This window comes from Canis lupus, chromosome 1 (genome assembly GCF_011100685.1).
Source record: "Canis lupus familiaris isolate Mischka breed German Shepherd chromosome 1, alternate assembly UU_Cfam_GSD_1.0, whole genome shotgun sequence".
Taxonomy (NCBI): Eukaryota; Metazoa; Chordata; class Mammalia; order Carnivora; family Canidae; genus Canis; species Canis lupus.
The window spans coordinates 31784295-31928473 of record NC_049222.1 but is presented as its reverse complement, the minus strand read 5'-3'; the positions used below and the strand labels follow the sequence as shown (position 1 = coordinate 31928473).

The window sequence follows — 144179 nt, the reverse complement described above, 5'->3', positions numbered from 1 at the left end:
TCTAGCACAGGATTTAACTTTCCACACAGGGTCTGGCATACCCGCCCCTCTCTTCTGCAGCCCTTCATTAGGTTCCCCCCTGCACCTGTTTTCCTTGGTGGTCCAAGCATGAATTCCTTTTTAAATTCTTCAAACACTCCATGTGTACATGTGATTATCAATGCCCAAAACACCCACATCTGTCTGCCTCATGCCACATTTCTATGTAAACATGTAATCAGTCTGCTTCACTGGATCCCAAGCATGATGAGGGCAGGCACAGCACCAAGTTTTTTTACAACATTGTATCCTTAGCATCAAGCATGATGCCTGACTTCGGTCGGTACTTAAAAAAACATAAAATAAAATAATGTTGAACAAACAGATGTTCTCTAAATATTTCTATTTTCTCTGTGAAATGGAGATGAGAATGGAACTTGCTTCAAGTGTTACATGTATGAAATGATGGAGCATGTGCAATGTCCTCAGAATAATGCCTGGAATATAGCAAGCACTCAATAAACTTGAGCAGACATTAATATTCAGAACATTAGTTCATTTCCTAGGAGCCTGTCCTCAAATTAAGGAGCTATGTGAATCATCTGAACAGTGTGCAAATTATGTGTGTACATTTTTCTGGGAAGAGGACCTTTGGTATTCCTCAGACTCTCAAATGGGGACCATTACTCCAGCCTCCAAAAGAAATTTAGAATCATTGCCATAGACACTGATAACAAATATTAGGCTATATTCTTTACTTAAGAGTCTATGGACCACAATTACCATCCCTCACTCAGACTGAACTTGCTTTAATGCTCAATTAAATCACAGAGCACTGAACTCAGAGCCAGGGCACATGGGCTCTCATCCAAGTCCTTTGGAGTTATTAGCTCTGTGATCTTGGTCAATTCATCCACCTTCTTATTTTGTAAATACTTTTGTCCTCGATCATGCAGAAAGATAATGCAAGCAGGGAAAACTTCAAAAGAAAAAAAAGAACCCTAAACTAAAGATAAGAAAATATAGAGCTGCATGAAAAATACAGGGTCTGCAAGTCAGGAGATCTCTTACTCAGAACATCCTGTTTCCTAATCTGTAAAATAAGTGAGTTAAATTAGATGACATTTAAGATTTCTTCTAACTGCTCTCCGTAATCCAAAGATTTGAAATATAAATAGTCTCTGTTCTGGGGATTTGTTTTCTATTTGAGTTTTCGCTGTACTAATTTACACTTTTGCCCACATCAAGGACACTATTTTTATTGACCCATTTGCAAAACTGGGGAAGGGATGGGAAACTGAGAGGCATGTTCTGCTCTTTGCTGATTTCGATTTCATATATTTAACACTGTGCTGGGCTTCTTCTTAACACTGGTCGGACTTGAGCTAAGTAAGGAGAGTAAGAGGAACCCAAGAGTTGATGAAGCCAAAAGCACTAAAATTCCAGTTCATAAATATCCACCCGATAGGGCCCAGCAGCCGACAAATGGCAGATGATTCAAACTCCTCTTTGGCACGGTAAATTCTGTGTCCTCCTTCCCCAGGCCCAGTGAATCATTTTTGCACACTGACATATCAATGTCTTTTACTACACAGAAGAGCCATCTCAGGAAATATGAGTTTGAGAAGAGGAGAAGGAAAAAGAGCCAAGTGGAGGGTATCAACTTTCAATAATAAGACACCTGAAAAAGTTTCACAAAGGAGGGGTCAAGCGCTCTGAATGCAGGTCCACTCCAGTGAAGCGAAGGGAACTAGATCTAGAGCTCTGTAGAGTGGACTAGCTTTCTGGAAAACCTCTATCAATCAGCCCTGAGAGGGACATCTGAGTAGCTCAGTAGTTGAGCATCTACCTTGGCTCAGGTCGTGGTCCTAGGGTCCCGGGATCAAGTTCAGCATCAGGCTTCCTTCAGGAGGCCTGCTTCTCTTTCTGCCTATGCCTCTGCCTCTCTCTGTGTGTCCCTCATGAATAAATAAATAAAATCTTTAAAAAAAAAAAAAAAAAAGTCAGCCTTGAGAGTCCACCAAGGCCAGTCTCAAAAGGACTCAAAACATAAGCTCACTCTGGCCAGCCAGGACTTTGCAGAGAGAATCCAAACTAACGAACCTAGTCCCTTCAGATCATTCTCTGGAGCTCTGCTTTCCCGTTCATCCAGCTCCTTCTTCAAAGATCATTATTTGGAGGCACATAGATAAACTTAGTATTGCCTCAGGTAATGACACACCCAAACTTCTCAACCATGAAGACAATTTTCTATATTCTGCTCCAATATGATTCCTACACCATTTCTTTGCTGATGGCCCAATTCCTCGGTGAGGAAGATTCTACTCCAAAAGGTGCAATGAAATCACATTGCCTATAACTCACACAATCTCACTGACCTGATTTCTATAAATAGATAAATTCGTCAAGGAAAAACACAGGATTGAAATCTAAAAGTGAACTCAGGAAATTATTCATTTCAGACTTTTGCCTTGGGTCAAATTAAAATTTCAATCATCCCTAAAACCATGTCTGTATTTTTTAATAGAGATTCAGATTAAATAAGCTTGCTTGATAACTTCTAATATATGATCAATTTTTCTGCCACAAGAGTTCTTTTTTATGAATGCAGCAGAGTAGATGAGAACTGGATAAATCTTCTAGACTGTAGCGGATGTCATTTTACAAATGACAACTTGGATGATTAGGGAAAAAAATAGATGGCTTTCCAGAGGTAACATATGGTCATTCATTCATTCATTCCATATTCACTGGGAAAATATATATCGAATACCTACTCTATCTAGTCACAGTTCTAGATGCAGAGACACGGCAGTATATTAATTTGCTAGGGCTGCTATAAAAAAGTATCACAAGCCAAGTAGCCTAAACAATAAAAATGTGCCGTCTCCCAGTTCTGGACACCAGAATGCCAAGATCACGGTGTTGGCGGGTTTGGTTCCTTAAGAAAGCTGTGTGGAAGAAACTGTCCCACACTTTTGTGTAGCTTCTGATGGATTGTTGGCAATCTTTGGCATTCCTTGCTTTGTAGAAGCATTGCCCAGATCTCTGCCTTCATCTTCACATGACACTCACCCCGTGTGTACATCTCTGTGTCCAAAATTCTCCTTTTATAAGTGTACTCATGATGCTGGAGTAGGGCTCACCTTCAGTGTGACCATATTTTAATTAATCACATTTGCAACAACCCCAATTCCAAGTAAGACCATATTCTGCAATACCGGAGGTTCAAACCTGAGCATATAAATTTTAAGGAGACAAAATTCAATCCATAAATGAGCAAGAACAAAATAAAATCTCTGCAACCATGGAGCTAACATTCAAATGACAGAAGATGTTGTGGTGTGTGTGTGTGTGTGTGTGTGTGTGTGTGGTGTGTATTATCAGGCAATGAAAAATGCTAGGAAGTAATAGAACAGGGTAAAAGTACAGTGCAGTGATGGAGTTTAAGGGGTAGCTACTGCAGATATACGTCTCTCTGACAAAGTACCTTTTGAGCAGACCTAACTAAAGTGAGATGCTGAGCCAGGGGAAAATCCAGAAGAAGTACATTCCAAGCAAAGGGGCAGCCGTGAGTACACACGCTGGAGACTGGATCTCTCACTGTTGCCTCTCATGCAAGATGATCCAAGGAGTGTTAATTACGTCAGGAAGGATGTATCCGGGCACTTATTTCACCACTAGCCCCCGGTCCTTTCCTCTCCCTTTTGGAAATTCATCTCAAAAAAGAGTTATTGAGTATCTATTAGACTCCAGGCATTTCTTGAAGCTAAGTGGAAATCAAACTGGGAATCCTCCTTGCCCTCCTGGAGCATGTTTAGAAACTATCACTTAATATTACATTGGATGGGCCATAAGTCATTATAATTTCACTATTTATGTGACTCCAAGAGCAATAGAGACCATGAAGCCCCTGAGGGAACTCTTCCCATGATAGAGCATTAACACTTCACTAACAAGGCTCATTTCATTGGGAACAGTTTACTTGTCCTTTATGTTGAGACAAAATCTGACCTTCTGACACTTATATCTGTTAGACCTAGACCAACACAGAAGAAATATTATGCTTCCTTTTCTACATAATCATTCTCAAAATTTAGCCACAAATTAGAATTTCTATTCATTTCCTCATCCCCCTCCATCATCACATGTAGCCCACAGTCTCCGCAGTAGTTACCTCTAGGTACTCTCTACTTAGCCCAAGTTTTTGATAAATACTGGGTCCAGGACATATGGGTCCTGTGTATGTTTTGAACAGGTCCATGTTCAGTGGGAATATTGTTTGTTGTGAGATAGGCCCACTTCCATTCGTCTAAGCCAGGATTAAATTAGCATTGTGAGTAATCATAAGGAAATGTTGGCTTACATCGAACATCCAACCTAAAACATACTTTCTACTTCAGTGTTAGACTTTATATTCATCACCTTCATATTTCATTTAGTGGTTCTGATCTGGCATTTGCATGTCTTGATATTATTTCTAATCATGACTCCATATCTGTTGCTGTGTGACAAAAAACAGAAGTCCCCAGATTATTCACCATATGACTCTGATTGAGTCATTTGATTTCTCTGAATCTCAATTCTGCTCACTGTAAAGAAAAGTGGGGGGTAGAGTGGGGAGGCGCAGTGTGGGAGCTAGTAATAAGTCTTCTTAAAGCATGAGAATTGAGTATGACAAGCTATAAGAATATTTAGGGAAAGTATTCCCTAAAATGGGACACACTATGCAAATGTTAGTTAATAGCGGTGATAAGACTGGCTTTTCTCCCAGGTTTTGAATCATTGATTCAAATGTTAAGCTGATCAAGGCCAAAATATCAATTGACATTCTCTAGTTTTGTTTTCCACCTGTTGTGAATCGGCCTAAAAGATTATGACCCAACCTGTATAACCTTAGCTTCCCTTAGCCTCAAGATTTCATGAGCCTGCTCTGTGTCAACACAATATGGTGTAGTAGTTACCATCAACAGCTTTGAGTCAGATCAATCTGGCTTCATTTCCAGCTCAGTCACTCACTGGTAATGCGACTTTGAGTAAATGACTTGCTCTTACTGATCCTCTGCTTCTTATCTGCAACAAGAGAGAGAAACTACCTACCTGCTAGAATTATTGTGGGACTAAATGAAATAAAGCAAATAGGACCTGGCACAGAGGAAGTGTTCAACAAGTCATTCTATTTTCATATTATTGTGAAAACTTCATTTTCCTACTCAATCCTCTGATCTATTAAAGTAGCTCTATTTCAAAAGCGAGAAAATAAATTAAGCCAGCATAACATGACATTCCTTATAAACCTCTGTTCACTCCTAGTAACCACCACATTCCTTTGTTAATGCTCATGAACCCATTAGCTTAAAAATCCATTCTTGCTTTTTCTCTGGGATGACCTCTGAGAATAGCTGACCTATTGATGGACTGTGAAATATATATCCTTCTTTCTGAAAAATAGATTGAAATTAGCCTGATTCATTTACCTTTTGGTCTCTGAAGTATCTCAGTAACTCCTAAGATGAGTTCTCAGTTCCTATTCACTCATTCAAAAAGGGCATTTTGAGTATTTACTCTTTGTCCAGCACCTCAGTCTTCTGAGCAGCCTGGCATCACTTGCGCCCAGTGATGACAACTAAAACTCATTTAATGTGACCAGGCTTTATCTGACTTCCACTCATCTACATAGAGTGGCAGTCAACTGCCTCCTTACATTGTTTGTGAATGTGGACAAGTCATTTAACGCTGAGTCACAATTTCCTCCTCCGTAAAGTAGGATAATTATAACTAGTGTGACTACCTCACAGAGTGAAAATACAATGAGACAAGGTGTAAAAGAAAAGAAAAATGTCCCTCCCCCACACCAAAAAGGATTCCAAAAAATAATTCAGGGAGTTATTTGTTTTTATCCCTCTAGCCTGCAGGCCACATTCCTTGCTGCAGAATTTGAAGGCAAAATACAAATTTAATAGTTTTATGATCTGTTATCTTTACACCATCTGCCACAGGCAGCTTGGTGATCACTTCCTTGTTCTTCTATTTTCAAACACAGACGAAAATGTCCTTTTGTGGTCTTTAATGTTTTCAACAAGTTCAAATTTTGTTATTTATTTGTTATTTATAAACCTATGATATTCTATATTGAGATGCTAGTACAATCAGATCCAGCAAAACTAGAAAAAGATGAAGAGATCAAGAATGAAAAAGAGGAGATGGATGGGTAAGGAAACTTTGGCTAAATATAATCTGTGCAATGGAACATATACTTAGCTTTGCTTTTTGGAAACAGCTAAAAAACTGGACTAGAAGGCAACACAGGAGGAGATACTCTGCTCTCTCTGGTTAATTACAGGAAGTGTAACAATAGACACACTCTGTCATAGTGCTAAACTCTAAGAGGGATCCCTGACAGAGTTTCACATAAAGAACACAAAACAATCTAAAAGAAAGTGTCTCCAACAGCAATTTCATGAAAGAGGAAATATGTTCTCCAAACGGTCACTGTTATATATGATCCTTAATAAAAGATGAAGTTGTGGTGTCACACTGTCATTCTGTGAGGGTCCTTGTAGGTGACGGAAGGTAACATTGTATATGTGTGAATAAATATTCTTCTATGTTGGCTTCACCCAAAGCTGAAAATTTTAAAACCAAGACTAATGAATTAATGATTGTGATGATTATGTGATTTCCCTTATCAGTGTTTTAGTCAGCTCTTGACAAGTCAGTAGTGTACTGATATATCAAGGCTGAGGCTAGACTGGAAATCAAGAACATGGTTCTACTATCTCACTGATGCAATGAAGAGTTCCACACTTTAAGTAACTCACATGCCGGTGGCAATGATCTATTTCAAAATGTAAAATCTTGCCTCAAAGGGGAACCTTCCCATCATCATCAGGGAGGTAGACTATCAAACCAAAATTTCTCTTGGAAATTAGTTTGGAATATGGTGAGAACCTCAAACAAGGACTTAAAACCAGGCAGTTCTACATCATAGAGTAAGGACCAGCAAACTGTGGTTTCTGGGTGAAACACCCTTGCCACTTGTGTTCATAAACAAGGTTCTAATGGAATACAGCCACACCCACTGGCTTAAGGATTGTCTATTGCTGTTTTTCACCAATGTGGCAGGGCTGAATAGTCATAACAGAGAATACATGGCCCACAAAAGCCTAAAATTTTTATTATCTAGCCCTTTGCAGAAAAAGTTTGCCAGAGAACAGAGAGCGAGAATTCAGGTTTAAAGAGGATTAACAGCTACAGTTATTACGTAACCACCATCAATTTTCACTATAAAATGGTGTAATACAGTCCTTGTAAATGCTTTTATTTTAAATATTGCAACATCATATAGGGCTCTCCATGATGAATTAGCTCACAGTTCACACCAAAATAGTAACTGAATTAGTCTTCAAGTAGCAAGTTCAGTGGGGTGAAAACAGACATGTGCTTGGACTGCCTCTTCTTTTTTACTTGAATTTTAATAATTGAATGGCACTTTTCTACAAATAGTGTATTTCCTCCTGTTCTAAGGAAGAAATGAATAGATATTCTCTTCTAAGCACACACCGAGTTTATTGCCATAAACAGAGTGGCCACAGATCAAGTTTGCCCTGATTAGTGCCAAGAAAGAAGGGCCACAGATGAACGTTGCTGAAACCAAAGTCACTGTTTTTGGTGGATCTAATTTACAGTCATCCTGTGCAGCTAGTTTGTCAATGGTTTCTGCAAGTATAAATTCTACAGCTAGTTTATATCAGACACTACATCAGGAAGTTATGTTCCTCAGAGACACAAATTTTATTGTGCTTTTCTGATTTATTTTCAATTCAGGTGAAAATGATTGTTGTGATGCTCAATGTCAAGATCTTTGGGTCCTTGCTCTGCCATAGACAGTGCCCTGAGAGACTCCAATCACATCATAGGGAATGTTGTGAGGGACCTTGACTTAGAGCCCTTTTTTTTCTATTAATGGTAAAAAAAAAAAAGAAAGAAAGAAAGCTTAGGGACCACTGTAGCCAACCCTGGTGAGGGTGAGGGATCTTACAGATCACACTCATTTTAACCCACTCCTGGTTTCCTTTAGTTTTCTGAGTCTTGTTTTCCTCTTGTCCTACTTTCCTCACCACTTACTTTTCACTTTATATTTATTTTATCTTGTGTGGTATTAATAGGCAATCCACCTTAAATCCATTCCGGAACAAGGCAGGATATAAGGAAACAAGTAAACTTGAATTCACCTGTTGAACAGACTTATTTAGTATTCTCCCTCTGAATACTGAAAAAAAAGAATATCTATTGGAAATAACTCTTCTCTTCTGACATGGTAGCTCTGATATTTTATTTCCAATAGAAATTTCTCAGGGGTACCCATTTGGCTCAGTTGTTTGAACAGCTGACTTTTGGTTTCAGCTCTAGTCATGACCTTATGAAGGTGAGATCAAGCCCCCATTGGGCTCCACATTAAGTGGGGAGTCTGCTTGAGATTATCTCCCTCTGCCCTGCCCCCCACTCATTCTCTCTCTCCTTCTCTCTAAAAATAAATGAATAAAATCTTAAAAAAGAAAAGAAATTGTTCAGCAAGTTCAGGGGCTTCTCGTTGCTGCTACAGGCATGTGATGTTAGGAGGGTGTATCCAGAAAGAGGTGTACGCTCACATTGCCATCTGCAATGGCAGGAAGGTGGGCAACCCAGTGCCACTGCATCAACAACAGGCAGATAGTGAATGGACAGAGACAACATCAATTCTTCAGTCTATGTCGGGGAGGCGGGGCTGGAGGGGTAGGGGGGGAGGCCGGAAACATCTTGGTAATTGGTAAATGAATAGTGCCCTGCAATTTGCAAAGACATTTACACATATGGCATCATATTCAATCCTCACAATAACACTGTTAATTTGGCTTATGACACTTAGTTTTCAGCTAAGAGAATGCAGACTTTGAAAGCCAAGTACAAGGAGTAGAGGAATGAGCATTGTTGCCTAGTATATCACACTATGTCATGCATTCTATTTCTCCATGCTTTCACCATCCCTTCAACATATTTCTCATCATCTGTTCCCAGCATGATAAAGTCTGGAAGGCTGCTATGTGATAGGTCGCAGTAAAAGGCTTTGGAGTTAGACCAGAGATTAAATAATAGATTTTTCATTTTCCAAAAGTTTCTTTAAGTCACTATATTAGATTCCTAAGGTGGTTGTAACAAATTACTGCAAACAAGGTGGCTTAAGCCAACAGAAATTTATTCCCTCCCAATTCTGAAGGCCAGAAGCCAAAACCAAGTGTCTGCAGGGCCACAATCCCTCCAAAGGTTCTAGGGAGGATGGTCCTTGCCTTCTCCAGCTTCTCATGGCTCCAGACGTTTCTTGGCTTATGACCACCTCCTATCTTTGTTTCCACTGTCCTGTCACCTCTTCTTCTTCTCCTCTGTGTGTCTACCTTATAAGGATATAAGGTATCTCCTCTGTGTGTCTACCTTATAAGGATACTTGTGACTACATTTAGGACCCATTTATGACAAGCTCCTCTTCTCAAGATCCTTCACTTAATTACATCTTTTGCCATATAAAAGATGGCCATCTTTTGCCATACATTCACAGATTCTGGGGATTAGGATGTGGACATATCATTTGGGTGGGGCCACCATCAACCCATTAAAGTCACTGAGTCTCATGTCTCCCTTCCGTAAAAACTAGAATGGTTTCACTTATCCAAAGGATAAAGATTAAATAGGTTAATTTAAGTAGAACTGTCCATTATATAACAGATTCTCAATAAACAGGGTTCACTCCTTTTTCTCATTGGGAGAGCTGCTAATGTAATCACACTTTTGAGATGACTTTCCTCATTTATCCCATTGGGATAGTAGCCAAATGTATACTCAAATTCCCCCATTCTTTCATTTCCCCTTTAGGTTCCTTTTCCTAATGAGCTGTATTCCAAAAAGCAGTATATTTTATGAATTCTATTTTATCATGAACTATGATAGTGCCTCTCAAGTATCTGCAGTAAAGGATCAGTTTTAATTTTGTAAAATAAAATAAAAATCTTGTGATGACAAAACTGCTGTAAAAGTATGCAAATACTTGCTTTGATCTTGTTACAAACCAATAACAATTTGGCCTTAAAAAATAACAACAACAACAACAATTTGGCCTTGCCAGAGACATCATTTTGAGGATTAAAAATGTGAACGTTAAAAGTGAAGCCCTTATCAAGTACTTTAATTTTATCAAAATTAATTTTCCAAAAGATAATCAATTCTCTCACTACTGCAAAGGGTTACTTCATACTGACATTTAACCCTAAAAACATAATATCTGTATTTTTCCTCTTCCTGAGGGGCCTAAGTGATGTATAATTTTATGACAGTAAATTGGTTGAGTTCTTTTTTGCTCGACCTTTGTTTCCATCTAGATGTACACCTTAGTTATACATAGCACTACTCTATTTTCCTTCTATCATATCAGTTTTTGAACAAAGTATGTTTTTGTCTTCATATTTTTAGGCTGAGTATTATCCCATTAATACTTAGTCCTCTCAATAACATTTGAGTTTAAAACTTTGAGTTCTTTTGCAGCCTCCTTTTCTGTGTTGACATATATAGTTTCCTAAGGTCATATATATTCTTTTTTTTTTTTTTTTTTTTGAGAGAGAGAGAGAAGGGAAAGGGGCAAAGGGAAAGGGAGAGAAAGGGAATATCAAGCAGGCTCCATGCTCAAGACAGAGCCAGATGCAGGGCTCGATCCCATGACCCTGGTAGGGATCATGACCTGAGTCAAAATCAAGAGTTGGACACTTAACTGACTGAACCACTCAGGTGCCCCCCATAAATATCATTCTTAGTTAATATCTCTGTGATTTGTTGAATGAATGAAAGAGTGACAATTACTAAGGACCACCTCCATATACAAACCCTTTCCTGGCATGCCCACTGTCCTTATTACCTACTTGTTAGTTGGTCTTGGCTTCCTCATTGCCCTTTATCCATTCATCTTTGTTAAACCTGTTTTCTACTTTGACCCAGTGTCCTTTTCCATTTTCAGTAGTTCATCCTACGGACACTCCTATCATGATCCAGAAGACAAACTCTTTCCTTTAGATACCTTCTATGTAACCAGCTATTAGCTTTCTTCCTCTTCCAGAGTCATGACCACAAACCAGAAGAAAACAAAAAAAGTCCCACCCAACCTTAAATGTTTTCCCTTTCCTTCCTGCTCCTAACGATGCAGATCCTGTGACTACAACTTTTGTTCCCACAAGAACCATCAGAGTACCAGGGATCAGTGAGGTTGGTGATCATGGCAGACCCTCCTATCCTATCTGGAGGCCTGTTCTTAAAGTTACAGCGCATAGACCCATGACCACGCCAGGTTTATGCATAGCCACCTCCTCCCAGCCAGCAGAGAGTTCAAATAGCTGTATGTATGTTTTATTTGATTGAGATAATAGTTCCATCATTTTTTTAATGCTTAGGAATCTCTTGGAATCTGTTAGAGGCTGGATAATGCCTCTATTTGAGTATGTCCGGAATTGCCCTCCAGGAGAAGAACCTCATAAACTTCCATGCAACTTAATTTCCTCTTGCTCATCCTCAGCTGTGTCACAGTTGTCAAGGTCCTTATAGGCCCCAGATAGTTAACCTTAAAAAAAAAAAAAGAAGAAAGAAAGAAAGAAAGAAAGAAAGAAAGAAGAAAGAAAGAAAGAAAGAAAGAAAGAAAGAAAGAAAGAAAGAAAGAAAGATAGAAGAAGGAGAAAAGTTGTACCCTTCTATACTATGTCCTATGATTTGTTTCCTTCCAAGGTAGGCTCTGCCTAGGGTATTCTACAGAGTACAGTGTGACTCACCCACTTCCTCCCTTTCTTGTTACAGCCCAGAAGAAGTACATAGGCCTCCCATTTTAAGACAGTATTATTAATTACTATGGAGAAGTGGATGGGTTAATGACAACAAATGTGAAGAAGTTACCCCACAAAATCAAGAAATCTAAGTTTTCTTAATTTTTTATAAGATTTTATTTATTTATTCATGAGAGACACACAGAGAGAGAGAGAGAGAGGCAAAGACACAGGCAGAGGGAGAAGCAGACTCCATGCAGGGAGCCCGATGTGAGACTCAATCCCGGGATTCTGGGATCATGGCCTGAGCCAAAGGCAGACGCTCAACCACTGAGCCACCCAGGCATCCCAATCTAAGAGTTTTCTGAGCAATTTTCCTTAACATGAAATTACTGGCTTCCTTTCCATCTAGTATACTGAGAAACCAAGGTGAAGTTTTGTGGATTTTTAGTGTCTTCTACAACTTCATATCCTAATGTCTGTCCCTGGTGTGGGGCTTCCCAGGTTGATCAGTCTGGCATTCCTGTGGGGCCCTATTTGGGGATAGAGAATAGAAATACCTAATGATTCCTTCTCTGCACTTCAGGTTATTTCATTCTGAGTTTGCAGGTATGTCCTCCCTCTTTCTGAGACTATCCCAGTCTTCCATCCCTGCAAGCTCTCCTTTTTGTCTTTCCCATTCTCCCAGAGAAAAGGGTCTTCCTTTTTAACTCCCTGAATACTCCTCTCCCAGAGGATACCCATCCTTTCTTGACCAGTGGCCCTATCATTCACCCTCCTGAGAAATGTGCCCTGTACAGTGCCTGCAACACACTCAGAGGCAAAGGTAAGATGAGTTCTTCTTATAACCCATGCTTGTTTCTTCCCTAGCTCTTCTCAGATACTATCCAGTGCAGCTTCTCTGATCATGGCCCTCATGGTTCCCATCATCTTATTAGTAGCCAGGACTAGCTACTGAATTCACAGGGTCCAATGAAAAATGAAATTGTAGGTCTCTGTTCAAAACTTATTAAGAATTTCAAGACTGCAATCGGACACCATAGGCCACATGCAGGGCCTCTGACTATAGGATTCCATGTGACTACACAGGCTGCACTCCCATGAAGCCAGCCCTGCTAGAAACATGTATTTCTGGAATCTTATTCTTGTGATAATATTCGATTTTGTATAACCTTCTTTGCCTCAAGGTATCATCTTTGGCTAAATTCATCATATTCATGTTTCAAATTGTCAATTTATGGTAAAAGAGGTTATGTTCCTTAACTAGTCAATAATCTAGCCCTACTCAGATCAGCTTATTACTTCTACTCACCTCCTAAATTATCTGAGATGACCCACAGGGATGTCCCATTCCCAGGGAAGTGACTGTTTTAGAACTAAAATTCTATAGTGTAAAAAATAATTTCAGTCATTCATGAGTCACTTGTTGAGGATCTATTCTGTATCCAGCTTGATGCTAAGGATAGGAGAAAAGAAAATGCATGGCCTCATGTAATTCACAACATAGCGGGGGTAGGCACACTTAAAGAAATAGGTATAAAACAACTAGAGCAATGCTCTAACAGAAGGATGCAAATTTAAAAACCAAATCAAAAAGAACTATGAATAAGCCTAATTTCTACCAATGGGAAAAGATAGTTCATCACATCTACTTGTTGACAAACATTTCCCTTCTCCTCCCCCTTGTTTTTTTAATCTAGCTTTTTTTGTGTGTTAGTTCTTCAACACATCCTTCTCACAGTGTGGAGTACACAGAAGTGTTCCTCAAGTCCTTTCACCTTTTCCTTTAAGCAAGAAATAAGTTATAATTACCTCAAACATTGTTGGCCAACCCCTCAAGCAAAAAGAAGCATTTCATCTACCTACCCTGCCACAGATTGCAATGGTGGCTTTGTGCTAAGTATTTCTTCACCTTCTAGATAAAATAGTAGTGCTTCTTCTGAAATGTCTATAGAAGAACTCTCCGTCTTAGAAAACATTTTTATATACCGGTCTTTGTCAGCTTCCACCATGGCGTACTGTGGCCAGGGCCAAAAAGTGCAGAAGGTGATGGTTCAGCCATCAAATTCATCTTCAGATACTTGCAAAATAGATCTCGGATTCAGGTGTGGCTTTATGAGCAAGTAAACATGCGGATAGAGGGCTGTATCATTGGTTTTGATGAGTACATGAACCTTGTATTAGACGATGCCAAAGAGATTCATTCTAAAACAAAGTCAAGAAAACAACTGGGTCGGATCATGCTAAAAGGAGATAATATTACCCTGCTCCAAAGTGTCTCCAACTAGAATGATCAGTGAAGTGAGAAATTCTTGAGAAGGCCACGTAGTTTGTTTTTTTAGATGTCCTTTGTTGGGAATATAGTTCTAAAACCCTTGTTTGTATTGTTTTAATTACCTTTATGTTATTACCAGAGGACAATAAATGCTGTGGGATTGTTTTTATTTTAAAATTAAAAAAAAAAAAAAGTGCCAGACGCTTCTATGTTATAAATTGGCAATGTACTTCTGCCCTAAGTATCTACAGTAAGTAAGAGGAGAGATAAATTGCTGGCACTCCAGTAAACTTCCCGAACTCTACAACCAAAAGTTTTGGACTTCGATAAAGCTTCCACAGATCTGGAAACAGCTTTAGGAAAACTTCATTAGATTCCCCTGTCATCACAGCCAGTCAGTGGACTACTTTTTTTAAAATGTGCTACCTTTTTCTACTGCATTGCCTAGGCCATCCATCTTCACAATCACTCTTTCTCCTCTAGGAAAGATCTCTGACCAAGTTACAATGACCAAAGGAATCATCTTGGCTTTCCTATAGAGAGGCTGAGAAGCCAGCTGCAGGAAAGAATATGCTTCCCCCACCAACCTCAGCAATCCCCACCCCCACAGTCAGCTTCAATACAAATGCCAGACTCCACAGTAGAGTGTGTTGGAAGATAACAGAGCAACAATGTGCCAGCAAAAGGACTCTAGGGTTTTTGTTTTTTGTTTTCCCCAGAGGCACACTCTAGTCAAGCACCCTTCAGCCACTTACATTAGCCTTCTTCCATCAACCTCTAGGATCAGTCTTAACCCATGAACAGCTCATAAATAAGTGGTCACTTATGTCCTAAACATCGAAGGGTGTTAAGAAACCTTTGCTGCTTTGAAGTTTCATCTTCACTTGCCTCCCTTGATTCTTGAAATTCCACCATCAGAGTCATTCCTGCAAGTAATGATATAATTGATTAGATTTTTTCCAGGTGATAGCTCACCAGATCAGATTGTGTTAAGGGGAAAGTGGAAAGAGTATGAAGGTCCAGTGTGCTGATGGAAGGGGAATTTCCATAATAGAGACAAAAGCTATGAATGGAAAGCCAGAAAGTAAGTCTATTTTACAACTACACTTCGGGCCAAAACCACTCCTGTCCAACAAGAACTTACTCTGATCCTGTAAATTGAAGTTGTCTTGATTCAATGCCTTGTAAAAAGACCACAGCTGAAGATCATAGGAAAGCTCAGGCTGATTCTGATTTATTTCACTGCACCTGACACCACAGTGTTTGCATATGCTTCATCTCCTCAGCCTGAACACTCAGCAACTGGCCAAAATTCTGGAGTGGCTTCTCTGAACTGCTCATTTCCCTCAGGCAATATGGTGAGAAGAAGACACTTTGTTCACATTCAAGATTCTTAGAGAGATGGGTTAGCCAAAGGCAATGGCCTCCACCTCTGGTTGCCAGACCACTAGAAGAGTTAGTATTCTCTGTGCGTTTTCTTGTGTAGGCAGGCAGTAATGGTAGATGTTAAATTAGCCTTCTCACCTTTTGAAAGCAATAGGTTATAATGGAAAAAAAAAAAAAAAAGCGTGGATTTGGAGTCACATAGATCTTCCTAGAGCTGCTATTTATTTGTGTTTGACATTGGTTAGATCACCTAACCCCTCTGATCCTGTTTCTTCATCTGTGAAATAGGGATAATGATACTCATCTTGTAGGGCTGTGGGGAGAATATACATGGAGCCCAGCAGACCATACGCTTTCAACAAATACAATAGTCTTCCTCCATTAGTTCCTTCTTGGGATGGAGCATATGAAATTCCATTGTTCTGCACTAGTAAAGTCATTAAACCTAACCCAGAAAAAGAAACTTTTAAAAAAATTCTTACTTGCATCTTAAATATTCTAGTTGAACTGTAGTCTAGCTATCTCAAGAAGTTATGTCCCCCAAGACCAGAGAATGGATTTGAAGCTTCTATCTTCTAACATAAGCTTTTCATATGATCCCTGTGCATGAAGGAAAATGCAGCTCCCTTCCACATGAAATGAGAAACGTGGGTTTGTTATGATAAATATTTATCTAGGTTCCCCAAATCAATTATTCTAATGCAGTTTAAGGATTACCAACAGATGAATTTATAACATTCTTTCAATGTTTATTTACTGCACTAGGAAGGTCAGAAGAAAAAGGAAAGAAAGAAGAAAGAAAGAAAGAAAGAAAGAAAGAAAGAAAGAAAGAAAGAAAAAAAGGAAGAGGAATAAGGAAGGAAGGAAGGAAGGAAGGAAGGAAGGATCCTATCAACTTATTGTGTGAACACCCAAAAATACTTAATATTTCAGAGATACAATAGAAAAGTATCCTGAGCTTATGCTTGCAAAAATCTTTCCACCACAAAGTGGTCTAATTTATTTATGCAGTTCAAAGAATAAAAAATTGTGACTATATTACAAGCCCCTAAGGTTTTCTCAAAACAAAAGTAATCTATAGCCTAGACTCAAAAAACAAAAAGACTTACCACAGGCTTCAAATTCCTGAGGTGGGAGTTCTCCATAGATCACAGCAAACTGATCATGCATAGAAAGGCTGACACAGCAAGGGTCACTAAAGAAAGGAAGAGAAACACAAGGGAGAAATGAAAAAGAAAAGAAAGGAAGAAAAAAACACTATTTTCTCTTTTGGGGCATATATAATTTCTATGAAAGAACTTCTGAAACGCTCAACCTTAGGTAAATATCCAATCAGGCAACTAGTTTTGAAAAGCTTTTCAAATCCCAGATAATAATGGAGTTGGGCAAAATGGTGTTTCTTTGGGGCCCCCAATGAGAAATAATAAATTCTTGATGATTAATGCCACTTATGTGCTCTTGGACATTAAAAACATTTTCTGCTCTTGAGTCACAACGGAAGCTACGGCTTGAATTTTATTGTTCAATTTGCCTGTTCCTTTCCTGGGTGAGCCAGCACTGGATTTAGAAGTTGAAAGTTTCTAGAGGCAACAGGACCCCAAGGGACTGAGAGCTAAGCCGAAGCCAATGAGGATAATGCCAAAGATTATCTCCCCTCCATGAAAATGCAGGATTCAGAAAAAGAACGATGAGCGATTAGAAAGGCTGCCAGGCTGTAACTTAGACAAAATTTCTTGGCGAGATTGGCAAATCTTGTTTTAAAACAAACAAACAAAAAATTTCCTGGTTCGCAGTTGCTGAAGCTCTTCTTCTTCTTTCTTTTTTTTTTCTTTTTTTTTTTTCCCCCTGTTTGGCACACTGTCACTGAGCAAACTGGTGTCTTCCCCGGGGACCAGAGAAAATGTGAGTCTTCAGGTGGGGTGCCCCAAGGCTCTGGTTAAAAGCAGACCGATGAGAGTTAGGAAGCTTTAGGGAGTAGAGAGGAGAACATTTTTGCTCAGTCAGCAATTGCTTCTGTCAGGGTTGACATGTTTTTCCCCACGTCCTCATGGAAGCTCCCCAAATTGGACCTTGGGCCCTACCTAAACACTACACAGGACAATCTGTCTGTGATGTTCTCCACGCATATTTTCATTACACTTACAAAACCATCCTTGTCATTTTCCTCAGTCTTGGCAGTGACTTGAAAACAATGCAAAATGTAAGACTTTCATGGGAACAATTAACCATACCAAAAGTCTAATATGGTTTTGCCAGTCCTGTATGCGTTGTCTAAACTAGCCTTCATCTCTCCATCTGTAAAAAGGAGAGGACATCTGGGTCCTTAAAGACCAAAGGTACCAGGTATCCAACTGACAAAGATGGGAAACTAAGACTTTTCAGGAATCTGAGAGAAGCAAAAACAAACAAGCAAACAAAAAAATATCTCAAAGGAGCCCTGGATCATGGTGTCAACTCTCCCACCTCCTGGGACTGACCCCTCCAGAAGCTTCTACAAGATCCACATGGGAAGGTGTGTCTTCTCCCATTGGGTAAGTTGACTGAAAAGTGGGTAGATTCCTCTTTCTTTTTCTCTGAGTCCCCATTTCCTGTAAAAGATAAAACTGTAAAACAAAAAGTAATAAGATCCAAATCTTCCTGCGGGGGGACTTGATGAAGATGAATTAGACACTGACATTCAGGAGAAGATGGAAGGCTCTCCATGACAGAGGCCAAACTAATTCAAAATGAAAATCATCAATTTGAGTGTGCTCACATGTTACTTAAAAATCAATGAAGAAACAAAGTGAGGGAACCCTGAAGCCATTTCAGCACCCCCGCTTTTGCACTCCACTCTAACTTAGCAGCCTTGAAATATCTTGGCTCTGAAAACCCAGTCAATCATCATTAATAATGATATTTTTATAGCACTTTAAAAATTGGAATTTCCAGAGCCACTTTGATAGATGCCCTGTCACTACCTTGCCATTTGCGTAATTTTTTTCTGAGTTGTTTTTCTCCCCTGTATTTAAAGAATTTTTTAACAGAAAAGAGGATTTTTCTTTTGATCGAAAAATTCATAAGAGATAGCACAGTTTGCTCTTACTATGAATCCCTTACTAATGAGCAGTGTAATTTAGCAATTGTACAAGGACTTTCAACTTTAACGATTCTAGAACATGAGTTTACCTAAGGAGTTAAAACAAATGCCTGCCTGTTGCCTTCAGATCTGGAATGAGAGTTCATTGAGTTTGCACAAAGATGAAAAAGATTAGAGGCAAAAGCCAGGTTGTTGTTTTCTCTGATACACAAACATCTCAAGCAATTTTCCTGTTGTTTATCTCACTATGAACCTTAGGAATTATTTAGTACCTCTAGTGTGACTTTCCCAGAAAATTCAGAATATTTCTTCAAAATATTTTAATAATTAAGTTATAAATAAATTAAGCAAAGTCTCATCTGCTTCTGGATTAATTTATCTGCCCATATCTTCCTCTATACACACACAACACACACATACTGAGTATTCTTTGTCTTTGAAAATGCAGATAAAAATTCTTATTTCTATTGTAACTTCCACAAAACTATCCAAGCTTATAAGAGACATTGGCCAACTCCAACTTTGAAAGGGAACTCAAACAATTCATGTTTAAACTCTGAGCCAAAAAAAGCCTGAATTTTTTCAAAAGTGTGTATTTTGTTTTGTTTTGTTTTGGTGTTTTCTTCCCCCTTGTAGCTTCTTTTATTCTTTGCCTCCAAAAGACTGCACAGGAATTTTTATCACCACTGGGGGCTTAATACTGGTGGTGAAAAAACGAGTTCCTGTCCTGGTGCTGAACTAAAAAGGAATAAATGTCTTGGATGTATCAGGTTTCTTTGTCAAGCAAACAAAAATAAAGGGATCTAGTTTACTGGAATAGTTGCCGTACTCATTAAAATTGATGACTTCGAAGATTCTGTGCCTCTCTTCCTTTAACCAGGGCCATCAGCCAAGAATCTGCTGTGCTGTTAAAGACATCATGTTATTGGGGTGTTGTAAAACAGACCACTGCTGGTGCCTTTGCTCACCCTTCATGTTTCAATGTGACAGTGAGAGAGGCCTGGGGGCACTAGCAGGGTATGGGCATCGCCATTTGGCCAAGGGACTCCAGGAGAATAGATGCATGGGACAAAGACGCAACCTGGTAGTTTTTAGCCACAAACATCAAGTTCGAAAGAGAAAAGAAAAGGAGCTGGATTAGCATGAGGCGGAGTTCAGTTTTTCTTAGAAATGTGCGACTCTGAAAAAGTGTGCCTTTATTTTTGGCACAAATTGCTATAGCAAATTACATAGCTTATCAGATGTGGTTTTTTGGGCTCAGTGGAGAAGCCACTGCAGGGACTTGTTCTCTCTGTTGTTTGTTCCCGGTTGGGAATTTGGGATATATCAATGTCCTCTTATAGCTCAGGAATAGGCTTGAATAATAAGTACTAACAATATTTGTGATCCAATTAAACTCACATTATTACAATTTTACCAAATTAGATCTTGGGCTTACAAGAGATTTCCATTCTGCCCTAAGGGAGGTAAGATACAAAGTTTGAAACTCCATATCACAGATTAGCTAACAGGCTTGTGTATACCTTGGGGGGAGCGAAGAGGACAGAGCAGGGCAGGAGGTCAATCCCAGTGAGTGAGGAGTTTCAGAGAAAACATTCTCAGTTCTTCTCACCAGTCCTCTCTCTCCCTTAGTTCTTGAATATCTATATAGACTCAACTTTCATATAACACAGGAACCCAGGTAGAATGCCACTTTTGATATTATTTCTATTTATATGGTTGCCAAAAATGGGAGAATAGGATTGAAAACATAACCTAAAAAACAGAAATTTTCTGCAGGCTAGAGTATTCACGTGTGCATTGGTTTATTCACTCTTATACCAAGAGAAAGCACATACCAGGGGAATGCAAAAGAAATGTAAAAATAGGGTTCAAGGAGGCCAATTTATTAAAAGCACAACACAAGGCAATAGGTAAGCAAGTGCATCACACTCAGGAGTACAGTGTTCAAGGTAGAGGGAAGAGTCAATGTGGAAAAGATGAATGTTAATTGGAAACTTCAATGACATAGATCTTCAAGTGTTTTTTTAATATTGGGCCCTTTTCTTCCCATGAAATCTTCCACAGAAATCCAATGCGGAGCCCACCCCTCACCCTCTCCTCTTCCCTTATTCCTCTCCTGTTACTCCCCTACCTTCAAGGTTCACAATTTGAAAATCCTGAACATCTATAAATAGCAAGTTAAAAAAAAAAAAAGAGAAGGAAGGCAGCACTGTGTGTGGAGGAGTGCATGAGTAAAGCTGAATTAGGATGTAGTGATAGAATGTTTTGAATGAGTCCATTGAAAGCATTTAGGCAAAGAAATCTGCCTGAAGTTGATTCCATAGACTTTAGGGGACCATTGACAATTCTCAAATTGGAGAGTGATGTGATAGAAATGGACATTTAAGAACATTAATATGGCAGTTATAGGCTGATAGTTGGCAACAGAGGCCAGCAAGAACGCGATTGGAGTTCTCCGAATGTCAGAAATGGAAAGCCCCCAGCAGAGTCACAACTTTAAAAATAGAAGTGTGGCCAATAGGTCTTAGTAATTGATTAAATACAGAAGTAAGGGAAATGCAGCCTTGAAAATCATTTTTGACTGAGGTATCTATATCATACACTTGTAAGCATCTGTAGTTTGTCCATGGCTTTTACCGCTATTCGTCATTTATACATTTGTGTGATTATTTTACTAATACATTTATACCCTTGGACTATAACACTCCATGAGATCGGGGACTCTGTTTGGTACTGGAACTTGGCCTCACAGGTATGAAATAGCCACTCGAATATTTGTGAAATTAAGAAATTCAATCAACGGTGTCATTGACTTTATTAAAGGAGCTAAAGAAAAGTAGTTGAGTTAAATTTTTATCCTATTTTTCTTAGATGAAGTAATTCGGTCTACATTCAGATTCTTACCCCTGGTGAAGACATGGAGCTGAAGAGTAGCTGAAATGTCAGCGATGGGTGTAAAAACTAGGCCATAAACAGCAATGAAGCCATGAGAATGAATTTGTTTACTCCGATGGAGTGTGCTTTTAAAGACAGAAGAGCAGAAAGAGCTGAGGATTCTCATGCAAAAGTCAAATGGAGAACCAGAACAGTCAAAATTAAAGAATATTTCTCTGAGGGTAAATTTGGAATGGTTTGCCTTACACCCACACTTTGAGACATTTATAAACTATAACAGGAAGATATCCTCTTTTAAAAAAGTTTAAAACATTAGGAATTTTGGAAGTGGGGATAAAATGTACAACTAATCAAAAGGAGTCCAACCCATTTTCAGAGTCTATTAGAATTTTTTATTGTATTTGTAAAATGTGACTGACCACCAGACCCCAAATGCTCATGGTGTCCCTGCTGAGAAACAATGGCCCAGTCCAGGAGCTTTTTCCTTGCTTTGCTTTTCTTCCCTTGTCTTCTTTTTTTCTCTCCCACTTTCCTTTGATAGCAACATATAAAACATCTCTTTCTTAGAATTATATAAGGCACGTGAAATTCTCAATCTCATTTGCTGATCTAATTTTGGTACCATTCCCCCTAAATCCTCTTGTTCGTTGTTTTTTTTTTTTTTTTTTTTTTTGTCGATGCCACTATTATTGTTGTTGTTTTGTTTTTAGAATTTTTGTTTTGTTCTCTTCTGTTCATTGGTTGGTAGAAAGGGGAGAGAGAAAAAAATGTTTGGATGACACAAACTATGATTCCTTTGTAATCAAAGAAAGTGCCTGTGTCCCCCTCCATTCTTATTTCGAGCATGAGACAAATAGATCTTTCTTTTTTTCTTAAAAATACCAATAGCCTCAAGGACATTCCTGTGACAAAGTTACAATGTGAATTTTCTTCTATTTTTTTTCTACTTAGTCCATAAGAAATTATGCGTCTATTATCCAGAAAATAAATAGGTGTGGATTTTGAATACGTTTCACATGCTAAGTGCTGTAATTCATATAAAAATGTAAATGTTAAAATTCTGAAGGTATTTTAAAAGGAAGACTAATATTCATAGCAAGGAGTCTGAGAGAAGAAAACTCTGGGAATAAAAAGACATTGCAGCCGCCAATAGTATTTCTCAAGCAAGAGCTGCACAAGTACTTTCTGGTTTCAGGTCTCAAAGAGTGGTTTTTGTTTCAAAGGAAACACCAAACTACCAAAACGTGAGATGGGTCCAGGAATGCTACAGAGCCAAAATGATGCTCTGCTAAATCTGTAAGTTAAGCTTCAAAAGGCCACGGATCTGCTTGAAGCTACCAGCAATCCATGAAGCCCTTTTGGAGTTTATTCATTTACTCATGCCCACAAGGCTCTAAGTGGGCATCTAAGATGTGTCCAGCACTGAACGAGGCAGAAGAAGTAAAGAGACCCAGTCTTTGTTCCAGAGAGCTGGACCCCAACAGTAGCCACCCCCAACAGTCTTTCCTCCTCACCTTCCGAAAGATTTGGCAGGTATCTGTCTGGAATCAGGTGGCTCTCCTTATTTCTATCACCTGTGTTTATGAGCACATAAGAAACCTTATTTCATTTTCCAAGATCGATACCATTTTATACTTTTCAAAATTGCAGATGGAGCCAACTCACCTCTCAGGGTGCTGTCTGCCCTAACACTTAGCAAGAAGCAGGGAGTGTCCAGAGGTCATCCTCCAGAACACTATGCAAGTTCTGAGAAGAAAGAATCATCAGTCACGGGGAGAGAAATCGTCAAACTTACACCAAGAGCCAGGCTAAGGAAAGAATAAGTGGAGACACATTTTCCATGAATAAAAAAGAAGACGAGCAAGAGAATTAAAAAGAAATCATTAAACATATCATGCCTGCTTTGATGCAGCAAGATCAAAATATGATGGGTAACCCACCAGGCAAACAGGAAATAGTGTGGCATGCCAACTGCTCACCAGAGCTGAGTGGGCCTCTGTGCCTCAGGCAAAGTACAGTCAAATCGTGATTTCAGGTTTTCCAAACACTGTTCTGCCCCCACACCAACTTCATAACAATCCCACCTGTGCTGACAACAGGGAACGTCACCCAGCGTTCTATTATGCAGTTTTTCAAGAAAAGACATTCTTTCTTAAAACATGCTGCTATCCTATTCTATAAAGATGTATTCTCTTTATATGTATGTTTTATCCTATGTCCGTATATAGAATGATCTGGCCAGGTATCTTGAGTGCTCTCTACTTTATAAACTTTCTTGATGCCTAGGACACCACTCAGTAAATACCGTTGATCAACAACAGGCAATTCTTTTTTTTTTCTTTTTCTTTTTTTTTTTTTTTTTTATTCATTTGAGAGAGAGAGAGAGAGAGGGAATCTCAAGCAGACTCCGCACTGAGTGGAGAGCCCAACTCAGGGCTCGATCCCACAACTGCAAGACCATGACCCGAGCCAAAATCAAGAGCCTGACACTCAACTGACTGAGCCACCCAGGCACCCCAACAGGTAATTCTTTACAAAGAGAGAGGCCAGGCCACAGTGAATATCATGTGTTAATGCAATGTCCCTGAGCACTGTTCATCATAGCTGCAGTCTTAAGAAGCAAGAATTTATGTGCAATGACCAGGTAGACTCCATTGGTGTTGGAGCCAATGACACCATCCAGGAAAAGAACACCTGACCTAACTTTGCCAGCCAGCCAGTTCCCACTTGCTGATGGTTCATGCCAGTCTGGGTTGCTTCCTGCTTCTCAATGTGCCTTTGCTCCTGATGATTTGACACCTGGACTGTCTTCCCCTATTGAATACGACTATTCAAAACATAGTCATTCTCCACAGCCCGCCTACAAAGCACAAGTTCTGTGAATTTTTCAGGTCTCAGGAACTTGTATTCTTTTCAGGATTTACAGCCAATCACAGTCTGTATTTAGCGTCTTTATTTACTTTCCATCTGTACTCTTTCTTATTCTCTGGGACCTTGTCTTCTCTCTCTCTTTTTTTTTAATCTAGATTCTAAGCACCTGAGAGTCCATTGCCTCACAGCCTAGGATTAAGATTTATTTTTTAAAGGTTTTATTTATTTATTTATTTATTATTATTTATTTATTTATTTATTCATGAGAGAGAGACACAGGCAGAGGGAGAAGCAGGCCCCATGCAGAGAGCCCAGTGTGGGACTCGATCCTGGGTCTCCGGGATCAGGCCCTGGGCTGAAGGCGGTGCTAAACCACTGAGCCACCGGGGCTGCCCCGCATTAAGATGTATAAGCGATCAGTAAGTGATTAGTTGAATGTGTGGCTTCTCAGTACATCAAAAACTGGATAATATGAAAGTATGCACACATGTGCATGCACACACACACAGGAGGCATCCTCATCAAGTGTTACTTTGTGTATTATCCCATTTAATACAGCAACCCTATGAGATAGGCACAATTCCCATTTCCATCTCATTGGTGGGAAAAATTTACATATTTTGCCCAGTGTCATCAAGTCAGTGACAGGTATAGACCACATATTTTATTGTCTCCTGATTCAAGATAGTGTCCCCCACCCCACAGATACAATCATAACAATATAATAGCTAGCAATCTTACAAAACCTGGATAAAGTATAATCTGTCTCTCCCACTCATCCTTCCTCTACTCTTCTGAGGCTTTCCTCTTTCTAACTTGAATATTGAATATGCTCAGCATACGGACATTATCTAGCATTCTAGGTATAAGTCAGGAAATGTTACTGTGAAAAATAATAACAGGATCAGCCTCTCAGCGTTTGTTAGTGTAAAAACCACAACACACTCTATATTTTCCAGCAAACCTATCAGATGGGTCATTCCACTCATTGGCACGTGGACTTGTTCTTCCTGCCTACTGAGTCAGTCAGAATTGGAACATTTGAGTGGAAGTGTGTCAACCTTCTTTGAAGGAAAAATATCAACATAAGCAATAAAATTTGTAAATAGTGAGAATCATAAGGTTCATAGTCCATCTCCGAGGACTCCATCACGTGATTCGGACACATATGAGACGCTGACAACATGTCTAGTATGACTGTCCCCGATTCACAGGTGAGGAAAACAAGGCTGAAAGAAGTTAAGTGATTTACTAAAAGTTAATAAGTGAGTAAGTGGCAGATTCTTAGGAATCCGGTTTTGTTTTGTTTTTTTTTTTCAAATTGTGATCTCCCCTCCCCACCCCCAAAGCCAGGAAAGGAGTTGAATGGAATGAAGCTGATCACATGACCGGGCCTGGACTGGGCCTGGACTGGAGAAGCGAAGGGCCCTCAGCCATGTGAGGAGAAGCCCCTTCAGTGAAAGGAAGAGACAACTCCACAGCATCTGAGAGAGGGAGGAAGGGAAGCAGGGGCCTGAGAGTAGGCAGCTGCAGCTTGTGAGTTGGCAGGAGACTGTTCTCCAATGTTCCTGTTCAGAAAGGAAATGTATTTGAAATGCTGAGGACTCCATATATATTCTGTTAATAATTTACCAACTGAAACCATTAAAGATGTTGACAAAAGCTTTCCATTTACTATGGGTGTCTATGGGTGATTTGAAACCACTCATTACCTTTATAAGCTTCGGGGTTATTTCTGAGTGTCCCAGCTAACTGGCAGCAGCAAAGGCAGCTTGGACCAGCAGCAAATGGAGTTTTAGTTTGAACATACAACTACCCCGATTCCACACTCAGGCGTTTTGCCACTAATTCACTGAAAGACTCTTGGCCCGGGGCCTCTGTAGGCAAATTATATTTGCCAATAGATGAAATTTATACTGTCACTGGGCATCCCTGAATGGGAAGCTCAATATTAAAAAGCAAATATATTTTCTCAGAAAAAACTCATCGAGATGTCATCAGAGTCAAGCGTTCAACAGAAACGAAGAAACAGAACATTCCTATATCAAATAATTTTATATTCTTCTGGAACCTTCTAAGTATACAGGGACTAAAGTTCCTTAAGTGACAGGAACAGACTGCCTTTACAATGCAGGATGAATTAATTCTTTTAAGCAACTATTTGTAAATAAAAACCAAGCAGGATATCACTTGCTATTTTAAAGTTCTGGATTCTTGAGATGCCTGGGTGGCTCAGTGGTTGAGCATCTGCCTTCGGTTCAGTGTGTGATCCCAGAGTCTCAGGATCTAGTCCCACATTGGGCTCCTTGCATGGAGCCTGCTTCTCCCTCTGCCTGTGTCTCTGCCTCTCTGTGTATCTCTCATGAATAAAAAAATAAAATCCTTAAAAAAAATAAAGTTATGGATTCTTGTTCCATTTCTGCCATTTCCAACATCCTTGTATAGGTGTTTTAGTTAGAATGCTTCTGGCTACAAATAACAGTAGATGCAACTAACAGTGATATAAACAATAAGGGCATTTATTATTTCTCATAGCACAAAACCCAGAGTTCTATGGAAGCTCCACCATGGTTAAATTGACAGCTCTGTGACCTGTGACCATGTCTCTATTCCGCAATGTGTCCTGAACAGGTTGTCCCTTCATGCCTGTCAGGTGGCTACTGAGTTATCCATGACACATGGACCTGATGAGATTCAGAGGCAGCAAAAAATATCTACCAGTTGTCTCCCTTTTTAAACTGAAAGAAATTTCCAGAAAGTTTGGACTGACCATGTCCTGCACCTAACCATAAACCCAGTCACTTAGCAAGGCCCCTGAATGCAATTTCCATGACTGACTTACCCTAATCAAGATACTTCCCGGGGCTGAAGAGGGAGCCCAGCCTGCCTTCAAGCATGTGGCCACTCAGAGGAGGGAAAACAAAATTAGAGAAAAGGAGGAAAGGTCAGTTTTGCAGGCAACAGGGATTATCTGACATATCAAGAAACCTCCCATCGTCATTATGGCTCATTTTCCCCATGTCACTGGGTAAAAATTAGGCAAGAGGTCACAAGTAAGACTCTTCCAACTGCCAGAATTCTACAGTCCAAAGTTGAAGATGACTCCCTCATCTGCACTTAATGGAAGAATCAACATGAGTCAATGAAATAAGATTTCCCCAGAAAACATTATAGGTTAGAAAGAATTAATACACAATATAACAAACAAATGATTTCACTTTTAGAATGAAGAGTACTGTCCATTGATCTCCATATTTCTGTGAGATAAACAAAGCTGTATCATCAGGAGAGCTGAGACAAAGAGAAGCATAAGTAGCCCACAGCCCCATGCTCTTACTTTGACCAAATCATTAAGTCACACTGAGGACAATGGGAGAAGCCATGTCATAGCAGTGACTTCCAAAGTGGAGAGTGCCAACCACCGAGGGTACAACAATGATCTGCTCAGGGCTGAGAAGAAATGCTGGAATTTCTATTTATATTTTTGTCTCATCTTTTAATTTATATGAGTAATATTTTATAGTGTGTGTGATGCATCAGCAAAGTAGTAGTGCACGCATATAATTTATAGCTGTGTAGAAAGAGGAGATGTGGGCTGATAAATTTTTTACTTATAGAATGCACAGTTAAAAAACTTTGGAGACGACTGGTATAGATCATATTAGCATTTTGATGGCTTCAACTCTAGCACAGAACTGGAAGGGAAGAATACATGCAGAAACTGACACGACTGGATTTGTGATTGGCCCACACTTATAAAATAAGGCAGCTCTGAATCTCGGTTTAGAACATTCATTTTGCAGTAAAACAGAGATGCTCGGCTTATTTTTATTTGTTGTCCTCCCTTACAGAGGCTCTCACTTTGTTTACCAGGAGGCCACTTCTATCATTTTCCTCCTCCTCCAAAGTATCTCCTGTTTTAAGAAGTCTTAGGCTTGCTCTCCCCGGCTCTGCATAAATGTGGCTTACTGGTGCAGTCTGGGAGTCAGAAGAGCTCTGTAAGGCTCCCACAGTTTGTTTACTCATTCGATTAACAACTGTGCATCTATCTCCTAAGTGCTAGACAGGAGGTTACAAAGATTTGCCAAGACTCCTGGAGTCCAGTGGCTAGGAGGAGTACTGTCCATTCTGTAGAGAGACCAACAAGAAGGTGGCATAAGGAGGGGATTAAAAGGAGAAGACTGAAAGTCAGAGTGGGGTAGGTGCGGGTGTCAGGAACTGCCCCCACTCCCAGAAGAAATGGCTCTGAACCTTTTACTGAGTCTTGAAAATGAGAGGAGCCAGTCAAATGCCAAATTCATTTCATCAGAAAAAAACAGTAATGGCAGCTCAACTCCACTTGAAGAAGGAAATGTGGTAGGGGGAAGGCAAGGGGATCCCTTTTTCTTTTGGTAAACCTTAGCTCTGTCTCCCTCCAATCTCCGAAATTGTAGCATGGGTGTAGGCCTCATGCTCCGTGGAATCCCTGGGCTGCCTATCCCGGTGCACTTGGGGATACAGGCTGCCCAAGTGCTCAGGACTCCAAGGCAAGTGTGTTTCCTGGGGGCCTTAAGCAAAAAGAAATCAGATAGCAATGGTGTTGCTGGATGAGAAGGTAGCAGAGTGGGTGGAAAGAAGACAGAATTTAATCTCCACGCCTGTGCCACCTAACAGGTTAGAAAGGGTTTATTCAATGAGTTTAATCACAGGATCCACTATAAGAAAATTGTAACCCAAACCTAAAACGTATTCCAATGAGTCGACACTTTTAAACTATACGCTGTAAGAAGACTGGACTTCTGACTCAAAAAAGTTGTTTTTCCTTCAGTGCTCTTCCCTTCTTCCACAATTCTGTTTTTTCGGGGATTATTTCAATAGTGGCTTAGAATCAGGCTTCCTGCCTTAACTCGAAATGTGCTGGGTGGAGTAGAGAAGACATTTATGTCATGACACAGCACAAGGAGCCTTAAAGCCACTTTTTTTGCTCGCTCCTTTCAGAAGCAACGTGACAGGATTGCTTAATTGCCCTTTCCTGAAACATGGAAGGAAGGGATGCAGGGAATGAGGAGTCAGAAGGGCAAGATTAGAGTTTTATTAGAAGCAGAGAAAATCTTTTTTGTAAGAAAAACAAAGATTTTACCATCCAAATAGGAAATCCATCAAAGCACTGTGGTGCTTAGTCCCTGGCAGTCAAAACAGCTGGGGGGATGGGGGAGGGAAGGAAAGAAGTTAATCTATATCCAGAATTCTTTAATTAGGTGGTTAAAAATCAGGCAAAACAGAACAAAAAGGGAAGAGAGAGAGATAGAAAAAAAAAAAACTTTGCAGTCAACTTTTGAGTGTTGTTCAAGTTGAACAAGGAAGCTGGAATTTGAACTTAACTTGCAAAGTAGGTGCCCTGTGTGAGGAAAGCAGCCAGCCTGGGGCCTTTCTGGAGCCTTCCTTCCCTGCTGAAGAACACATTAACAACTTCAGCTATTCTCTCCAAAACCGACGTTAATTTTAAAAACTAAATGTAAAAAAGTTATAAAGCAAATGCCCAGGCGTTTTGCCTCAGTTGACAAAGGTTTCACTCAGAATGTCATACCTATGTCATTTACAAAAGACTAGAGTCAGCCCTTCTGAATAGAGAGCCTTCAGCCTTTTTATCCTTCCCTTCCTTGTCATTGTTGGATATGAGGTGTACCCAATATACTTCAAAAACCAGCCTTAAAAAGACAAGGGTAAATGCATGGAGAAAAGTGAAAACGGGTGACCTTGACAACTTCTTTAGTAATTGTGAAAGATAAGGAGAAACATAGTTGCATGCATTGGGTAACACAGCTATAAACGCAGCCGTTGGAAGTCTCATTAATTCAATACGCACATTTCAGGCCCTATCCTATCTGTCTCCTTCCCTCCCTCTGCTCTTCCTCCCTCTCACTGTCTCTCCTCTATACATTTTCACATGTAGCCAAAATTTTCTGATATATTTCCCTAGTTGACTAAAAACATCCTTTATTTTATTTTACTTTATTTTTAATCTAAAGCAAACATGGATGTTGATTACATTTCTGAATGGATTCTATCTCAGAAACCACTATTGAGGGACATGTAGAGGCTTCATGCCCACGGCGCCTCTGTTGGCCAGCCCCAGGCTCCAGGTAGATGCCATCTAAAGCATGTAAAGAAGTTTTAAAGATTAAGCAAAACTATGCTGTTCTCCAATGACCTTTCATTTGTTTTTGTGACTGTAGCCAGAAAATTTGAAACTGAGGTAAAAATTAAGAGGACAGGGTGAGCAGACTTTATTGTCAATGTGTTTCTAATTTTATACATTTTTTCAAAGTTATGTCTTTAAGGTAGATGTCAGCTTACAAAAATAACAAATAAAGTAATAGTCATAATCTCAAATTCTAATCAACTCTTTGCTTTTCATTGTAGATTTTTTTTGGCTGGTGCTCCCTTTTTAAAAATATTTCTCTATTTCTTTGAGATTATAAATATAATAGAAGTGGAAATATATAATTTCAAAGTTCTGGACAATTTCTTTCTTCCTGTTTCTCTCTTAGGTCAAATCCCCACTGTTGTTAACTAAATAGGAGTCACCTACTCACAAGGCAAATGAAAAAAAATAAATAAATAAGATTAAAAAAAAAAAAAAGACACTGCATTGCCCAGAAATGAGAAATGTTGTTGAAATTTAGGAAATAATTTCCTAAATTCTAATTTTGTGGGCAACTGTCACAGCTGAACTCCCTAGGGTATAGCTTCTAGCCCTGACTGCTGACCTTGTTTCAGCAAAATGCACATTAGTGTCACACTAAGTCCTTGTGGCCAGATCACCTGACATGTTTGATTTAAACAAAGTGGGGCAGGGACTCTGAAGTTCTAGGCAACATGTGAGTCATAATAAACACATTCTACTTTGTCTTTGATTCAGCTTGCCATTTCCATTGCAGAAGGCTTCTTTGAGAATGGTTGTTTTTGTTACTTGCAGTATGTTTGGTCCCTGGACTCAAGGGTTCTCAATCTAGGAGATAAGAGATGGCAAACAAAAAGAGTCCACTCTCCACAAGAAAGGCAAACACACATTGTCCTTCTCCTTTCACCTTATGGGCATAAAAGGATCATCAAAACAAACCAAGCCACCAAAAAACAAAATTCAGAAGAGATACATAGGACACCACTATATAATCATAAGCTATTAAGAAAAAGGAATCAAGAAATAAATAGGGAAGCTGCTCTAATTTACAGGAGAAGGCTGCAAAAGTGTGTATTGTCCCCAGATCCGGGGAGATCACAGTGGTTTCCCCTCATCCATACAGAAATAGAAACAGAAGTTCAGAGCTCAGCCCAGGAATCTCAGCTCAGGGGGAAATCCAGTTGAAACCCTCAATAGTCTTCAGCCTCACAGGAGAGAGGGGCTTTTGGGAGCACATAGCACAGACATACATGGGGTCATCTTAATCATAATAACAGCCAACATTTTTTCAGTGCCAATTTTGTGCCAGGCCCAATTGCCCAGTGAAGTATGATTATCTACAGTTGGCAGGTGATGAAACCGCATCTCAGAGGGATTAAATAACTTCTCAGTGAACTGGAGACTGAGGACTTAAATCTCCATCTGTCTGATTTCAAATCCATGGTTGATCACTTCAGTGCCCTTTCTCTCTCTTCTCTCTCTCTCTTCTCTCTCTCTCTCTCTCTCATTCTCCTCTCTTTTTGGAGAAACACTTGTCTTGGTAAGGCTCATGACTACCCTCCTTGACATCACTCTTGTAGACCGGACCTCTCTCGATTTTCAGGAGTTCTCATAATTATTCTTAGTAATTTGTTAAACACGGAAATATATACCATAGATCCCACCCACACTAACTCTGGAGGTAAAAACACCATGGGTTTACTATTAAACGAATGTGTCCTTTTCATTGTCCATATTTACTTGGTCAGTTGTGACTTCATAGATATTCATCTCAGCCTTTTCTTAAACTTCATACTTAAAGTCTTTCTCCCAAACTCTCATTTTCATCTGTTTTGCCATTTTCATCGCCAATCTTCTATTGGTCGGTTCCCTCTTAAATTAATCTCACTAGAACTGCCCACAAAAATGCAGATGTAAATGCATCCTAATTATAATATAGGACAATAGAACAACATTTGATTTGGTATTTCACTTTTTTTTTTAACTTCTTTCTTCTTTGAAGTTTGCTCTTTGAACAGTTTCTAGACTTTTAGTCTCTTTCCTGGTTGCTATTTCCTTCATCCTCTACGTATTTGATGGGTCCCCTGGAGTGGTGGTAAGGCACATAAGTTTTGAGTCAGGATCCCAGGTTAAAATACAGCTCGACCATTTGCTATTTGTGTAATCTTGGGCAAACTAACTAATGTCCGTCATCAATGAAATGAGGATAATCCTAGCACCAATATGATGATTCTAAATCTAAGAAAATAATAGATGCCAAGTCTTTAGAAGGGTGGCCAGTGCCTGGTGAACTCTTGATAAATATTAGTTTTTACTATTACCTAAAACCTCTCCAATGTCCCAGTTGTCATCTGTATCCCTACTTATACCAACTTACGAACTTTCTGCATTTGCCTCCTTTTTAGTTGTCTTCCAACTCAACAAAATTTTGTGCTATTCACAAATTTAGACACTAAAATTCATTTATAAGGAGTCTGGTTAAAAGCAGGACTTAAACATAGCCCCCTTTATATTTCCCCATTCTAAATTGTCTGTTTATGATACCCTTTATTTCCTATTTTTCAGTTGGTTCCCCAATTGTGACTAATCATCCTCTTTTCCCCAGTGAGAAAATCACTGGGATACTCCACTGAATATCAAATTATCAAATACATTCTGAAAATCTACATATACTCCACCCACACTTTTCTCCTTATCTGCATGCAAATTTACATCATAATGCAAGGCAATTATTTAGGGCTTGTAATTGTCTATTGGAGAAATCTTTTCTCCTTCTTTTCTACATGTAAGTGTTGAATGATCCTAGTGTGAGAGTCTCCCTAAAACAGAGAAGAATCAGAGAACATAATCTTCTGGGTGGGTGCTAGGTTTCTTCTTGGTTCTCAGCGTAAATTATAATTTGCTCAAGATTACCGATCTGGCCAAGCAGTTCCTCAATGTCTTTCATCAACTCTTTCAGAGAAGCTCTGGGGAATCTATTTGGTTAGTTCAGTCTTCATGTCACAGGTCAGTTTAAAATAGCCCATTTAAAGCAAAGCAAGGAAATGAGTTTGACAGTATCCAGACAAGGAATGGAGAGGAGGATGGAAAGAGACACCCTGGGAAAAACACCATCCAAAGAATTCCTTAGCTCTTTTTAAGGACCCGGTTAGCTCTGAATCAGAGGTTCTCTCACCTACTGACCTTCATCACACCCTGAGTGCTCCTCACTCGGTCATCCACTAAGCACCTGTCGGGGCTGGGTACTGTGCTAGCTAGCTGCTGCAATGCACAGAGGAACAAAAGAGAGTCCTTTCACAGAGCTGAGATTCTAATGGAGATGCACAGGCAAGGGAAAAAGAAGAATTTTAATATGGTGTTGGTGATTAAGTATAATGAATAAATTATCAAGAACATGTAATTTAAAAAAAAAAAAAAAACACTAAATACTCCTGATTAGGGGAAATCTACCAAGATTCAGTCTTTGAACTTGGGGATGTTGGATGAAACTGTTTCCAGGGAATAACATGAGGACTTTTGACCTGACAGGCTGTAGCAAACAGTAACACTGAGTAAAGGACTAAGAGGACAAGTCAAAAATTCAATGTTAGAGTAGCATTAAAAAAAAAAAAAAAATAGAGTAGCATTAAAGTATGCAGTCATCCTAGTCAGCTCAGGCTACATAACAGAAACCATAGACCGGGTTGTTTAAATAACAAGAACTTATTTATTAGATTTATTTAGTTTAGTTCCAGAGTCTGGGAACATCAAGATCCAGGAGCCAGCTGACTCAGTTTCCCCATGAGAGTCCTCTTCTGGCTTGCAGATGGCTATCTTTTCACAGTGTCTTCACATGATGGACAGAGAAAGAGCTCTAGTCCCTCTTTCCCTTTGTATTAGGGCACTAATCTCATCATGTGCCCCACCCTCAAGACCTCATTTAAACCTAATTCACTGTCAAAGGCTCCACCTGAAAATACCATCATATTGGAGATTTAACATATGAGTTTAGAGGGGCACACAACACCATAATAGCAGGTATGAACATCCTACAAGAGCATGCTTGGAAATGCTTTGTCCTGTGTGCAGAGACCAGAGCTTTCACACCACAGTCAATGGTCTGGCTTTAATCGTGAAGGCAGTCCTTTCTTCTCACCCAGGATACCCAGGGTTGTCCAGCCTCAATCACCAACGCACTTTAGTGCTGGGTTGTTTTTGTTTTTGTTTTTGTTTTAAGATTTTATTTATTTATTCATGAGAGACACAAGCAGAGGGAGAAGCAGGCTCCATGCAAGGAGCCTGATGTGGGACTTGATCCCAGGTCTCCAGGATCACGCCCTGGGCCAAAGGCAGGCACCAAACCGCTGAGCCACCCAGGGATCCCCCAGTGCTAAGTTTCTGTGACAAATCCCTTGTTATCTTTAGGCAGGCTTGCTAGGGGGAGAACTGAGATGCTACACATAATGTCTGTTAATGTTGCAAATGAGGAATATTACTGTCAAGAATGCGGTTTCTTACAAGCCTGAGAAAAGAAAGAAAATAGTGTATTTTAACAAACTTTGATAGTTACAAAGCAATTTAAATGTCTATTCATTCTAATCACGAGAAATGTTAATCTGGGTCAGACATGTTTCTGTGCTTTTAACTTAAGCAAGGAAAAGAAAGTACATCCTATATGCGTTGAGAGTAATGGGCTTTATTTTTTCGACGCCCATTTAGAGCTATAAGGAATGTTTCTGTGTAATAGGATCAGAGATAAATAGCAGAACATTTCATTCTTTGTGAATACAGATGATACGTCAATGCTCAGAAAGAAACCTCCTTTAAAAGAGCACTTCTCAGGGCACTTGGGTGGCTCAGTTGGTTGAGCATCTGCCTTCAACTCAGGTCATGATCCTGGGGTCCTGGGGTGGAGCCCCTCTTCAGGCTTCCAGCTCAACAGGGAACCTGCTTCTCCCTCTGCCTCTGCTGCTCTCCCTGCTTGTGCTCTCTCTCACTCTCACTCTCAAATACATAAATAAAATCTTAAAAAAAAGAAAGGGGGGGGGTGCTTCTTTCCTTGGTCATTTTCATAACTATGTACATGGACTAAAATTAATGCCATGTTATTATCCTTAGAGATTTGGGAGTAGCAGCATACAGGTAATGCAAACCAATTATTAATGACAGTTCAATGTGATACAGTGATACAAATGGAGAATAACATGTCCTCTTATAATGCTTCTTGTGATTGCTATCTAAAAAATGATTCTAAAATAAATGTATGTCACGGCCAAATTCATAGAGGGCCTCAAAGAAACTGGGCCACACATAACCAAATCAGAATGTGCACAAGTAAGAATGCTCAAAACAGTGAAATCAGACACTGATAGAGTCCCTGACAACACCAGACGTCTCAGAGTTGTTGAGGCCGGGAGCACAACCTCAAAGATGACATGGCGAGTACTGGGGGGCAAAAATAGCAAGTTTGCTGATACGAACCACCAAAGATGGTGAATAATTGCCTGGCACTTCCAGCAAGTCTGCCTTGAATCAATCGTCCTTTTTAAGATGTTTTACCGTGGCTGAATGGAAGAAACAAGCACAGCCTCTCCCCAAGAGAACTTGTGAATGGGGACAACCATTAAACCCGACATCAGAGTTGGACAGAGGGGATGTGAGGAGGTCATGAAGCTTTGTGGGTATGTATGTACCTAAATTCATGCACTACTATTTTGTTGGAATTCTGGTTTTTGCTAGGATAATCCTGATGTTCTCTTATAAGCTGTAGGGGAGCATGATTTTAAAAGAAGAAAACTCATTTGCACCCTCACTGGAGAAGTCTAACTGGTGCCAAAAACATCTCTGCGTTGGTCGAGCACTATTTGATGGTGGAAAGGATATAAGACCAAGGGATCAGGCTGCCCAGGTGGGAACTCTGGTTCCACCAGTAACAACTCGTTTGACCAGGAAAATTTACAGTTTTCTAGAATCACTGGCTTCCTCATCTGGAAAATGGAGTTGGTTGTACTAACTTTCAGGGTGGTTGTGAGGCACTGCCACCCTGGAAAGAAAATCTCTGGTTCTACCCATCCAGCTTGCCAAAAGGGGTCCAAATACCTTTCACTGGTGAGAAATACTTGAGACTCATGACCTGATATTATCAGAAGGATTAAGAGTATTTTTAAAAGAAGCCTCTACCGGGCCATCTCTAAAACAGTAAAATGAAACAATAACAATGATTGTCTTTGGGAGAAAAGCTAGATTGTTGTGGGCTGAGGCTGAAGGGAAATGGACTTCTCACCATGTACTATTTTGAATTGCATATCATCTGGATGTTTAAGCAAATCAAAGAATAAAATGTGATTTTTTAAGGTAGCCTTTGAAACTCGTACTGCTTTGTGTGTTTATCTCTACCAGAGGGGTAATCATGACTTTAGAGTTTGACTCTGCTTCTTGGACATCATTCAGTGTATTCCACATGAAGAGAAGATGGGACCTGACTTCAGAAAAGGACTTAAGCCCAACAATTATTAAAAATTGTCTTAATAGGAACATGGAATGTATTAACGAGTGAAACTGATATTTTTTAACTGGTCCATCCTACCCGAAAAAAAAATACTTATGTTATAAACTTTTCTTTCCTTCTTCTCCAATCAGCCGTATTATCCCTAGTCAGCTGCCTGGTTTGAAAGTAGGTCACACACTTCTTACTTTTGCCCATCACCCAAGACTAACTTGAAACAGAAAGGAAGAATCAGTGCCATTGGGACAAGGATAAAAAGTGTCTTAATTTCCTTCATTTGGAAAAGAAAAATCAAAGTTACTATTCAGGCTACCAATCATGTTGTCTTTCAGACTTTAAGTTCTCAAAGGGGAGAGCATTTTCCTTTTCTTCAGCATCTTAAACATGGTCAAGTCTACCTGTGTTTAAAAATAAACACTGTTTTGGGATGCCCACGTGGCTCAGACAGTTAAGCATCTGCCTTTGCTCAGATCATGATCTGAGGGTCCTGGGATGGAGGCCGCATCGGGTTCCTTGCTCAGCAGAGAGAGCCTGCTTCCTCTGCCTGCCATTCCCTGTTTGTGCTCTCTCTCTCTCTCTCTTTCTCTCTCTCTGGCAAATAAATAAAATCTTTTAAAAAATAAACACTGTTTGAAAATAACATTATTTATTCTTTATGTGACTGAGAAACACTATTGTGTAATAACTGATTCCATAGCAAAGCAAAGCTCCCAGTGGTATTTCATTAAACTCACACACTGTCAATGGATCTCTGGACTCACTACCACCATATGCACCAAACTGCAGTCCTGTTTAGACGTGGGGAACTGGATAATATTCCAAGCTCCTATCCCAGTGAAGATCCCAACCATGGTGCATTCCACACTAAATATTGATCCCCATGTGTCTCCCATGGTTACTAAAAAATCTCCCTCAGGGGAAACGACATTCCTCAACTTTTTCCTTTTTTCACCTTTGGTATATTGATTCATACATGTCATAATCAGCCTACTGACACTCTGGAAACCTGAGAATATTTCTTCAGGATGGTAATGAGAAGCAGTGCATCTTTCTTCTAGGTTTACAGAAGAGCAGATTTGGGAAAACCATTTTCTGTCCTATAGTGCCCAGATCTCCACACTGAAAGTCTATGTAAGGCACAGAGATTTGTGGAGGAAATCTCTTAATTCTAACAATAAGGGCTGCTTTGACTTAATTATGTGAAGGAAGCAGTATTTTAGTGATTCATGCTTAAATGAAACCATTATTTTCTAGATCCTGCCAAAAACTTACCACAACTCATTCATGTGATTTTATTACAAATTAAGATTCCCATATTTTGGAGGAGAGACATACATTTTAAAGTCTCTCGGGGAGGGAAGTCCTGTGCTTCAGGGCAATTAGTTGCCCCAAAAAGTGGAACAAAATGAGGACCTTGTTATAATTCTGGTAAGCAGAGGACCAGGCTTGCCCTTACTTCAGTAGTTCTAAGTGCTGCAGAAGAGGAGCACGGTGAACCCCAATGTGGCAGGGGACCCGGCCAAGGCTAGTGGGATTTACTTACAAGGAAGTACAAAGAGAGTGAGTTTACAAAAAGTTTAGAGGTTTTCTTTCAGTTTTGGTTTTTAATCTATGGATGGGTCAACCATCTCCTTAGCCTAGTCCTTACAAGAAATAGGAAATAAGATCAAGGAAAGGTTATATGCGATATTTTGTTTTATTTTACATTGACTTGGAGACAGAAACTTCTAGAACTTGCAAAGGGGTTGAGAGATAAAAACAAGAGGATAAAAGGAACAGCAGGGCACCCTCTCCCCACCAATAAGCCAGAAACACAGCCACTGGAATCACATAGCCTAAAAAGGGCACAGAAAGTTGGAAATGTGTCCCGTTTTGCACCTTTCTCCAATATTCAACCTTTTCCTCCCATATCAAAGATTTGCTGCCACTGAATTTAATTTTCTTCATTCACAAAGACCTACAGGCCAGGTCAGTGATGGTTCAGCATTATTAAGAACAAAAGTTATCAGTATAATGTCTCATTATTTTACATATCAAGTAGGTATGCTCCATATACACAAGCCTGCATTGATTACGTCCACAATAACACCTCTGTAACAAGTGAAGGTATCAGTGAAGCCCTAGAAGACTTCTATGTAAATAGGCAAAACTTGGGAGCCATCTCTCAACATTACCAGCCCTGCCTGCCCTATTTTCAATGCCAAGAGTTCACAGAAGCAGCACAGTTTACTAGAAAGGGAACTAGACTAGGAATCCAATGGCTTGGGCTTGCAATATGTTAGCTGTCTCATCTTAAATGTCATCTCTCTAAGGATCTGTTTCCTTATTTAGAAAACAAAAGTGCTCTTGGGTCCCTTCTAGCTTTAATTTAACATTCTCCATGTACATACATATGCCTATTGATTCAACAGTGCTACGGATTATTACCAAGAATGACAACAACAAAGTGACAAAAATATGATTGCAATCATCATTCTTCCCTGTGAAATTAGTGATTATGGCAATAATCTCCAAAACCTAGTGGTAGATTTTCTCATTATTCCATATGTCAAAATAAAATGTACATACAGAGAAAAATCTGGTGCCCTCACCAGAAAAAAAAAAAAAAAATTAATGTTACCTTATTTGTGGAAAGATGACTTCCCTGAAAGTTGGAGCAATCCAGGCATCTAAGAAAGCTCTTTGTCTTTATCCAAATTCCACAATCTGTGTCAAAAACTGTGGACTTATTTGCAATCCTAACCCATAATAATAGCTGGTTCTATGTATATAAAGAAATTATTTTAAAAGGTATCCAGGTTTTCAGTTTGTTAATAAGACATGATTCCAGATTTTATCAGCATTAACATCCCACCATTGTTTCCCCATGACCTACAGTACCTGGATTACAGGAAGGTACAGTCTGTGACTGTGAAGGAACATTTCATCATCAACAAAAAAGCATGTATTAAGTCGTAATTATAGCTAGTGCTTCACTGATCATAGAACAAAAGAGAGACAGAGAGAAAGAAAAGAAAAAAGAAAGAAAGAGGGAAAGAAAAGAAAAGGAAGGTAGTCATTCCATTCTAACTGTGCAGTATATTACTGGAATAATGCTCTGTGCCAGCAATGATAGGAATACACAGATAGCAAAACAAAAACTGCAGTTAATCAAGGAAGCATAGACTTACATACAAGCATGAATAGTAAAAGAGGAAGTAGGGACAGTGTTAGATGCATAACTGAGATAAGACAATCAATAGAAAGGTCTGGAAATGTTGAGACAAGATACAACATCTGTGCTCTTATTAACCTGAGAAGACTTCCTAGAACTTGTAGGGTTTTTCATTGAGGAAAGTACTTTGGTAGGTGGACTGGGAGTTCAATTAAATAAAGCACATAAAAGCAACTGAGATCATCAAATAAGAGGTCTTTCACCTCATCACCAACTTATGGAGGTCTGATCCCCCTGAAAAGCCACCCAGAGCCCTAGATCCAGCACACAATCTTTGCAGGAGAGGATGTTTCAGCAATTAACTACCTACAGGCAAGTACCGATAGGAGGCAAGAAGTCTGACCAGGAAGGAGACAGACAACGGTCCTGATTAAAAAGGGTGAAATTCTGCATCCACGTGGAGATAAACAGCAAAGAGAAAACAGTCTGTTCAGAAGATATTGAAAATGAAGTCATTCTCTGATGCTTCTGATGTGTGTCACCTGCACCTTATAGCATTGCTTTAAGACGCCCATTGCTACAGAGCACTTTAGCATTTAGTATCCAAAAATGGTGATCCCTTTACCTCTAGTATCCTAATATGCTGAAACTTAGCACGAACTTGAAATGTCTGTGGGATATTACTGTGAAATCATCCCGACCCCTAAATCATCCTTCCTCGATGGCTCCCCAAAGGCTTAAAAATAGCACTTAACTCTTTAAGAGCGATTGGACTGGCTTAAATTAACTCACAAATACCTTCCTCGAAGAAAGTAGGGGACGGATAGGAGGTGGAATGCAAATCAAGTGACAGGTTTTGTCAACACTGAGACAGGCGAATAGATTGGAACTAACAGATCAGGGGGACCTGGGGTTAGCAGTAGTTGATTTCATCTTGATCAGATCACTGCAGCCACGAGTTGGCTGTTGGATTCAGAGAGCCTAGACGTTAAGAAACACTGGGCCCTGGACAATAAACCAGGTAGATTAAGGAGGTGATGATGGTCAAGGAAGGAAACTTCTCTTATCTCTATTAAGCCACATCTACACGACATCAACAGTCCATAGAGTCTCCATACCTCTAGGAGAGCAATTCATTTCCCAAAGAAAGACAGTGCCCGAGCATGAGCACCCCACAGGGAAACAGGTGAGCAGGGGAAGCAGCCCCGGTCTCTAAGCACTACAAAAAAGACATTCTTCTTTCATTTGCAAGCCATATTCTGTAAATGTATAAATTCATTAATCCACTAGAAACGTATTTTGCACTCATCACCTATCAGGCGCTTCGCCAGATCCCGAGAATACAAAAGTGAAGAACTAATACAACTATCACAAAAAAAACTTCGATTCTTGGGTGCCCAGGACGCGCCAGGAACTCCACTTCCGCGACGCGAGGCAGTGACCGCGACGAACCGCGGCGTGAGGCCTTCAGCTCCCGCTCTGCCGGCGAAAAGCTACCATGAAGAGACGAAGGCTCGGAGGGAATAAAGGTGACGGATCTCTCAAGGAACTCCAGTGCAAGAGTGAGATAAGCGAACTAATGTTTACAATATTCTACGGTAAATGCTAAAACAGAGATTTAAAAAAAAAAAAAAAAGAGGAGCTCCTAACTCAGCACAGGGGAAGGGAGAATGGAGGGAAGCGGCGGTGAGGAGTGCGCGTGCGCGCGCGCGGCTGTGTGCGTGTGCGTGGGCGGCTGTGCGTGCGCGCGCGGCTGTGTGCGTGTGCGTGCGTGCGCGGCTGTGTGCGTGCGCGCATGCGCGCAGAGCGTGGGCGGTGGGCAAGGAGCACAGGTGGCTGAATGGCGCGGGAAGAGAGCTCGCCATGCTGCCAGCTGCCCTTCGAGCGGACCCGCGGAAGCCTCCCTCTACATTTCCGCAGGATGAAGAATGTTGCTGAGAAAGAGCAGCGGCGCTCACACAGTGTTCCTGGGATGCCACAAGAGGCCCTGCCAAGAAGGGGCATTTATCATGACAGACTAATTGCTCACTCTGAGGTAGATATTGTTCCATCTATTTGTGGACCCCATGTGACTACGTAGTAATGACAGGTTTTTAAACAAACAATCCAAAGCTTATGTGTCCAAATAAATGCTCCCAAGTAGTTCGTCCCCTTAAGTTTAAATGCTAATTTCAGGGTCCCCGCCACAGCGCTTTTAGAGCGTTTCAGGTGCATCTCTTTTGAAACTGCCTTCGCTGCGGCGTGTGGAACGTTCTTTTGGTTATCCCTCCTGGTGGCAAATTTTCACGATATTTTGGGGTTGTTTTAAGTCGAGAATCATTTAAGCTGAATCCGTGATGAGTGATTAAACTGGGTAAAAGTAACTGAGAATGTGAGATAAATGCCAGGCACTAAGCTTAAGTGTGTTTTGTAAATCATCTCACCTATTAAATTCTTACCACAAATCTACAAGGTGGATATTAGTGTCCCCACTTAATACTTCTTCAATAATCATAAAATTAGTACATGTTCACGGAAGGAAGTTTGGGAAAATCTAGAAGAGTAGAAAGAAGCCAAACCTTGTTCAAGATCTCACTGCTCCAGTCTAACCACTAGTGACGTGGCGATGCTGATCGGTTTCATCTTTCTTCCATGGGTGAATACATAAATATGCTCTCACCTCCAAAAATAATCACATTGTGCATGACTTTATGATTTTTCTCTTACTACCAGATTCTGAACAGTTTTTCATGTCACTAATTTTTTTCTACAAAGTCACCTGTACTCACTGGTTGGTATTCTCGTATGTGGATACGTCATAATCGACTCAAAGAATTCAAATATTTCAGTGGTTCAGATGCACCCTCTTCATAGATAAGTCTTTGTAGATTTCTATGATCATTTCCTTCAGTCAATTTCCTAGAAGTAGAATTACTGAATTCAAGGCATGCATATTTTTAAAGGGTGTTATAATTTCTCCAGTTTTTAGATAAGTAAATGAAAACTCAAGTGCTTTCCAACGTCATAAAGCCAGAATGTACCAAAGGTTGGATCTGACCCAGGTCTGTGACTCTAAATCCTGTAATTTCTTTTTCCACTCTAATAAATGAATTTTGATCAAAAATGGAAAATGTCAAGAAAAAAAAAAAGAATGTCTGCATTTACAACTGAAACTATTCCTGAAAGACTTTTTCTTTTTAAGGAGTTTTAAAAATGCTTTAGATTTGCATTGTTTCCCTAATGATCTTTCAAAGGATCAAGCTCATTTCTGAATATATATTTTTGTTAAGTTCATATTTAAAGCACTCACTGCACATTACTGTTACATTCTTAGATGTCAGTTCTGTCCTTTATGAATTTACAGCACTATTATTATTCTGGCCTAAGCACTGGGCTTCTGGTTGAACTGCCAAAAAGCATAATCTGTCAGGCATTTAGGCAACCTAATTGGGACAATCTTGGTTACAATTCAGGCAAGCCACAGCCAGGTGGGGAGTCCACACCCGCGTGTTTAGAATACCAAAGACTAATAGATAACCAGTCTTCTTTAAGTCTGGCTACATTCTGATAACAGGGAAGAAAAACATTTCCCACCCAAAGTTCTACTGGTTTGTTATAAACATATAGTCTGTTCTCCTGGAAGGATGAGTAGAGTGAGCAATACAAGAACAACCAGCTTTCTTCCTTGCGCATTTGTCATGGAATGTAGTTCATAATGGATTAGAAAAAAAAACAGACAGGTGGGGGAGGTGCACTAGAAGAGACGGGTGGGGATGTTGTGCTGAAACTGTATTTTTTGTAGTTGAGTCTACAAACATTTCCAAATTGTACTTAATTCTTCGGCCCCAGGCACTTGTCCCTTTTGAAGGACCAAAAGGATTTTAAAGATAAGGAGATTTTAATGACAAGGCAGAGGAAGAAGTTGATTTAGTAATTCTGACTTGAGGCTTTCAAAGCTTTGTATAAGGATGCTTTCCACCTCTTTGGGATCTCCACCAGCTTTCTCCAGTGCTCGTTCATTGATTCAGTTATCGATAAACAGCCCTGCTTTCTTCCCCCAATCGTTTAGTGTCAACCTTAGTGTTTAACCAACATCTCCAATGTAACTTAACCAACAGAATTTTGTATTTTCGCCCAGATTATCTTCACCTCCTCATCCCCCACCACAACCTACTCCAACTTATTCTGTCAATAAATGGCACAACCATGCACCTAGATGTTCAAGCCATCTGAGTTACACTTATTCCCTTAACCCAACATCCTGTAGGTTTCACCTACAAAACACATCCCCATCTCACCCACTGATATTTCTCTCCATCTCTGTTGCTGTACCCATTGTAAGACTCAATGGAATGTCATCTAAAATTATTATTTCTATCTCCATCTCCTAATAATGCTTTCTCCACCCAAAAATCCAAGTGATCTTTCAAAACCTAAATCAAGCCAGTGGCCCAATTAAAACCCTCCAATGACTTTTTGTCACAGAAGGACTCCTTACCATGGTCTTCAAAGTCAAGTCCTTCCTACCTCTCTGCCCTCATCCTCTCCCCCTTACCTCCTCTTGGCCTAGCCTGGCTCAGGCCTGGCTGTTTTTCCAGATGTAGCCTTCCCTCAGGCCTGAAATTGACTGTTCTCCCTGCCTGGAATACTCACCCTCTCAGACTGTCAAGAAGATGCTTTGCTTTTACCATCCAGAGCTCAACTCAAATATTATTTCCTCAAAAGGCTTCCCAAGTTCCCTCCATAATACATTGCCCCATTCTGTTTTCTTTATATCAGTCCTTACTAGTAGAAATCATCTTCTTTTCATCTCTGTAATTGCTTATTCTTTCTCCCTCACTAAAATATGACGAGAGACTCCTAAAAGATGGACTTGTCAAATTTACTCAACATTCTGTAGCAGCTTATAAAGCAGTGCCTCACTTAGAGTAAGCACTCAGAAAGATGTGTCGAATGAAAGAATCAATAAATGACAGACATGGATGGACAGAACCCAATCTCCTACTAATGCCTTATTCTTCAAAAAAACAACTCTGATTTTTCTGAGATTCAGGCAATAACACCAGATCAGGTGAGATTCAACCACTAGATAATTTGCTCTGAGTTGTAAATTACATATTTTTAGTAGTCACATCAGTTCTGAGGCTATTTTACTACACTAATGTATTAGTGGCCTGAAAAAAATGAACAAAGCTTCCAAAATACATTTCTCTAGCAAGTCAGTGATGATAGAATCTGGCACATTGTATTTTATACAATTAACTCCTGTTGCCTTCTTGAATGTTATTTTTTTCCTCTCCATTATTATTAATTTTTTTTAGGTTTTTTAAATTTTAATTCCAGTATAGTTAAGTTCAGTATACAGTGTTACACTAGTTTAGGTACACTAATTTAGTGATTCAACAATTCTCTATATTACTCAGTGTTCATCAGGGTAAGTGTACTCTTAACCTCCATCACATATTTCACCCACCCCACCCCCCACCAACCTCCCTTCTGGTAATCATCAGTTTGTTCTCTCTAGTTGAGTCTCTTCCTTGGTTTGCCTCCCTCTCTCTCTCTCTCTCTCTCTTTTTTTTTTTTTTTACTTGTTTGTTTTACTTAAATTCCACATATGAGTGAAATCTTACGGGATTTGTCTTTCTCTGTCTTATTTTATTTAGCATAATGCTCACTAGCTCCATCCATGTTGTTGCAAATGGCAAGATTTCATTTTTTTTTTGGCTGAATAATCCATTTTCTGTGTGTGTGTATTTATACAAGGTATATAATACAATATACATACATTATACAACATATATGCAATAATATTCCAGTGTGTGTATGTCTGTGTGTGTGTATGTATATCTATCTCACATCTTTCTCCATTCATCTGTCGATGGACACTTGGACTGCTTTCTTAATTTAGCTATTGTAAATAATGCTGTAATAAACATAGGGGTGCATGTACCTTTTCAAGTTCTTATTCTTGTATTCTTTGGGTGCTTTCTTGAATTTTAAACTAACTGTCTTTGCTTAAAGAATTCTGGATTTGAAAAGTAAATTCTTCTTAAGGTATATAACTATCATCTTAAATGAAAATGCATTCATAATTGATAATATTTATATTATTCATCTTGTCATCCAGAAAAAGTATGCATCCAAAAAATAAACGTATGTATATTCACTCACACATATAAATGCACAGACATAAGAACATATTTAAGCATTAATGAGTTTGCTGTATGTATGAAACTTTCTACAGTACATAATGCATAGATGGTAAAATAGGTCAAACAGTGGGAACCTCCACATCTTTGAAATCTTTATGAATACAATGCTGTCCCCATATCACCTCTTGCCTAACAGCTTTAAAATAGAGCCTTGTGAGGAATGTGAAGCAAAATAAAAAAATCCTAGTTCTTGTGTGGCAAATTAAAGCAGCACAGCAGTCTGGGGCTCTGGTGTCATATTCATTGGGACACATTCTTGTGGCTAAAATAGTGCTTCTATGTTGTCTGCTCTAAATGAAAAAGGATTTTCCATATGTGTTTTTATAATGAGTGTTAGGATTTGGTTACATATTTTATTCAAACTGTGAAAGCCAATGGTAGCAATTCAATATTCCAGCAATGATCTAAATGGCATGCTTACTTTCTTCCTAGAAACATTATGAGGGAACACTCTTTGAGCCACTCTGATGCCAGCCTTATTTTTCATTTTAGCATTTACCTTTCCCACGTGAGACACAGCTCCTTCCCTCTCCTCCCGTCATTTCAGTAAAGCTGTATCCATGTCAGATAACCAGAAAACTGGGCTGTTTAGAGGCAAGGGATAGAGAGGTACTGTGCAGGAGTAATTGTGGTGCCTCACATGTTCTCCGAGTTACTATGAGGGGATGAACATTCATTTCTCTGTAAGTCTCTAATAAAAATGTTAGTGACCATAGGACTCATCTTTCTCAGACTTACCTCCTCTCTCTCAGGTCATTTTGTTCTTTGAAAAAACTGACTTCTCTGGCCGGGTCTGTAGCAGATGTTGCTTTATTGTTTGCTAACATTATGCTAACATTACACTTACAAAACAGTCTGCAGAGCCTGGCTTCTGTCAACACAGTGTGCAGGTTACAGCACAAGCTGGGAGACTTTTCCCAGCTCTCATCAATGACTCCCTTTAGGCAAGTTGCTCAACATCATCAATTTCCACATGTATAAATCGGGATCCCTGATAATATATAGCTGAAGTCTTTGGAGGAAAGGCCACCTTCCTTGTTTTTCAAACTTTCTCCTTACAGTCCTGTGAAAAGTCTTCTGGCTTTCCAGACAAGAGAAAGAGCCATAATTTTTAAGTGATCTTCCCTTGCTTAGCTGGTCAAGCATTTTTAGACCCTTGTTTTTTAAACACATTTTTATCACTTAAGTATCCAACTGTCTCTTTTGAAATTTTTGAGTATTTTCCAAAACTTAAACGTATGTGTACTCAACAGATTATCAAAGTATAATTTCAGAGATAGAATATATTACCAATTTATTTTACTAGGAATATATAACTGTGCTACAAGAACCATACTTGTCAAACTGAGCAAAATGAATTGTTTCTTCTTTGTTTTAAGGCTAGGTGAGGTTCAAGTCAACTGTCCTTAAGCTCAACCCAGTGCCAAGACAGCGGAGAGGTGACTACAGATAAAGCATAGGCTCCTGCCTTAAGGAAGCTATGATCCAGGAAGGGACTGGAACTTGGAAGAACTGTGGTATTCAGCCACAGTAAGGCGTACATTGAAATGCAGACTTGCTCTGAGCCAAGCATTGAAACTCCTGACTGGCACGGGCTTCAAGAAGACAATCACTTCTAAAGCGGGTCTCCAATGAAGAATTGAATTTCTACAGCAAAAGCAATGACTAAAGACAGAACCTCCAAAGAAGTACTGATTCTTGGTTTTAGGAATTCTGTCTTTTTGTCATACCTGGCTATTTCTAAGTGTTAAATATTGCCATTGTTTTTGGTATACTACTCTAATTTCAAGTTATTGAAAATCCATAATACAAGTTCATTTGCATCATGAAACTATTACTGCAATTAAAATTTCAAACAGAAATCATTTATTTAGAAAGACTTTTGACCACATTCTCTCATCTTGGATGGGTCTGAAACCCATCCAAGATATTTTATTGTTGCCTTAATTTCCATTTCTGGGGTTTATATTTATTTGTCTCTTGCATTTCCTTCCAGAGGATAGAAGTTAGGGGAAAATTAATTGAATGATGGTGTAAGAGAGAGAGGGGAACCTCAGGCCCAGTTCTATGCTTTCCTTCCCCATCCCCCCCACCTACACATCATCTTAATTTTCTCTTTTTCTCAGAGCTGGATTCTTCTCTTCATCAGAACCATTCCCTGCTGCTCTACCACTTCCCACCAGGATAATTTATGTTAGCCTGCATCTTCTCCCTCAGTCATACTGCCTTGGGAGAAGCCAGCATGAGGGGGAAATGTCAGGCCTGGAGACTGGTTGAACAGCATTTGATTAGAAAAAAATATAATCAGAACTCCCTGTTCTATAAGAGTACCATATGAACTAAATACCCAAATTTCCTATCTTTATTTCACTGTAGAATCACAATCATTATGAAGGAATTATTAATATGAATACTTGAGGCATTGACAGGATTTTGTGCTTGACCAATTATGCTTTGAGGTAGGAGATAAGACAACATTTGGGACATACATTGAGACTTTTAGGACACATTTTATGCTAAAAAGTAATTCTCTGTTTATCTGAAATACAAATCTAACTGCAAATTCTGTATTTTTGTTTAATAAATCTGGCAATTCTAAATAGGCCATTCAATTTGGAAATGACAAGGTCTCTGTGATCTTTAAAAATCAGTTTCCAAGTGAGTTGAGGGGAAGCCAGATGACCAGAAAAGGAGTGAATGATTATAAGGAAAAAAGAAACAAGTATCAAGCCCTTTTCCCAGAAATTGGATCTGGAATGAAAGAGACATGTGCTGCTATTTTATTTTTTACAGAATTTTTGGATATACCCAAAATGATAACAGGATTCAGTTAAGTAAATAAATCCATTTGGTTAAGACCAGATATCACAATCTCAATAGATTGTGCCAGAGAATGACAGAAAACAAATATCTGCCATTTTGCGTTTTAAAATAATGAACACACACATAAAATAAAATAACACAAATATATGTTATCATTTCTAATCCTTATGTTTGAATAAAAATTCTGAGTATTATAATTAATTTAATTTTACCTCTTTAAATATTAAACAGAAAATATTTCTTGCCTTGGTGGAAAAAAATTAAATAAATAACAGACTATGTCAAAAGAAATTGAAAAGATAAGAATCTGGAAGAAGATGTTTGCAACATACATGCATAGTCAAAACAAGCATTTGTGTCCAGGAATAACTACTGAAAACAGATAAGTAAAAGTCAACAACCCAATAAATAATAAAATGGGCATGCAAAATAGACATTTAACTAAAGGAGAAACATATAATCAGAAGTTCGAACCTTTTAGAAACAAGGGAAAATAATACTAAGTCCATTATAAGATACCATTTCACACCCACTGAATTGGCAAGAATTTGAAAGTCTAACTATACCAAAGGTTGGAGAGGATATGGAACAATAAGAACCATGAGCCACTGTTGGTGGGTGTGTGAACTGATTTACTGATTTAGGAAAACAAACTGGCATTACCTTGCAAAGTTGCAAAAGTTCATATTCCATTAGTCAGTGATTCCACTTTTTATACCCTAGAGAAAATTTTGCTTGTGAACATCAAGATATAGAAAGACATAGATCTAGATAGATAGATAGAGAGAGAGATCCGTCTTAAAAGCCTGGGAGTAAATAGATAACTTGTGGTATATTTATGCAACCAAATACAACAGAGAGAACTGATGAGCTACATGCATATGTCACAATTAAACTCTAAACAAATAAGCAAATCATAGAAAAAGGTATAAAATATTATACTTTTCCTATAAAGTTTTAAAAATTAGCACTTTTGTTAGGGATATGTGTATACTTATACCTTTTGCTTACAGTTTGATTATATATTTTTACAAACCTATAGTATCTATTTATATATTTACAGAATATATTTATGTATTGATATATCATATTTTTATACTTATTTGAGGACTATAAGGAAAAGGATGGGAATGATAAACACAAAAGTCAAGAGAGTAGTTACCTCTGGAATGAGGCAGAAGGAGAAAAAAATTGTAGGGAGCCTCAAAAGGATTAGAAAAGTTTTCTTAAATTAGATGATAAACACAGGGGTAGAATGTTGAAATATTGAAGAGAAATCTACATAAATTCTCTATCAAATTCTCATCATTTTTTGCAGAAACTGAGTTTATTTGGGTAAAGATTGAAAATGTGTAACCCACACTATTTAGCCTTCTTATGTCAACATATGGTGAAAGATGTGTCAACCCTGCATGGGTTTAGAGCATTCTGAACATTATGCATATTCAGCAGAGCTGTGAACTTCTTGCATCAAACTAATCACTGGCCTTACAGCTCTGTTTTGTGTTTAAGATTGAGCCTTTTAGAAACCACCCCACCCAGAATGTTACACAGAATCTCCAAAACATGTTTTTCAAGTGCTCTGATAGCCAAAAATGATTTGGCATCATGACATATGATCCAATGAACACTGGGTCCAGAAATAGTCTGTGATTTTAAAGACTCAGGTACAGGATTTCAGAAATGGTACAGTTTTTTCCCTTGGAATATATTTATAAATAGGTATAAAGGAGACAAACCAAACCCTTTTTCATCTTTATTTCATGCCAAGTAGAGTCCATAAAATCTAGATCCTAGAACTTACCAAGGGCCAGTTAATGAAGATCTGACTGGCTTCCTTCCTACTGCTCTCTGCCAGTGCTACACTAGCTCAGTGAGGCTCTCTCCTACCCTCACCTCTGTTGCCATCACCAGGTGTTCCTGTCAACAAATTATTAGCAACAGTGTCAAGACTGGACAACTGTCAAAGGGCCAGCATATATCTCACTCACTGATTGGCTAAGATTCTAGACTTAAAGTGAATAAAAGACAATTCATTCTCTTTCAGAGGAAAGGAAGAGCTCTTCCTGTTCTGATATATATTACTTCAGGGATTGCTTTTTCTTTTTTTTTTAACCATTCCTGATGTTAGTCTTCAAAATAGAATTCGAAATAGAATTGTCTCATTGATACACATAGATATACTTGATTCTGACTGACTCTCACTAAGAAGAGCACATCAAATTAATATTGCATATCTATCACCACCATTTTGTTTCTTGTCCAGTGCTGTGTAAGGTGGAGGAGGAGACCATTCCCAAACTACTATGAAAAAGAATTAGAAACCAGTTTCAATAACTCAACTGCTGTCATTTAAACAGATATTTTTTCTGATAATATTCAAAATCTCTCATATAATCTCAGCATCCACAGCAGGCTGCTGATTAGAACTCTTCCCCTACTTTTACAATGGTCATCTCTTTCTGATGCCAGTGGATCAGTGTCCTGTTACCACTTGCTTTCCTTTTCACACATTGCTTGGGTGTTTCAATTAGTGCTGTTTTCTGCAAAGCAAGTTTCATGGGCTTTGTGACAGCAATTCCCCACCTAGAACCAGTCTTAGTTCAAATCTGGGATTGTGATTATATCTTGGTGGCTAAGGTAACTGAAATGCACCCTCTTAATAAACAAGGCAAAACAAAGCCCTTTGGTATGATTACTATAATAGCAGAAGTTTAAAGATGATACTTTGCAATACAAAAAGTTTTATGAAAGTTTTTATGTGATAGTTTCTAAACAGTCTAATGCAAAAGTAAGGAAAAATGACAATAGTATAAAATCAAAACATAAATCTAGCATTTCTACAAGTATAGCTATAACATCAAGAACCAAAAAAGCTATGTAGGTCATATTTGTATGGTCACTGATGAATATGAAGCTCTCACCCTCTCTTTTCTAAGTTTTCCATTAGTTAAATGGGAACAGTAACTCCATTCACCTCCTGAGGAGGTTGGAAGGATTCATGAGGCAGTGCTTGTGAAGCACTCAAAGTCCTTTCAATGAAAGATCCTATGTAAACACAACCTTGTACTGTTCTATTCAACCATAACCACACTCTGCTTGTTGAAAACTCAACCTTTATACCCCAAAAAGGAGAAGTGTGCATTTCTAGTACTACACCATTTGTAGTTAGCTTCCTCTGAGAAATAGGATGACATAGATAAAATTAAAAATATATTTTGAGGTGGATGATATTCAATTTTATTTCTTTCTCTCTACAGATGGCCTACATAAATATTATTTTTAACACCAAAAGCTTATTTTTAATTAGCACTCTACTTTCACTGTCTCTAATTGTAGTGTTATGGGCAATATCGAATATCAATTAAGAGTGCTTTGGATAACATCACTATTATCATTCGATGGAGAAGAGATTTAGTTAATAAAATGAAGCGAGGGTTCATGGGAAAAGAAAAGCTCTACTTTGATATGGGTGAAACTGCTGTACACAAAAGGAAACTAAAACCCATATCACTTTAGTTGTAGGATGGAAACAGGAGAGAAGGAAACTTATGGTTGGTTCCAGATTCCTGCCCCACAGCTGTGTTTTGAATTGCATCATGAATTTGATGTCACATCATCTGATTCTCTGGTCTCATGGTTCTCCTCTCCATCCTCAGGAATTCTGGACAGTTCTTGTCTATGTCTAAAAGGATATAGCCATTACTCTATGGGGCACTATTTTGTTCTTAGTTTCAGAAATATTTTTAAGGAAATTTCAAGGATCTTCTTCCAGTGAAAACTGAGAAACAGAATGTAAATATTATTTCATAAAAAAAAAAAAAAAAAAAAAAAAACTTGGGATCCCTGGGTGGCGCAGCGGTTTGGCGCCTGCCTTTGGCCCAGGGCTCAATCCTGGAGACCCGGGATCGAATCCCACGTCGGGCTCCCGGTGCATGGAGCCTGCTTCTCCCTCTGCCTGTGTCTCTGCCTCTCTCTCTCTCTGTGTGACTATCATAAATAAATAAATAAAGACGTGCATTAAAAAAAAAAAAACTTTAGTGAAATAATGCCCTATATATGGAGCCCTCTGCCCCCAAATGTGAGAAGATGGAAAGATAAAAAGCATTCATGCAAATGTCAAACAAATTAGTAATTCACATTCAGTTGAATTGATTAATAATGTATGGAGCTCCAAGATGAAGAATTATGCTTGCTGCTTCAAGCAATATAAAGATGATTTAGGTAAGCCTTGCCCTGAAGACTATTCCATCAGTGCAGGTGCAGGACAGGAAGGGAGGTAAAAAGGTAAAAGAAGCACACAATAGAGTCAAGAGGATAACAAGAAGTAGAAAATGCATTGGGATGACCAATGAAGACTTTGTATTTAAGTGAGGTATAAGGAAAATCTTCACAATGTGGTGTATGAAGTGGAGATTGAAATGCAGTTGGAGTTTTACAAAGGAAAGATAATAGAAAAAAGAAAAATTGAGACAAATGTAGGAAGGAGAAATTCTTTTTAAAATTATTTATTTATTTATTTATTTATTTATTTATTTATTTATTTGAGAGAGAGAGCACAAGCAGGGAAGGGGCAGAGAGAAAAGCAGACTCCCAACCGATCAGGGAGCCCAATGCAGGGCTCCAGCCCAGGACCCCTGGATCACAACCAAAGCCAAAGGCAGATATGATTAACTTATTGAGTAACTCAGGTGCCCCAGATGGAGAAATTTTTATGATAGATTTGGAGGACAGCAATTAGTCAAGTTTACCTGGAGCATGGGACACTTGCACTGGAGTTGAGGATGACAGATGAAAAGAGTGGAGGCTAAATTAGCACATGCCCTGAAGCTCATGATAAAGAATAAAAACCTATTAAGTGGATGATGGAGCCACCAAAGTTTTGGAACAGGGAAACAGCGTGATTCAAGATATGCTTAAGGATAAAGAGTTTGTTTACACTTGTATAGATTGATTATAAAAAGGGGAGTCCATGAGAGGAGAGACTAGTTAGAAAGCATTAGCAATATTCTAAGCAAGAAACAACAGGGCCTAACCCTGGGTGTAGCAGTCCACATGAAAAGGAGATGTCACAGATGGGGATTCCCCAGAAAACATACCAAGACCCTTAGATGTTTATACAGGGACTTCACTGAGGAATGCTCTCAGAAATATCTCGAAGGCAGCGAGGAAGTTAGCAGAGAGAAGAAGTAAACTGAAATGCAGTCACAGCAGAGGACTAAACCAATCCCAGAATAGGTTCTAAAGCTAAATTAACCTTCAAAGATATCCAACTGAAGCAATGGGTCTGGGCCATGTACCCATCAAGTGGATTAGCCATTGGATGTAGGGGAAAGGAAAAAAGTTTGCTGTAGTGAAATTTGCATGAATTGGCAGTTGATGTGATTGTAAGGTGAAGGAGAAAGGAAAGGTCAGAGCCAAAGCCAAGGTTTAAGAGCACCCAGGCAACACCTAGAAATGCAATGAAAGACCTGATTTAGTGGTGAAGGTGACAGCTTCAACTGGAAACAAACCAGCACATTCTTATTTTTGGTAAGACGGTCACTAGGATCATGGCTAGGAGGCTGTAGAGCCTACAGTTCATCATACTTGGGTTCATTCAGGTGTATTACTGAGAAAAGACAAAGATAACTTGAGTTCATATTAACAGCAAAAACGGCACTTGAGAGTACAAAAGGTCAGAGGAGGATTCTAGGTGGGCATAAAAAATTGAAAACAAAAATTAAATTATCTCTATTTGTAAATAATATGATGGAATCCCTGGGAAGCCATTCAGTGGTAGGACAAAACAATAAAATCCATAAGATATCAGGATACAAAATTAATACATAAAAATCAATGGCCTTCAAATATATAAACCATAACCAATCAGGGAATTTAATGCTTTTGCAAGAGCCACAAAAAGAGATAAAATAATTAGGAATAAATTTAACACAAGTAATAAACGGAAATGAAACTTACATGAGGAAGATTTTAAAACTTTAAATCCTGAAAGACATTAAGTGGACTTCAAAAAATGGAAACATTTCCCTTTCTCTTGAATAGGATGACTTAACATTACAAAGTTATTGATCAGTTCTCCTCGAGTTATTTAAATTTAATGCAATCCCAATAAAAATACCAGGAAGTCTTTGCTGGAGTTAGTCCTGTTGGTTCTAAAATTCATATTTTTTTAAAAGGCAATAACTAGGAAAATTCTGAAGAAAAAAGTAAAAGAAAAAGAGCCAGGTGGGGACAGGGGAGGACTTGCCTTACCAGATTTAAAACACTAGAAAATCTCTATAATTTAAAAAAAAAAAAAAAGTATATGATACTCTCATATGAATAGAGAGGCCATGGAATAGAACAAAATTAGTAGAACCAAATATATGCCAAGGGTAAGGTCACTGATCTTATTAAATGGTGTTAAGGAAAATGAACCTTATTTGGGAAAAAGATAAGACTAGATCCATACATCAGCATAAACTTCAATTAGAGATTAAATCTAAAACATGAAATAGTTCAAGTAGTAGAGGAAAACATGGGTGAATATCTTTATAATCTGTTGTGGGGGAAACCTAATTAGGATTCAAATCCAGACATGAAAATATACATTGATAAGCATATCTAAATAATTTTTTAAAAATAACTTGGCATGACAAAAAAATCATAAATAAAAATTTAAAACTAAAGATAAATTGAGCAAAAATATTTGAAACATGTATCACAAATAAAGATCTAATCTACCTAATATTATTAATGTCTGTAAAAACACCAGGAGAGAAACAACCCAAAATCTAATGTGAAAATGAGGAAAAGATAAATAGTTCACACACTCACACAAAGATATGAAAGAACACAGACATATGTAAAGATGTTCAACTTTACTCACAGTGAAAGAAATACAAGTCAATACTACACTAACTATATGCTGAGATATTTTCTTACCTATCAGATTGGCACAAATTCAAAGCTTGCCGATACATTCCCCCACATCTTGCTTTTAAGAATGCAAGATAGTACAAACTCTATGAGGCAGAATTTAGCATTATCTAACAAAGCCACATATACATCTTCCCTTTGATCCAACAATTCCATTTCTAGGAATCTACCCCAAAGACATGTCTACACAAATCCAAAACACCATATGCACAAGGTTATTCACTGTGAAAATATTTGTATTATCAAAATACTGGAAACAACCTAAATGCCCATCTCTAAGAGATAAGGGAATAAGCCATGTAATAGCCACACAGTAGAGTACTAAAGAGCTGCAAAAAAAAAGTAAATTTAAAAAGTGAGGAAAATCTCCATGAATTGCTTTGGAGTGATATCTAGAACATATTTTTAAGTGCAGAAATAAAGTTGCAAAGAGAATATATAGTATGCTATATTTTATGTAAGAAAAATAAACCCAAAATTAATTAAAATAATAATTTGTAGTTGGGCAGAAAGAGAGTGGCAGGTATAGAGATGGAAATGAGACTTCACTCTGTATATCTTTTTTTTTTCTTTTCACAAGTTTTTACTTTTGAACCATGTAGATGTTTTATTTATCCAGAAAACAAAATTTAATTTGAAAATGATCAAAGAAAAGCAAACCCTAAGGTTGAACATAGATCAGTATCAAATTGATAATAAAATTAAGTAGTTTTTGAAAATAGTAACTCAGCCCATATGTACCCTCTTTGTGAAGTAGTTCTCAACCGAGGGGAATCTTGCCCCCAGGGGACATTTGATGATGTATATAGATATTTATTATCAAAACTGGGGTTTGAGAAGGGAGAACTGACACTATCTAGAGGCTAGGAATAGTGTTAAACACCCCACTCTGCACAGGACAGCACCCCAGAACAAATCATTCTCAGCTCAAAATGTCAAGAGTGTCCAGGTTGAGAAACGGTATTTTAGCAGGAGACAGTCAAAGAACCAAAACACAAAAAACCATGAAGAAATTTTGAACCTTCCTATAGGTTTATTGTTGGGAGGAGCTGGTATAATAATTCTGAAAAACTTTGGTGATGGAGAGAAAGAACCAGTGTATCGATATTGTTGTGAACCAAGGTTCTCATTGTAGTAGAAAGAAGATACAAATATGGAGTGTTGGAAGTAGAGAAACCCTGTGATTGTCCAGTATGAATTCCTGATTTAATCAGAAGGGAGGGGGGAAAAAAAGATGATCTCCTAGCTTTTCTCACAGAAAGGGCCTTAGGTAATGACATCCCATTGCAATAAACACACTTGACACCCAGGTCACAGTCTCAAAAGCCCATCATTCACAGGAAAAGGGGTTCCTTAGAGAAGCCACACAAGGTGAGCCTGAATATCTGAGTGGGCCATGGAAGTGCTCAGAGACAAGCGAGGATATAGTAAAAAGACACAGGAACTATCTTGGAGCTCACATAGGTCAAATTTGGAACGATGTGAACCTGAGAAAGAATAACAGTGATAATAGATTATAATACAGTGAATCAAAAGAGAAACCATGAGTCCATAATGTTAACTCAGAAAAATGGGGGAGTAATGAAAACTCTTTTTTCACAGAAAAGTATCAACAACAGAAGATACATTCACATTAGAAAATCACCATCTTGTAACCCAGCAATGTTACTTGCAGGACCCTCCCACACCCTGCCCTGCTGCAGGCAGCATAATGCAGGATAATTGGCTCTGGGTCAGGCAGATTTTGGTACCCATCCCCAAAGAAGAAATAACCAAAAGAATTTTAAAAGACTAAAGGAACATGAAGTATTATGCATGATTTGTCATTGCTTCTTGGAGTTTTAAAAATAGTTTTAAAAAACATCATTGGAACAAGAGGCAATCTGTATATGGATAAATTGTTAAATACTATTATTTTCTTTAATAGTAAATGTATTTCTTACAATAATATATTGTGATTATGTAGAAAAGTATTCTTGTTCTTAGGAAACACACTGAAGTATTTAAGGAAAGGAGCACCTGGCTGACTCATTGGTAGAGCATTCAACTCCTGATCTTGGGGTTGTGAGTTTGAGCCCTATATTGGGTATAGAGCCTGCTTAAACAAAGATGAAATATTTAAGGATGAACTGTTATGATGTCTGCAACTTGCTTTCGAGTTCCAAGAAAGGACAGAGACAGAAAGAGAAAGTAAATGTGGCAAAATTTTAACAACTGGTGCATCTATGTAAGGGATTTACTCTATCAACTTTTCTACAAATTTGAAGTGGTTCATTTTTAAAAAGTGATGGAAAAAAGACTTGTTTGAATCCATCAGTTGATCGCGAATCAATACACTATTTGCAAACTGGTAAAGGGAAGAAATCAAGCATTTATTCTGCTTTCCCTAGAAGAACTGTAACTCAGCATAAACAAATCGTTATAAAAAAATAATAAAAAAATAAAAAATAATAAAAAATAATAATAAAAATAAAAATAAAAATAAAATAATAAAATAAAAAATAAAAAAATAAAAAAATGAAAAAAATCGTTAATTAGGGAAGTTTCTCTACATGGAAGCCTTCTGTATAATAAATGAAGTAAAGTAGCACCATTGGCAACCCCTAATGAATTAATGAATCTAGGCATAATTATCAATGACTGCCAACATGCTGAAAGGAGAATTATCAGAAAGTGTGTACCTCCTGCAAGAAATAGACACTACACCTAAGAAGTAGTGCTGCCAAAATAAAAAACAAAAAAAACCCTAAATCAAATCGACCAAGTTTCTAGATCTATTGATACATAGGAAAAACAAGGGGCAGAAGAAAAAAGTAAACATCACCATAGAAGCAATCCGCCACATGAGGAAAAGATTCCTGAGAAAGCTCCAGAACAGAAAACTCAGTTCTTTCCCAAATTGTGGAAAAGGAGAACTATAGATTATCAGAAACTTAAATGACATAGCAACCTATTGCAATTTATGGACTTTAATTTAGACTACTAATTCATACAAATTTATGGAGGGGTAGGGAATATGAGAAACAATTGGAAAATGTAAACATTGCTGGGATATTCAATGACGTTAAGGAATGATTTTTATTTGGGGATATGATAATGGTATTTTGGTTGTTTTTATAGGGTTATCTCTTGGAGATCTACCCGGAAATATTTATGGAGGAAATAATATAATATGCTGGGAATTTAACTTCATAATAATGCAGAAAGATGTGTAGATGGAACAAGAGGGCCTATGAATTGGCATTTGTTGAAGATATGTAAAGAATACATAGATATTAATTTATTTAATTTTGAAAACAGCTAGGTATTTGAATTTTTCTTAAATAAAAGATTAATTGAAAGAACAAAACAAAGACAGCCTTGAAGAAAAAAAGCAGGAGACAGGTGCTCTGCAGTCAATGAACTTCTACAATGGATCATCTCCTATTAAAGCCTAGTCTCTAGTATCGCATTTAATCCTCATAAAGTCATCCCATTACACAGGTGGGTATTGCAGAGATTAAACGGATCTCCCAGATTCAAATCTCAGTTCTGCCCCCATCCGTTGCCTCCACTTCATCTCTACAATGGGAATGACGATAATATTATCTATCCCATAAGGATGTAGGGAAGGTTAAACAATGAATTATTTTAAGTAAAGTGCTTAGGACACTCCCTGGTGCATACTGACACAATTTAAATTCATGCTTATTATTAAAGAGTGATAGAACTAGCTAAACCAGAGCCCATTATCCCCATGATGCTGCCCTGAGGATGGCGTGTGTGTGTGTGTGTGTGTGTGTGTGTGTGTATCAGTTTTTTTAGTACTCTCTGCCAAAGCCACTTTGTCCACCCTGTTGGGCACACCCTAGATTGTGTTCAAATATCAGCAGCAGAGTTTCAAATATGCCATGAAAGAAATATAGGTGTTAATAAAATCCTCTACAGTAACTTAGGCAAATACTCATTCATTCGTTCATTCAATACTAAGACTGGCTCAGCAAGATTCTAGGGATTTAATAATCAAAGTAGATACAGCTGCTGTCCTTACAAATCTACTAACCAGGGACCATGCTTGAAGTTCCACAATCCAGCCGATGAGGAGGCAAAGGATGCCAAGTAAAGCAGAAGGGGGGGCTAAGCGGAGAGATCGGTCCTCTGAGGTCAACCCAGTAATGGCCACCATGCAGTATGTCTAGGATCTAGCCAATTCAAGTATGGTTCTGGAATTCACCAGCACTAGTTAGGTTGAAACCAAGCAGCAGATCCCAGCTGTGGTGACTTTAGGTGATCGTCAAGTGTATAGATGCCAGCTGGGAGCAAAAGAGTTTTCCTGAATTCTGTCCATCCATGTAAGAATTTTCTTAAACAGTTGAGGGATGAAGGGGAAGATTCTAATCCCAGGAAGGGTAATTGGCAAGAATAAAAAAAAGATATTTGAGTTTAATCACGCCAGCAGTGTCCTAGTCCTGAGGGGTCTGTGGTCACAGCCAGGAAAAGTAGGGAAAGGTCAGAACCAGGTTCTGAGGCCCAGGACATGAAGGATGGGAGCAGGGAGTCCTGGGCCACAGCAGCTGTTTGAGCCCTCAGTGTGGCTCTTTATATTCCGCTTGCTCCCCAGAGCCAGACCCTGAGACTAGAATTCATGTACAGGTGACTTATTAAGAAGTTCTCCTAAGAGAAACCAAGAAGACAAAGGAGGAAGCAGGAACAGGCAAGAAAAAGAACTTTTTTTTCAGCAGCCAAACAAGGGTACAGTTTCAGGCACAGTCCCAGAGTATAGTTTCAGCTGGCTCCTACACAACTCCGGGAGTCTATGTTTTGCCTCAGAGTTTCTCCCAACCAGAGGTAAGAGAGCTAGGCTCTTCTGCTCCTACACCTACTCTCACTGAGCGCTGCCCCTGAGGAACCTAAGCCCCCAGGCATTTGTAGCTCTTTAAACTTGTGGCCAAAGTGGTTCAGATCGGTCCCAGGGCTGGACTCTGAAGACAGTCTCATGTGTGGTCTTGATAATGCAAAATAACACAGAAGTCAGGAGAGGACACAGGCTATTAGAAGGGTCCTAAAGAGCCCTGGGCCAAATACCAGTAATGGCTACCGCATGCCTATGCTCAAGATTCTGGGTTTAATTGACAGTAAAGAATAGTTTGAGAGGGCCTAGCCACTGTGAGCATGCTATAGATCATTACTGTGCACCTCACAAATTACTTCCTGCTTCCAAGTACAATAGAGCCAAGCTGCTGGCAGATAGGGACTTTGAGAGTTGATTTAGATATGGGTAACACTGGGCCAATGGGTGAAGTATGGACGCTCCCCTACACCTGCTGCTTGCAGTGGTCACACAGAGAGCTCTGCCGCCTTCAGAGCCCCTGAGAGCCCAGTCTGACAGGCTCGCTGTCCCTTACCAATATTCTCAACCAGTAAGTGAGATTTGGAGTCACATCCATTGGGTGAAATGCCAGGAAGTTTACAGAAGCCTAAACATCTTCATAGAATTGGCATAAAGTTTTTGTAAATTTGTAAATCCCGAAGTCAGTAAGAAAAAAGCCAGTTGGCTTATTCAGTCACTATTCTTCCTGTGTCTCTTAGATATTTACTTTGTGTTTGGACCTATGTCATGGGTGCTGGATGATCCCAGGCCCTGTTCCTGAGACAATCAGATCTCTCCTCATTTCTTTCAGCTCCATCCCTTGAAGCTGGATACTGTTCCTGAACTTCATTTCTTCATATTATATCAGAGGTCCCTCCAATAGGCCCATGGAACTTTGACCTCAGAAATTATAGTAATCTGTGATAGCAGAAGAATGAGAATGTGCTGGTTTATGTGTATTTGTTAAGGGGTAGGGAGCAGGAGGTGGTGGTATTCTGGAAGGCAAAGGAGAAAAGATTGTCTACTCTAAGAATTATCAACCAGAGTAGAGCCATAGATAGGGCAATAATACCTCAGGAGGGCACAGGCTGAAGGGGAGAAGGGACTCCCAACAACTGAAATGGTGGAGGCCCAAATTTGTACTCATGATGACATTAAGGCCAAACCAGAGAGAGAGGATAGAGTCAAAAGGGTAAAAACACTGCTCAAAAAGCATCCCTCCTGGGGCACCTGGGTGGCTCGGTGGTTGAGTGTTGTGGTCCTGAGGTCCTGGGATGAAGTTCCACATCGGGCTTCCCACAGGGAGCCTGCTTCTCTCTCTACCTATGTCTCTGCCTCTCTCTGTGTGTCTCTCAAGAATAAATAAGTAAAATCTTAAAAAAAAAAAAGAAAAGAAAAGAAAGAAAAGAAAAGAAAAGAAAAGAAAAGAAAAGAAAAGAAAAGAAAAGAAAAGAAAAGAAAAGAAAAGAAAAAAGCATCCCTCCATAGCCTTATCAGTTTTTGTTGCCTATAGCACAGGGAAATGCAGTACTGTTTTTTTTTACCTTAAAAATTCAGAAATTTATAAGTAATAGCTTCTACCCCTACTCAACATTGATCAACACAAAAGACTCTAAGTTGTTGACTCGTTCACCAGTGACTGGCAATGACATCATCTACTCTACCTGTACTACCAATGTTCCAGTTTGAATCACTGTGGTAAGTAATGCTACTTCTTGGAAAGATTATGGTCATTCCAACAAATGCAAGTTATTCTTACCAGTTTTTAATAGACTCACTGTTCCAGAAGAATGTTCGATAAATCACTTATAGCTATCCTTTGTCCTCTGGGCTGGTAAGTAATCAAATTATTTAAGGCAAGACTACATACATTATGGATCTCCTGATGGATGTGTGTGATAGTACCAATGACAGAGTCTAGTAAAAAAAAAAAAAAAAAAAACAACTTAATTTGACCAAGTGTCTATATCTATCACTTTATAGAAAATGCAAGTTCAAAGTAACATGTTAACTTATGTTCTTGAAATTATACCTACTGTATCTGTAGAGTAGAAATCCTATGTAATGGTGTGCGAGTGTGCATCTCTTCCCACTCTACTTCCTGTGATCTCATGCTGAGAGCTTAAAATTGGCCCTGATAGTGATATCTACACCACAGAAAATGAGAAGTGCTACAAACTAGGGTTTTCATTTCCTGAGAAGGCCATTGTTAACCATTGACCAATACACCACTGCCTTAGCCAATTCCCAAAAATGCTCATTGCCAACAACAACCAACATAAAGAAAAGAATGGCAGAGGGCAAGTCAGGGAGGGATGTAGCAGGGGTCTTAACTGACTCCAGTTGGAATATCTTGCTTTCCAACTTTACAAAGACACAGGGCCACTGCTAGAACCCATCCCAGAACTACAGGGTCAGCAGCCCCAAAGCATAACCTTCATTAGTTTCTTGATCTAGTTAGCAGATTCTATCAAGTCATTCAAATTGTGGTCAAATGTCACTTCATTAGAAAGTTTCCTCCAACCACGGGTGCTGACCACCCTCTGTATCATTCTCTACCCCTAATACTGTTCTATATTCCTTCATAACACTTGCCATTCCCTAGCATGACATTACCTATTCATAATGAACTTAAGCTTTAAGAACATTCTGTCATGCTTTGTTCCACGTAGGATCCCAGCACTAGTAGCACAGTGTCTGGTAGGTTCTCAACAAATGAGATGCATGGAAGGATATCTAAATTATTGTTGAACATGGAAAGAAAAACACATTGTAGAGAGATACACAGTCAATCCTCATTATTTACAGATTCTGTATTTGTGAATGTGCCTATCCATAAAATGTATTTGTAACCCAAAAAAAAATCAATGCTCACGGCACATTGGCAGTCATTCACAGATATGCACAGAGCAGTGAAAATTTTGAGTCATGGAATGCACATGTTTCCAGCTGAGGTTGAACAAGGTGTTGTTCTGTCTTCTTATTTCAGCTCTCATCTTACAAACATGTGTCCTTTTTATGGTCTACTTAGTGCTACCTTTTTTTTTTTTTTTTTTTTTTTTTTTTGCATTTGATTTTCCTGGGTTTTTTTTTTTTAAAGGTTTTATTTATTTGAGAGGGAGAGAGAGAGTACAAGCTGGGAGCGAGGGCAGAGGGACAGAGAGAGAGGGAGAAGTAGACTCCCCACTAAGCAGGGAGTCCAACATGAGGCTCAATCTCAGGACCCTGAGATCATGACCTGAACCAAAGGCAGATGCTTAACAGACCAAGCCACCCAGGTGCCCCTGATTTTGCTGTTTAAAATGGCCCCCAAAGTAGTGTTTAAGTGCTGTCTGTTGTTCTTAAGCATAAGAAGTCTATAATGTACCTTATAGAGAAAATGTGTATGTTAAATGAGCTTCATTTGGACCTGAGTTATAGTGTTGTTGGTCATGAGTTCAATATTAATGAGTTAATATATACATTGAATACGGTGTCTTTAGACAGAAATCCATACAAAACAAGGTTTTTTTTTAATTGATCAGTTGATGAAAATGTTGTGACTAGAGGCTCACAGGAACCTAACTCTGAATTTCCCCTAGGAGCAATGGTTCAGTATTCACTAATTTAGTGTTTAGAGCAACTTTATAGAATATAACTATTGCAAATGATGAAAATTGACTGTATATAGCATATTCCATTTGTTTTAAGAAATTATTACAGATAGCTAGATGATTGATTGAAAGCTAGATGGATGGATGGATAAACAGATATAAAGGTAAACTTGCAAAGACATAGAAAAATATCTGGAAGCATATATGCCAAACTGTTAGCTCTGGAGAGTGGGATTAAGGGAATATAAAAAGAGTTTTGCTTTGTGTCCTGTATTATACTTTTGTATTTTTGAATTGTTTTCGACAAGTAATTATAATTTTGCTAATTTTTCAAACCAATATTTTCTAACAAACTAAAACAACAAATTCTTGGGGCTGCATGGTTCAGTGATTATCCGACTCTTGATTTGGTTCAGGTCATGATCTCAGGGTCCTGTGAGCGAGCCCCTTTGCAACTCTACGTTGGGCATGGAGCCTGCTTAAGATTCTCTCTCCCACTCCTCCTGCCCCCCCAACCTCTCTACCTCTAAAAAAACAAAAAACAAACAACAACAACAAAAAAAACACAATAAATTCTTCTTTAAAAACACTCATAAATTCAAGCAAGAACTAGGTAAAAAGCTCACATAATCTTTGGACATTTTCATTTGAAAAGGAATATGAACAAGAAAGTGCAGAAAATAACAACAGATCAGATAAGTGATAGAAGAGGTAAAACAGTATAAGAAAATATCAACATTTCTTCACCAAATTGGTAAATAAGTAAGTGCATAAATAAATAACAAATACGTGTGAGAATGAAGCTGCCTTTAAGCCAGTAATGATGAGAATGAAAAAAACATGTACAAAAAGAGGAGGGTCATCAAATATGATGTTACTCACATCATCAAAGAAGAAGCAAGTCAAAAAAACTAAAACAAAACGCAAAATCTTAAAGCAAACAGAATTCATAATATAGTGAAAATAAATAGGCCCGGAGCAAAGAAATCTTTCCAGACTTGACTCTTCTCCACATTCTACATTTAAGCAGCTAGAATTTTTTTAAAGTAGCATCCATTCAACCTTTACAAAAATATTGAGCTTCTAATAAGAAATTGCTTTTTATTTTCTCCAAAGATGGAATACAGCATTCATGTTAGCTTATTCTCTATAAAAGCAGATCATTTTTCATACAGTGTTGGACACTAAGCAAAGATAGGAGTGCTGCTAATTTATTCCAGGCATAAGAGACTCTGCACATGCTCAGGTAGATGGAGAAATGGGATTTTGTATCCATTCCTAGCATGATGCCTGTGGGGTAAAGGGTATTCTCAGAGTTGGAATCATTCTTCTTGTTTCATGAACAGAAACTCATGAAGCAAGAAGAATCTGAGTGATGTTCTCCCTCTCTTCCTCACAGACAATAGCAACACAGAACAGCCCCAGGTGTACTTAGAATCAGCGAAAGGGCTTTTCGGCCAGAACCACCCTCTTCCCATAATTTGCCAAAATGACCAAAACAAAGAGGAAGAGAAGAGGTACATGTTCTCTGGCTCTTCTAGAAAACATGGAGTTGTTCCTTTGGCCACATCTATGAGGATATACAAGAAAGGTGATATTGTAAGCCTCAAGGGAATGGGCAGCATTCAAGAAGGAATGCCCCACAAATGTTACCATGTCAGACCTGAAAGAGTCTGCAGTGTTACCCAGTATGCTGTTGGCATTGTAAACAAACAAGGTAAGGGCAAGATCCTTGCCAAGAGAACGAATGTAATTATAGAGCGTATGAAGCACTCAAAGAGCCTGAGATAGCTTCCGGAAGCGCATGAAGGAAAACGATCAGAAAAATCGGAAGCCAAAAAGAAAGGTATTTGGATTCAACTGAAATGCTAGCCTGCCCCACCAAGAGAAGCATGCTTTGTGAGAACCAATGGAAAGGAGCCTGAGCTGCTGGAACTCATTCCCCATGAATTCATGGCATGATCAATGTAAAAATGAATAAATAATCTCAAGATGTAAAACAAAATCAGCAAAAGGTTAACACCATCCTCCCCAGCTCCTCACCCCTTAAGCCCCTTCCTACCACCATCCCCATAAGCTCCTTATTCTATGGGGCTCCCTGGAAGATGTCACTTTTATAAAGAATTCTGTGGATTAAACATTTGGACTGATAGATTCCTAATTAACCCAAGTGTAAGAAAATCTAGACAATTGGAAGAGCCATCTTGGAGCTTCTGCCCTGGAAGGTAAGAGAAGTTGAAGAGCTAAATCTCCAATGAGAAGCTGCTGTGGTTCAAGGGTATCACTCAGGAGATGCCCTTGTATGATGCTAGGTCAATGCTTTTACCACCATAGACTTGACTGGCATACTTTGCAATCACCCACCAAAAAAAGCCATACAGCTACAATTGCCCTCTGAGGTCAAATATTGTATAATATGTTACAGAAGAGAAACTAGGAATCTTGAAATGTGAGGGTTTCCCAAAAGAGCCACAGGTAGCATGAATACATGCCTGGTTAATGAGCATGAAATTGTACTATATTTCTTTCCCAAGTACATTTGTTTCCTTAAACAGGCAAAATTTCTTTAATTAAAAAAAAAAAGTTTCCAGGGCATTTATTGATCTTTCATCATGAACATTTATATTAATGGTTGAGAATAAAATGTGAGCATTTAAGGAGAGAAAAAAAATCACTATGCAAGATAATCTTACGCCAAGCCTGGAGCCAAGCTAATTGAATTTTAAGTACGGTGGTGAGTTCCTCCTTCTTCACACCGCTAATATATTTCACTGAATACAGAAATAATTTTTCACTGTATATTTTAAAAACACATAAATAGACAATATTATGGCTCACAGATAGACTAAGGAAAGGCTCCTCCTGGGTTTTTTGTTCTCCATCTTTCTTTAAAAGTCTGCAAAAAAGGAAAAAAAAGATGGACCTTTATCAGAACCTGACCTTGACCATCTTTAGGGGAGAAAAAAAATGAAGAAACCTTCTAGAAGGCATCGCTAATACTCAGTAAAACAAATACATTTCAAGAGCTCAGAGTTAACTTCATCTAATGAGCCGATAATGAAAAAAATTTTTTTCTAGGACTATTTGCCTGAGGGATTTAAGGCTTTGTTATTGTAAAACAAGAAATTCTAGACTCTGAGAAAGGCCACTTGGCTCAGCATGGCTGATACATTCAAATTGCCTGATTCCAGCTCTCTATAGTTTCTCAATTTACAAATTCATCTATTTATCTTATTTGGAAAAATAAAATGATGCTTCTAGCTTCTCTAGAGTTGTTTTGGCAACTGCTTGTTGGTGACATTTATCCTCCAGGTGAGAGCGTTTTTGACAGTACCATCTTTTTTCTCCTACTGTCCTATTTGCATGAGGTCAGATTGGCCTCTATACTGTGAGCGTGAAGAGCTTAATTGGAACAATATTATTATCCTTCACAATTTACAGAAATATATTTGGCCTCTGCAAAGTGTCATTTTCCTCAGAGAGAATAAGCTGCTTCCTTATTAAGCCCTTTGGAAAAACAGAAATAGTTCTTCTGAATCCTTTGGTGTTGGCAAGGCATTCCATCGCATTGCTCTTAAAGCAAAAGAACACAATGGTCTTGAAATTTTATTCTAAATCATCCACAAGTGAAAATCTGAAGTCATAGAGTCCATCTTAATGAACTGGTATGTTTCAGAGGGAGAATCCCATTGAACCCACACAGGAAGGGATGTGGTTTATAAGCAGGCAGGATCTCCCCCCTTACGTGATCTCCTGGGTGAATCTATGTTGTCCCTTTGTAAACCCAGTTTCACCCATTCCTATAACTTCAGCTCCCTTGTATACAACGAGGGCACCAATTCTAGGCAGCCACATGTCTTGATTCTCTTTCCCTCAAAATTTTGGCCAGAAAGACTTTAAGTAGAAATTCCACCTTCTCAAGACCAAAATTAATGAGACCATTTGCTTTCTTAATTCTTTCTATGATTCCACTCTTCAGATTTTTCTCAATGATGTTCACATCTATTACTTCACTTCAACATCAGCACTCATCATTGTGCACCCAATTACCGTGCCTGCCTCAGTTTCCCCTTAATGGTATTACCTTTCTCTTAGTCTTTTGGTCATCAGATCATCTAACTGTTTTTCACTGCCTCTTCTCTTGTCTTCTAGGTATATTATCTTGTTAACTCTTCCTCTATGATACCTCTTCGTCTTCCCCTTCCCCTGTGCTTCTGCAGCCACTGCCCAGCTGCTCATATCCTCTTACTGGAAAATCCCAATTTGTGGTATTCAATTTACCTGCATCCAAATCCCCAGCATCCCATCCTTTTTCAGTCCATCGTACTCTGTGCAGCCATTTCTCTCTTCCTAAAATTCCATGTTCAGAATTTTGTCCTCTGGTCTCATCTTTTCCAGGCGCCTCCAGCCATGTTCAATAATCTACATTGAAACAACAGCAGCTGTCATCTATGAGCAGAGTACCTGCAACGATCTTACTAGGTGCCACGCACATTGCTTTACATACATTATATTTAGTCCTCTCTACACCCTGAAGAGTTAAGACTTGTTATTCCCATTTTTATCGTAGAGAGTACCAAGCCTTAAGATGGATAAGCAACTCTTCCAGTTAATAACTAGCACTGAATGAGAATGCTCATCAGTTTGCCTTCCAAACCCATGCTTTTCAGTGATTATGAAGGTCTTCGATTGCCTAATGGATCTCTCTGAACTCTTGCAGCCAGCAATTTTAACAGCCTCACAACCTGACCCACCTGATCCACTACATCACTGCAAACCTTACGCTCCAAAGGATGGTGATTAAGGTCACACACTCTAGAAGCAGCTTGCCTGGGTTCAGGTCTTGGCACCATGGCTCACCAATTTGGCAGGTCCAGGCAAGCTACCCTGCCTCTCTGCACCTTCACTTTCTTGTAAATTCTGATTATGGCACTCGTCTCAGAGAAATGTGAGATTCGATAAGACGGTGCCTCTCTTTAAATGATCCCATCTGTTTCCCCTGCCAAGAATGAGCTTCCCTTCTCTTCAACTTATGAAGATGCAACACAAACTCAACACTAACTCTGAGGAATTAATTTCATTTTCATAATATTTCCTGTAGCTAAGGTTCCCTCATCGCATTTAGAGAGTCTCACAAACGTATTTAGAATATATCACATTATCTTGCTCTGGATCAGTTATTACCTTGTGTTGTTCTTTCATTCTTTCTTATACAGTGTTTTCCTCTTCCCAAAATGATTATAAATTTCAAAGGATGCAGACATTATCTCCTGTACGCCCCACAATAAGAACTTAATACACTGCTGAGCACAAGATGCTTTGCCCCAAGCTGAGAGCCTCCGGTTTACATTTCATAAATTATTATTTACTAACCATAGTATCATTCACATTTTATTCTTTCTTCTTTTTGTTGTGGTCAAATTCCTCTTCTAAGATTCTAATCATCTCTAGCCTCAATCCTAATATCCCAACCCCACAGCCTTAGGAATTCGCTTCCTCATTCAGGACCAGTAACGGGGGCTGAGAGAGGAGTAGGTGAGAGGACATGGAGCAAGATTAAGCCTGAGAAGCAGGCAGAGCCCATCTGTTTCCCTCGTCCTATTTTAAGACAGAGCGTAGTAGCCAAAAGCACTTGTTCTGGAGCTGGGCCACTGCGGTCTGAATCCTGGCTATGTAACTATGGGCTGATGATTCCTCCTCTGGACCTTGGTTCCCTGACCTATAGGATAAGAAACATGAAGTTGGTGTGACTGTCTGATTCCCTAGGAAGCAGATTCTGAGATAGAAATTTCTCTAGGGAGTTCTCTCAGGAGAAACATCAGAAAGGCAGGGAGGGAAGCCAGTTGAGGAGAGAGTGAAGGGGAGAGGTGATCCTCCAGAGAGCTCTGAAGCTAGAATGAATGGCCCTGCAGACATATCCTGAATTGAGGCAAATCAACCAGACCTTTGCACCCTCAAAATGACCAATCATTGGATGCATTGGAAAGGTATACAACCTTGGGCAAGGCAGCGTCTGCCAAGGGCAATTTCCAGGGAAGAGTTTAGCTAAAAGCTGTCAGTAGACAACCCCTCAGGAAATGAGAGAACATATGTCTTGTCCTAGAAGAGAGATCTGCTGGACACACCACAGCATCCACTACAGTTGGTATAAAGATTAAATGAATTAATAATTTGTAAATCACTTAGAATGGCATTCGACACATTTTAGCCCAGCATAAGTGTTAGCTGTTATATCAGTTCCATTGCCTACAAGGTCTCTTTGCTTTATCTAAAGATTTCCTGACTAAAATTTTAAAAGAAAGGTGACAGTACTTTTTTTATTTCAATACCCTAAGCAGCTAAACACTATAAATATTTATGCATTTTTTGATGATTTATGGGTTTGCTTCTACCTATTACATAATGCCTTGGCTTGTTGTACTTTCAAAATGTTTATTTCCATACTGTCTATCACAGCTTAAGGCAAATAGAGGAAGAACAGTGTATTCTTAACTAAACACGGGCATCCCTAAACACATACCAGAGCAACTTCTGGGTATTTAAAGAGTAAATTAATACAGATAGCCTTGAAGAGAAAGATTTAAAAAAAAATTTTTTTAAATGCCAAACGTAGGGGCATACTTAAATGTCAATGCCACAAAAACTAGAACTTAGCAAATATCTGAATAGATGCCCTTCCAGCTACACTTCCCTCTCCTCCTGGCAATATTCCTGAGGCACTCATTTCCTCAGAGCCCTAGATATCTGGAAACCAAAATTTGAGGATCCAGGTGCTATTATTGTAGCTACCAAACTTTAAATTCAGCAAAAAGTGATTATGAGTGTATATATATATACACATATATATGTGTGTGTGTGCTGCAATCCCTCAAAATAATGTAACACTCTGATTCACATGTCAACTTATTTAATAGCATTACTGAATAAATACATAGTTTTCTATCACCATGAATTTTCTTAATCAATGTTTCACAAATATACAACTATTATATATCTCATGGTAAAAAAACATTCCAATACTCAATTTCTGGAGCTTTGCATTATTCCTAATCCCCAACATCATGTGTGTTTTTCAGCTGAAAGGCATTGAAGATGCAGATTTCCTCTTAAGTTTAGAGACAATATCTTACTTATCAATGTATATTATATCTATAGTACCTTTTACACAGTAGAAAAAGCAAAAGAAAAATCATCATTTTACAAATACTAGTTGCATGCAGACACTGACTCAGGTGCTAGAAATATAATCCCAAAATAAATATATAAATTCTCTTCACATGTAGATAACAATCTAGTGGAAGAAACAAACCATTAAAGAAATATATCTCTTAAATTTTTTCTTTTTTCTTTTATACTTTTGATAAATGATGTTAAGGAAAATTGGGTGTGATGAGTCATGATTTTAGGGGAAGTTGTTTTAGATTGGATAAGCAAGAGGAAAGATGTTAGATACCAGAAAAGAAGCAGAGTCAAGGAAGGACTGAAAGGATAAGGAGACATTAGTTAACAAGACATGGGTGGAGGATTCCAGGCAGAGGGTCCACCATGCATAAGGAAGTGAAGGAATCCTCTGTATTACCACTGGCAGAGGGATAGGACTACCTGCAATTTAGAATGCAATTTAGAGATAGATTTGATTGAAAGCTTAACATGCAGGTTTTTAAAACATTGCTTACTTTGTAAACAATTATAAGAGGGGCACAGTGGTGGCTGTGTGGCTCAGTGGTTAAGTGTCTGCCTTTGGCTCAGGTTGTGATCCCAGGGTCACATGGGACTCCCCTCAGGGTGTCTGCTTCTCCCTCTGCCTCTCTCTCTGTGTCTCTCATGAATAAATAAATAAAATCTTTTTTAAAAAATTATAGGAAAACACATATTTGGTTTGACAGTGAAATATTTATTTCATTAAGGATCAATCATCATGGTAAATGTTATGAATATAGGTTGAACGAGAGAGTGGTAGTCCTCTAGGAGCTTACAGTTCAGCCAGAAGGGGATGTCACCAGACAATTACACGAAGAAGGACAAGTGCTGGGAAGGGGCCAGTACAGAGGGGTAAGAAAATCCAGAAGGGACCATTAGTTTCAAAGAGGGCCTCAATAGGAAGGAGCCTATCATTGGACACGTGCTCTATGGTAAAGCTCAGGATCCCTCATGGGAGAGGATTAGCTTGCCAGCAAACGTTGGGACACCTGAGAAAAGGCCTTGACCCAGGAGAGGAGCCTTGAAAGAGGACAGAATAGGAGGGGACGTTTGAAGGAGATGACCATTTAAACCTTAGAAGTAGTTGTTTTTTTTTTTTTTTTTAATAAGTGAAATAGATTGAATTGATACATCAATTCCATACCACTTTAAAAGTAAATCCACGTGATCCGGCATTATTTTGTTTGCTTGTCCACGGTGGGCTGCTTTTCTCAACTCACTGATAGCACACGCTCTTTATATTTATTCTGTTGTTTAGGTCTCCATCCTACTTCTCCTTAAATTTAGCAGAATTCATCAGCCAAATCACAAGAAAGCTGCTTTTACATGTGGACCTTATCATATGTACCCATACATTTTGTAAAATAATACTAACACTAATAATGGAAACCACACTATCTTGGCACTTCCTGAGTGCTATGGCTCTGATAGACTCTTTCCAGTGTCTTGGCGTTTTAGATGGCGTTCATTTCGGGGTTTTGTTTGTTATCTCCTTTGACAGGACTCTCAGTACTGACTCTTCCTTAATCAGTTAAACTGTTGAATGGTAAAAGCTACTTTTCCTTGGGGAACCAGAATATCGTAATATAATCTTTCTGCCATTCCCAACAAAAGACTGTGTCACCTGACTCCTACAGCCTGTTGGTCCTAAATTTTTAAGTACTGATTCCACACATTTGTGATTAAGAGAAGAACCCCCCAAGTAAGGAAGAACAAAAGGCTGGAGGTGTAGCAGCAGAAAACCAGAGGGAGAAAGCAGAAGAACAGGAAAGAACAAAAGAGGGAACAATTTACTACAGAAAACAATCAGAAGAAAATATCAAGGAATTTGAATGCCTTCTCTTCTGTGTAAGTTACCAGAGTTTCAAACGTCAAAAATGTATTTGCAGCCATTTCTATAAAATGTTGGCCTGGGTGGCTCAGTCGGTTAAGTGTCTGCCTTCAGCTCAGGTCAAGATCCCAGAGTCCTGGGATCAAGCCCCACATCAGGCTCCCTGCTCAGCCAGGAGTCAGCTTCTCCCTTTCTCTCTCCCTCTGCCTGGCAGAGCATGGCTCATGTTCACTCTCTTTCTCAAATAAGTAAATAAAACATCTAAAAAAAATTAAAATAACTAAAAATAAAATAAAATGTTGGCCACATTTTATAATGATCAGGTATTCCCAAGTGTCTAAATGTCTCGCATATTTTGGTAGATCAATTCAGTTCTAACCCCAATTACAAATATACTGTGACTCAATGGATATTACCCAGTGGGCTTTTGTTATAAAAGCAAATCTGTCTCCTGGAGAACTCCATATACTTTACCCTGATTAATCAGCATGCAAAGTAAGGAAAAGGTATAGAAATAACTGCTATCTGCACTTTGAATTAAGAGAAAGTGCTAGAGAAATTCTAATGTCTAAGGTCAAAAAGCCAATCAAGGGCAAAGCCAAGACCAGCTGCCCTGCCTCGCCCTGTGGATTCAACCTGTTTCTCTCCCTGAATAGCAAAAGAGGTTGTTAATTTAAATAAAGCCAGGCTTTAGCCATAAGACAAACACAAGAGGGTTCTTTTGTGAGGGGTATCTTTTTTTTCCCTTAAAAAGCATCCTTTGAAGAAGGTATCTATTTACCCTAGACATAATAGAATGTAGCAAAAACACTTATATAACATCTCTCTAAGCTTCCTTCTGCTAATAGTGAAAGACTGAACCACACATGGGCATTGCACAGTACAGGAACCATCAGCCTCCCCTGGGGTATTACCTAATATTTATTTGAAAAACAATTTTTATTTGGATTCATGCTTCACTTCATGCTTTCAATAGATCTGTATCTGAGAAGGCAGAGAGTTGATTTTCAGAAATTACTGTGCATGCAACAGATTTCCATGCTGTGTTTGCCTCTGGTAAAGTAACTCAACTTTTGTATTTCAAACGTGGTCTCCTGGTCTCTCTAAGATGTTCTTGGGGACCCTGAACAATACAGGAGCTCCTGCTACTGCTCACAAAGGCACAGCGGTGGCTTTCAAAGGGAGTCATTCCGTTAAACCTGAGCATAACAATGGGAAGTGGAGGATCCACTCTCCAGCTGGTGTTAAATCGTGCAAGGTATTATCAAATCCTTTCCCCAAGGCTGGCATCTTCCCTTCTATTCAGTAAATCCCTCTACAGAATCCAAATACTTCAGGGTTCAATTGTTGCATGGTAAGCATTGACAATCACCCTATACTTTCTGCAGGGGATGGACATACACAGTGTAGGTGGCTGAAAGCTGTCAGCAACTTAGACAATCTCTATTAAGTCTTGCCCCCCTACAACAATCAAGTTTGATAACATTTGCTAGCCTCCTGTAACACAACATGAGAGTATTTTATTTTATAGAATCATTGCATGTAAAGGGCCAGAAAATAATTTAGAAATCAAAACCCAATGTTTTACAAATGAAGAAGTTTCTAAGAGCTAAAGTGACTTGTCCAGTGTTAGATACACAAACGGTGGCATAATCAGGCCTTGAACCCTGGTGTCCTGGCCTGCTTCTCACTGTACCATAGTTCCTACACTGTAAAGCATGGGAGCACAGGGACCATGCCTCGTTCATCTGTCACTATCTGTCTAGCTGTTAGCACAGTGCCTAACACATAGCACAGCAAGGAGGGGGCGTTCGGGTGGGGAAGGAAATGTTGAATGCTTGGGTCCAAATCTAACCCATTTTTTAAAAAGTCTTAACTATCTTAGCTTATGTAGCTGAGTCTGTGAGAATGGGGTTATGGTGGAAAAAAAGACAAAAGGGACACCAGACACGGGGGAGGGGAATGGATATGGGGTTTGCAGAGAAGGACAGAGTTAGGTGGAAATACCAGAAGCTTATAACTGAACAAAAAAATCATCGGGATAGGATGTCTGACCCCAAAATGTGACTCTCTGAAGCCCCATGTCTCAAAGAAGTTGTGTAGTTTGTGAAGGGGACCCATAGGATCCAGGACAGAGTGGCTGATGCATGCCTTTTCCTACCAAGAGAGCAGCTCAAATCACAGGGCATGGGTTCCTGTAAGAGCTCACTGCCAAGTTCTGATCCACACACCTCTTCCCCATGAGACCTTTTGACCTCCTTGAAACTATGAAAGTGACTTGCACTGTGATGATCTTGAATCCAGTCTCCTGGGTCCCATTCAGGGGACCTGACTTACATCAAATTCCACCGCAGGGGGATCCCTGGGTGGCGCAGTGGTTTAGCGCCTGCCTTTGGCCCAGGGCGTGATCCTGGAGACCCGGGATCGAATCCCACGTCAGGCTCCCGGTGCATGGAGCCTGCTTCTCCCTCTGCCTATGTCTCTGCCTCTCTCTCTCTCTCTCTCTGTGTGACTATCATAAATAAATGAAAAAAAAAAAAATTCCACCGCAGGGTGTGGAGGGAAGGGATGCAAGTAGAATCCAGAGTTCCTCCAACGTGCTGCCATGCTCTGCCTTTCGCATCACAACAGCCACTGCCCCTCCTTCTTCACCCTTCACCATGATGTACTTAACCCTACATTAACAATCTCTTACCCCCCATAATCTCTTACAGTCAGCATGGTTTAGCCATTTAAACACTAACGTATCTCAAGTATCTATTTTCTGGCTCAACATCTCTCCTGACTTTCAATTGCATGACTTAAAGGCACCTCATAAGCAAAATGTTCAAACCTTAAGTGAATGCAATAGATCCTCTTTATTCACGAATTCCAAATTGCAAATTTGTCTATTTGCTACCATGTATCTATAACCTCCAAATCAATACACAAGATGTTTTCACGGTCTATCACAGACATGTGCAGAATGGAGAAAAAAAATTGAGTTGTCGGACTCATGTCCCCACTGCGGTAGAATGAGATGATGTGGGGATCCCTGGGTGGTGCAGCAGTTTGGCGCCTGCCTTTGGCCCAGGGCTCAATCCTGGAGACCTGGGATCGGATCCCACGTCAGGCTCCGGGTACATGGAGCCTGCTTCTCCCTCTGCCTGTGTCTCTGCCTCTCTCTCTCTCTCTCTCTGTGTGTGTGTGTGACTATCATAAATAAATTAAAAAAAAAAAAAAGAATGAGATGATGTTAAAGCTCTCCTATGCTAAACAAGTATTCTTTATGCAGTCCATTTTGTGCCACCTTTTTCCCACTTTTGTATTTTGTTGGGATTTCACTTTTAAAATGAACACCCCAAGCTTACTGCTGAAGTGCTGTCTAATGCCGCTAAGCGTAAGACTATGACATGCCTTAGAGAGAAAATATACGTATTAGTAAGCTTTGTTCAGGCATAAGTTACAGTGCTACTGGCTGTAATTTCAATGTTCATGAATCAACAATATATATTGAATAGAGTGTCTGTGACGGCTAATTTTATGTTGTCAATTTGACTGCCCTCTTGGGTGCCTAGATTAAACCTCAATTCTGGGTGTGTCTGTGAGGGTATTTCAGGATGGGATTAGCATTTGATTCCTTAGACTCAGAAGAGTCCCCAACTGCAGGTGGGCATCATTCAATCCCTCAAGGGCCTGAATGGAACAAAAGGCAGAAGAAGGAGGAATTCAGCACTTTCCTCCTCCTGCCTGATGTTTGAGCTAGGTCTTCTCTGTTGGGCTGGAATTTACCCCCATAGATTTCCCCTGGTTCTTAGGCCTTTGGACTCACGCTTAAATTACACCACCAACTCTTCTGAGTCTCCAGCTTGCAGATGGCAAATCAAGACTTAACCTCCATAATTGGGTGAGCCAAAATAAATCTCTCTCTCTCTCTCTCTCTCTCTCTCTCTCTCTATATATATATATATGTATACATATAAAATATACATATATATGGGTATGTATGTGTATATACATGTGTATGTGTGTGTGTGTGTGTGTATTCTATTGGTCTGTTTCTTTGGAGAACCCTAACTAATGCATTGTTTTTAAACAGAAACACACCAAAAAAAAAGGTTAGATGTTCATCAGTTGATGAAAATGTGACCGGAGTGTCTAGGTGGCTTAGTCGGTTAAGCATCTGCCTTTGACTCACATGATGATCCCAGGGTCCTGAGATCAAGCCCTGCATCGGGCTCCCTGCTCAGTGGGGAGTCTGCTTCTCCCTCTGCCTCTGCCCTTCCCCACTGCTTGTGCACACACACGTGTGCTTGTACCCTCTCTCTCTCTCTCTCTCTCTCTCTCTCATAAATAAGTAAAATATTTTTTGGAAGGAAGGAAGGAAGGGAGTGAAGGAGGAAGGGAGGAAAGAAGGAAGGAAGCAAGAAAATGTGACCAGAAGCTCCCAGAAACCTAACTCTGTATTTCCCCTAGAAGCAAGGGTTCGATATTCACTAATTCAGTGTCTGTAGCGACTTTATAGAACAGAACTGCCATAAATACAGAGAATGGACTGTGATTATCTCTTAGTTCATCTTAAATCCCCACCTTATCCACAAGCTCAAAGTCCCAGGAACCTGGGACTCAGGCCTCCTCCTCTCCAGGCAAACTAAGTCAGCCCTGGGCCAAATAAATGCATTCCCTCCTCCTCAGGCCCCACCACCCCGCCAGGTTCTCACCCTCTGGCACCAAAATGATCACCAAGGGCTCCTCACTGGTCTTCCTCCTTCCACCTCTGGGTCCGCCCTTCACCTCCTGCCTGTGTGAATGGACTGTGACCCTGCCCTGCTGCAAACCCTACCTCTGAGATCTCGCCAGGCCTGCAGCCACACCTCAGCTCCAAATTCCCCAGGGAGCACTGAGGCGCCTGTGAAAACAAACTGCCAGAATCTTTCTTTCGCATTAGTCACCACTCCCCGAGTTCACTCGTCTGCATTTGTCAATGTCCTCGCCCAGGCTGTCCTGTTCTTCCCTCTTCTTTTTTTTATTTTAAAGATTTTTATGTATTTATTCATGAGACACACACACAGAGAGAGAGAGAGAGAGAGAGAGAGAGGCAGAGACACAGGCAGAGGGAGGAGCAGGCTCCATGCAGGGAGCCCGACGTGGGACTCGATCCCGGGACCCCAGGATCACGCCCTGGGCCGAAGGTGGCGCTAAACCGTTGGGCCTCCAGGGCTGCCCATGTTCTTCCCTCTTTGAGTGAATGAACACCTACTTGTCTTTTGAGGCACAACTCGAGTGGCACCTCCAGCATGAAGTGTCCTCTGATCTCAATGCAGGAGGGGACGGGCAGGGCCTTCCTTGGGGCCGCGGGGGCGTCTGGCACACACTTTCCTACCTGCCTTCACCGCATGCAATGGTAATTGTTCAGATTTTCCTGCTCCTTTGCCCCACGGACGGATCTCGAGGACAGGAGCTGTCTCTTCATGCCTGATCTCACAAGAAGTTTCTGCTCAGAATACGGAATGCAATAAGCAATGATGAACAAGTGATGAGGAAAAGAATAAATGACATTATCCCCACGGTGTCACTTTGACTTACCCTCCTGTTTCTTCTGTGACTCCTCTTGGTCTTAGCTCTCTACCTGCTTAAAGGAATAATTGGGTATCTACCCACTCAGAGAAGGGGGCAAAGTTTCCAAGCAAAACCATAACTGCCAGGTGTTGACTATTTTAAAGCTCATGGTTGAAACCAGAAAAATACCTGGCCCCCTGCCTAACCTTTGCTTTGGCCTGGAAATTCCCTAGCCCTTTTGTCCATTACCTACAATTTATCCTTCCTTTAAAGTCTGAATCTTTTCTTCTCTACTAAGCCTTCCCAGCTACCTTCTCCTGTACCCCCAAGCCTCTGTCTACCTCACCTTCTGTGCTGCTTGAGGGGTTCCTAGCACGTGCCAGCTGATACCTTTATTGATCCTTCTGTGCCTCCTGACCTGGAAGGTTCCTAAACACAGGGACCAATGCATGCTAGGCACACAGTAGATGTGAAACAAGTTTGCTAAGTAAGAGAATCACAATAACCCTTTGAGGTAGGTGTCAGAATAGCCTGAGAGCAGCAACAGCATAATGATTGAGAACCAGTGCTCTGGGTTGGAATCCTGACATGATCACATTCTATCCGGGAAAACCTGAGTTAGTAAATTTCTTTGTGCATCAGCTTTCCCACCTGTAAAATGGGATTAATGGCAGTACATACCTCATCAATCTTTGTCATGATCGATAGAGGGAAATGCATATTAATCACTAGCAAATTCCCTAGCACACAGCACCTGGCCCAAAGTACATACTCAGCGCATTGTTGGCTATTATGAATCCATTGTGTTTTGGGGTTTTTTGTTTTGTTTTGTTTTGTTTTTGTTTTTAAGATTTTCCTTATTTCCTTATTTATTTAACAGACAGAGAGAGCACTTAGAGTAGGAGGGGCAGAGGGAGAGGGGGACGCAGACTCCTCACTGAGCAGGGAGTCAGACATGGGACTGTATCCCAGGACCCTGGGATCCTGACCTGAGTCGAAGGCAGACACTTAGCCCACTGAGCCACCCAGGCACCCCTATGAATCTATTTTGTATAAATGAGAAAACTGGTGCTAAAGATTAAATGATCAGGATCACTCGGACATAAATTGTGAGGTGGGGTTAAAGTAGTAGAAAGGTGAGGGAGTTTCAAAAAGTAAAAGGACAAAGCTGATTCAAGAGTAACAAGGATATGCTGACTCAGAGAGGGGAGGCTGCTAGACGGCCCTGCGGGATCATATTTGTACAAGGGAGAAAGTGTGTACATAGAGTCCTTGAGAGTGCAGGGATTCTGAACGCATAAAACTCCAGCGGTAAGGGATGCTTGGTACAAAAAAGGCGAGCACCTTCCAGAACAGGGTCCGAGGGGATGTTGGCACAGACGGAGCACAGAGGGCTAAGGAGAGGCCAAGTAGGGCTGGGAAGGAGTTCAACGATATTACAAACTGGGGGCAGAGGGCAGGATAAGAGTCAGCCCCCAACAGTGGGCCTTTCCCCAAAAGCTGAACCCAGCAGGAGAGCCTGAGACAGAGAAGTGTCTGGAATGAACTGTGAATACTTTAACCTGAGGAAAGGAGACTCCATTGTGACATGTGGCACCTGTACTCACCCAAGCTATCCTCACCTAGAGTGATGAAGGCCAGTCATGTGCTTGTGCCAACCCCCAGGCCAGCTTCTCCATTCTTCACAGGACACAAGGTGCCCAGGGTCCAAGATGCTTTTATTCACGTATGAAAATGTTTTCAGCTGGGTTTCTTTTAAAATCAGAAGAGAAAAAGGATATAATGATAATGAATACATAAAAATGAATCCAGCCGGGGTGCCTGGGTGGCTCGGTTGGTTAAGTGGCAGCCTTTGGGTCAGGTCATGATTGTGGGGTCCTAGGATCGAGCCCCATGTCCAGCTTCCTGCTCAGCAGAGTCTGCTTCTCCCTCTCCATCTGCCCCCTACTCCTTACGCATGCTCTGTGTCTGTCTCTCTCCATCTCTCTCAAATACAAAAAAAAAAAAAAAAAAATCCTAAAACAAATTTTTAAAAAAATGAATCCAGCCTGGATTATATTCATCTTTATACCGCTGCAGTCACAAAATACGATCGTCAGTGTGGAGGAAGGGCCCTTGGAGACAAAAGTCCTCAGCTAAGTCAGTGAACCACTTACCAGATAAAGCACCAAAGTCATAATGTAGCCCTGCCAATGCTGTGAGCTGGAATCCAATGAGCAAGAAAAGTGAAGAAGAAGTAGAAGTCCAGAACACGAGGGCCCTATGTTGGGCTAAGAAATCTCTCTCTTGGAGGAGGACAAAGAAGTTCCCTTATCTTACCCATGCCCCACTTCCCCACCCCCACCCCCACCGCAGCAGCAATGTAACTCTTACAAGACTGGGTGTCACTGACATTAATTATACCTATTGGCCCCTTCACTCCTGTCCTGCGACATCAGCGATCACCCAAACACTTCCCCAGCCTCACTTGGATCATCTTGGTCAAGCTCTTCCTCCCTTCCGCCTTGTACAATGAACACCTAGCCCATTGATGGTGTCTGCAAATGTTTAAAGAATGACCGTATAGTGTTTTGAGCTCTTAATCATAGATTTTGAAAACCGGAATTTTCATGCTATGCTCTATAACCCGTACATCCATTCCTACAAAATATTAGGATCAGTTAAAAACAGCTCTCCTCACTGAAACATTTTAAATGAGTAAGAAAGAAAAGGGGACCTTTCTTCCTCTTCTTTTGCACTGAACAGTCCATTGAGGTTTATAAATACACTTTATCAAATCCCTCTGTGCAAGTAGTCCTGAGTGTTCCCCCACCAACCCTGCACCATGAGAGAATGAATAAATGAATATCTAACAGGGCCCACACAATACCCACGAGATAATCGGCATTCTGAAAGTGTCTGAAGATATCATGTATGATAGACACCAAAGAGTGACCCTGTGCATTTTACTCCCGAATTACTGGTTGGCAGCAATGGCTGAGCAATACAAACAGATCTGAGGAGGACACAACAGATAAATTCAGAAAACAGGGTCAGCACGATTAGTTGATGTCAGAAATGATACTTTTCTGTTCCCCCGCCCCCTTCTGATTTATGCAGGACACAGTTTCTGATTTCCTTTGTTTTGCAATCCCCATATATTCCAGCTCGTTATTCAATACAAACGGCCAGACTGTTTACTGAAGGCTGGTGTGTCAGTTGTTGAGGGAAGAAGAGAGGGAGCAGGGCCCACCCCCAAAGCCCAGCTCCCAGCCCCGTGGACGTGGACGGCTCTTGGGGGCTCCAGCCTCCTCGGAGCACACGGAGACAGCCAAAGGTCCACCTCGGAAGGGAGTCTGTACAAGGCCAGTTTGCAGCCTGACAACCAGAAGGGGACACTGAGGTAGGTACCATCCCCAGGACAAACATGCTGAAAATAATTATTCTGATCCACACACGCGGGCTAAGCTGTGAGAATGCTCTTGTAAGCGAGGTCTGCTTTAATAGAAACATAAGTATTATGCATTGCAGTCTATTATAAATTGGTTGCAATTTTCTCCTGACACTTTCTGAATTAAACTAGTTAGTATACAAAAAAATAATAATAATAATAACAAATGCCACAAAGCAAAAAGCAAACTCGGTGTCTGAAGGTTAATGATTGCTCATGAAAGCCACAGAAATAAATTATCTGCCTAGGGACACTGTCACATGATCAGCACAAAAGCTGCAACAGCCAAAAATGTTTATGTAGAGGAAAAAAACACCGTCAGCGTCACAGAACCCTTCCCCCCACAGCTAAATTCGAGTCCTGAGCCAGCCAGCTGCTCCTGACTGCTTACATTAAACTAATTTGTGCTGCTACATTGCAGCTGCTTAATTTTTAGTCTGAACTTTATCACCAATAAGTGTTACAATAACAAGCGATATGATGGTATCTCGGAAGGAATATCCATCAAGCCCCAAACAATGACAGCTTCAGAAGAGTCGATTGCAGAAAAACAAATTTACAAAAAAAAAAAAGAGAAAATTAGCCCCACGCTGCCGCTTTCCAGCGGGGGGAGGGGCGAACTTTTAGTGGCAAAGGCTTTAAAACGCGGCTTTGTTCCGAAGGCCATTCTGAAATGAAGAAGGGGGATGATTGAAAAGGTTAGCGAGCAGGGGAGGAGTTAACAAGTAAGATGTGCTCTTGCTACGAGAGGGTGATTTGCAAGGTGAGAGCCTCGGAAGGGAGCAGGCGGCTTCCCCGGCCCAGGCTGCCCGCGCCCCCCGCCCCCCAGAATGTTCTGCAAACCCCCGGGCAGCGCGGGCGGGGAGTCCCCCACTTGCCCCGGTCCTCGTCGGTCGGCCAGCCCGGGCACTGCGGCGGACACGGTTACTTGCTGTTCCCCATGTGTTCCTGTCTTATTTTCCCAGCCCAGTGTAAATGCAGAACGTCTTCTTGGGGCAGAAACAGACACTGACCTGAACCGGTTTAAATTCCTGCCAAATATGCAGGCACTGTTTTTGCTACATTTTGGAATTTGGCTTAGACCGTGTGTCAGGCATTTACCCTCGTACTCCAAACTAGAATAGAGACCCAACAACTTGAAAAATAGAAGATCGGAAAAAAGCATTAGGAATGCGCTGAAACTTTTCCGTTATTAATTAATCTGAATATGATGGATGTTTTCAGTTGAGATCTCCCATTACACTGTCCTGCTGGCTGCTGGGGGTGGGGAGCAATTCCACTTCACCCCGCACCCTAATTACAAAAACAATTCCTTTGAAAGCAGGGGAAGAACGCCCATGTCAGCTATTTACAGCATTTTTTAAATTCTGTGGTTTTCAGAATTAAGGTTCAAAGTGAGGGTTATTAATGTTGAGTAATAAAGTAGTTTTTCTTGCACAAAGATACCCTAATTTTGAAAGGAAAAGTTTTTGCTGGAATAATTTTCTCCGGGCAGGAAGGGGGGGTGAAGAGGAGGGTAGGAGATTTAGACCTACCCTTGTTGTTTTTTTTTTTCTTTTCTTTTCTTTCTTTCTTTTTTCCTTTTTTTTTTTTAAAGATTTATTTACTTATTTGAGAGAGAGAGAGAGAGAGAACAAGACTGGGGACAGGGGCAGAGAGAATCTTGCAAGGAGACTCCCTGCTGAGCCATGAGCCCCACTCAGGGCTTGATCTCAGGTTGGGACCAAGGGGATCACGATCTGAGCCAAACCAAGAGTCCGTGGCTTAGCGGCCTGCGCCCCCCAGGCGCCCCCCACCCTTGTTTTTTCAACTTGACATCTTTACACCTCGTGGTCCCAGCTCAGGTCCTAAAAGTATTTTCTTTTTTCAGACAGCTGCTAAATCACGCTACAGGAGTGAGTCAGGATGCCATGGGACAGGGCCCTGTTTCCCTGGGTGTCTGTGGATGACCCCGCACTGTGGCAGGGTGACTGTTTGCAATTGTTCTGCAAGGGCCTGGCCCAGGGGACTCGCGGAGGAGTCTCTGGAGCCCATCAGGATGACTCTCCCCCTGTGCCAAGTGGGTCACTATTGCGCAAGGCGGGGCTTTCTCTCCACCCAGGGCTCAGCAGGATGCCTCTTTCTGCTGTTGGCAGGCTTTCCAACTGCTGGGAACTCAGATGCAAGCATCCTGGGGCCTGGAGGTGTGGCAGGGTGTGGCTTGAAGGAGGGCGACTTTTTCAAAGGCACCTCAGCAGAGGCAGGCAGGGAAGAAGCCCAGATAGAAGAACAATGGAAGAGAGACGGTCTGCAGAGCTACTCAATTTCTCTTAATGACCCAATCGGCAGCCTGTTTAGTAGCCCTTGAGCAGACTAACAAGACCTTCACCTTGCAATTGGAGGCCAGACATCCTGTCAAAACTCCAGTTGTGAAATGAGGAATTAATCTGATGGAATGTATTGGTGTATCTCATCTCCCTACTCTTGTTTTCTCAGAGCTGGACTAAACTGGTCCAACTGGGAGACTTTTGCAGGCTAATGAGCGAGGTCACACAGTTGGTAGGACAGGCGGGTCTAAAGACCTGGGTGCTGGTGGAGATGTATGTAAGCACACGTGGACAGCACATGTATGATTCAGAAGCAGTAGGTATGAAAATATTCTTTGCTCTCAAGCAAGCTCCATGATGACAGAAAGAACTTGCTACCAGCCAGGAATGATCTCACAGAGTTGAGCAGTTTGAATTGGCTACTTTCCTGAAAATCTCTAGAAACAAATCCTTTTCGATGTGGCCTTTTCCAGAATGGTGCCAAATTAGAGCAGACTCTGCAAATCCTGAATTAGGATCAGAATTCAGGAGCCTGGCTAATTTTACCCCTGTGAGCTCTATAAGCAGCAAGGCCCTGCAGCTATAGGTTCCTTCATCGTGTCTCTGAACTTCCCTCAACCCAACTTTGCTTTTTTAGCTAGAAAGTATGCCTCTCTGGCTTCTGATTGTCAGAGAGGTGGAAACAGTTAATGAGGTATGCTGTGATTTCCAACTCACAGCATTAACACTTATGGTCATAAGCTTGAAATACATCATTTTTCACAGAGGCCAAGCATGGAAAGTAATAGATATGACTGAAGAGTACAAATTATGTTCTGCATTTTTGCCTCCACAGGAGACCATAGGCCAAAGTGACAGAAGTCAGATACAACTACTCAGTATTACAAATGACAAATAACTTATCTTAAATGAAAGCTACTCACTATTACTATTTTTATATATTATATAATATTTTCCTCCTAAGATCATATATGATTTTATATGTCATCAAAAGTAATGGGTGTACCTGTATGTATTTTACAAACTGTAGATGCTCTTTAAACATAAAGAATATTTATATTATTTCATGTCTTCAAATTTTAACTGCAATCCATTCTGTCTTCCATTTGCAACATACATAGATAGAGTGTATGGATTGGGCAAAATAATTCAAGAAATAGGACTAAGTGACAAGAGTCTTCATTCAGTGAAGATATATTGTGTGTTTATTGTGGATGCATTGGGGGTGGAGTGTGCTGTACTGAAGTCATGTAACTTGAGAGACACTTTGAATAATTTCTTTCTGTTCAAAATATGTAAACATAGAAGTTCAAACCCCAAGAGGTTAGACCAAAAAAAAACAAAAAACAAAAAACAAGTAGCCATGATCTCTGAAATCCCGCAGTTGGCCTGCACTTGGCTTGCTGACTCCAATGTGGTGAATGATGGAAAAGATTAGATAGATGAGCCGGTAGGCAGAGCCGACTTATCCATCAGGCATACTTGGCCCATGATACTTTTAGGTACCCACAAAAACGTTCTGATTTCTTTTATAATCAGAAGAAAAGGGAACTTTAGGTCAAAGAATGTTTTCATATATAATATTAATACATTGTTGTACCAACATAATCATAAAATGTCATTTTTAATATTTTTTAATAGCAGAAAGAGCCAATGAGGGTAAAAACTGCCTCTACTAGTTTCCTATTGCTGCCATAACAAACTAGGACAAATTCAGTGACATCATTATCTTATAGTTCTGGTGGTCAGAAGTCCAACACAGTCTCCCAAGGCTAGGATCAAGTGTCACCAGGGTTGCTTATTCCCCACATAGAGGAAGAACTGAGGATCTACAGGATTCTGTTAGGGCATGGCACAAGCCCTACTGAAGTTAGAGGCCAGCTTTTATTGGCAACCCCTGATACTGTACCAGCTGGAGGAGGGGTGTGAGGAATCCCACCCACCTTCTGCACATGAAGACAGTGCACCCATCAGAGCATTCACTTTTGATCACATTTTCTAAAGCCAGTGCAAATGGCCTTGGGCAAATGGAACATGTTTGTCAAGATACCTCCATTCTGTTCACTGGATGTTTTCTGCTGATAGACTCTTGTTCCAAAGCTGGTTCTCTGAGGCCACAGCAGTATGATCTTAAGATGACCATTAAAAATCTGATGGACATATTTTCAGGATTAGAATCCTAATTACAAGAAGAATGTGGAAGGTAGCCATTCCTGATAGCTTAACAGACAGGATAGCGAGTGATATTTATGAAAACAAACAGGCTGAGCAATGATCCAACAGAGTTCATCCTGCTAGAGAAGACCACTGAGTTAAAACTCATTTCTTACTACCAGGGATTTTTTTCTGTATAATATTATGTCATTGATTCATATCTCTTTATTTTTCCTTTACAAACCCAGACACAGCCCCAGAGATGCTAAGTCCCTAGATATTTCATTTTTTAAATCAGATACTTGACAGGTAGAGACACAATCACAGTCAACAGTTTAAACTAAACTAACAGGCTGAGAACCTTTTGTGATTGTAGGTTCTAATTTCAACTCCCCTGTAATCCATTCCTCTGCATTACCATCTATAAAATGGATATAGCAATAATAAATCAAGTCATGAAATTATTTATAGGTATAACCACTGATGGGATTTTATAGCACTTTACACATATAAAATCCTAAATAGTCCAAGCAATAAAAAGTAACATTTCCCAGTGACATCTCCACAAAAGCCACTTTCTTCTGAATAAGTACCAACTTCCCACAGAGATGCCTAACCTGCACCAATAGACCTGCAATGTAACCCGACAGAAAGAAAGAGAAACATAACTAAGTCTGAATTTGAAAATTGGAATTTTATCACAATCATAATACATCTTACATTCTCCTTTTTTGTTGTTGTTGCTGCTGCCACATATTGTTTTTCTTACTATCACAAAGAAAAATATATCACAGAAAACTAGTTTACAGATAGATTACCAAAGTCTTTTGGCTGGTGAAAGATCAGGTTTTTCAAAAAACTTCTCCAAAAGAAAACTCCTTAAACTGTTCCACTGCCATTTAATCATTGGAGATTTTGATTATTTGCTTTATTTTATTTTATTTTATTTTTATTTTAAAGATATTTATTTATTTAGAGCCTGAGTAGGGGGAGGGGTAGAGAAGAGAGAGAGAATCCCAAGCAGACTCTACACAGAGCGTAGAGCCCAATTCAGGGCTCGATCCCACTACCGCAAGATCATGACCTGAGCAGAAATCAAGAGTCGGACACTCAACCCACTGAGCCACCCAGGCGCCCCTATTTGCATTATTTTAAAATGTCTTCATTTTCTAAAGCCTGATAGTAGCAAGTATAACTGCGGGATTCACTTTGATAAGTAAGAGAACATCAACAAAATAACAATGTGAAATGCATTTGGAATTCCTGGCTGAAGAGAATTGAAGTGGGGAGGACGTCCTTAAAATGAAAAGTTAACAACTGAAATCTGGAGCAGTTTTATTTTTAAGGGAAAAAAATTAATTCACCGTTGATGTGTAATTTGTACAAAGACAAGGTTTTAAAAAAAAAGTGAAAGAGCAAAGTCAGGAAGGTCAGGTGTTAAGTGGGATTTCAGCAGAGAAATTACATAATAATACTCTGGAAAGAAGACTTAAGTGAAACTGGAATAATGACATCCTAAATACTGTTTGGCCACAAACAGTAGAAATGTCTCCCTTTGTAATGCGTTCCACCTCGTCTCTGCAAGGCTGGAGAGGGAACAGAACCAACGTTGAACAGCAGAGAATTGCATCCAACCTGCAACAGCAGATAGAAAAGAAGCTGCGAATGTGGGATGTTGTTTTATCCCAAAATATTTTGTAACATTCCCCAGATTTTTTTTCCATTTTGCTACCATACTTGCCCAACCATGCTGGGGTGTTATGCTATTTTAGACATGAGTTAACAGGTCTCTTAGTTACACACATTTCCACATTCCAATGAGACCTATTAGATCCTTTCCTCCCTAAACCACCCCTGCCACACACACACACACACACACACACACACACACACACACCAGTTTTTCTCCCCCACACAAGTACCCTCCCCTCCACTCATTCTTCCTTGTTGTTTAACACTTCCCTACTCGTCATTGCGTCCAAGGCCATGCAAACCCACAGGACAGAGAAGGGGTTGCTACCATATGACGTGGTTGGACTCTGCAAAATGAAATGGCTGCAGCCAGCGAGCGAGTCAAACAGAGCAAATGGCAAGAAAAAGGGAAAGTTTACATGTAGCTGATCGTTAAGGGAGGAGATGGGAATGGCCTCAAGGGATCCTGCAGTCTTTGCTCTTCACCGTGTGTTGTGTTGGACCAGCAGCATCAGCTGGAATTGCGTCAGAAATACAGAAACTCAAAAAGTCGACGTTGTAAGCTCAAGCCCCATGTTGGGTGGCGAGCTTAAAAATAAAATCTTCTAAAAAGAAAAAGAATGCAGAAACTCAAGGCCCACTCTGAGTCAGACCTATTGAATCAAAATCCACGGTTTATCCAGACACCTAGATAAATTGAGATGCACGCTAAGGATAGAGAAATACTTCCCCGTGTCGGTCTCCCACCACCAGGAAATGAAAGAAAGTTGTCAGTGGTGTAAACATTTATATCCAATAGAGGAACATTTTAATTTGCTATGATAACAGATTTCGAGAGCCATTAGCTTTAGCAATCAAGGTCTGATTACAATTCCCACCCTCTCACCTACTACTCTCCTCAGAAGTTACTAGGACTTTCTTTGCTGTACACGCAGGTTCTTTTTCTCCCTGAAGTTTCATGGCAATATAAGTACAGTCTAACAAGTAGGCTTTGGAACAGAAACTTGACCCCTCCAAACCCCCCTCCAGTAAGATATGTAATAGTACGGAGCATGCTCCACACTCCACCACCATCCATGAATCCCCTCCCAGAGGCATTTCCAGTCAACTTAAAATAAATTACTGAATGCATGTAAAAGAGATCAATTTTTTAAAACTTTTTATACTACGAAGTTGGGCTGAAAGATGTTCAGGAAACCCTATATCACAACTTAAAGGAATCAACTCTTTTCATAAAGCCAATCTGCCCTCACTACAGCAAGAAGTGTGGTTTATTGGTTTGTTTGTTTTTACATCCCTTGGATGTTTTATTGGAAAGTGACTTCCAGGATTTGGAAGTGATGGAAAGCACCAAGTGAAGAGATCAGGGCAGAGTTACACAAAATCACCTTTAAAAGGGGAGAACTGTTCCATGGAAGATGAGTCAATCTGAAAAGGGGTTCATTGCCAGGGAAAGGAAGAGTCCCAGAGACAAACAGTGGCAGGGCCCCTCCAAGCACACTGGGAGTGGCACCCTCCATCTCTCCTTCATCAGACTGTGAGTTTGAGCATTTCCAGTCCTACTGAGAATTCATCCTTACAATGGAACTGGATACACAGACTCTCTCTGGTCCTCCATTCACAAGATCTTTCCTATTATGGTTTGGATGTTTTAAGGTAACTTAACCCAATGCTGTACCCATCCAGTTTATCTAAATCCTATTATTCGGGCTTTGTCCTATAATAAATAAATAAATTAATTAATTAATTAATAACAAACAAACAAACATACAAATAACTGGATTAAGATCTGACTTTCCTTAAAATCTAGTACCAGCAAGGAAAGGGCTAATCATGTGGATTCTACTCTTCTGGTTCTTAATGCCCTGTCTTTTCACAATGAATGAACTACATAAAATATATATTGGCCTTAAAGCCCAGTTAAATGTGAGTCTCTTCATGAGAAAGAGACACTCAGCCAAGATGCTGACAAATCATCTTCCTGGCCTATAAGCCTGGAGGCTAAAGACAGACCGTCATAACGTAGGGCTCAGTGGCTGCTTTAGTAAGCTTGACAACAAACAGTCCTAGCTCCCAGTGACTACATCATTATTAACAGAGAATTATAATTCATCTTAAAGTTCTGTGATCCATGAAACTTTCAGGACTCCTTTGAATTATTTGTTCCTCATAGAGTGCTGGGAATGCCATGGGGATATCAAAAGACAATCATAAAGTCATTAAAGGGAGGGGGTTCATCCATCTATTTCTCAACAAATATTTTCTGTGTCTCTCCCATGTGCCTGGCACTGTGAGTGATGCCAGGAACACTCTGAACCAGGAAATAGACAAGCAAGAACGCACAGCGTTATGCGTTAGGACCATCATAGAAGAATATAAGAGTAATGCACACAGGACAAGAAGAGTCCAAATCTTCCTGGGAGAGTCAAGGCAGTTTTCCAAATGAAAATTGTATTTGAGCTGAGACTTGAAGGGTAAGAAGGATTTGGCCAAGTCAGTGATTTGGAGAGAGAATCTGACTGGTTATGTGAATAAAAATGGCAATTAACACTGAATGAATGGCAAAGGGAAGGAATAGCTGTGACTCAGTTGGTAATTAAGGAATTGGGTAAGAATAGATCCTGTAGCCTTGCTACTAACGTGTGGTCTGCAGATGAACAGCATCAGCTGGGATCTCATTAGAAATACAAACTCTCAGTCTGCATCTGAATCAGATCTTCTGAATCAGACTCTGCATTTTGGCATGTTGGGAGAACTAGATGTATCTCCATACACTTAGGTGGTGAAGTCATTAAGGAATAGCAGGAAATGAGCTCATGGAGTAGTGCTCACAAGGGGTCATATTTGCCACACAAAAGGGTAACTTTAAGAACTTGAAACTAGAAAGATACTAAATTTGCATATTCACTGTGTCTCTAATAATAGAATGGAGAATGGTTTAGAGCTAAGTACTTGTCCTCCCCCCAAAAAAAGTCTGGGGTGGCTGGCTCAGTCAGTGGAGCATGCAACCCTTGATCTTGGAGTTGTGAGTTTGAGCCCCACGTTGGGTGTAGAGCTTACTTTTTTAAAAAAGTCTAAACTATGATAAGGACTGTGGAAGAGAGACTTTGAGAGACTTTTAAGAGACAGACAGGACAAGAACTGATGATTTATTAGTCTGAGGAACATGACTCCCAAGTTTCTATATGGTGATACCATCCATATAGATGAAGAAAATGAGAGGTAAGGTAGGTTTGGGGTGTCAGAACCATCTCTTCCGATATGTTGAATACGAGGAGCTTTGTACACAGGTAGGTAGAAATATCTGCTCAGAGTTGTATATTTGAATCTGGGCTATGCAGAGATTCAGAAACACAGGTCCAAAAGTCATCAACACAGAGACTAATTGAAGCCATTGACAGACATATCATTTTCCAAGGAGGTTGTATAACATGAGAAGAGAATCCTTCCTCTTATTTCTCCACAGTCTTCTCTTGCCCTCACTATCCTATCATGAAAGTTCCCAGGGTAATGTTGCTATTACTGGTGAAAAGAGCAAGTTCTAAGTTCTGGAATGTTTTGTAACATTCCTAATTATCTCTAAAATATTTCTGTCCAAAATCCCATTTCATTATGTTTCTACCTTGGATCAGATGATTGTATGTGAATCTGATTTTAAAATGCATACTAATGAGTTCTGGAAATTAATATATTTCCCTTCTAAGAGGTGTTTGTGCATTTTACAAGATTGTTTACCTAGCGCCTAAATCTAGGACAATACACCAAAGGATATGTAATTCTATGGTAATTTCCACCACCATGGCCTACTAAAAAAAAAGGCATTCTTGGGAAACAGATACATTTTTGTGTTGATCCTTTTTCTACACCACTAAATGGGAAGCTACTAGTGCTCCCTTCCCCCAACAAAAGGCTACTTAAAACCAGGGATGAATATCACTATCAGTGATGTGTGAGATTGCCTTTAAAAAAAAAATCCAGTGGAGCTCAAGGAGAGATAAAAATATATATACATATGCAAACAAGACTGGTCATGAGTTGATAATTGTCAAAGCTGGGTGAACAGTACTCTTAGTTACTTTTGTATATGTTTGAAATTTCCATAATAAAAGGTTTTCCAAAAAATACCAGGAATGTTGACAAGATTATACTTAACTTCCTGCTCTGAACCAGTCGGATTTGACCTAACTTCTTGCTTTGGACCAGTCAGATTTCTAAGGACACAAAGTAAATAACAGTTTTATCTTTGAATTGGCCAACAGTCTCAAACTATTACTCTTTGCTTAAGGCATTTTTGTCATTCCAATTAATCCAACATCATTCAACACATTCATTAACATTATACTTACTACATCTTCCAAATCATAATTAATAGAAATAAGACCAAGTATTTTATGGTGGTATAAATCATGAGGAAAATCTTCTCAATTATATAGTTGATGAAAAGCAATAAATGATAATAATTCTGCAAATTCACCTCAAGATGATCCTCAAAAGATCCATAAGGTGCTTTCATTTAATTTAAATTCCTACATAGCACATTGAAATGTCTCCAATATTTCAAAAGCCAAAGTTAAAAAGAGAAAATATAATGGCAGTTATGTCTAATTTGGCTTCTAATTTATTGGAGAGGAAAGATTCTTCATGAGAAATGCTTATAAATATAGTCTCGAAGTCTCTCTTAGTTTGCCATTTAGAAACAAATCAGAAAAAAAATATTTTTTAAATATTGAATTCTTTGTCACAAGAATTCCTAACATTGAGTAAGCAAAAAAAAAAAAGTATTTATTTTTGATACCATAGCATACCATTAAAAATAATATAGGAATAAAGAATCAATAGGTGATTAGCCATCTATTGCTGTGGAAAGGATTCCTGAATCTAAAAGGGTGAGAACTAATTAATGCTGTTCTTCAATCCACACTGATATTCTCACCCAGACATACCTGAATCAATGTTATATAAAATAATTAATATGGGGATGCCTGAGTGACCCAGTCAATTGAGCATCCAACTCTTGATTTCGAATCAGATCATGGTCTCAGGGTCATGAGATTGAGCTGTGTTGGGCTCCTCACTCATGGGGACTCTGCCCGAGGTTCTCTCTCTCTCTCCCTCTCCCTCCTGCTCTAACTTTCCCCCTGCTCACACACTCTCTCTCCCTAACATAAGATCTGTAATGAAATAATTAACATGACTAAATATAGTCTAAAAATATTTTATACAAAACTGGACTACTGCATGAATAGAATAGATTTTTCTCTTTATCATACCATTTGTTTGGGTCATTTGCCTGTTTACTCTCAGAATTATTACTGATTGTTCTTCAATCTGCACTGTAAGTCATGGGGTAAACTCTGTAAACTACAGTTCCCGGGATCCCTTTCAAAGGGACTTCTTGTTAGGTTTTGCTAATGGGAGGCACTAGTGGGAGATGTGAGGAAGGCAATAGAGAGAAGCCAGAGTATTCCCCACCCCCCGCTTCCCATTCTGAATAGTGACTATATCTTCTGTCAAGACCAGTTTCCATCAGAGCCTCTCCCTCTGTGGTTCAGCCCCTACTAGTTAGCCCCTTCCTTTGTGTCTCTAGGCAGTGCCAGGTCCTACCCAGTGGTACCCAGGTAACACTACTCATGCCTTGATTTCTCCAGCTGTAAAGGGATAGAAGGTTCTTGCTATTCCTAATCTCTAGGTTGTCTTTCTTCCCCTGTCTGACTTTAAAGCTTTCCCAACACTTTTGAAATTATTTTCCTATAATAAATATGTTTACTGAAATACATCTGGTACAGGCTCTATTTTCCTGACTGGCCCCTGACTGATAACACTCTTCATCTTTAATTCTGCAATTTTATAGTCTTTTTAAAGATTTTATTTATTTATTGCAGGGTGAGAGTGAGCAATTCCGGGGGATCAGCAGCAGAGGGAGAAGCAAGCTCCCCCTGAGCAGGGAGCCCAATGCGGGACTCAATCCCAGGACCCTAGGATCATGACCTGAGCCAAAGGCAGATGCTTAACTGACTGAGCCACCCAGATGCCCCACAAATCTAGAGCCTTCTTTAAAAAAAACACAATATGTGTGTTGGCATCATTTTCACCTTAGAAAGTGATTCTATTTATTGTTTATGATCAACTGCTTCTTATTTTTTTTTTCAACTGCTTCTTAAATAGTTGCAAGTATTCTTACCAGCAAGTTTATTGTATTGCTGAGTACTGATGAAAGACTATTTCCAGACATTTGGAAAAGATTTTTATTATAAAAATTGGTGTTGTTCTCTTTCACCTCACGTGTTAGTCAATAATTACTTATTAATTTCTTACCACATATGGAATACTAAAAATAGATTTTTAAACTATGAGCCCTTCCTGAAAAAGAACTTACGGACTTGCTATAGAACACTAGACACATTCATTGAAAAGGACTACGGGACATTAGTAAACATGTTTGCGTTACAACATAACATCTATCTACACCTTTACTTGCTTGTGCAATGACTGCATTCCTAAAAAGTTAAAATACACATCAAGTCAAAATATCATTTTGTTATGTAATGCAAAATATAGATGTTTATAAAATAAAACTTCACCCTTCCACCTCCTTCCCCCTTCAATTTGCTCTCAGCTTTGCAACTGTAGTCCTCAGAGGTGGATATCATTAACAATTTGGTGTGTATTCTTCCAGAAATTTTTCAATACATATATTAATTAATTTATTTATTCAACAAATATTTATAAGCATCTACCATAGGCCAGGAACTTTCTAGTTCCAGAAGATACAGAGGTGGACCAAGCTGCACAGAAGGTTTATATCCTGGCAGGCGAAGCAATGACAGTCAAACAAACACATGAATACATAATAGACAAGTAGTAACAGAAGCTAATAAAATAAAGGAAAATAAAGCACAGTAATGGGCAGAGAAAATAGGAAAAGGGAATATACAGGCTTTCTATTTTAATGCCTTCTGGAGAGTATGTCGCCCAGCAAATTTTAGGGGGTTTCCCTTGGATACAAATATTTAAATGGCTGGTAACCACCTCTTCTAGTTTCTTGGTGGAGGAAAATGATGTAGATAATCTCTTGAGGTTCCTTTCTGCCCTATCACTTTGTTATCAACAACTTCACAATTAACCACATAATTCATTCTATTTTTAGAAATCTCTTCAAAATTTAATATTTATGAAATCCTAACAGTTTCATGGTCCTCCCCTCATTCTCTTTCTATTCTAACAAACAAATTCTTTCTCTTTTGCCTGGCCCGCCAGCCACACAAATTACCGACTTGGGTCACACAGGTATTCAAGGTAGAAATAAATCAATAATATGTGTGTACTGGAAAAGCAATGCAACTTGTCTGACAGCTTCACTACACCCTTCTCAGGATCTCAGAGTGCCTGACACACCCAGAACTTTTTGTAGAAAGCTCCCCGATTCATCAAATGCTAAGCATTAATACAACCTGGCCATAAATTATGGACAGTGGTCAGCTCCTGAGTCTAGCAAGGGCAACTGTCTCCAGACCAGCCATCAGGTCATGCAGGACCAACATCAAGCCTCTGTCCTAAACTAGGTGCCTTAAAACCAGGTCCCACTACAAACTATTTCACAGGGAATGTAAATCCGAGGCTTGCAGCTCTGTCAGCAAACATAGAGCACTGTAGAAATGAACGTGCAGTAGATGTCATGAAGCAACGGAAGCAGCATGTAAGAAGGTGTGTGCTATCAAAAACAAATGGGTGGGAAGAGAGAGCCGAACTATGGACAAAAGGCAGGCAGCCTCCTACGATGATGCTTTTGGATCACCAGGTATCCTGAAAGCCTCCTTGGAGTATTGCTATATCCCAAACGCCAGGAACTTTCTGGTCTATGTGTGAGTTAAGATAATCTTGGTCTCCCTTACTTCTCCAGGGTTTACCTTTCCTTAAACCTCTGTTAACTGAAGTCATCTGATAGCTATACAGCAGGATTAAAATTGCATTTAAGGAAGTTTGCCAACACCATTTATGCAATATGATAACCCTCACTGTCTGCCCAGTGAGGTCATCAACACTAACACATTCCAAAGGTCCACTGTATGCAGAGTAATTTGGAAAACATCAGTGACATAGCCCACAGGGACATTATGACCCAATGAAAGGGAAATGTATAAATAATAATGCCCTGGATATTTAACACACAAAAAATTGCATCATTGCAACATAGTCACAAGGAACACCACAAACTCTGGACCTACGATACCAGAATTCAGTTCCCAGCTCCCAGCTGAGAAGCTGTTCAACCCTGGGGAAATCACTTTCACCTTTCTATGCCTTCACTTTTTCACTTGTAAAAAGGCACTATTACTAGTTCACCTGCCACAGAGTGGTGTAAGGATTAAATGAGTTAATATATGTAAAATGCTTATCGTCACACTGATATTTATAGCTTAAAATAGTGGAAAGGATGGACTGTACAAATGCAAATATCAAGAATGATCAAAACAAAAAAGTTTCAATTATATATTCATGTTTTACATTTGTGCTAGTATTTTAACATGCATCAATGTTCCCTGACAAGACTGTAAATTCTAGGAAGTCAGGGACCATGTTTAATTTGCATGTCATTGTCTCCTGGAAACTATCACAGTTTCTGGCACATAAAAGGTGCTCAACAATATCTGCTAAATTAGTAAATGGACAGTGTAAGCCATGTCTAGATCCTATGGTCAATACACTCAATCAGTAGTCCAGTGCTATCCCATGTTTTTCCTTTCCACCTGTCCAATAAGTTTTATTTATTTACCTTGCTGTTTCATTTATTTCTTGACATATAAGTCTCCTCAGCAATAGTGCAAAGGACTCAAACTTACTGCGGCTATATAGATTCCTGCTTGACTCAGCACTTCTCCCACATACAAGTCTCTTCTATTTTCCAAGTACAAACAATTTATCACATCTCTTCTTCATTCTAGATTCCACCAGAAACCAAGTACAAAAACTCTGGATTGCCCAGTAGCCAGTCTGTCCCTGGGTCCCCCATAGATGGCCTCGGAATCGGTTATAATTGATTCACCACGACCTGCGTGTGCACAAGGGTAGTGCTAGAATTCCTTATGGCATCCTTAGATCTTTTTTGCCACATCCTTTGCCCTGACTCTAAAAGGAAGCCAACCATCTCTCCTCTGGCCTGTGCCACAGATGTCTTCCACATTAATACCATCTGTGATCCCAACGGAAATGATAGTTAAATTCTGTTGCATCTGTTATTGGACCTATCTTTGTAGTAGGAGTAATGAAATTTGGCTTCCAATCTAATTCATCTTTATGCAGATAGACCAAAATAACCCATAATGAAAACACTAAAGGTAGACACAACTGAGAGTTACAAAATGAATGTGGGAAAAAGTTATTTTTCAATGAAGCATGATGATTTTGAAAAATATCAATTCTAAGAACTATTTGTAATCTAAACAAGTAGAAATTAAAATTATAGAAAGATCACTTTTTGTTGGTGGATGTGAAACTGTGGCAATGAGTGTTTGAAAACCTGAAATAGTGATCTTTCTTAAATACTCTTTTTACACTGGAATTAAGAGGCAGCTATTGTTTTGTGATCATTTTAATTATTTGTGGACATATGAGCTAATAATAGGGAACATAAATAACTACAGTTAAAGTATTCTAGAGGAGTTAATTACATGTATTTTCTAAAGGAACATAAAAATGATAATTCTGTCACTCAAAATTGAAGATGTTCAAGTTATATATTGAATTGGTAATTTTTAAGATTTTTCAAATAGTATACTTTAAGTTGATTAAATAAGATGTCAAGAGTTTTCAAATGGCAAAAATGTTTAATAATCTTGATGTTTTGGTGTTTATCAAAAACATATTTTTGCAATTTCTGAATTATGTTAATGTCACAACCATATAGATAATAAATTTCTAGCCCTAGGAGAAAACTTAATCATATTTTACTAGTTTTGCATATGCTTTCTATAGATAAGAACACTTCTCTGGTTTTCTAGTGGCCTCATACATGACTGGTAACAAGCTAGACCACAGCCCCATCTCTCTACTCCCCATCCAGCCCCCTGCGGGTCCACCACCCTGTGCACAAAAGAGTACAGACAGTTTAACCAGTAAGCCAGCAAACCCTGGGAAAGCTATCTGAGCATTGGACTACTCAAAGTACACGTGCATCATTACTGTAACTTTACTAATGGTGAATATTTCTTCTGCCAAAAGGGATAAAATAATTTTTGCTTTCAATAAAAATAGAGTTTTGCAAAGTAAAGATTTATAAGACAACCGAAGTTATTCCAGTTAAGAAAAGCTATAAAGATTACTGAATAAAACATTCTTAGGGCCATTTCATATCGAATAACCAAAAGTTCTATCTTGAAAGGAAAAACAAAAACAAAAATTAAATGCCATTCTAGAGAAACACATTTTAAGTCTTACCCCGTTCTATTGGTTGCACCAGGTCTCATAATTATAAAGCAGAATTAGAATGTCCTTTGAAGAAGTTTACCAGCATGACTTATACAATTACATGAACATTTATGGAAGGGAACATAGCTCTGGGATAAGGATGTTTGGATTCAAATCCGGATTCTATTATTCCCTAGGTGAACCTGAGGCAACTGCTTAATCTCTCTCACTGCCTCAGTTTCCCCATATTTCCCTAATATCTACCTTGAGGCAATTGTTATATGGATAAGAAAGGTAACATAAAGTTCTTGGAACTGCCTGGGTACCTAGTAAGTACTTATTAAATATTAAGTCACTATTGAGACATCTGGGTGGCTCAGCGGTTGAGCATCTGCCTTCGGCTCAGGATGTGATCTCGTGGTCTGGGATCTAGTCTTGCATCGGGCTCCTTGTGAGGAGTTTGCTTCTCCCACTGCCTATGTCTCTGCCTCTGTCTCTCTCTCTCTGTCTCTCATGAATGAATAAATTAAAAATATATATTAAAAAAATTAAGTCACTATTATTATTGTCAGTATCAAGTTAATAGGTCATCAACAACAAATATCCATGGAATGTGAGACCATGTGAGATGTGGGGAAAAAAATATATAAATATATATATTAAGAATATATATATATAATTCCTTAAGAATACTAGGATAGAGTGGAAGAAGAAGAAAAATGCAAATATAAGTGATAAACACGGAAATATAAATGGCATAATGAAGTCTAAGTAGGTTAAGTGAACTAATGTAAACAAATATTACAAATGCTAATTATTATAATTACTCTACTACTACCTATTAATGATCAATAAATTAGTAAATTATGCCCATGATGACATTTCTACTCTGTCATAATTGTTTTCTAAATAGGTGGCTATAAAATTTTTAAGAAACTTTCATTCGAAAAACATTTTAAATGAAAACATAAAGGCAATTGTTAACTAGCATGAAAAGGAACACCTACCTCAAAATACCAGCTAACATAATATATACCTATGAAACACTGGAAGCAATCTCTTTAAAATAGAGATATCAGCATTGTTCTTGGCATTCTAGTCACTATAAAAAGACATAAAATGGAAATAAGAGGCATAGCTATTATCATTTGCCAGTGGTCTGTGGTTTACGTAAAATTTCCAAAGAATAAACTAAAAATTAATATAATTAATAAAAAAATGTTTACCAATATGAAGACAAAGTAAATATAAAAACCTAGGGACACGTGGGTGGCTCAGGGTTGAGTGTCTGCCTTTAGCCGAGGTCATGATCCTGGAGTCCTGGGATCGAGTCCCACATCGGGCTCGCTGTGAGGAGCCTGCTTCTCCCTCTACCTGTGTCTCTGCTACTCTCTCTGTGTGTCTCTCATGAATAAATAAATAAAATCTAAAAAAAAAAAAAATCCATTAACTGTAGGGCATCTGGGTGTTACAGTTCATTAAGCGCCTGACTCTTGGTTTTGGCTCAAGTCATGATCTCAGGTTGTGAGATCAAACCCCGGTAGGGCACCACACTCAGTGTGGAGTCTACTTGAGATTCTGTCTCCCTCTCCTTCTAACCCTCCCATGCTTTCTCCCTCTCTAAAATAAATAAATAAATCTTTTTTAAAAATTCAGTAACTGTCTAAGATAATGATATAAATAACAGTAAATGTAAGGATAAAAATATTCTTTTCACAATTGCAATTTTAAAAAGTTAAACACCTAGAAATAACTTAGGAAAGAATAGGGCTTGTAGGGGCACCTGGGAGACACAGTTGGGTAAATGTCCAACTCTTAGTTTTGGCTTAGATCATGATCTCAGGGTTATGATCTCAGGGTTGTGAGTTCAAGCCCCACATCAAGCCTTGTACTGGCATGCACACTCTCTCTGTGTCTTTCAAAAGAAAGAAGAAAGAAAGAAAAAGAAAGATGGACTTCTACGCCCTACAACCACCACCCCAGAGAAATAAAAAAGACTCTCCTAAAAATTTACCTAACACAAAAGAAAAGCTGAATAAAGATGGTATACCATATTCCTAGATGGGAGAGTGAATATTATAAAAATACCTACTTTTCATGGATTGAAATTTTCAGGCAATTGTAATATCAGTGAAACTGGTTCAAAGTTGGCAAGGTGATTGTAATACTCTCTGAAAGGATGGCTATAGAATAAGGTCAGATTTCCATTTGGATTTAAGAAAATAAGAAAACATGTTTTATGCGTCCAAGCTTATGGAGTAAGGATCATGCACATACATATGCATAGGAAGTCTGGAAGAAAATTACCTTAAAAATGTTTATCTCTGGATGGTGAGATTATGGATGGATTTCATTTTCTTGTTGTCCTTCTATATTTGCCAAAGTCTTTACAATAACTATTTATTGATTTTAGAATCAGTGGAAATACACATTTTTAAGAGAAAAAAAGGAAACAAAACAATAAAGAAATAGCTTAGGCTTTGGAAGCAAGGTTGAACTCCAGCAAAAATGATAATTTTGCCACACTCAGTAAAAACTGAACTGATAGCTGAAAAGCCACTTACAAGGACTATAAGCATATAGTTACTATTAAATCCTGTGCTGAGACTAGGCAACTAACTGGATAGCATCTGTTAACTTATTAATTATTGACAAAAATACCATTTAATGTGTAGATTTGTCATGAAAGAAGAAGAAAAAGCAGTACAGGTAAGAAAAGCTAGAAATTTTCCAAAAATGAAGATGCCTTTTAAGAAGAGCAAGAAATTGGGTGGTTGGTGCCGGGGGGGGGGGGGGGGGGGGGGGGTGCGGCAGGAGAGTATTTGGACAGAGAAAGGAGATAGGAAGAAGTCACTGCCAATGAGATCCAACAGATTTTGGGGATTCTGTCCTGGCCCTGAGTCAAGATGACCAAGGTTCCTTAATCAATTTGATTCCACTTTACAAGGATTGACAGAAGTCTCCCATGAACTCAGCTCACAATTAGATGCTGCAATAGTCACAAAAACAGTGGGAAAACATGGCCCTTGATCTCCAGGACCTTTCAATCTGGTCGTGGAGGCAAGATAACACGTGAATGACTTGAAAATAACATAAAAGAATAAATAGATTAAGTTCCCATATGCGAGGTTCAGAGAATTGGGGTAATAGAAGGCCACTGAAGGATAAAATTTAGGGGCCAGAGTAAAAAGGACAATGTTCATGCCCCAGGAAACATGTTGTGGCTTGTGAGTTTGTCCTTGAGTCATCGGTTCCCCCTTTGATATTGCAAGAGAATGTCAAGTTCTATGAGTTAACCAGTCTCCAAACTATATGTCAATCCTTAGAAACTTATCCTATCTCTTAAACAATAGCTTTGTTTCAAGGCACATTCTTTAAAAATCCTATCAATGCTTAATCATAGCATAGCACTTTTCTCTGACAAAACCCTTACTTTTCCTAAATTCATGAAGCTGGGATGCCAAGATGTTTTCCACTGAAGTCAATTTAGCCAAGCTGTGATAATGTAAGAGACTCCAGAGAAACGATGTTTTAAACAGCTTTGAATCAGATACAAAAAAAAAAAAAAAAAAAAACAGTGTGGGCAATGATCCAGCCAGAGAGCATGTTTTTCACATAGACTACTCTTGAGAGCCATGTCAATATCGGATTGCATCAAAAATTTCACAGGGAATTGGGTTATTCAGTTTTCTTTGACTGGAACTCAGAGGCAAATGGAATTTAGGGTGAGATCTGAAGAGATAAGGTCTTTGTTTTTGAAGGGTACCAAGGCCTTAAAGTGATCAAGAGATCTCCAATGGAGAAGGGTTCAAATTATAGGCAGAATTAAGCCTAACACAATTGCATTGACGCCCACAAATAAACATGACACATCACAATAGAGCAAGTTGACTTAATAAAATCACAGTATTACTCATTACAGCAAGTTTTTCATTATGTCATATGGGAAGGAGGTCTATAGGAATTGGTGCATCCTTTTACAAGGAACTAATTTAATCATCCAGGATATTTCTAGTACATGATGAAATGAAACCTGGAGTTGGAATTTAAGCAGTCCCAGGATGAAAATACTTGGTCTCACATTCTGTCCTTGTGTCGGGCAATAACACTGAACATAAAACACACTCAAAATATACTTCAGCTTCTTTGGTAGAATTTCCTTGACACCTGTTAAATTTTAAAGAGCTCTGTGAAAAGCATTTTCTTAACTACTCAACTGGCTCTTGATTCATTTATGTGCATGGAAATGCTCTGACAGTTTAAAATTGAAAGTATACTGCTTACTAACATTTTTTTCTCTGGTGTTCATTCTCATTCTTCCTTGATAGGGGCCTACTCATAAGTAGACAGCCTATCTGAAATTCTTATGGGCCAGAATCATGCAGAATTGTTACCGTTGTCTTGAACTTTACTGTCAATTATGATGATGCCTAAATATGATTGGACCACAATCTGCTTTTATGATAAATTTAATCAGAAATCCAGGGTAATTTAAGCCCTGACTCGAGACAGTTAAAACCAAGTCCTAAAGCTATATCTGTATGATTGAAACAACCAGATCCCTACCAACTCTGTTACTTCTATCACCTTTACCTCTGATGTGAACCACTGAGTGCACAATTGTGCAGATGTATCATATTGATATAAGCCAAAGTACCAAATAAGCCATGTCTGAAAAAAGTTGATGGCCATGCAGATACTGAATCCATATACAACAACCTATAATTCTCTCCAGTGGGTTACATTCTTTACTCTTCTGTGTCATAAAAGTTGTCCTCTCCTGAGATGCCTTTTCTCTTCTTCTCCTGTCTAAGCCCTTTGGAAACCACCACTTCCTGAATGTCTCCTCTGATTGTAAGTTACAAAGATCAGGCTCCCCAACACGTTCCTTACCCCAAAGGAAGGCAAACACTCCCAAGGAACCAAGCAACTTGAATTCCAATCCCAGGTTGGTCATTTGCCACTTGTGTGGCCCTATGCAAGATCTTGTCCTATGTAAGGTAGGGGTCATGGCCATGCTCAACTCATAGGGTGGATAGGAGAATTAAAGGAAGGCTATTTACATGAAGTGTAGAGGAGAGCCCAGCACAGAGCAAAATTTGATAAAGATTAGCCTATGGATATTCCATCAGTAGCACTGTTTTTCTTTTAATACATGTAAGCTATTTAATGTTTTCAAGCTTTTTTGTTGATATTTTGCATGTTATGTTATATATTATTAATACATTTTTCAGAAATTCATGCAATCTAAATATGTAATCTAAATTCACTTGTTAAACTGTTGAAATGATTTTATAATGAATGGGGCCAAATTATTAGTCAAGACAAGCCCATCTCCAATTTTATCAAGGAAATGAGTGAGGATATAGGCTTTGGGGCATAGAAAGTAGATTTTCCTGCCGCAGGAATACATTGGTTCTATAATCTAAGTTTTTTGGGTCTGGCTATAAATAACTATATAGACTACGTGACCAGAAAGAATCATAACATTATTTCTAGATATTCAAGTCTATTCAGTAGGAAAAAAATAGAACAGCTAGTCATGGTAAAGTATACACAAATAACTGTTGTGAAGATTTTTCTTAAATTATGGACCTACAAATGCTATTTCTCCTCTATGCCTATTTTGGTTTTTCTCACAGCCTGTTAGTTCTCTTATTTTTTTTTTCTTACTATCAAATGAGAAATAATGATAAAAGAAAATTTCGGCATCTCTTTGATATGAAAGCTTTAGGATCCAAGAATCTAAATGTCCTTTCTTAAAATGGCTAACAATGTACTGAGTCAAAAAATTTTCAAAAGCAAACCAACAAAAACATAGATGGATCCTAACGAGATTTCTAAACTCCAAGACAAAGAGAAAATCTAAATTTTCCAAGCAGAAAAATAAAAGGATTACCTAAAAGAACAAAAATCAGTTTGCCATCATATTTCATATCAATGACTGAGAACTAAAAGATAATTGAGAAATGCACTTTTAAAAGCTAAGAAAAAATGACCTTGAACCTAGGATTTCATAGCCAGATAAAATATCAGTCCAGTGTGAGGGAAAAAAAATAAAGATACTGCTATCCATGCAATGATATATGAAACTTACCACCCAGGCATCTCCTCTGGTTGTAGAAAATACAAAATACAAAAAAGGAATTTAAAACAAAAGAGGAATTTTTAAAAAGTGCAACATGTTACAAAAGGATAAGAAAAAACTAGCACTTATAATTAAGTCTAAATTATTTTTGATAATGTGGCTAAGAAGCTCGATGCAATAATTCAGAAATGCCATATGAAACAGAGGAATAGTGCTTTAAAAATGAGCAAATCTACAAAATTCCAAATGATTTAATCAAAAATAAAAGAATTAGAGGAGGAAAGGGAAAAGTAAAAGCATACTGAGGGGAGAAAAAGAAGTTAGAGATTCAAGTTAATTCTCAATGTTGATTTAAAAAATACATATTTATGTTTTTAATTTTTTATTTATATATTTATAACATATATATACATATATATGTTTAACTATGCTTATTAAAGTTGTATGGATGGGTATCCCAGATTTAACTTTGGAAGGTTCTATCTAAGGATGTGACTGTGGGAGTGGTGGTTCAGTGCTGGCCATCACTGGAGACCAACTGCCTTAAGAGAGTCTATCAGACTGAGAGTGTATGTTCGCTGATCTAGCAACTCTATTTCTAGGAACTTTGCTACAAAATTGTTCCACACAGGCACAAAGATATGTGTATAGTTAGCATTGTGGAATCCAATCCACATGTTTTTAGAAGTGGGATTGGTTTATAAAGTATGTACTTCTTAATATGAAATATCCATGTAGCCATTAAAAAGACTGAAGTAAATTTATTAACACAGACATGGAAAGATATATTGTGATGCGAAAAATGTGCTGAAGCTAGTATGTAGGATATGACCTCAGTTTCTGAAACTTGAAGACTCAATGTGTGTGTGTTTATGCATATTTATGTTTACAATGCAAAGAAAAAGTATCCCAAGCAAAAGCAGAGGAAAAGGAGATACATGGCAAAGAGGGATTTTTAATAAATAAAACAAGAAAACTATATATATACATATATATGGTTTATATTGATATATATCAATAAAGACATATATGTGCTATATTATATGGTTTAAAATTACAAAACCAACCTGTTTTAGAGAGAATGGAGAGATGGAAATTATATTGCTAGACACGGAACACATATTAGATTTTCTGTGACATCATCAGCACATAGTGAAATCCAGCTAGTGGAAGGAAGGAGGGAGGAAGTAAGGAGAGAGAGAGTGAGAGGGAAGGAAGGAAGGAAGGAAGGAAGGAAGGAAGGAAGGAAGGAAGGAAGGACGGAAGGAAAGAAGAGAGAGAAGGAAAGTAGGAAGGGCGGCAGAGAGGGTAGCAAGCAAGTACCTGAGATGGGTAGATACTGCCTCACTCAACAGAAAATGGCTTCTTTCAAACCACGATATGACTTACATTTGTTGTAGGCTTTTTTTTTTTAAGATTTTATTTATTTATTCATGAGAGACATAGTGAGAGACACAGAGACATAGACAGAGAGAGAAGCAGGCTCCCTGCAAGGAGCCAGATGCAGAATTCAATCCCAGGCCCCCGAGATCATGCCCTGGGCCAAAGGCAGATGCTCAACCACAGAGCCACCCAGGTGCCCCTTGTTGTAGGCTTCTGTTCTGTGAATTTTGGTATCTCTAATAGACTAAGGATCTTTTCAACTAAACTTTCCATCTGGACCTAACAGCTAAAAACTAAAGTAAGAAGGAAGCAGATACAGACTGTCAGGGCAGCAATTATTTTACCTTTGGGAACTGAAACTATTTTTACTCAAAAAGAAAGTTTGCAGACACAGCATTTCACATTTGGCTTCATAATGTTACACATACAAAAATGATTTGCTATGGAAAACATTTAACAAAGTGGGTGCAAGCCAGTTGTCCTAGAAAAATGACCCAATGACAATATTAGCCAATGTTTATCAGTCACTCTCTCCACTTTATGGAACTTCCATACTATGACGAGATAGAGAGGCTAAAAAGTTGACAAGGATATCATCTGGGCGCTCAAGGAGCTGACCGGAGAGTGACACGTCCTCCTAAGGAGTTAATTGTAGAACAATTTTTGAGAAGTTTCATAACAAAGGCAAATAAAGAGCATCCTGACTTGTTATGCAGTTCTAAGCAACTTGCTTAATCTATTTGGGCCTCACCTCATTCATAAGATAGAAACAATAATTGTCCTACCTCCTCATGGTGTTCCGAGGATGAAATTCAATAATTCGATAACACAGAAATCCACACACAAAGTAAGCAGTCAGTAAAAGTTAGCTACTAGTATCTGGGGAGGCAGAATTAGGCTGCTGGACACAGACTGCCTGGGTTTGCAATTGTATTGCAGGAATCTACTACTTATTACACTGAGTCTCGGGATTCTCAACCAAAAGTGGTGGATGATAAGAGCAAATGCGCCCGAAGCTGCTGGGTGGATTGAAGGAGATCAGCTATGAGAAGGACACAATGAACTCTTCCATTGGTGACAATGGAGGGTGACAGAGGGAGGAACGGAGGGCCAAAAAAGCAAAACAAACAGCAAAGGCAAAGGCAGAGAGAATTCAATGATGATGATGCAGCACGTCCAGAGAAAACGGGTACAAATGTCCCATAGGCTCTGAGAAATACGAGCTAAGGTCAGCAAGAAATGAAAAACCAGACAGCCTCGTTGACGCATCTGGGGTTGTTGAAACACTTAAGAGCAGGGTCAGTGTGTGCGGTGTGAGCAAAACGAAAATAGGTCCCCTGGAAAAACAGCATCAAAAGGTGGGAGGAACCAGCAGAGGCAGCCCCAGAAGAAAGCTTAGAGAGACAGAGCTGATGGAATCCAAAGAGGAGGAGAAGGGAAAGAGTTTCAATAAGAAGTGGCTGGTCAACCATGTCAAACCGTTGCATAAATGTCAACTTGGGTGACAAGGAAAAGTGAGACCATTGAACTGGTTTGATGAGAAAGATGCTGGTGAGAAACCGTTTTTAATTGTGGTGTTGGCAGAAGCCAGACTGTAATGGGTTGAGGAATTAATGAGATGTGAAGACACTAAGTAGTGGCTAAGTATAGACCTCTTTCAAGAAGTTTAGTGATTTAAAAAAAAAAAGTAAAAGAAATCAGTCTCCTAGAAACCAGAAGATGTTCATTTTTAAATGTCCAAATAAGTGAAATGCACTTTTGGGGAAAAGGGTAAAACTGCCTAAGGCACTCAAAAACAAACAAACAAATACAGGAAGAAAGTTTAAGACAAAGGACTGCAATACTTGATTGAAATGGGATTAGGGGATTAGAGTCAAACGGGGTGGGGCAAAAAGTTGAAAAACACGGAACTTGAAATGACTGGGAAATTAAGATTCCAAAAGAGAGGGGAAAGGGAGGAGTAAAGCCAATCTAATGGATTTGCGTAAAGAGCACGAGGGGAGCTTAGGGCGCAGCAGGAGAAGGGCTCGCAGGTGGCCCGAGCTCTCCTCTGCATCTCTCAGGAGGAGCAGGGGACTAGCGGCCCCGAGCAGGGTGCCCCTGAGGACTCGGATTCCTGTGAGCCACACGGTCCTCGGTTCTAAGCACGAGGCCCTACGTTGGCAGCTGCGGAGGTTTGTCCTTAGCCGGTCAGGGTCCCCGTCGGCCAGAGCCAGAGTCCAGATTCTCTCAAGTTCTATTCACCGCCTGGAGCAGTTTGCCAGAAAGTCGGCCTGTCCTGAACAAGCCCGCGTTGAGCAATTTAACAGAAATCTATAACGTATCAGAATGACAGAAAGGACTGCTGGGCAATGTGAACGGTGGAATTTTGGAATGAAAGAGAAGACTGGCCTTTTTTTTTTTTTTTTTTTCTGGAATATCTAGAAAAATCTGCCTCGGAATGTCTCAATCAGCTCTTGGATCAGAGGCCAAGTGTTTTTTGGAAACAGTCGATCAGTCGATCAGTCGCTCTGCTCCGTGTGGTTCCCAAGTGCCACATCAGTCGACTAAGGGAGGTTCGTTTCAAGTCCCACCAACCCTGAACTTTAGGAAATTGGACGATTCTCTCTTTTGCGTTTCTTTCGTTTTCACAGGAACGCGTGTTCCTGGTGGAACGCTGATGCCCTATCTTCCTAACCATATTGTTAGCTCCAATTTTGTTTTGGTTTCCTTCTTTTGTCTAAAAGGAGTTAGAAAATGTGTGAAAAGATAAGACAGTTTTAGGACACCCTGGGTGAGGCCAGCTCTTATCCAATCAGAAAACTTTTATGAGGAAAACACCCTCGATGAGCATGAGCCTCCCCTTCGAAATAAACATTTTGATGAAACATTCTGTAAAGCACTGGTCCTTAAGTGAAGGAATTCATGCCTACACCCCAGTGCAACAGTGAACTCCTTTCCGAAATATTTTCTTGTTGTGTAAACATTACCTAAATGGGGCCATTGGAGATAATTGCTGATATTCTCTGACCCTAGTGACTTGGGGAGCATAAAAAAGAGAAGGATTAAGAGGAAGTCCGGAGGCAAAGGAGGGAGGGCCAGATTACTGGTAACAACCAGATGTCTCTTTTGTAGGCCAGAGACTTTGAGAAATTATTTTTATACCTGGTTTCTATTTCTATTTTTATTCTGGTTCCTAGGCACACAGAGGATCCCTCAGGCTCTCTCTGAACGCTTTCCTGCGTACGTGAGTCAGAATACCTCTCACACCTTGAAAGTAAATGTGGACAAAACCCCCGTCTAAGACATGATAACATTTAAATTGTTGAATACATAATTTTTAGAGACGGGGCATTTAATTTTAGAACATTTTAATCTATTCTCACCATATTCTATTTTGCTAACTTCAGAGAGAAAGAACCAGACTTGGCTTCTGACCAGCCAGCCTCATAGCAAAGAAGTGGAAGGCCCTGGCTGGGAACTCAACGTTCGGCAAATGATATCCGCCTTCCCTGTTTATGGGGTGGCTGGTCTATGTGGAGACCACACGAGATGCGGTGTGCCAAATCTCCAGAGGCACTGCAGATGAACCCTGCAGGTTAAAAAGGGTCTGGCAGGGGTTTCCATGTCTCTGCTGCCCCTCAAGCCACCTGAGCCACTCCACCATCACCACAGTCCTCACCTGGAGTTCTCTCGGAGTTCTATCAGCCAGCACTCCTTGCAGGAAAGGCTCCCAGGGACAAGACGGGGCTCCTTCTAGACCGTTTGGTGAGTTTTTCACTGCCCTTCCAGAAAAAAAAAAAAAAAAAAAAAAAACTCATGTTTAACAGGCACTGAAAAACAAAAACTAAATGGAGAGGGGTGCCTGGGTGGCCCAGTCCATTGAGGGTCAGACTCTTGACCTCAGTTCTTGTCTGTCTCAATCTCAATCTCAGGGTTGCGAGTCTGAGCCCCACATTGGGCTCCACACTGGGTCAGGGGCCTACTTAAAAAGAAAAAGGATAAAAGAAAACAACCTGCAAGAGGGCAGTGCTATAACACCATCCTGCAGAATTTCCAATTCTGGCCTAGATGCTAGTGTTTGTTTTGCCTCCAACTTGCCAGGAGACCTGAAACCACCAGCGAAACAGCTTGGTGACTTAGTTTACCTCGCCATGAAATATTTGCCTGCTCCTTAGGGTTGTGAAATGAAATGTTCTCAGAGTGTTGTGAACTTCCATGTTTGCATAATCTGTTCTCTCGCATTTAAAGTCTGTTGAGCTAATCCAGATGGAGACATGCAGCAAAATCAGAATTCAAATGAACCAGGTGGAAGCGAGTTAGTATTATTGTGTTAGGAATGAGGCTGCAGCGAACTGAGTTACATGAGTAGGAAACAGCAGCCTGTACCACCTCGGTGAGATGCTGCACTTTCTGCTGGCAGTTTTTGTTTGTTATTCTTGCTGAGTGAATCCTCAACAGAATACACTTGGGAGACCCGTGTGAGACAAAGCAGGTTTGCCTTTAATTTTTTCTTATATTCTGATGAGGGGAAATAGTTTGAATCCAAAAGGATGTCATTGAGTGCAAACACAAACCTGGAGTGGGGCCCACTGGGCACGAATCTCAGGGGTTATTAATCTGCAACCTTCAATTTGTAAATATGCAGGAGACTGAGTCAGTAGAAAAAAAAATAATTTTAAACATCTGTGGTATTCTTTCTGTTCCAGATTAATTACACTGCTTGTTTGTTGACGCTGACCAGAATTTTCAATCTTCTGATGCTACGCTCAGAACGTCGTATTTTTCTATGCGTTTATCACTTGCTCCCATGAAACTTTCTCTCTGCCCCAGTCGGTCTCTCATAATTTATTTTAGGTCCTAATTTTGTTGTTTTGCTCACCTACCCTAGACTTCTTTTTCCTCTTATGCAGAGCAATATGCAAGTCTCACCGGGTATTTATTATTACTTTGAAGAGATACCTTGTTAATACACAGTCCCACACACATACACATCACTCAATCAAAACGATGATATAAGTGAAAATCCAAACATGCTGTTTAATCATTTAGAGAGGCTGATAATGATTTTCAATCAACTAGGATTGCTCTGCAGTTCAAAGAATTATTAATGAGAGCCAAATTTGTTAATAGATTGTGAACAGCCCTTTTTGGTGAGTGGGGGAAGATACAAGGAAGGTCATTTTAGAAGTTGCTATCCAGCCTTTATGTCATACACTCATGAAGCCCATCCTCTCCGTCTGAGCTCACCAGAACCCAATTGCTAAAATCTCCATCCTATGATCGATCCATGAAGGTACCTTGCCCAAGCTCGGTCACTGGAAGCTCTAAATGGAGACTCACAAAAGGGTTTTGTTGGGATTTTTTCCCTAAAATAGCCCAATTCGGAACTGAGAAATGAGCAGATCTTTTGCAACATGTATAACAGCCATAATGCTCACCTCCCCCTCCAGTCTTCCTTGACAGTCATTGTCTCTTCTTGTTCCCTCCCCGCACCAATGTCCTGCATCTTCTCTGGCCCCAAGATGACCAGAGAGACCCTGTTTGGGGACTCAAGCTCTGTACCCTCACTCGTGGCCCAAGAGCTTCTCCCCAGACCCCAGCCACCTCCTATGATCTTCCTTTCCTCTTGGCCAAATACTTGAGGTCTTGGCCAGCTTGGGGTTTCTTTTTAACCCTGCTACAATCTATTCTCTAGAGTTTTCTCTTTTCAGGCCAAGGCACACAGCGCCTCACTTCTTTCCTCCTCCTAATGATAATCCCATAGCTATTTTTGTTTTGTGAGTTTTACTGGGAATCACCAAGGAGAAAAAGAAAAACACAAGAACCCACATGGAAGAAATGTGACTGCATCAGAACTCTTACAAAATTGCTTCCTTCAACAATAACCTTTATGGATTCACCCCCCTACCGGTTGAGCACTGTGTTCTAGAATCTAATAGTTATTGTTTCTGGGCAATGCTTCTGGGATGATCTTGGAAGCCCCACTGGCCACCTACTTCCCTTGGCAAGTAGTTCACTAACCTCTTAACAAGGAGGGCAAAATGAAAAGCGAGCAGTGCTCTCTCCTCTCCTTTTCCTTTTCTATAGCTCTTCAGATGGACAGTATTTGTGTCATTGGTCTCCTACCCTTTAAAGGTTAAGATCATAACATAACAGAGGTTATATTAAAACACACACACGATAACTCTAATAGTAGTAGAATTATTTGACATTGAGGCTATTTTGAAAACTTCAGAATATCTCATCCTTTTCTTATACTCGCCCCACCTGAGCCCCTCCTACTGTTGTGTTTTAACTAATGAGACCTTTCTGAAGGCTTCTAATAAGTTAGCATCTACCTAGGGACGTACTCATAAACTGGCTCTCTGAAAAGGACGAATATACAAAAAGCCTTGATTCACAATGTTTGACCATTTCCGTGATGTAAAGACTACCACTGTGGTCAATTTCAAGCTACCAATGACTTAAAACCAGCTGGTAAGAACTCTTTCAAGCCAGGTGGAACCAGTTCTAGCACACCACTTACACTTCCAGTTGTTTCTCTTATCAAAGCTTGCTTTGTGCTTCATCTCCAAAAGTCTGTCTTGGAACTGCCTTTCCTTTGCCAAAGCAATATAATAAGTACATCCCAAGCAGAATGTGATTGGCTGAATGAAAAATCTCCATGTTTTTCCCCTGTCAGGGTCATAGGACATGTCCTGGAATGCTCCTAGAAGAGGCCCTCAACCCAACAGGTGAAACTCAGCAATGGTGGGACCTCAAGGCGAATGATGCACCCCTCAGTGGCAGTGCAGGGAGGGACAGAGGAATGCCAGTATGGGCACAAGGTAGCTGAGAGCAGGGACTCCTGAGGCAGACTGCCGAGTTTTGTGATATAGGGCAAGTCACCTGACCTCTCTGTGCCTCAGTTCTTCATTGGGAAAATGAGGAAAGTAATATTGTATTTCATGGAACCTATGCCATCATCCATTGTAAAACACACTATTATTTTATGTTCCATTAAGAAATTTTTAAATGCTGCCAATTAAACTATGACATGCCTTTAAGAGTAAGACATGGTCCAGTTTCACAAATGCCTAAATGTGAGAGAAAAATCTGTTTGAGAACCGACGGATGATGGTAATATCTTCCTCATAGGGTTGTGGGGAAGATGAAAGGAGCTGATATATGCTTAGAACAGGGCCTGGCACATTGTAGGCACTGTGACTTTACAATTAGAGAATTTGCTATCATAGTATCATTATTATTACATAGAGTTTAAGGAGAATAAAAGAGATGCAAAATATCTGACTCAAACATTAAAACCTCAAATCTCAAGACTATGAACTAAAAGAGGTTCTAAACTAGCATTTTTTCAAGGTATTTTTCTTTCTTTTTTAATTTTATTTTTATTTTTTAAAGATTTTATTTATTTATTCATGAGAGACACAGAGAATGAGAGGCAGAGACACAGGCAGAGGGAGAGGCAGGATCCTACATGGGTCTCGATCCCAGATCTCCAGGATCACACCCTGGGCTGCAGGCGGCACCAAACCGCTGCGCCACCGGAGCTGCCCTCTTTCTTTTTTTAAATATATATTTTTGGGATCCCTGGGTGGCGCAGCGGTTTGGCGCCTGCCTTTGGCCCAGGGCGCGATCCTGGAGACCCCGGATCGAATCCCACGTCGGGATCCCGGTGCATGGAGCCTGCTTCTCCCTCTGCCTATGTCTCTGCCTCTCTCTCTCTCTCTCTCTCTCTCTGTGTGACTATCATAAATAAATAAAAATTAAAAATAAATAAATATATATTTTTTAAATTTATTTATTCATGAGGGACACAGAGAAGCAGAGGAAGAAGCAGGCTCCCTTTGGGGAGCAGATGAGGGACTCGATCCCAGGACCCCAGGATCATGACCCGAGCCAAAGGCAGATGCTCAACCCCTGAGCCACCCATGCCCCTCAAGCTATTTTTCTTATGACCACATGCGCCTCAGGGACAGCAGGAGGAAAAAGCTAGAGGTAGGAGTAAGGGTGGGGTGAAGGCCAAGCAAGAGAAATGCTCAGTCACCACAGTCAAAACTCAACCAAAGCAGCTCCATTTTTATCAGCTGAATGGATTGGAGTTGGATGTAAGGTTTCATTTTCATTGTATTGCTGTGCTTAAATACACATAGGTGTGTCCAGCAAACTTACAAAACACTTGCCCCCTGGTAGGTAGCAATCTTGGCAGCTGCACAGGGATGATCTTTTGCAATCATAAGCTAATTCTCACTCAAACTTGCAGATCCCTGAGTCCAGAAAGTGCTCTTCGTGGTCAGGGCAGGAGCCACCCCTTTCCTGCTCTCCAGCAGCCCTCACTGGCTCTTCTGACTGTGACCCCTCCACTGCGCCCTATTTGTCGCCCCCAAGATGGTCCTTTCTGGATGGGAGCTGTTTGAACTTCCAAGTCCAGTGAGCAAGGCCTGCAGCAAGAAATTTAAATACGATAGCAAAGTTTATACCCTAAACGGCTCTCTTGTGGTTCCCTTAGCAACAGCTCTTACTTTTTAGGGCTCACCTTGGCTACATGCTGTGTTAGCAATGGTTCATTAGACTGATTTCCAAAACAGCTCATGTCCCACTCAGAACCAGTTTATGGGAAGTCTGCTTGTCCCTCTCCCTCAATCCTCCCCCACCCCCCACTTGTGCTCCCTCTCCCTCTCTCTCAAATAAATAAATCAAATCTTTTTCTGAAAATGTCAAAACACCTCTCATACATTCATTCAACAAACATTTGTTGTACACAGAACTCGTGCCTACCTTCGTTGACTTTACCCTGCCTTCGTGTTCTCTGCACTTCTCTTACATCCCCAGGTATTTAAGTATTTTCCATATCTGTGCCTTGGGTATATATGCTTGACCTATACCATCAGGCTCTCTGATGGCAATAGACTGTCTATTTTTACCTTGTAAATCCTTAGCTACTTCCCTCCCATGGGTAGTGTAATTCTTGAGTTACATAAAACAAAATCAAGAGTACAAATTCAGCTAACATAGCAGATGGATTTCACTAAAAGATCTTCTTGCCTTCTCCCAACTGGGGTTGGTGTTCCCCAAGACAGTATGAAGAACATATGAACTCCAGAGCCACTGTTTGAAAAGGGATGCTCATATTTGTTTAGGGTAAGGATAGTGGATCAGTCAAAGTTCATTTTGAGAAAAAAAACTACCATGAATGATGTAGAACAGAGATTTATGATTGGGGTTAAACTTTATACAAGTACGGAAGGTGCTGGAAAAGCAAGTGTACACAATTTGCTTCTGTGGCGGTATTGGCCATGAGGTTGCCATGGGCCTGGAACAGCAGTCAGGAAGGAGGACACAATGTGAAGCCCGGGAAAGAAAGGACAAATTAGAACCTGAGATGATAAACTGGAACCTATGAGGACAAACTGGAATGCACATCTGTCTTTCATTGCCATCAGCGTCAGTGATGAGGTGATTTGCATGGTAAAGCCAGGGCAATTTACCACACAGGTGCATGTACACGTGGTTAGGGGCTCTGGCTGGAGGAACTGTGTCCTTGGGTGGTCCGCAACGTGAGCAAGCAGGTCAACATACACATGAAAGACCTGCCATGGTGCCTGGAGTTCCACACCCACGGTCAGTGTGTAAACAAAGGCTGTTTGCTTCACTTATGCCTTTCTTTACATGTATCTTGTGCTCAGTAGTAACCTGGAGCCATGCAGGGAAAGGGGCTATGGGAGATGATATTCTGGTTTAGTGGTTAGACAAAGCCATACCATAGACCTCTCTACGTCCCTCCCTAGAATGGGTTCATAGAAACAACTAAATTCTAAACAACAATTCTAAATTCAATTTAATCCTTGGCTTGGGACCCAATCTGGAGGCCCTGGAATTTCTAGAAGAATCACTTAGAGATCTCATTCTCATGCCTAAATTTAGGAATGAAAAAGTCAGTGCAATGGGAGATCCTTATAGAAAAGGAATAGAAATAAAGTATTTAAATTGGGAACCATTTGTAATTATACTAATGTTCATGTCTCCTGTTGCAGAAAAAGCAACTACAGTCCCCCCCACCCCCTTATCTGCAAGAGATACCTTCCAAGATCTGCAGTGGATGCCTGAAATAACCCTATGTATACTATGTTTTTTCCTGTACATACATTCCTATGTTAAAGTTTTATTTATAAATTAGGCACAGTGAGAGATTAACAACAATATTAAAACAGAACAATTATAACAATACACTATAATAAAAGTTATGTGACTATGGTCTCTCTCTCTCTGAATATTTTATTGTACTCTTTTTACCCTTCTTGTGATGAGGAGAAATGATAAAATGCCTATGTGGTGAGATGAAGTGAGGTGAATGGTGTAGGCACCTGAGATAGTGTTAGGCTCCTCCTGACTGTCTGACAATGTGTCAGAAGGAGGATCACCTGCTTCTGGACGGAGGTTGACCACAAGTCACTGAAATCATGGGTACCTGATACTACGGGAAGCAAATCAGGGATAAGGAAGAAACTTGTAGCAATATTAAAGAATTTTCCAAATGCCTTCATTATCTCTGTCCCTCTCTAAAAGAAAGAAAAAAAAAAAAAACTAAACAAAACAGAATCGGGGGGACAAGGAGGAAGTTGAGTTTTGTATGAAAAAACCAGTCACGCATTCCTTACAAAAAAGCAGCAGCCAAACAGTGAGAGAGTACCTAACTAGTTATTCTCATGGGAGAGACCCTGAGCCGATACTGTGTCCTACACGAGTACGCCTTAAAGGAGGATCAGGATAAGGGTCAGAATCAGTTCTCAACATGTTTGAACAGATAGCTGCGGTGCAACAGCCTTACACCTAAATGAATTGCTGGTCACTGGCCCTAAACCTGGCATGGCCCAGGGCAGGTGCAGGCAAGTGACAGAGGAGCATTCTCTCAGAGGTAAGACGGCCCCCACAGAAGCCCCCTACCAGACTGTAACTGAGACCTCGAGATTAGAAATTATGTACAAATATGCATCAAAAAGAGCACCCGACTAAAAGCGTCATCGCCATCATCACCACTATCATCATCACTGTCATGACTCCTACTACCAACACGATCTGCAAGTAGCAGGACATTTGTCCTAACCAAACATGAAGTCCAGCCAAATATCTATGTGGGCTAAAGCAATTGCAGGTCACAGACCTAATCGATAGAGGTAGAGCTACTGGATGAGGGCCAGAAAATTCTCTACTTTTATTTTTTCCACTTGGTAGAATAAGAACATTATGCTGCATTGGTAAAGACCATTGCTGTGCCTCTTCCCTTTCCAAAAGGCAGGCTGGACATCATTATTTTGGAAACATGACATTTTTCACATTCATGAGTTGGGTTGGGTTTTGTTTTGCTGGGGTTGTTTCCCGTATAATGATTATTCACATACACCTGACTAACCACCTGTCAAATTAAAAGTCAAGGGCCTCCCATCAGGAATTCTGAGGACTTACTTTCTCCACCACGGAGAAGCCCTCATCTGGAGTTACCTGTTAGAACCAGCTGGATCGCCCCAGCCGATTGCAGGCTCACTCTTGCACTATGGTCCTTTCCGCCGCTTCTGAGAGTCCAGGCAGATTCCTGGGAACTCTGATTCCACAGTTGGGTATTTAGTTGAAGTCAATTGAGAAAATGGTGTCATCTCTCTCCCATTTGGACACAGCGTCACAATGAGATCTATCCTAACAGTTTCTGTAAGATGTATTTGACTGTATCTGCTTTTATTCTAAAATCACTAGTCAGAGGTCTAAACTACTGTGGATCACATGTTGTCCCACACAAGTTAATTAGTAATGCCAAAAATGTGCCTAATCATGGATTTTTCCCAGGCATTAAAGAAATATAAGAAGGAGGGATCCCTGGGTGGCGCAGCGGTTTGGCGCCTGCCTTTGGCCCAGGGCACGATCCTGGAGACCTGGGATCGAATCCCACATTGGGCATCCCGATGCATGGAGCCTGCTTCTCCCTCTGCCTGTGTCTCTGCCTCGCTCTGTGTGTCTCTCATGAATAAATAAATAGAATATTAAAAAAAAAAAAAGAAATATAAGAAGGAAAAACAGCTGTATTGAAACATTCCTATAAACTCTAATCGGCACATTTGGTTTCTTAGTTATTCCCCTACAGTGAACCAGTAGGTATTAAATGTGTGTATGGCAAGTGGTAACAATTCTTCAATTTAAGTGAAACTCCAGTCATTTCAATATTTTTCTAACCTATAAGCAGCTGACTTTAAATTCATCTCATTTTTATTAATGATTATGATGATATACAAAATTATGCTCATCAGTATAAAATAGATACATTTGCCTCATCAGTATTTTATACACTTATTTATACATTGTATAAACTACAAGCACCCACTTAGAAGCATTTCCTGCTATGCTTCACTAGAGAATAAAAATTCTATTTTTGAAAAATTGTATTTGTTTATTGGTCCTTTCCTCTGGTCTCCTGGTTCTCTGACCAAAAAAACCCCTCAGTAATAAGACATAAATATTCAGGGCTTGAAAACACATGACAATGGAGCAACGATCACAATTTTATTTATTAAATATAATAAAAAATGTAATATACACCACCACTAAGAATGTTATATGCCAGGAGCTGTGCTAAGCACATTATGTCTGTTATCTCTTTTAATCCTCCTAACACTCCTATATGTAAGTGCTATTGGTATTAGACCCATTTCATGCATGAATAACATAAGATATAGGGGAGAAGACATATTCAAGGCTACTCCGGTTGTAAGCGGTACAGCTGGGATTTCAGTCACTGTTCTGATTCTAGAGACTGAACTCTTGGCAACCCAGCTAGTCTAGTGATAAATGAGTGATCTTGTAGGCTCTTAACTCGTTATGGATCACTCTAAGAGTCTGATTAAAGTTATAGAAACTCTTTTCTCTCTCCCTCTCTCTGGTGAGTGAGCATGCGCGCGCACACACACCCACTGCATACCATTTCAGAGGATTTCTAGACCTCCTTGAAGACATCCAGAGTTTCCTTGGAATCCATAAGCCCCAAATCGTAGAACTCTAATTTCAATATTTCCTTCAGTACCAGTGCAGGGGGAACTGGGTCGCTGCCTGGTAAAGGAGCCGTGCTGTGCAAATGTCAATGTTACAGGAGTATGGAGAAAGAGTGGCCTAGGATACTCAGACACCCGAACACCTATCAATGGCCAGAGCAATGAGTCGGGTTCCTCTAGGTCCCAAAAAGAGATGAGGAAGGAATGGTTGTTGTAAGGATACACCCTAGAGAAAGAACCTCACAGAAGTAAGAACAGGAAGCACAGTAGGGCCAGAACTTTCTGAGCATAGAATTGGACCAAAAGACTGTGCAGGTCCCAGACCGACATCCAGATCCCAGCAGCAGGAATATGTGGGTTTGACCCCCTGTGGTCTTTCTCTCCTTGTCCACTCTATTCTCATCTTTCTGACTTGCTTGTTCTTTACCCCAGACCACTTACCTCATCCCTCAGCAATTCATACGTGTGAGTAAAACCTCTCAGTTTTTGCAAACTCCAGTTTCTGCTCCCTTCTAACTCTAGGTGCACCTGACACCTCCCCATTCCGACGTGACTTCGGGGCTTCTTTCTCGTGTCCTTTTCAGCTCCTGTTTCCACCACCAGAATGAATAGGGCTAGTCACCCCATTCTTTCAGTATTTCCCAGTTCAAGGGCCTGATTGCCGCTCATGTTTTTTGCATGACGTCATGCCAAGAGCTTTTTTAACGAGCCTTAAATTTGGCTGTGATTGTGACACATGCCACCATCATCCAGTCAGCTGCAGCTGGTGGTAGAGAGGGTAGGGGACTCCTCTATAGGACTGGACACATCCCCGCCCCCCCCCCTTCCGCCCCGCCCAGGCGTGCTTTCCTCACTAGAAGATGTGGGGTGAGGAATTTCCTGTAGACATCCAGGGATAGACTACAGGACAGACCCTCAGGATAGGCTGCTGTGTGAGACTCCAGTACAACTTCCCACCTTTCAAACTGGGTCCATCTACTATCAGGGGAAGACATTTGCATCTGACACCAGCTCAGTCGTGTGCCGTCCAGGATACCCATGTCAAGAGATCTTTGTGTTGTGCTTCAGGACACATCATACCTTTCAGCATGTTGACCAGTTACTCACTGAGCTTGTTATTATTATTATTATTTAAATATTTTATTTATTTATTCATGAGAGACACACAGTGAGAGGTAAAGACATAGGCAGGGGGAGAAGCAGACTCCCTGTGGGGAGGCTGATGTGGGACTTGATCCCAGGATCCCGGGATCACGACCTGAGTCAAAGGCAGAGACGCTCAGCCACTGAGCCACCCTTGTGCCCCCACTTACTGAGCTTTTTAAAGGAGGAAATAGCTTAATGGGCACTGTGGCACATGCAGCACAACTGAGTGATAGAGTTAGATAGGTCTTGAAACATCATCTAATCTATCCACATGTTCTGTGGAGTGGAGGCCGAGTCTGAGAGGAGCTACGTGCCAAGAGAGGACAGTCTTGGCAGTGGGGCCTCGATTCCCAGGCCACTTCTCACTTTATCATACCTGTTCTGTCAGCCACATTGGCTCCTCATTCCCTAGCTGTCATTGAGTGCTACCATTCTGTGGCAAAATAGGAAAACAGGCCCGTAAAACGTGTCACACTATAAAGATTCCATTCCAACTTATGTACATCTATAGGGTCTCTATGACCGTAAATATAGGATCCATTGGAAATAATCCTAGATTAGAAGACTCACTCTGTCACTAAGACATGTGAGTTAACTTCTATTTCTTCTTCTGAGCTATAGCTATTCATTACGCACTCATCGTTTATCCAAAAAACATTAACTGGGTGTCCACTCTATTTCGGGCTCTAGTGTAAAATCCTGTAGAACAACTGTTTTGTTCCTCAAAGAGCTTTTACACTCTAGGAGGGCAATGTAAGACACCTGCTCCCACAAGGGATTATAGAGGCAAATGAGTGGAGGGCAACAGACTCATGGCTGGAAGAGGGTTGGGAAAAGCTTGCCAGATGGACATTTGAAATGTGAAGGCATAGTCATGGGAGCAGTTAGCCAAGCAGGGCAGGGGGCAGGGTAGGCAGATGAGAGAGATCATCGCACATCTGGGGAAGGCACAGAGTATGGCCAGACAGAGTTCAAGGGGAAGTCAGGGTGTATACAGCAAGAGATGAGGCCAGCAAGTAAGTGGGAGCCCAGCAACAAAGAACCATGGGCCATCCTCTCTCTTTACCTATTGGCCATGAGTTATGCAGCTGGATTTTGATTTTACAACAGTTATTGTAAAGGCTACATGGGGAATGTGTATCAAGAGCTGAAGACTGGAAAAATGGAAACAAGTTAGGAATCTGTTGCAATGATTTAGGAGAGAGGATGGTGTCCTGGCTTATGGCAGCAGCAATGGGACCAGAGAGAAATGGGCATATTCTAGGGATTTTTAAAAGATATTATTTAGGGGCTCTGTGTGGTTCAGTTGATTAAGCATCTGCCTTCAGTTCAGAGGCCTTGGGATCAAGCCCCAAGTCAGGCTTCTTGCACAGTAGGGAGTCTACTTCTCCCTCTGCCTCTCCTCCTGTTTGTTCTCTGTGTGTGTATGTGTGTGTGTGTGTAAAATAAATAAAATATTTTTTAAAAATAGAAGATATTATTTAAAGGGCTTGGAGATTGACTGTATATCACAGGAAACAAGGCTGTGTGGGGAAGGGGAGGGGGAGAGGATGCAACATGTTCCTGACCTGGGTGGGGGGTAACGGGCACAAGGTGATTTCATTTGGGACATTAACATGAGGTTCGGATGAAACAGCCACGCATAAGTTTCGTGTAGAAAACTGGACAGGCAATCCAGAGTTCAGCAGAGAGGTTGCCTGGGACTATAATCATCAACATATCTAGGTAAGCGGTACTTAATAAAGAAGAGGAAGGACTGTCAGAGTCACCTCCAGAAGCTTTCTCTAACTGCATGCACCATCCTCTTGAAATTCTCCAATGTCTTTCTTCTTTCCCCAGCCCCAACTGGGGAGGACTCTCCACTCCCAATTCTTGAGCATGTCATAAATCATTACCACCAGTGTATTAAGTGAAGGAGATGAGAACGGGAAACAGCACCCTTAGAGACACAGACATCTAAGGGATGGGTTAAAGGAGGAGAGCAGTGATAGAACGTGAGGAGCATCCAGGGAGATGGACAGAAAACTATCAGAGCAAAATCTACAGAGGTTGGGAGAGGAGACAATGTCACAAAGAAGGACAAGGCCAATCGTGTCAAACATAGTAGAGAGGTGATGTGAAATAACACTTGTTACAGTACCCCACAGAGCCGTGACAAGGACCATGTAAGCATAAGTATATGCAGGTGCTTTCTAAACTATAAAAGAGGGATCCCTGGGTGGCGCAGCGGTTTAGCGCCTGCCTTTGGCCCAGGGCGTGATCCTGGAGACCCGGGATCGAATCCCACATCGGGCTCCTGGAGCATGGAGCCTGCTTCTCCCTCTGCCTATGTCTCTGCCTCTCTCTGTGTGTGACTATCATAAATAAATAAAAATTAAAAAAAAAAAAGAAACAGTTTAAACTATAAAAGAGTAGGGACAGTGGTTGAACGTCTGCCTTTGGCTCAGGTCATGATCCCAGGGTCCTGGATTGAATCCCACATTGGGCTCCCCACAGGGAGCCTGCTTCTCCGTCTGCCTGTGTCTCTGCCTCTCTCTCTCTCTCTCACGTATAAATAAAATCTTTTAAAATATATATATATGTGTATATATATATATATAAAAGTATACAACATAAGTATTTACTTTTATAACTTAAGATTCAAGTCCATTCCCACCAGCTCTAGGAGTCCCTCCCTAGACCTTCCAGGCCGTCCTCCGGAGGTGCCCTCAACACCAGTTGAGCTGGCCGGCGGCCAGGCAGTAGGCAGCACTAGCACAGCGCCCAGCCTAGGAGACAGGGAACACGTGCCTGCAGAATGAATGGACGGTTAGGATTGCGTCACTGCATTCCATGATTCTCCTGAACACGGAACAGATCCAGGTTCTATTTTTCAAAAATAGAACCTAATGTGCTTATCCCTTTTTCCTGGCATATCCTTGTTCCTGTTTTATTTCATGCCCTCACAGTTAAGAAAAAAACTAATCAGTTCCTTACAGTTATCAAAAAGATACATTGAAAAGTATTTCCTATGGAAAAAAATTACGTCCTACCGAGAAAAGATACATAAAAAACATTTGCTCCCTCTCAGAACTTCCGTTCTGCTGGGGCCTCTTCTCTCTCCAGAGCCCATGTTTGTTGTCTGACCTCCAGCGTGTTCATATCCAAATCAATCTGAACTAATTTTGCAAGTAAAATGTTTTGAGAACTCACCCTAAGTGCTTTCCTAAATTCTAAACATTTAACATCTGCTTGGCTGGACTCAGTTCCTAGTCTTTTTAGTCTACTTCAATCCACCAATTTGACTTGTCATAATTTATCGTTCCAAAATCTCTATTATTTATTGCCCTTGATTACATGATCACAGGTGTTGTCCTATTTGTTTCCCTCAGTGGTCCTTACATTCTCTTGTGAAATCACTCTATCTAATTTACCAGGGGATCATTTCTACTCTTTCTGCAGATTCTGAATCTCGTCCTAGTTCTCGAGTGCATTTTTAAGGAGGATCAACTCAAGAAGTTTATCTTCCAGACTTGAAGATTATCAGGCCATCTACATTTCAGAGTCCTACTTTTTATGAGCAGATATTTTTACGAGGTGGTTCCACTAATCATCGATTCTTCATTCTCCTGTGCTTAATCAGTGTTTCCAAGGCCCAAGATGAGCCGCCGCAGACTCCGAGCACGCACCCCTCCCCCCCCCCCCTCCCCTCCCCCACCAGGCTCCTGGTGTGCGCGCTCCCGGCTCGCTGCGGAAGCGCACAGGCCTTCCTCTTTGTCCTTTCACACCCAGCAGGGAGCAGTGAGGGGGCCCCACCCTGCAACCTTTGGTCGGAGCCATCTATTGCTCTCAGCCTCGCCACCCACCCCTTTCAACCTCAGGATAATAGCAGATAGGGAAGGAGGAGCTGGCGGTTGCCTAGCACGTATCATGGTAACATGAACAAGTTTAGGAGACTCTCCTCGGCTTCTGTGTCCACCCCACAACCCACAAAGATGGAATGGATTTCTCTCTCTTCCTGCAGACGTGGAGTTCAAGACAGAAGAAAGATCAAAACAGCAGAGCTGCACATGCCTTGCCCAGATGACATACGGGTGCCTGTAACTGTACTCCAACCCCAGCTCAGGATTTATTAAATACCAAAAGGGTAACGCATCCATATAGGCAGAGAGATCCATAGCTATCAGAAGTCTCAGGAGCAGGCAGCTGGACCCAAAACTCTTCCGTGTTATGTATTTATTCCCATCCAGATCTTCTGATGGTCTCTACCTCTTAATGCCATGCTTGCAGGAGAGAGAAGCTTACTTTACTGGGTTTGGGTCAAGAATTTCAGGACCAGTCAGCTGTCAGGAGCGAAGGGTTAAGATAGACATGGACATTGGGGAAATTACTGTAGACCACGGAGCCAAACTAATTTGTATCTATTGCATCCTAAAATGCCAGCTCTTACTTAGAGAAAATATTTGTTGTTCACCCTCCTGCCTCTCTGCCAAAGGGTTTCAGTCCTCCCAACTGATATGTTTTTCTCCAGCAAACCTCTTAAACAGGCTTGTCCTTGGTCAACAGTGGAAATAAAAACTCTTGAGCTGCTTCACTTCTTTCAGTCTTTGGGAAAACAAAAAGAACAACTTGGAAAAGCCATCAGTTAAAATTTGGGTATGTTGGACGCCTGGGTGGCTCAGTGGTTGAGCACCTTTGGCTCATGATCCTGAGGTCCTGGGATCGAGTTCCGACATCAGGCTCCCCATAGGGAGCCCACTTCTCCCTCTGCTCTTGTCTCTGCCTCTCTTTCTGTCTCTCATGAATAAATAAATAAAATCTTTTAAAAGATAAAATAAAATTTGGGTATGCAAGTAAAATAAGCTATGTAACATCCTGACGCCTCATTTTGGTTATTTCTAAAGTGGAAATAATAATATCTGTCTCTTACGGTTGCAGTGAGGCCTGAATGACACACCTAATGTAAAGCACAAAGCATCTCACCTAGAAAGAGCTCAATAAACAGAGCTATAATTATGGATGCGTGTATCTACATTATCTTTCTTTCAGTTGTATTGCTTTGCTAGGAAATATACCTGCAAGACCACACTAAGCTCAGGATATAAACAGCTGAGTTTCCAATGAACCCACATTCCTTCGTACTGTGGATTAGATCACTAGTATATCTCATAAGCCGAGGTCCCTGTGTGTTAAGAATTTTATCGGTCAGAACCCTGATTCCACCTCTCTCTGGGGCCTTCAACTGTCTCAGGCCTTCTGCTGTACCCCAGGCTCCTCCCCTCTTCCATGCCTGGTACCCAAAGGTCCATAATGGGTAAGCAATTTATTTGTGCCCAAATCTTATCGGAAGGCAGTCTACCAGCCTAAGGGAAACTACCCATCTGGCATAGGTGCTCTGACTCTGGAGAATTACTGGTCCACACTCAACTATATAAAAATCCATTTGTACAAATCCTAAGAAGAGCAAACACTTCACCTGGCAAGCTCTCCAGCAGGGTCCTTGGCTGGCAGGAGCAACCACCCTCACTAGGCACCAACCAAAAGGCCATCCCTGAGCGGTGACAAATCTGGAATTCTCTGGAAGATGCCAGTCCAGGGCCTCCTGCACAAAGGGGACCCTTCTTACTCACTCAGCACCGACTCTGAACACACTGAGAATTGGTTTTGGCTGCAAGGGAAAAGCCAATGTGGCAATGTGGAAAATATAATCTGATGGACAGGATTTGAAATGAAAGACACAATACAGCCCCTAGCTTCCAGGGCCTAAACTCTTACAGGACAGAAGTGTAAATACTTTTGGGAAGCTGAGACCACAGGACACAATATGATGCCACAGCAAAATCTCAAAAGTAGCAAGGGGTTTGAACACTGAAAGACTAACTCCTGTTTTCATACTGTGAATCACCGGGCCCTACAGAGAGAGGAAAAGGTGTATCAGCCAGCATTGACCTTACCTTGCCGGTGCTGAAAAGCTCTCCTAACTGCCTGCAGCGCTCTCTCACAAAAAGATGACTAAGACAAGTTCTGGCTTTTGAGGTGTTTGTACCTGGTGGGGGAGGCTGGCAGGTAACTAAAGTACAAGCCTTACCATGGAAAGGTAAAAAGCTGAGCTCAGCCAAAAGCTGAGCAAAAGCAAAAAGCAGCAGGAGCAGAGAGCTCTAATCTCCCGTCCAGCCAGAAGAGGGGTCAGCCCACCTGGGTCTTGGAAAGACAGCAAGACTGGGGGGGAGGAGAGCTCTCTAAGCAGAGGGAGCAGTGTGAGCAGAGGCAACTCAGAGGGGGAGGAACAGGGTGCAGCAAGGAACCCAGCTCAGTCTGGCCCTGGCAGCAGCCCAGCCAAGTGGGGGTGGGGGTTTGGGAATGGACTGAACATCCAGGAAGATTAGCCTTGACTCTCTGGGCCTTTGGAACATTCCAGATCTGCTTTTGAAAGGAAAGTTTCTGCCATGGGTATCAAGGATGAATTGGAATCAGGAAGAGAGTTGAAATGTGTATCTTTGCATATGTATTTTTTTTTCTTTTCTGCTATTTGAAAAAGCGATCACAGATGCAAAGTGACAACTGTTCAGTCATCATAGGCAGCAAGTACCTGTTCCAGAATATGTATTTACTCTCCATAGCAGTGATTCTCCACCATAGGGGATCTCTCCACTTCTCCTGGTCTCATTCCATCTGACTTAGGGGCCAAAGCTGGCACCTTCTTGCCAAGGGTGCCCTAATAATCTTCCCCCACCTTCAGTCCAGGGTGGCTTGCACTCTCTGCTGTATCTAGCCCACAGAGTGTGGAGTAGAGAATCATCCTCTGATGTGATGAGAAAAGGTAGTGTGATAAAGGTGATGCAAACAGAAATCCTTCTCCTGCTTTGTAGGCTCTATCAGACCAGATCAGCTTTTGTCTAGACATTTGCTTTCCCATGTGCTCCTGGTGCACGGAAGGCTAACTTTCACTGCGAAGAGGTCATTATTACCACCGCAAGTGCACAAGTCCCCACCATCATGTATGATTTGTTTCTGCTTGTTTTTTGTTTCCTTGGTGAATTCCAGATGTAAATAGAATTAAAGGAATAATTCTAAGGGGATGTTGTTAAGAACTTCGCTTTTTACATTTATCATAAAAACACAATCCCATGCCTTGTTGCTAAAATAGAAACTTTTGATGACAATTTAAACATGAAATATCCACCAGAGACAAACCATGATTATTTATAAAAGGCTCTATCAAGAAATTATTTACTTCTTTACGCAATTTCCGCTTTGCTTGTGATTTAAGTCCTAAGAGTATATGCATCTAGTTACTCACGCAAAGTTAATGGAGCTGTTTCTCATTATGTTTTTGATAGTACAGCATGTCGAATCTGACTCTCATCTTACTTTTCCTAATTATTCGTCAGCTTTCCTCACCTGTGTTTTATTTCTTTTGGAGACCCTTTTTTCATTGCATAAGGAAGGCAACATGCAGATCATTCTTTGTGGCTTGGGAATGTTCTCTAATGCTGAAGGCCGTGTTCTGGACCAGGTGCCAACCACTCAGCTTACAAGAGTAAGAGGACTAATTTGTAACTGTCTCCTGCAGAAGCTCTTCCCCGGGCTTCCAAATACTATCCTTTGCACCTGATTCAAAAAGGGAGGATCCCAGTAGGACCTGTTATAATTTCTCAAAGTGCCCCTAATCATCAAACCTCGTCTTTTTCTCCTCAGTGTGGAAGTCACTGTGCTCTTCCCAGCTATCAAATTAAGAAAGAAGCAATTGACTATAGGATGGGTCATTGGCCAGAAACTCGCTCCTATGATGGTGATGGTGAGGAAAGTTCTGGCACAGCACTTCAGACTGAAGAGACTTTTATGACAGATGAAGCCAGGAGAGTATCTGTTATTTTTCCAGCACACTTTCAAGCTGGATGAACACAGCTGATCTCTTAATTCCCAAACCAATGGATTTTAAAGGGCAAACAGTCCCATAGCAAATACTGAAACAGATCGTCCCCGGTGTCATCTTCAGCTACTAGTTTAGATGAGTGTCTTGGAATCAACACAGTGGTAAAGAGAATAAATCTCCCACCAACCACACGTGGGGAGCTGACACCTCCTCGATGCACCACAAACCATTCCTACTGTATAGAGTCCTAATGGAGAAATAAACCTGTCACATAAAAATTTCATTTCCAAGAAAGCTTTATTATCCAACAAAGGGGGAAAGGGTGAAAAAGAGAGACAAAAACTAACATTTTCTGAGCATTTGTACCTAAATGCAGGCACTTTGTCTGTTATCCCTTTTAATTCCCAAACAAAACAAAACAACAGAAAAACTTGTAAGAGACACTTCTTCCATTTTACAGAAAAGGAAATTAAGCTTCAGAGAAGTGACCTAAATAAGCCAAAGTCACACAACTCCTAAAATGTCATGTCAGGTTCCAAATCCTACATTCTCTTATGCCAAAGCCCATCTCCCCTTGAAGGAGCCTGCTAATTTTAACTTGTTGCAAGTAATTTGGTATTGGGTGTATATTCTAAACAAGAGAAGAGGGTGGTAAAGAAATGAAGCTAGATATCCCCCAGTTTTTCACATTACTGGTAAGAGCAGTATCCTAGATTATTGGGGGGGGGGCTACAAAATAAAAGTCATTTATAGCTGGTGTTCAAAACATTACATAATCATATTTTTGCAACAGCAGCAGAAGTAAATTTTCTTTCCCTAACATGTCTGGTTGTACTAATACTGAAATTAGACTGTGGGTGCTGAGCATGGAGCAACTAATGAAAAGGCACCCAAGAACTTTTATAGAGAACCAGTCTGGAGACAAAGGCTTTGCCACAGATTCCTACAGTAGGATAAAGATGTCCCATGCAGGCTTGGGAACCGGGTGGGGAAGGTGGGGGCCAAAGCAAAGGAATTCAGAGATATAACTTTTACCTTTACATCCTGTCAAATTATATAATCTGAATGTACACAGGCAATTTCCCCAGGAACTTTAGGAAATCATCTGTGTGTGTCTGTGTGTGCATGTCCATGCATACTAGCACACTAGCACACATCCTATTTGTCGCCTAAAGAAGACTTACCTAGATTGCACCCCAGTGCATGGCTCACTTCCAGAAGATCAATTGATGTTCAATTCCAGAAAATAAGCAATAAGAGCTTGGAGCCCAGTATGCTAATATTCACCAGTATCCTTAGAGTCTAGGGAAAAACAAAAAAAGATTTTGCGCTTGGCCAATGTTATGCTGTGGGGTAAAAAAAAAAAAAAAAAATCCCCCCACCATCATGAGCAGGGTGGGTCTCCAGCTCTCCAAGAAAATCTTGTGGCCTCTGAGGATAACTCTGTTATCAAGAACCACAGTGGTGACCATCAAACAAACACACATGGAAGTAAATTTCTTTTTAACGGTCATTTTCCTAGAATGGCAAATATCCCAGCATGTGTGTATCTACTTAGAGTAATCACCATATTAGATGTTCCCAATGAATACCAGGTTTGTTCCACATGGTTATTTGAAGAAGTCGTTTGAAAGTGCTAACACTTTTCACACACACACACAAATGGCCAAAATATTTACCACAAAAGTCTACAAAAGAATACTGAGAAAAAGGCATGACACCAAGCTTTGTGGAGATTCCTTAAACCTTGGTCTCCTCATCTGTAAAATGGGGGTAATAATACCCTCTTCTGCCCACGTCATGGAAGTATTGAAATTTTAGAAAATGTGTCAGTGACCAATGCAAGGCATTTTAACTTGACTCACCTCATAAAATCGGCACGACATAGTATGGGATGAGTTTCAAGTGATAGTCATGCCAGTTGTAAAAAAAAATTAAGTAAGAAATCATAGTAGGGGGGCGCCTGGGTGGCTCAGAGGGTTAAGCGTCTGCCTGCCTTCTGCTCAGGTTGTAATCCCAGGGCCCTGGGATCCAGCCTGGAGTGGGTGCCCTGCTCAGCAAGGAGTCTGCTTCTCCCTTTCCCTCTGCTTCTCCCCCTGCTTGTGCTCTCTCAGCTTCTGTCTCCCTTAAATGAATCAATACAATCTTTAAGAAACTGCAGTAAGGAAAACATACTTAGCGGCATGCCTGACACTGGAGCAAGAAGAAAAGCAAGAGCAGAAGATGAAATAAAAGCATCTCTTCTTTTCCTTTTCTTTTTCCTTTTTATCCCTTGACCCCATCACCTTCAACCACGCTGTGTAACTTAGTTATGACCTCCCCTGGGCACCCTCGCCTCCCCTGCTGGACTGCACGCTCCTTGGGGGTGGGGGTGGGGGGCAAGCCATTTGTTCACTCCTGGGCCCCAAGCATCCAGCACAGCCCCTGGCACAGGGTGTCTCACGAAATAATTCTTCAACAAATGGGTGGTCAGGGTGGTAATGATGCGAGGCATCCAGTGCACCTTTGAGAAGGGCCGATGGAAAGGATTTCTGTGGGCTGGTTCCTTAACTAACATTCCGGGAAAACCCAGTGGCTGCTTTGATCTGTCAGTCAGGACTTGGTGATCCCAGAGAGATGGGTAGATGGGGGCTGCTCTGCACGTGGCTACATGGGAGCGCCCTGGGACTGTGCTTTCTGAACTTCGTCGTGCATCCCCGGACTGAGAGCCCTCCTGTCCCGCCAGGGCCCCGCCACCGGCCTCTCCTCCCCTGGGGATGCGGTCACCAGCACCCCAACACCCCCTCTGTGCTCCTTCAAGGACAAGGACATGCAACTCCCCCACCAGTTGTCCTCTTCCTTCCCCTGGGGCCTGTCAGGCACTTTCCAGAGCAGGATCCCACCTACTTTTCCTAGAACTGCTGTCTTTTATCTACAGGCGCTGAGCTGGGGGGCGGGGAGGGCGTCCCAGGGAGGGAGGGAGGGAGCCCCGCCCTCCCCCCTCCCGCGGGCAGGAGAGTCCCCCGCCCTTCAGGGGGAGCCCCGCTGAGGACGTTTGTGTTCCAAAGCCTGGTTCCTCACCAACGCTTCTTCTTCTTTTTTTTTTTTTTAATTTTTATTTATTTATGATAGTCACAGAGAGAGAGAGAGAGAGAGAGAGGCAGAGACACAGGCAGAGGGAGAAGCAGGCTCCATGCACCGGGAGCCCGACGTGGGATTCGATCCCAGGTCTCCAGGATCGCGCCCTGGGCCAAAGGCAGGCGCCAAACCGCTGCGCCACCCAGGGATCCCTCTCACCAACGCTTCTGATCCAACTCACTGACCTTCAGGGCTGGCAGAGACCTTAGAAATCAAATTCGACTGCCCTATTTCAGAAACAAGCCCAGGGAGGAAAACTGACCGGGCCGAGGGCCCCCAGCCAGCGAGTCGGGCGGGAAGCCTCCCCCACTCAGTCCCTCGGTGCCCCGTAGTGCCGGGACTGTCTGTGCAAAGGCACTAGCTTCCCAAGAGTGAACACCAGCAGTACTGTAAAAGCAGCCGCAAAAGAATGCAGACATTTGTAGGAATGAATCGGATTTTCATAATTTTGAAATGCCTATATCCAAATGAATCCAGTAGTAGTAGTTACTTGATCTATTAAAAAAAAAAACAAAAAAAAAAACCTCCTTTTTTTCCCCCCAAAAGGCTTCCCTAGCTTGTTGCTTTAAATAACCTGTTCTCCCTAATGTATGTGAAATATGTTCTTTTTAAAGGTTTTATTTATTTATTCATGACAGACACAGAGACACAGGCAGAGGGAGAAACAGGATCCATGCAGGGACTGGATGTGGGACTCGATCCTGGGACTCCAGGATCACACCCTGGGCCCAAGGCAAACACTCAACCTCAGAGCCACCCAGGCGTCCCTGAAATATGGTTTTCATTCATACACTTTGCTGCTGTAATCTCAGTGCACAATGTAGTCTTGTAAACTATGATTTAACTCTAAATTTCTTGATATAATCATTATAACAAATGAGTGTCTACTTCAAGAGATATGACCAAGTTTTCCAAAATTGGGTTAATAAAGTTAGGTTTGGGGGGAGGGGCATATAGATGAAATAAAGTCAGTAAACTCCAAACAAATGTTTTTGCAAAAATATGTTTATAAATCAGTGTCATTGAGAGAGTAGAGGTTGCTTCTAAAGTCTGTATTGGCAAATTAAAGAAGACACAAAAAATAAGAACATTCAGACCATGGTACTCTAGAGTTGAAAGGCCATGAAGATGTATTATCTAGTCCAACCATTTCAAAGTGTGGATAAGAAAACAAAAGCCCAGAGCAGGGACTGGCTCACCCAAGGTCAGCGAGGTCTGCGGCTTCCCAGTCGGGTTCTCACTTTATCATAGTTTTCACACTGGGTGGAAAAAGAAAGGAGTAATAGGGTAAGACCAGAGAGGAGCATGGAATTTTCAGGAAATGTCATGCGTTCCACCCAACCAATAGGGAAACTCTCAAAGTGTTTTTGTCCATTCTATTTAGTTCTGGCAAAAGAGTAAATGGATCTTTCAGATTCACTGGGAGAAAAAAAGTGTAAACAAAGGCTGGGTGAGCAAGCAAGCTTCACTGGAGTCAGATTTATTTCCAGGGATCAAGACAAGGATAGGGAGAGATTGCTCATGGGAAGGAATGTGAAGTGTGCCAAAGTCCCAACCAGAGTCCTGAAGTGCATTCTTAAGAAACTTGCCTCTAAGTCAGGGTTCTAAACCCAGAGACTTTGGGCAATGTCTGTAGACATATTTGGTTGTCACAACTGTGGAAGGGGCTGTTACTGGCATCTAGCATATTGAGGCTAGGGATGCTGCAAAACACCCTACAATACACAGGATAGCCCTCCCCCCTACAAAAACACACCGGCCTCAAATGTCAATAGTACCAAGTCTGGGAAGCCTTCTTCTAACTGCTACTTGTCAATCAATTTTCTGCTCAGATTCATCAAAAGCTCCCTTTGGAACCCAAGAAATCAAGTAAAAACTCTCAAGACTCATTGGTCTCTCTTCGGATCTTCAGATTTTTAACTCCCTCCCCCAAAAAAATCCAGATGAAGAGGAGGCCAGCAGAACAGGAAACAGCAATTTCAATAAAAATACTTAGTGCTGAAAATATATGCGTAGGAGAGACGACTTTCCAGGCACTTATATTTTCCTTGCTCTTTGTTGTCATTCCACCCATCCTTGGTAAATTTGTTTTCGTTTTAAGTGTTACAAGCAGTTATTATGTATTCCAGGCAGGGCTCCCAAGCTGTGACAATTTAAATGAGGGAGATTTTTTTTTATAGGGGAAAAAATGATAAAAGTATAAATGGTTTGTTGAAACACTGAAGAAAAGCTTACCTCAGAGAACAAAATGCTTTTATATGTAGTCTTAATATTAATCCAAAATGAAAATGTCCTTCACTTCAAAAGGGTAAGATTTGGCAGGTATAAGATATAAAAGGGCAAGGATATGTCCCCTCCACATTTAGAAATGTGCATCTCCCAAAAAGGCTTTGAAATAAATAGTATATAAGAAGCTACGAGTAATTTTTAAAATGGCTTAAATCTTTTACACTTTCTACTCAAAGGAATAAAAGAGCTCACAAGGGCACAACAGAAGAACAGAAGGGACCTTGGACGGAGGATATGAAAACTTAGGTTCCAGTCTAGGGTCATTAACATTCCCCATGGCCTTGGGCAAACAGTATTTCTTATGTGTTCCTTTACTCTACAATTTAATAATAATAATAATAATAATAATAATAATAATAATAGTCTTACAGAGGTTGTTGTGAGGCTCAAAACTCACATTAATGTAAATGCAAAAATAAATGTAAATGCCAGCATGTAGCTTCCCTACTACCCCTTCTCATGCCCCCCTTGCCTTCCCACCCCCACCCCACCCCAACCCCCATGTGCAGCACCATTGCCAGTGGACCCCTTTCCTTCAAAATAAGGAAGCAGCCACCACTGGCAAGCTTCCAGGGTAGGATCACACCCAGAGCCATGACGAAGAAGAGCTTTTGATGGATTACTTACTGCACACTTTAAAATTTCCTTTTTTTTTTTTAAATTAAGAAGACATTTCTATAAGGTAAGGAATTATTGGGGGCACCTGGGTGGCTCAGTGCTTGAGCATCTGCCTTTGGCTCAGGTCATGATCCCGGGGTCATGGGATCGAATCCCACATCAGGATCCCTGCAGGGAGCCTGCTTCTCCTTCTGCCTGTGTCTCTCATGAATAAACAAATAAAATCTTAAAAAAAAAAAAGAAATTATTGGAGTAGGGTGAATATGGCACAAATAAATATCTTTATAGAAGAGTCCTGACAGGGTGTCATGCCCCTGAAACCAAAATGTTAAATGTTAACTACCAAAGAGAAAATTTGCTTTCTTGAAACTTCAAACAAGCTGTTGAATGAGTGAATGAGTTAGCAACAATTCTGAAGGGGCCAATCAGTGGAATTTATTTACTTTGTGAAGTAGCTTGAAATCTTATTGGTTGTGTCACAACATGAAAGGAGACAGAAAATATGTCTTTGGTTTGCAGGGGGGAGGATCAAAATGGAAAATAATTATTAAGGGAACAAAAAGAAAAAGCAGCACTAGATGATAAGATGGCATATCCAAAAGGAGGAGAGAAGTTTCTGGAACATTTGGAAGTTGTTATTTTGTTTATGAGCCTTTGGTATGTTTAAAACAAAACTTTATAGAAGCAACAAAATGGTGGATAAAGGAAAACTAGCTGATATAATTTATTGAGGCTCTCCAAGGGCTTTTGACAAAGTCCTACACAAGAGACTGTTCAGGGAACTTGCCAACCACTGGATAAGAGGTAAAAGGCTGTCAGTCATGAGTTAAAAGAGAGTTAAGAGATAGAAGGGGAAGGAAAGAATAAATGACCAGCTCCCAGCATGGAAAAGAGTTAATAGTGGGGTATCAGCAATCGGTGTAAGAGTAGTATACTCCAGGATATTTATTAACACCCTTGAAAATGAACTAAATAATGAGGAGCTGAAATTTGCCGACTAAACAAAACTATTTTGGTTCCCTAAGTCTATACAGATGGATGTGAGAAACACAGAATCCAAACTCAGTAATTGGGTAAAACAGTGGCAGATGAAACTCAGAGCAGACAACTGCAAAGTATTGCATGTTAGAAGTAGCAATTTAAATTACTCATCCACTCGGGTGAGTTCTGAATTAGTTCTAAACTTACAAGGAAAAGATCTAGGCTCAAGGAAGACATCTTAATGAAGATGTATGTGTGGTGCTCAGTAGAATTTAAAAAAAAAAAGAAAGAAAGAAAGCAAATACACTATTAAATTGCAGTAAAAATGAAACAGAATATATGCCAACGTCATACAGAAATCAATGGTGCCCACCTGTTCTACAAGCAGTTAAAATCACCTTGTTTCCGAAGGAAGATGGCAAAAATAGAAAGAAACATCTGATAACACCCAGGAAACTCATTACAAGTGGTAAGAAAAGACAGGCAAAACCTCATATGGGAAGTTTTTTCTTTTTTAAGTTATATATCATTAATAATTTGAATGAAGTAAAGATGAACCTAAGGGGCATATAGGTTTTCCATAAAGGTAAAAACCTATATTAATATTTTTGCAACTTAAATTGTAGGGAGACTAGAAACTGTCTGTAAATGGCATCAAAGACAAATTGAATTTTCTTCTAATATGAGATGCTATGGGCTGGTAGGGGCCTCAGTTGTGCCTCATGGGATCCAGTCTGTCTTCTTTCTTCTAGTTGCTATTTGTCATTTGTTCTAAGATGGGAAATAAGTAAATGTATGTATCATAAAGTCTTATAAATATTATTTCAAATAATAATTTGCCATTTGCAATTATTTAGACCTTCTTCCAAGCCCAGAAAGATGCACAGAGATCTAATATTGAAATTTTGTACCAACTCCAAAAAATAAAGGCAAGTGTCAGGTAAACACAATAGTTAACTCATCGTATTCACCTGACCCTGTAAGTTCCTGAATACACAAATCATTGCACACTCCTTTCTCCATCTTCCCCAAGAGACAATTCATCAATGGATCTGACCATCAGGAGCAATAAGACTGTCCACCCCTGTGCCCTTCTCTTCTCCCCAAATGTTTAAGTGAGATTTCAACTGTGGTTACCAGGAGGTAATCAATCCCCAGGCTTCCAGAGATCAAGCCTCTGCTGACGGAGGTCAGAAAGAAATGCTCTCCCACAATGCCAAGTACTTTATAATTGACCCAGTGCTTGTTGAGAAAATGACGTCCTCACACTCCAGTAAGGATTGCGCAATTGGGCAGGTACATGGAGGGGTAGGGGATGTTGGTGGAAACGGTTACTGGCTGATGCCCTTCCTACAGCATTTAGATCTCGCCAGAGGATTGGGGACGAGGTACTGGAGTCTTGGCATTTTTTTTTAAGCCCGTATTTACTATGTTGAGGCAATTGATGTGGTATGGAACTTCAGAAGTATTTTTCCTTATTTGTTTTTCTTCCTGAAACCTAACCCCTGAATCCTGTGGTAAACAAAAATAAACAAAGAATGACCAACAAGAAAATATGAGCAAGAACAAACCAAATATTAATGTAAAAATAGCATTAGAAGCTAAAAATTTAATTTCACCACAGAAGAATCACAGCATAGCATGTTTTTCTGTTTTTAGTCTTGTAAGTGGAGTATAATTATTCTGTAAGGGGTCAGCTTATCCATAAAAATGATATTTTTTTCAGACAGGCATTTGAATGCTTAATAAAACATTTCTGATAACATAGATATTTTCCTCTTCAAAGATGTAGATTCTTTCTAAAAGAGGGCATAAGGTAACATTTTCACAGCAATTCTGCGAAGTATGAAAGGCAGCACAATTTTCTGGGTGTTGGCATAATACAAGAGCATTATATCAAGTAGAAAGTTACTGCCATGGGTCACTCTTTACATAAGTATCTTCACCTCTACACTCTGCACCAGAATATCTTATAAGCTTCTTTCAAAAGGTAAACACACACACACACACACACACACACACACAGAGCTGTTGAATCCTTTGCTATTTTTAAATTACATCTACTTATCACTTATCTTTGTTCTACTAATGATGATTTGTACATATCCATATTGCTACCCCTACCCCTCACTTGACCCTTCCCCCATCTCTACAGATTCCAGATTTTGTGAATGACAGTATCAACACCACTATCATCCAAACTATTAAACTAAACATACACACCAATGGGGTGAGTGACATATTCAGTATGCTCAGTATTGGTCATCCAAAAGGGCAATTATAATCCTTGTATGGGGGGGGGGGTGCCTGGATGGCTCAGTCAGCTGAGTGCCCGAATCTTGATTTCAGCTCAGGTGATCTCAGAGTAATGGGATTGAGACCCACATCAGGGTCCATGCTCAGCACGGAGTATGCTTGAGATTCTCTCTTTCTCAGCCTCTCTCTCTCTCTCTCTCTAGCAAATAAATTAATCTTTAAAAAAATTAAAAATAAAATAAATAAATAAAATCCCTGTATGGTAAACAACTCATCCAGGTAGGTAGATATTACTTATCTGAGACACTAACTCTCCAGAATATAACCACAAGAAAAAAAGAGTTCCTTAACAGCAAAAATAGATGTCAAAACCCATGCAATTCCCTTTTAGATGAACCCCTCAGGTTGTTGCTCAAAGCCAGTTTGCTTTTTTTGTAAGTTAATTACTATATTGATTGCATAAGAATATTTTCCTCAGTGTAGATCATTCTTGTAGTCTATGAATTAAACCTTCATAGTAAAGTAACAGCTTTACCAACATAGGATTCCCATAGCATATAAACCATCTATTGAAAGTATACAATTCAATGTTTTTTAGTACATTCACAGATCTGCACAACTATCACCACAATCCATTTTGGGATATCTTTATCACCTAAAGAAGAAAAGCCATATCCTTGATCAACCATTCCTCTAATCCCTTATTCCCATCCCTATCCCAGCCCTAAGGAATCACTAATCTATTTTCTATCTCTATAGCTATCCCTATTCTGGGCTTTCATTTGAATGGACCCATCTATGATCTTTGTGACTGCATTTTTTCACTTAGCACAATGTTTTTAATTTTTTTAAGATTTTATTTATTCATGAGAGACACAGAGAGAAAGGGGGGCAGGGACATAGGCAGAGGGAGAAGCAGGCTCTGCAGGGAGCCCAATCTCAGGACCCCAGGATCACACCCTGAGCCAAAGGCAGACACTCAACTACTGAGCCACCCAGGCATCCCTGCACAATGTTTTTAAGGTTTATCCATACTGTAGTGGGCATCAGTCCTGCATTACTTTTTAGGGCCAAATAATATTCCATTGGATGGATATACCACCTTTTACTTGTCTATTTATCAACTGATGGATATTCTGATTGCTTCTATTTTTTTTTTTTTTTTTTGGCTACTATGAATTAATGCTGCTGTAAACATTTGTGTACAGGACATATGTTTTCATTTCTCTTAGATATACACCTGGGAATGGAACTGCCAGTCATATGTATGGGTCTGTGGATCTGTGTTTAGTTATTTGATGAACTGCCAGACTGCTTCCCAAAACAACTACACCACTTACATTCCCCCCCAAGTATGTGGGGGTTCCAATTACTCCACATCTTCGTCAACATTTATAATTGGATTTTTGACCATAAGCTTTCTGATGAGTGTGAAGTGGTATCTCATTATGGCTTTCACTTCTGTTTCCCTGATGGCTATAGATGTCAAGCATGTTTTCATGTGCTTATTAGCCATTTTTATATCTTCCTCAGAGAAATATCAATTCAGGTTCTTTGCCCATTTTTTTTTAATTGGGAGCCAGTTTACATTTACTTTACACATTATTTTAACAGCTGGTTTTCCAGCTGACAAATAATGAGGAGTAGCAAATAATAAGTAGGGAGGAGCTATTAGAGACAGACATACTAGCTAACCTGAGAAGGAAAAAAAATATGAAAAGCAAACGTAAGACCTCAAAAAGCAGAACATCCTCCAGTCCTGTAGGATAGAAAGGGCAGTGTCAATGGGCCCTAGCAATATCTTTGTGTTACAATATGAAAAAAAGACTGAAGTTTACTGTGATTACCTTATATCTTCTTTATAGGATCATTTCAAACTCTATGTGAACCATTTACAAAGGCTGGGAGGTCTGTAATATAATTTAGGGCTGTAGCAAAGGGGGATTAAACACTTGTTACCAACGGTGTACTCTTAAATGTTTTATAGCCGATTCTCCAGGGAGAAGAAAAGGTCTGATTTCGTACTTCCAGAGCTGATTTCAAGCTACCAAAGTGATGTCGACTGGCACAAGAACTTCCTGGAAATTTAACAACTGGCTCACAAACCAGCAGAAGCCAGCTTGGATATACCACAGCATGATGTGTGACTTATATAAACTAAACACTATGTTAGTCTCTTTACATACATTACCTCATTTACTGCTCTCAACCATCTTTAAGAAGGAATAAGTGTATTCACCCTCCAAACAAAATGAGGCTTAGAAAGATTGTATAACCTTGCCCAGGGAGACACAGCTAGGAAATCCATTCTGGTCTTTCCAAAGACTATGTCCTCCCTGGTATATTAAATCAGGCCTCACTTTTAAGTTAGTCAAAAGCAATTCTTAAGTTGGATTAAAGGTACTTCTGAAGGAGAGTTATCCATTACTCTGATATTTTACTCCTTTGGAATACCATAAGCCTTGACATCAAGGAGCAAGTGAAGTGTCATACAAAGGTATTCAGAGCCAGAAGCAGCTCCCTACAGCTTCACCAGAGACAAATGGACAGAGGCCTGTTAAGTGATAAGGCCAAAAGTCAGACAAGAATTTGCGAACAAAGCTTTCCAGCTCCCCAAGCAGTATGGAAAGTGGCCCTGAGTAATCTAGAGGCAGTCCCTTCCAGTTTCATGTTCATCAAGAACTCCTGCCAAGACCAGCCCAGCCCCTGCCAGGGTTGCACAAGGGGCATCAGTTCATGCACATCAATTCTGCATGCCCCTGGTTCATGCATTCCCACCTGCAAAGTCAGTATGATAATCTACCTTAGCGAAGAATCTTATGGGAAAATGCAGGAAATCCCATTTCAGCATAAATTATGTGACAATATTCCCCCCAACCTGCACTGTGCATCAAAAACCAAGGTAGCAACTGACCACACTTTTTGGAGAAGAGAAAGTATATTCTGGAGCTGAACATCACCAGGATTGTATTCAAATAAAACACCAAATTCTCCACCCAGAAGCTAATGATCACTATACTTAAAAATTTGTAATTAGACAAATTGTATGGAAGGAATCACTTATGCAATCAGTGGCAAGTTTCAACTTCTGTTTCCAACCCGTATCAAAGAGGTGGGTTGATCCACCATAGGATAACACATTCCCTTTGCCCTCCCTGGCACTCACTGTGGAATATATTACTTCCATTATGGAAGCCGCTCTTGTATGCTTGTTAGGTAAGTAAGATTTGTAATTCAGCAACCAAGCTTTGGTAATTACCTCTATGCCAGCCAAGGCTCAAACCTCACTACATACCAATGTCCAAAAGGGTTCAATTCTCTAAACAACCCAAGAAAGGTATCAGTCAAGGCTTTGGAAGCTCTACTTTTAACTTATGGCAAGAACATACAGCTATATTCTCTCAATATCTTCAAGAAGCTGGGGCTGTTAATGTACAATACTCTTCATTGTATTTTGCTCTGCTCTATATTAAAACCTGAATGAACTGGATAAAAAAAAATATATATGCACTTTTCTTTAACCTTTCACCCAACAAAGAATACAATAAACAGTAGCCTCATTCAGAGTTCTTTGGTACAAAGCAGAATGCTTTGACACTTAATATTGCCATGACTATAGGTTTAGTAGTAGACATGCAGGGGAATAAAAGGCAAAAAGACAAAATAAAGCAGTGATGGACCCCCCCCCCCTTTTCCATAGCCCACATTATTGGCACCCATGTCCACCTTCTGTGGATGGCCCATCAATAACTAAGACTGCTTTCCTGGACATTAAAACACTCTATACCAGCTTTCATCATACCATGCTCTCTTCATCTTCCCTCTATTCCTCTCATGCTCCATTTTGTAGGTCAGCCATGTGGAACCTCATGTCCTTAGGGCCAGGCTTTTGGTTGTTAAGAAATACAATACATTAGTCCAATGAGCTAATGGGAAAAGAATAAAGTAGATGGCACCACTCATCCTCCTGTAGGAATATTCAAACGGCTACCTTGGGCCTTCTGGCGATGATGGCCATCTCTATTGACTTACCCCAAGAATGATTCCAGAGGTGAAGTTCCCAGTGCAGATTGTAAGAAAAGATGACACCATGTCAGGCTTCATCCTTGGCCACTGGAATGGAAATAGTCAAAGGGAAGGTTGGGTGACATGAGATTACATGGCTAGACCTGGCCACAACAACATGGACCTTTCTCAACAGTATGCAGATGGCCAAACAGAAACCTAGCCAGCCTTCCCCGAGGGACTCATTTCCATTCCCATGTCTGTGCAGATTAACCACAACCAACATTTGAGTCACAACACCCAACAAAGTGGATGACTTGTAGAAAACAATGTTTTAGAATTCAAGTACCAGAAACATCAGTCTCTAGCAACAACCCTTATCATAACCAAGATGTTGTGAGTTGTGCAACCAAGTTCATGTGGCTGGAAGGTTCTTTTGTTTGCCAGCCAGGTAAAACAAGGGTCGACTCTTTTAAACAATCTCCCTTCCCCTACATACCCATCATACACAGAATTCCTTTTGAAGCCACTGAAAATCCCTGTCACAGAACAGAGGGATCAGAACAATCCATTTGTTTCTATATTAACGTATGCTCTCCCTCCAACTATTCTAGCGAGTTGCCTTTTCTTTTTCAGACCTCTTGTCAAAATTCTCACATTCCAGGAAGGCTTTTTCTACAATGAGTCTCCTCTAAATCAAAATGGCTCCAGTCCAAAGGTTGTGCCAAAGAAAAATTCAACTAGCTGCCAGCAATGTCTGGCAGTTTGACTGACCTTTCCTTTCTCTATGTTTTTATTTTTTAATTGTCATGTCTATTCCAGTTAAGTGACAAACATGTGAGGTAGGAATTGCTTTTATCCTTGTGTTTTTACAGTGCTTCAGATGATGACTCTACTCAATAAATTGAAAATCATTATTATATACAAATGCATATGCTAATGCATGACCTGCAAGCTCGGATGGCAGAGTGAATAAACAATTACTGGCAAACACCATGGCATGGCATTTCAATGAAGTCATCACAGAATCACTAGCAATTATCTTTGCAAACTTAAGGTGAGGTGTCTGCGGACTCAAAAAGAGAAATGTACACTTGTGTTTTAAAAGGAGAAATCAGACTCAACACCTTCACATCCAGATCCAGAAATACATTATAATCATATCAACACACACATGTGCACACACACACACATACACACAGTCGCATGCCAGGGTGAAAAAGCAAGGCAGTTTTGTTCAAAAAAGAAACCCTATCACGTTAGTCAAATGCTATTCCTCAGAAACATGACAAGATTGATGACGCTGAGTAGAAGGCAAAGATATGAAATAGTATGACTATTGTGCAGTTTTAAGTTTTGTCTTGCTTGATATTGGGCAATTAAAGAAGTACACCCTGAAATCATCTTCTCATCAGGTGGACTCTTAAGTGTTTAGAAGGCCTTTCTCAGTAAGTAATTATTAATGGCCCAGTGTCAGACCAGAGATGCATACCTCATGGGATTCCAAAGCAATTGGTCTTTACCTGATGCTATTTTTAGTAGGGACTTAGATGGTGGTAGAGAATATGGTTATTAAGTTCAGGGATGACATCAAACCGGGTGTGGTACATTCCACTTTGGAAAACTGGATGGAAGTGCAAATGATCTTGATGAGCTGGAGAAGTGGGTGGACACAAACAGACTGAGGTTCTATAGTATAATTCACATGGGAAGAAAAACAAAGCACACAACTGCAGGATTCATTTTGTGATGTCATAAAGAAAACGATCTGGAGGTCACAGTCAACACTAACTATTGGTGTTTCTGCTTCAGCCTTAAAATCATGATTGATTTAGTAAAAGAAAAGCATGAGGATTTTCCTTGATGCCAGTAGATACAGGCTATCCTGGAGCATTCTGTAGTGTCTTTAACCCCACATTTTTACAGTGAGATATGGAGAATGTGGGAGTTTAAGAAGAAATCAATTTTTTCTTCTTGATTACAAGTTTGAAAAACAGCCCTTGCAGAAAATAACTAAAATGATAAAACCATTTAGCCCAAAAGAGTTTGAGGAAAGCAGCTCACCATTTTCAGACCAAAAAGAAGAAGAAAAATAGAAAGAAATAATTTTTAAGGATATTAGAAAATCTTCCTAGCCAAAAAAGCTGTGGAAAAACCAGAGGGTATTTCAATTGGAATCAGACATGCATATGCATCCCTGAAAACTTCAAAGAATGGGCCTTTCCTTGATTTGGGGAACAACTTTATAAGTAGATAGAAGATTAGACTACCTGAGTAAGAGAACAAAAGCAAAAATGGTGTTTCCTGTTTATCTGTCTTTCCCCCTTTTCTTTAAAGGGCAAGTGGTGGGAGGTGCAGAAGGGGAAGACCTGT

The 144179-nt window shown here is 40.1% G+C and overlaps 3 long non-coding RNA genes and 1 pseudogene across 6 annotated transcripts; 3 read left to right on the top strand and 1 right to left on the bottom strand.

Annotated features, from left to right (window-relative positions):
* Window positions 1-13820: 13820 nt before the first annotated feature.
* On the top strand, window positions 13821-14259 carry LOC111095494 (annotated as a pseudogene).
* Window positions 14260-41920: 27661 nt separating this feature from the next.
* Window positions 41921-48173, top strand: LOC106558606. Its single transcript, XR_005353590.1, has 2 exons — window positions 41921-42155; window positions 47691-48173. It is a non-coding gene; the product is annotated as an uncharacterized LOC106558606 (long non-coding RNA).
* A 34031-nt stretch (window positions 48174-82204) lies between these two features.
* Window positions 82205-116731, top strand: LOC106558610. 2 transcript variants are annotated; one of them, XR_005353592.1, is made up of 5 exons: window positions 82205-82448; window positions 109913-110270; window positions 111212-113332; window positions 114769-116126; window positions 116540-116731. It is a non-coding gene; the product is annotated as an uncharacterized LOC106558610 (long non-coding RNA). The 2 variants fall into 2 exon arrangements; XR_005353591.1 differs by lacking the exon at window positions 116540-116731 and having other exon boundaries at window positions 111212-113239; window positions 114769-115689.
* On the bottom strand, window positions 88009-142089 carry LOC102156887. Of its 3 annotated transcripts, XR_005353594.1 has the most exons (5): window positions 141834-142089; window positions 132857-132916; window positions 129725-129842; window positions 110185-110287; window positions 88009-88591 (listed from the first exon to the last, which is right to left on the bottom strand). It is a non-coding gene; the product is annotated as an uncharacterized LOC102156887 (long non-coding RNA). The 3 variants fall into 3 exon arrangements; XR_005353596.1 differs by lacking the exon at window positions 110185-110287; XR_005353595.1 differs by lacking the exon at window positions 88009-88591 and having other exon boundaries at window positions 109857-110287.
* Window positions 142090-144179: the final 2090 nt, after the last annotated feature.